The sequence below is a fragment of the Coregonus lavaretus genome, assembly GCF_964263955.1.
Source record: "Coregonus lavaretus genome assembly, chromosome: 26".
Classification (NCBI taxonomy): domain Eukaryota; kingdom Metazoa; phylum Chordata; class Actinopteri; order Salmoniformes; family Salmonidae; genus Coregonus; species Coregonus lavaretus.
Window position 1 is genome coordinate 4,725,710 of NC_140013.1, and position 105,566 is coordinate 4,831,275.

The 105,566-nt window shown below is 43.6% G+C and overlaps 2 protein-coding genes across 2 annotated transcripts; both read right to left on the reverse strand.

Moving 5' to 3' along the window:
• Positions 1–17,114: 17,114 nt before the first annotated feature.
• On the reverse strand, positions 17,115–84,782 carry LOC311101878 (serine/threonine-protein kinase SIK2-like). Its single transcript, XM_084143111.1, has 15 exons — positions 84,375–84,782; positions 69,618–69,734; positions 67,844–67,907; positions 54,885–55,046; positions 44,030–44,154; positions 43,123–43,246; positions 32,853–33,061; positions 30,818–30,970; positions 30,274–30,444; positions 26,738–26,969; positions 25,413–25,703; positions 22,547–22,713; positions 20,407–20,517; positions 20,080–20,174; positions 17,115–19,986 (listed from the first exon to the last, which is right to left on the reverse strand). Exons 1-15 carry the CDS (start codon positions 84,510–84,512, stop codon positions 19,416–19,418), a joined length of 2,730 nt encoding a protein of 909 aa, XP_083999237.1. The 5' UTR covers positions 84,513–84,782; the 3' UTR covers positions 17,115–19,415.
• A 1,382-nt stretch (positions 84,783–86,164) lies between these two features.
• LOC311101427 (layilin-like) lies at positions 86,165–94,743 on the reverse strand. Its single transcript, XM_084142572.1, has 7 exons — positions 94,609–94,743; positions 93,456–93,753; positions 92,677–92,834; positions 92,088–92,132; positions 88,487–88,573; positions 88,091–88,193; positions 86,165–87,763 (listed from the first exon to the last, which is right to left on the reverse strand). The coding sequence occupies exons 1-7, from the start codon at positions 94,682–94,684 to the stop codon at positions 87,433–87,435; spliced, it is 1,098 nt and encodes a 365-aa protein (XP_083998698.1). The 5' UTR covers positions 94,685–94,743; the 3' UTR covers positions 86,165–87,432.
• Positions 94,744–105,566: the final 10,823 nt, after the last annotated feature.

Genomic DNA, 105,566 nt, shown 5'->3' on the forward strand with positions numbered 1-105,566 from the left:
TGCTGGCCCATGTTGACTGCAATGCTTCCCACAGTTGTGTCAAGTTGGCTGGATGTCCTTTGGGTGGTGGACCATTCTTGATACACACAGGAAACTGTTGTGTGAAAAACCAAGCAGATTTGCCGTTCTTGACACAAACCGGTGTGCCTGGCACCTACTACCATACCCAGTTCAAAGGCACTTAAATATGTTGTCTTGCCCATTCACCCTCTAAATGGCACACACACAATCCATGTCTCGAGGCTTAAAAATCCTTCTTGAACCTGTCTCCATCTACACTGATTTAAAGTGGATTTAACAAGTGACATCCATAAGGGATCAAAGCTTTCACATGGGCAGTCTATGTCATGGAAAGGGAAGGTGTTAATGTTTTGTATACTCTGTGTATAACTGTCACTGACTTTTGCATCATTCCATTGCATTGTTAGATTACCTTTATTTCTATGTTCGTGTGGTTGTTCCTGAGTATCGCTAGCAAGAGTGGATCATATTAGGCTAACGTGTTACAAGTTGTGCAATAATTTGGGACATGTAGCCTATTTGAATCATTATGGAACGGAGACCATACGTAGCAGTTTAAACCTGGAGCCTAGCGCACGGTTCACGACGACTGAACTGTTGTCATCACAGTTCCATGATTAGGGTAGATTTATAGGACTACTGTTCAACCCCAATTGTACACTTTATGATTTTTTATTTTTATGTATGCACTCACTAACTGTAAGTCGCTCTGGATAAGAGCGTCTGCTAAATGTAAATGTAGAATGTTTTCGCACCTTCCAATATTTCATGTATTGAACAGTTGTATATGTCAACTTTCAGAATGATTTAAACCACTGTTTTTGATTCACCAATATATTTTGTGCTTAAAGGCTCTCCAAACCTGTTTTTGTATTATTCATAAATACAGTGCATTCGGAAAGTATTCAGACCGAATGGATACTTTCCGAATGCACTTTTTCCACATTTTGTTACGTTACAGCCTTATTCTAAAATTGATGAAATTATTTTTTCCCCTCATCAATCTACACACAATACCCCATAATGACAAAGTGAAAACATATTTAGACATATTTGCTAATTTATTAAAAATAAAAAAACATACCTTATGTACATAAGTATTCAGACCCTTTGAGACCCCTTTTCCATTGATCATCCTTGAGATGTTTCTACAACTTGATTGGAGTCCACCTGTTGTAAAATAAATTGATTGGACATGATTTGGAAAGGCACACACCTGTATTTAAGGTCCCACAGTTGACAGTGCGTGTCAGAGCAGAAACCAAGCCATGAGGTCGAAGGAATTGTCCGTAGAGCTCCGAGACAGGATTGTGTCGAGACATTGATTGGAAAGGCACACACCTGTCTATATAAGGTCTCACAGTTGACGAGACAGGATTGTGTCGAGGCACAGATGATATGGGGAAGGGTACCAAAACATTTCTGCAGCATTGAAGGTCCCCAAGAACACAGTGGCCTCCATCATTCTTAAATGGAAAAAGCTTGGAACCACCAAGACTCTTCCTAGAGCTGGCCGCCCGGCCAAACTGAGCAATTGGGGGAGAAAGGCCTTGGTCAGGGAGGTGACCAAGAACCCGATGGTCACTGACAGAGCTCCAGAGTTCCTCTGTGGAGATGGGAGAACCTTCCAGAAGGACAACCATCTCTGCAGCACTCCACCAATCAGGCCTTTATGGTAGAGTGGCCAGACAGAAGCCAATCCTCAGTGTAAAAGGCACATGACAGCCCGCTTGGAGTTTGCCAAGAGGCACCTAAAGTTTGCCAAGAGGCACCATGAGAAACAAGATTGAACTCTGGCCTGAATACCAAGTGTCACATATGGAGGAAACCTGGCACCATGCCTACGGTGAAGCATGGTGGTGGCAGCATCATGCTGTGGGGATGTTTTTCAGCGGCAGGGACTGGGAGACTAGTCAGGATCGGGTGAAAGATGAACGGAGCAAAGTATCAGAGCTATCCTTGATGAAAACCTGCTCCAGAGCACTCAGGACCTCAGACAGGGTGAAGGTTCACCTTCCAACAGGACAACGACCCTAAGCACACAGCCAAGACAACGCAGGAGTGGCTTCGGGACAAGTCTCTGAATGTCCTTGAGTGACCCAGACAGAGACCAGACTGGAACCCGATCGAAGATCTCTGGAGAGACCTGAAAATAGCTGTGCAGCGATGCTCACCATGCAACCTGACAGAGCTTGAGAGGATCTGCAGAGAGAATGGGAGAAACAAGAAGACTCAAGGCTGTAATCGCTGCCAAAGGTGCTTCAACAAAGTACTGAGTAAAGGGTCTGAATACTTATGTAAATGTGATATTTCAGTTTTTAAATTTTTTGTTAAATTTGCTAAAATGTTTAAAAAGCTGTTTTTGCTTTGTCATTATGGGGTATTGTGTTTAGATTAATGAAGAAAAAAAACGATTGAATCAATTTTAGAATAAGGCTGTAACGCAACAAAATGTGGAAAAGTAAAAGGGTCTGAATACTTTCCAAATGCATCCTAACTCTAAATAATATACAAGATCAGAGTACTTTATCTACCAATTTGTGCCGAAAAGGAGACGAATATGCATGTATTACATGGCTTTCTTTAATTTATCCCTAATATTCTGAACCACTCTCCATATATTCTAGTGAGTCTGTCGAGGAAATTCTAATTAAAGGTACACCTAATTTAAAGGGCTTAAGATAAATGTACTGAAAACCCTATTGAATGAAAACTCCACGAGATAAAATCTGTTGGCCAGCAAGTGGGAGGATTTTCAGCAGGGGCCCGATTCCGACTTAGGAAATGTACCCCTTTCCTACGCACTTCTCAGTAGTTGGTATTCAGACTTACCTTATACATTTACATTTTAGTCATTTAGCAGACGCTCTTATCCAGAGCGACTTACGGTTAAGTGCCTTGCTCAAGGGCACATGGACAGATTTTTCACCTAGTCGGCTTGGGGATTAGAACCAGCGACCTTACGGTTACTGGCACAACGCTCTTAACCACTAAGCTACCTGCCGCCCCCCTTATGCAGGTGCATACCAGGCTTTGCAAGCATGGTTCCCTTGTGCGTGCTGAATACATTTAATTCAACCGCTGAAAGCCCTCCCACTTGCTGGCCAACATATTTTATTGTGGAGTTTTCATTTAATAGGGGTTTAAGTACATTTATCTTAAACCATCTCTTTAAATACGGTGTACCATTAATTATAAAACATTTTGACAGACTAGAATACATTGTGAAAATGGGTTCAGAATATAGGGATCAATGAAAGAAAGCCATCTAAATATATGCATATTCGCCTTCGTTTCATCACCAACTGTTAGATTAAAAAATACTGTCATTTTGTAGATTATTTAGGAACATTTTAGGGTTAGGAAAGCATGAATCATAAAAAAACTGGTTTTGAGAGCCTTTACGCACAAAATATATTGATGAATAAAAAATACAGTGGTTTGATTCATCCTGAAAGTTGTCATATTCAAGTTCAATCCATGAAATATTGGAAGGTGGAAAAAAAGTATACAATAAGGATGGAACAATAGTCCTATAAATCTACCTTAATCCTCACAAAATCATGGAACTGTATGACAACGGTCCAGTCGTCGCGAACCAGGCGCCAGGCTCCAGGTTTAACTTGATAGTGTAGTCTGAGTTCCATAATGATTCAAATTGGCTACATGTCCCAAAATATTGCACAACGTTAGCCTAATATGATCCAATACTGCTAGCGACCTTCAGGAACAACTACACAGACATGACAGAGGAAAGAAAGGTACATGGAATGGAATGATGTGAAATGTAAGCTACAAATTGAAGAAAACGAATACTAAATTGACAATTATAAATGTATGTGGGTATTACTGATGGTGGCTCTCAATAGTGGCTAATATTTAACATGAAACAAATTGTAAAATAACATGGAGAAAAGCCTGGGTATATAATTAAAACATTCTAAAGCGCAAACATCAACTCGGCAGGTTCAGCCCTACAAAAGCCTATAGCTTGGGTCTCCAAATTTCATCCACTCAAATTATGAGAGCACACAATAACAATTCTGAATAACGGCACAGCTATATATAGCCTACTTCACTGTGGAAAAGGGGCCACAATACATGTCATGTTGATTTTCAATTTGCTTTCATTTGACTGGTTTTACATTCGTCTCCAGGGATCATAAGGAAAAATAATCTATGTGTATTTACAATCCCCTTCTCCAAACGGATGACTAATTTATCTGCTCTCATCAATAGTTCTTATCAATTTATAAATGACAGTGCAATTACAGTGCGGGGAGAATGCTGTTATTTCTATTGGAAAAAAATAAAATACAAAATCCACTTGGAACCGGCAGGTTCGCTCGACCTTGTTCATGGTTTCATCGCACGTAAAGGTGGTGGAATTATGAGGGACACACCTCCGCCACACCTTCATTTCTTAGATCTCCACCCCGGACGATTAGCGGGTGAATAGAATGCTATTCTCATGCTTAAATTCGAGTTCAGAATACGCATAGAGAAAAGTGCATAAAAAGGGAATTAAGTTCCATTTACGCACTCTTAACTCGGGTCGGAATTGGCCCCCAGTTGAATGTTATATTTATTCAGCTCTCGCAAGGGAACCACGCCAGCATAAGGTAAGTCTGAATACCAACTATTTTGAAGTACGTAGGAAAGGCATACATTTCCTAAATCTGAATCGGCCACTTAGGGCTCGATTCAATCAGATTGCTTCAACTCCGCATTTTTAAGGTTAGGCATGAACTCCGAATGGTTAAGATAAGGGTTAAGGTTTGGGATAGGCTTAAAACAAAAATAACTTTCTATCACTGGACTCGAATTTGCCACCTTTGGAATCAGAGGCAGATGCTTATGCCCGTCCACGTCCACAAGGTAACAGGGCTCACTGTTGCTCCTAGTGGCCAGTTTCCATGTCATTTCCCGACATCCTCAGACATGGATGGACGTTGAATCCTGACGTTTCTCACGGGTGACCTGGCTGGACATTGCCATTGGCTGCACTGAGTCCCATTAAAGGGTAGGAAGCATGAGCTTTTACTCACTAAAGTAACAACACATTGTGGTCAAAGACTTAGTAACTTAGTTCTAGTCACGATCTGGTTACCTATAACTACATAGTTATGTTTTGGGGTTTTTACATGTTAACTTATTTCCGGATATCTTCGAAACTAACCACAATGCACTATTTCTCAATGTCATATAGAGGATCTACTCTGTGCTACCGAGTTCGTATGCTAGCTCAACACCTAGCTCAAGCTGGCTATGGTTAGCCACACCTCATGAGCTTCCCGGACTTCGTGGCTGTGTTAACTACTGGGAACTGTGTTGAACAGCATTCTTACATAGGTATTCCTCTTTTCCAGATGGGATAGGGCAGTATGCAGTGCCATGCCCATTCCGTCATCCGTGATCTGTTGGGGCGGTATGCAAATTGTCGTGGGTCTAGGGTGTCGGGTGAGGTGAAGGTGATATGATCCTTAACTAGCCTCCCAAAGCACTTCATGATGACAGAAGTGAGTGCTATGGGGCGATAGTCATTTAGTTCAGTTACATTCGCTTTCAAGCAAGTGGGGACAACAGACTGGGACAGGGAGATATTGAATATGTCCATAAACACTCCAGCCAGCCGGTCTGCACGTGGTCTGATGACACGGCTAGAGATGCCGTCTGCGCCATCAACCTTGCGAGAGTTAACACACTTAAATGTATTCCATCGGCCACAGAGAACGAGAGCTCACAGTCCTCGTGTGCGGCGGTGGCCCGCGACAGCGGCTCTGTGTTTTCCTCGAAGCGGGCGAAGAAGGAGTCGGTGTCCAAGACGTGGCTGGCTTTCCTATATAATCTGTGATTGTCTGTAGTCCCTGCCACATGCGTCTCGTATCTGAGCCGTTGAATTGCGACTCCACTTTGTCCCTGTACTGACGTTTTGCAAACTTGAACTTTGTGAAAATTATGTGCAACTTCTCGGCGCACGTTTACTGTGAACACAGGCTGTACTTGATCATAATGTAGGCCTACCAGAGTGGTCTACCATCAAAAACAATGGAGAAAATTGATCCCGTAACATTTTAACATGGAAATAGCTGTTCTATTGTTCAGCCTACAGTAGCAGCCAATGTGTGGTGTTCAATGTAGGCCTACATTCCATGAGACTTTTGAAAAAAACATGCAGGGCTTGACATTAACCTGTTTATCCACTTGTCTTTCAGACAAGGAGGTGACTGAAAATGTTGTTGTGTTGTTTGATGCAAGAAACCACTTTACAAAATAAAATGCATCATTATTCCCATACCATTATTACGGAGAATCAGACAAATTATGCTACCCTCTGCCTATTGGCTACTTAGCTTATTCTGTCTCAAAATACAACACTGCCCCTTTAAGACAAAAAAAAGCTATTTCCCTGACTCTTTATCAAAGATGTCTAGAAATGCACACGTTTGGTGCTCTTGTAGGAAGCAACCACTCCCCCATTGCTGACTACAAATACTTTATAACTGGGCTAATAACTCACTAACTAGCAAACAATGCTCTAAAAACAGTCCAGTTTAAAGTGAATGGCACAGATTCATATATGGCAGGTGACTACCTCATGAAGCTGGTTGAGAGAATGCCAAGAGTGTGCAAAGCTGTCAACAAGGCGGCTACTTTGCAGAATCTCAAATATAAAATATATTTTGATTTGTTTAACACTTTTCTGTTTACTACATGATTCCATATGTGTTATTTTATAGTTTTGATGTCTTCACTATTATTCTTTAATGTAGAAAATACTAAAAATAAAGAAAAATCCTTGAATGAGTAGGTGTGTCCAAACCTTTGACTGGTACTGTATATAAATGAGATAATTCTGTATTTCATTTTCAACACATTTGCAAACATTTCTAAAAACGTTTTCACTCTGTCATTATGAGGTATTGTGTGTAGATTTGTGAGAATAAAAAAAAATAAAAAAATTGAATCCATTTTGAATTGAGGCTGTAACACAACAAAATGTTGAATACGTCAAGGGATATTAACACTTTCTGAAGGCACTGTAGCTGTAAGCTAGGTGTTGATAGCAACTGGCTGACTAATTCAGTGCTAATGTAACGTTAGTAGGCTGGTAGGGCTAACGTTAGCTGGCTAGTTGGCTAGCAACCTTGTAAGTTGATTTGTAACAATACATTCATAAAGTATTTGCTTGTAAGTTGGCTGAAAATGTAATTGAAACGATTTGGTTTAATTTGAAGTTATACATTTGAAGTTATTTCTGTTGGAGTTTACATTATTAGGGAATAGGGTGGCTTGCCGTTTCTCCAAATTACACCACACCCCGGAAAATGTTTTTCCGACATGACTTTGGCATTCTCCTGAATTCTGATTTGTTTTATGTAATAACTCCAAAAATAGAAAAGTGAGATGTAACTTTGTATTGGGACTTTTGATGCGTATACTAATGCAAATCTATATGTTACATGTGGTTAGGAAGTGTTAACAATATGTATGTTGTCTTGGAATAATGCAACCAGATACTGTATACTGTATAGAAGATCTCAATAACAAGTTCTAATCTAACGTTCAATGCGGGGCTATTCAGTTATGGGCCTCAAGGGCTACTGGTTAATCAATTAATCAAATAATGTCATTGATTGGCCAGATAGTTCACTCCCTTATTAGAAGGAAAGAATGAAAACCAGCAGGCCAGGAATTGAATCACCCTCTGGCCTAATGGTTAAGATGGATGACCAGATGGGCTGCTGGCGCTCTTAATGGCAGTAAGAGTCAAGCCAGGTATTTCCCTGCCCTTCTCTCCACAGAGGTCCATCCATGCCTGGGCCATGTGCAGACCTGGTGGCCTATCTATCCACATGTGTCAGTGCTTCAAAGTGTGTTTGCACAGCTCTCTCAGTGATCAGCCCAGCTACCTCCAGTCCATCCATGGAGACCCATTGCGGTCAATTGTTTTCAGATGTTCCTGCTGGTGTTTCAGCATTATGGAATGGCAGCTGCTCTGGAGATGAAATATAAATAACCGGCAGGTTGTTTTGGAAACAGGGAATCATGCAGAGAGGAGGAACTGGAGCCTAACGTTACTTACACCTCGTGTCAACTCTGTGATGTAGGCCCTACCCACTGGGCAAAAACTGGTTGCATCAACATTGTTTCCACGTCATTTCGACAAAATAAATACATTTGATGACGTTGAATCAATGTGGAAAACTGATTGGATTTGCAAAAAGTCAAATTTAAGGGAATTTTGTATTTCTTTCAACCAACTTTTTACGTAAATCCAACAACATGGTGTTTTTTTGTTGATTTCATATTGAATTCACATTAGATGACAACTTGACATCTCAACCAAATGTAAATCATAACTAGACATTGAAATGACATCTGTGCCCAGTGGGTAGGCCCTGTTCACTGAGGTAAATCGTTCAGGGGCTGGTTTCCTGGACACAGATTAAAGGGATAGTTCACCCAAGTTGCAAAATGACACATTGGTTTAGTCGATGGACTGCTTACAAGGGGCTGGATTAAATCCGTATCGCTGAAGTTCAGCGCTCTAGCGCGATTGAAATTTCAAGGTAATTTCCGATTGAGCCGACATATGCAGCGTTTACCGTGAATGCAGTATCTGCTAACGCGGGAACATTGCCTTTAAATATCTATCGCCCTGTAGCGCAGCTCTTCCACGCTAGGGATTTAATCCATCCCAAAGTAAGGAAACCAGTATGTCATTTTGTAATTTGGTTGAACTATCCCTTTAAGACTATTGCCCTAAAAAAATTGTAGAATGCAGAGTTTGGTTTTCGCCAGGCATTACTGGAACCATGTCGTCCAAAAAGTTATACTTTTGAATGATCTGTCCATAGAACGTTCTTCCAAGAGTCTTGATGATCATCCAGGTGCTTTTTGGCAAACTTGAGTCAACTTTTTGGTCGAGATTTGTCCCATTATGCTTGGCGAAAACCAAACACTGCATTCCACAGTAAGAACATCATACCAAAGGTCAAGCATGGTGGTGGTGGTGTGATGGTTTGGGGATGCTTTGCTGCCTCAGGACCTGGACGACTTGCCTTAATAGAAGGAACAATGAATTCTGCTCTGTATCAGAGAATTCTACAGGAGAATGTCAGACCATCTGTCTGTGAGCTGAAGCTGATGCGCAGCTGGGTCATGCAGCAAGACAATGATCCAAAACACACAATCAAGTCTACATGAAAATTGCTAAAAAGCAACAAATTGGAAGTTTTGGAATGGCCTAGTCAAAGTCCAGACCTAATCCCAATTGAGATGTTGTGGCAGGACTTGAAATGAGCAGTTCATGCTTGAAAACCCACACGTCACTGAGTTAAAGCAGTTCTGCATGGAAGAGTGGGCCAAAATTCCTCCACAGCGATGTGAGAGACTGATCAACAACTACAGGAAGCATTTGGTTGGAGTCATTGCAGCTAAAGGTGGCACAACCAGTTATTGAGTGTAAGGGGCAATTACTTTTTCACACAGGGGAATTGAGTGTTGCATAACTTTGTTTATGAAATAAATATGTAATTGTTGTGTTATTTGTTCACTTATGTTCCCTTTATCTAATATTAGGTTTTGGTTGAAGATCTGATAACATTCAGTATCACAAATATGCAAAAGTAGAGAAAATTAGAAAGGGGGCAAATACTTTTTCATAGCACTGTACATGACGAAGACCTCCAACACGTAAATACATGCATTGCTTTTCTTCCCAAATGGGCGGCAGTTTGGGGCAAAGTATTAGGATTACTGTGAGCATAGGTCCATGTGTATCCAAGTGTTTTCTCTCTCTCTCTCTCTCTCTTTAACTCGTCATCTTTTGTAACAAGTGTCATATTGTGTTAGTCCACTAGGGACCCGTTTTCATTGTATTACATTTCTAATCCCTACCTATACCGTGTACGTGTTTGTATCTTGTGTTATCATTTTTAATTAGTTAGTAAATAAATCATTAAATCAATTTGTGTGGTACGGAATGTACCACGTGTCATGCAGACTTAAAGAGTACGACTTTCAGAATGAGACTGATATGAGGTAAATGATTAATAAATGACTGTTAAATGATAAGAAATATCTAGATATCTTTAGAGTTAATTCGGGAAACGGTAACGCATTAAACAACTTTTCCCGTGGTGCCCCAAATTCCTAATGAGTTAATTGTTACATGATTCATTCAATCTAGTAACAATTAAACATAATAGGTAATTATTCGATAAATAATAGTCATCACAATAATGAAAGTCATGTCACGACACTGGGAAACCTGCCCCAGAACGTTGCAGTTAGAAATATCATAAATTAAAAAGTGACACGTTTCCTATTCTACATGATGACAGAATCCTATTTGTTCTGGGTGGGTCATACATCTCTGTCTGAATGTTCTGTGCTGTTGCTGATCCTGAACTGGCCCCAGGGGTGTATTTATTAGGAACCAAACAGAAGCAAAACTGTACAAAACAGGGAGAGATGTAACTGAATTTGCCCAATAAGAATCTCTGTTGCAAAACAGTTGTAATGAAGATAATGAAGATCACCTCAATGTCAATTTAGAGACGAAAGAGGGTTTATTTCGACTTATTACAACTTCACTTAGATGACGTCAAATAAGAAAAGGTGAATGATAGTGTGATATGATAATGATTCTGGAATTCAATCAATTGCAGATAGAGGAGTTCCTAGTTTGTACAACAGCATGGAGTGTTAATATAGGAGTTGTACAAATGCTATTTTCTAGTGACGACTGTGTTTTTGAGGCTGTTATGACTTAGTGCAGCAGCATAGTGAGTGAATTAAGTTTCAAGTTGGCCTTCATACTAAGCAGTTAGCAGAGGGCGAATTCATTTAGAAGTAGATTAATTAATAGTTTTTTATTTCCCAATTGGTCGTCACACTGAAGGGTTACACAAGGGAAGACCTTCAGCACATCACAGACACCACTTCCGTTGTTATAAAAAGAGCACTCAGGCATTTAAACACTAAACAGAGCCATCATGAGAGATCATCATTAGAATGGGAAGGCTTTTTAATCTCTCAAAATCTCCATCAGTATACACAATCAACCCAAGCAACGGCCCACCCCCGATTATAGCTCATCGCTGTTATAGGCCTACACGTTATGCAAAGGTTAGTCTTTACGTCACATGGTCGCATAACAGTACTGCACTAGTACACGTGGAGTGTTGGTGGTTTAATAGCATGATAGGGAGGTCACAATAATCCTCCGCATTGGATTGCCAAACATAGACTTATGTTGAGATTTACTGTGCCTGTAGCCTAAATAACAGTTAAATAATACATTTTTTAAAGTATGTTTGTTTTGGTGTAATATTATTAGCCATAATTCATACAGGAAGCCCAGCACTACTGAATTGAGGAGTTATGGATTCTAGTATCTCTTGCATACTAGTATTTGAAGCCATCAAACAGTCAGAACTGCTGCAAACTTTGAGAAAATTAAAACAATGTAGCTGGCTCTTCTGAAACTAGAAGTAATGATGACAGGATTCAGCAAAGGTACTTCAGCTCAGTGGGGGAGAGATGCGCTCCGGTTGGTTTCTCTCACAGTGACAAATGACAAATGTAGAAGAGCCAGGGAAACAAGCTTAAAACCTTTTTTTTGTTGCTGAAGTCACCCTGCCCTCAATCTGTCCTTTCTCTCTCACACACTATCTTGAGTAGGTTAGTCTGTCTATCCCGCACTCTCGACCATCACAAGCAGAAGTGTCTTGCCTCTATTTCTGTGGGGGCACTGATGGACAAATTCAATATCTTACAGTTAATTCTGTGTGAAATAAACTACAATATCTACTGTGTAATATATTTAATTATAAACTGGGTGGTTCGAGCCCTGAAGGCTGATTGGCTGACAGCCTTGGTATATCAGACCGTATACCACGGGTACGACAAAACATTTATTTGTACTGCTCTAATTACGTTGGTAACCAGTTTATAATAGCAATAAGGCACCTCGGGGGTTTGTGGTATATGGCCAATATACCACACCTCCTCGGGCCTTATTGCTTAGTCCTACAACTGTATCTAATTAAGGGCGCCCTGATCAATAGGCATGACGCTTCTGAAGTGTTTCTTCTTATCAAGTATAGACTACAGTTTCATTACATAAGTCATGGCCAAGCATATGCTCTCATTCCATGTAAAGAAGACACAGACCTCTTCATGTACAAAGGATCTTGCGTAACTTACGGGCAGCAGTCAGTGTAAGTCTCCGTCTGTCTTAAGGTGTTGTTCTACTTTATCTGGCCACCAGATGGTCAGAGGCAACCCTAATCCCGGCAGGCACATGACCTAGAATTAACATCCTTGCATGGTCACGTCTGTCACTCTATAACAGACATAGTGTACCAGTAGTAGGTCAGGCTAAATGGATCTGGGTCAGGCTAGACAGGTATTTTTGATCAACTACCTTCTCATGTGGAGGTTTGCCTCTTTTTCACTGTCAGCTATATCCATCCTCCATCAGGGTCATGTTCATTATGGCATGCGACAGAAAATGTTATGTTTTGCAACGGAAAACTAAAATGTCCAGGTAGTCTTTCCCTGTTTCCTTTAGTTTGGTGCCTAATGAACATGACCCAGGACTAGTTCCCGTTGCTCAGTGTAGCTTCAACTGACCCCAGATTGTTAAACTGATGAGTACTCTGACCTCAGATGGACAGCAGAAGTATGCTGTGGTCCTTCACCTGTCATCATGGCAACCATTGATTTCAGTTTTGCCAGCATGATCAGAGGGTAGAATTCTGATTTACAAGACATAATATTGAAAAGCCCCGTTTATACCTGGTGCTAATATGTGTCCTGTGTCATCTTGTCCCTGTTCTGATTGTGCCCACATTTTTAGACCGGTATAGACGATTAAAATAAATGATTGTGAAAATATTTCAAGTAAGAATTGATTGGTTATGAAAGCTCAGTGGGCAGACCTTAGTGACAGTTCAGTGGGTAGAGTTGACAGGTTAGAGTCAAATAAAGAAAAGGCTTGGTTGGAGGTGGATGGAGAGCATTAAACGCGGGTTGCGACACACAAGGTCGCCAGTTCGAATGCTAATGCAGCTTTTACTTTCCAATCTTACCCAACATACTTAACAAATCACATTTCTATTGACGTTCTAAACGACTGACAAACTGAACAGCTTCCTGTAACTGAAAGAAAGAAAATAACTGTGCAGGTTCCCTCCCCCCTGCTAGCGCAGTGGACTACGCACTGAGATAGGGACCAGAAGGTCACAGATTCTAATCTTGCTGATGGCTTAAAAAAAATACAAAAATAAGATGGACATTGTGTCATGAGACAGAGTACCTTTTCAGGTGACCTACTTTTTATCTGTTGAGTGTTTATAATCGTGACAGTTTACAGTGTAGTTTACATCAATGAATGGAGGAGTCTGTATGGAACGTAATCTATTTGCAAAAGGTAAAATAGGTATATTCATTGAGTTTCGAGCGTGCTTTCACAGAATAGCATTGGCTTAGGCCCAAATAGCCAATTAGATGTGCTCATCTAGCGTGCACATGGATTGTGTCCAGGAATACCTTTTTTTTTATTATTATTATTATTATTTAATACCTGATGGATCTCAGATTCCTTGAACCCCTTAGGTCGTTCTGTGTGGTCCTACAGGTGGCACAGGGTTTCTGTACATCTTAACTACAGGTAACTGACAAAATAATGGAAACACTTGCGTTAATGGGGGATACAAAGTACTCTACAAGACCAAAAGTATGTGGACACCTGCTCGTCGAACGTCTCATTCCAAAATCATGGGCAGTGAAGTTCTTCCACACCGATCTCGACAAACCATTTCTGTATGGACCTCGCTTTGTGCATGGGGGCATTATCATGCTGAAACAGGAAAGGGCCTTCCCCAAACTGTTGCCACAAAGTTGGAAGCAAAGAATCATCTAGAACGTCATTGTATGCTGTAGCGTTAAGATTTCCCTTCATTGGAACTAAGGGGCCTAGCCCAAACCATGAAAAACAGCCTCAGACCATTATTCCTCCTCCACCAAACGTTACAGTTGGCACTATGCAGTCGGGCAGGTAGCGTTATCCTGGCATCCGCCAAACCCAGATTCGTCTGTCGGACTGCTAGATGGTGAAGCGTGATTCATCACTCCAGAGAACGCGTTTCCACTGTTCCAGAGTCCAATGGCGGCAAACTTTACACCACTCCAGCCGACGCTTGGCAATGCACACGGTTATCTTAGGCTTGTGTGCGGCTGCTCGGCCATGGAAACACATTTCATGAAACTCCCGACGAACAGTTCTTGTGCTGACGTTGCTTCCAGAAGCAGTTTGGAACTCGGTAGTGAGTGTTGTAACCGAGGACAGGCGATTTTTACGCGTCACGCGCTTCAGCACTCAATGGTTCCATTCTGAGAGCTTGTGTGGCCTACCACTTTGCAGTTGAGCCGTTGTTGCTCCTAGATGCTTCCACTTCATAATAACAGCACTTACAGTTGACTGGGGCAGCACTAGCGGGGCAGAAATTTGACGAACTGACTTGTTGGAAAGGTGGCATCCTATGATGGCGCCACGTTGAAAGTCACTGAGCTCTTCAGTAAGGCCATTCTACTGCCAAAGTTTGTCTATAGAGATTGCATGGCTGTGTGCTCGATTTTATACACCTGTCAGCAACGGGTGTGGCCGAAATAGCTGAATCCACAAATTTGAAAGGGTGTCCACATACTTTTGTATATATAGTGTATATTGAAAGCAGGTGCTTCCGCACGGGTGTGGTTCCTGAGTTAATTAGGCAATTAAACATCCCATCATGCTTAGTGTCATGTATAAAAATGCTGGGCAGGCCATTATTTTGGCTACCACGACTACTCCCTCATAGGATGACAATGCCCCCATCCACAGGGCACGAGTGGTCACTGAATGGTTTGATGAGCATAAAAACAATTTAAACCATATGCCATGGCTGTTTCAGTCACCAGATCTCAACCCAACTGAACACTTACGCGAGATGCTGGAGCGGTGCCTGAGGCAGTGTTTTCCACCACCATCAACAAAACACCAAATTATGGAATTTCTCGTGGAAAAATTGTGTCACATCCCCCCAATAGAGTTCCAGACACTTGTAGAATCTATGCCAAGGTGCATTGAAGCTGTTCTGGCTCGTGATGGCTCAACGGCCTATTAAGACACTATGTTGATGTTTCCATTATTTTGGCAGTTACCTGAAGCTGTAACTAGTCTAAATGGGATTACAGGCCTGATTGGATTAACAAGTTGTATGGAAATCTGTACTGGGGACAAAGAGACAGCTAGGCTGAAAGCCAAGTGATCTCATTATCCACTTATGGGGAGGTCCTCAGAACCGGTCACTTTTCAACTGCTCTCTAGTCATGGCTCGGCGGGCTCTCTCTACTGTCCTGGTATGTATAGGCTACAGTAGAGTTGAGTGGAGCAATAGGAGGGCAATGCAGCAATGGGGGGGCAGTGCACTAATGGGAGGACATGGCATCTCTGGATTCACTCAGTTCAGCTGCCGAGGAGCATCATTTGCTCATCCACACCCAGATAAAGAACAGCAAGGGCATCTGCTGAGAAATGGGAGCAATGCTTGAACTAATCAAATACCCTCCGAAGCAATGCTGCTTGTTTGTTGGCCGTGTTTGTGTTGACAAACGGGAACTGGTCTAGTTATAAGTAGATCTCCTGTAGGGGATCCTGATGTAATTCCAGACAAGAGAACCAAGAGGGATGTAGGCTACACAGTCATGTAGAGGCCTTTGGAAAAGTGGAACATTTCCCACAGTCTGAGATGCTGTATCTATTCACACCCATTCCTGGGCCATATTCATAAAACATCTGAGTAAGAGTGCTGGTCCAGGATCAGTTTGGCCTTTTAGATCATATTAATATTATATGGACAGGGGGACCTGATCCTAGATCAGCAGCTTTATGTCTATAGGCCCTGATTTACTCCACATCTAGTGATGACAAAGGTACCGTGCTTGTGAGGGCGGACATTTCACTCCATAAGTTTAGACCATTAACTCTTGTCCAATTAAGCCATTCATTACTCACATAACTAGGACTGAGTCAATGGTGTTAATAAGAACCCTGAACATATTTATCAACACAGTAATGATGCCAAATATCCATCCGTTTGAGTGTCTTTACAAAACTCATGCCACATTACCAATCAAATTGGATGTTGAACAGAGTTTGGGTAATAAAATGCTAATAATAACTGACAATGGCCTTTGTGAGACCTTGGATATTTTAGCTGAAATGATTTCAGGCTCATGTACTGTGTGACTCAACTGTTTATCATAAAGGGCTACGTGTGATTCATCCTTCCAGGTCATTACTTTACGCCTACACACGTTATACTGGTACAATAGAAGATCCGCTGATGTCCCTATTTAGGCTGTTGTAATGGAATCTCAAATAGTGAGCTGTGTTTTGGGGAATGACAGTGAATATAATTCAACCATGGACATACACTACCAGTCAAAGGTTTAAGAACACCTACTCATTCAAGGGTTTTTCTTTATTTGTACTATTTTCTACATTGTAGAATAATAGTGAAGACATCAAAACTATGAAATAACACATATGGAATCATGTAGTAACCCAAAAAGTGTTAAACAAATCAAAAATATATTTTACATTTGAGATACTTCAAATAGCCACCTTTTGCCTTGACAGCTTTGCACACTCTTGGCATTCTCTCAACCAGCTTCACCTGGAATGCTTTTCCAACAGTCTTGAAGGAGTTCCCACATATGCTGAGCACTTGTTGGCTGCTTTTCCTTCACTCTGTGGTCCAACTCATCCCAAACCATCTCAATTTGGTTGAGGTTGGGGGATTGTGGAGGCCAGGTCATCTGATACAGCACTCCATCACTCTCCATCTTGGTAAAATAGCCCTTACACAGCCTGGAGGTGTGTTGGGTCATTGTCCTGTTGAAAAACAAATGATAGTCCCACTAAGCCCAAAACAAACTTTTGACCGGTAGTGTAAATATATTCATCATTGGATTCAACACAAGAGTATGTAGTCAGATTATTTGAAAAAAAGTAGATCAAGAAATACTCATACACAAGTTGTTCAATAAACCTTTTTAATCTCAACAGCAAGTTAGCTTATGTGTGGTCAACATCAATGAAGGTAAATATAAAATTGGATTTTCTAAAGACAGGTGTTTGTCAGCAGGAGGTGCAATTATGATACTGAAACACATCCACTACTAATCTTCATTATGTTCATTATATCTTCTGCTATTACTTAGAAATATTGCTATAATACTTTTTAAATGGCATATACTGATGGACCAAAAAAGCACTGTCAAGAAGCTAAAACCAAGAAGCTCCTAACTCCACATGGAGTGGTTGGACAGGGAAACTTCTGAGGGGACTTTGGTTTTGTACCTTTGTAAAACCTGGGTCTACTTATTTCCGGAAAGGATACCCCAAAATAAAAACACAACAGAATTAAAACCAGAAATAAACGCTAAAAGTAAAAAAGGCACACTGAACACTATTCACGCTCAACACAATATTTGTTGCATCTTGAGGGCATTCAAGAGTCTCTAAACCCCTAATTTGTACAAAGCACAATGTCCAACCAATAGTGTTATTCTCTGGTCTTTCTTTGAAAAGAACCAAATGTTTTGTGTCCATTTATTGGGATAAAAGAGAGCGAATGGGTCCCTCGCTTTTGTTTTAGTCTCCAGGGGAAGCAGCAGACTAGGCTAAACACCATCACCACCTCGCTCTCGCTACATTTCCTTTTTACCTCGTAAAAGTGCTCCAGTAATTCAACTTCCACAGACACTCCTGTAGTCTAGTCTATGGCAGTGTCTCAAATGGCAGCCTATTACCTACATAGTACACTATTTTGACAGGGCCAATAGGGCTCTGCTCAAAAGTAGTGTACTATGTAGTGAATAGGGTGCCATTTGAGAAGCAGCCTTTGCCTCTGACCTCGACCACTTCTGTTTTTCCTCCTAGTTAATGAAAAGTAGAGTTTTATGTCTTCGTCAGAGATCTGTACGCTTCAAGTAGATTCAAAAGTGAAGTGTTCATTCTAAGCTTGTTGTAAGAGAGCCATGGTGAAACTTGACTCAATTAATCCAGTGTCGGGTGACTAACGTTCTGTTCTTACGTTGTTGTTGTTTTACTGTAACCTTTAGGTTAGAGAAACACATTCCTTCAGAAACCCAGTAGGTATTTAGGGCTTTTCCACCACAGAATCATGATTAGACATTTTATATATCAACACTGTAGGCCCACATCAGCTGTATACCACAGGAGGTATAAGGACACAATCTGGAGATAAAACCCTCACCTAACTCAACACTAGTGCAGCAAACTGATTTGATTGGACTTAACTTGACTTATTCCTTTTAGCTCCTAGTGAAGCAAAGGGCCTCACAAACTGATTTGTGTAGAATGTTGGAAATAACTACCCAATTTAAAAGGAACGTGAACACAAATCATGTTTCTCTTCATTAAATATTGATTAGAGTACTGTTTTTGTCTTCCCTTTTATCTGCTGCGATGGGATTGGTGGGGGGATTATCTCCCGATTACATCATCACGGTCTACGTGTGATGAGCTGTCACTGTGGATATGTTGGCTGTGAGTCATCATACTGGAATTCTCCCGAAAAAAGTACGACTTTCTGGTGAGGAAGGAGCCTGTGTGGCTACCCAGTCCCAGATGGATATATTGCTTCAATATTGCCACGATAAAATATTGACGAACACTGCACTTATCAAGTGCGCATTAATTCATTACTTTGTCTCTTGTTCATTTTTTGTTTTACTACGTCAAACACACAACGTGTTTTTGAGAGTTCTTGTCCTATTTCAATACAAAATAGCATTGTTGTCTTTTGGATTGTGCTTTCGGTAAGCCAAGTTCCGTTGTCCACGTCTTCCAAAAATGACCAAACTGTGCTAAGTCTTCTTGCATCGTCCAGCTCTTCTTCTCGACAAGGCCGCTGCGGCTGCAGTCAGCTTTGAGGCAATTGTGTTCCTGTGGAGCGATATCACTTCACACGTGACACCCCCATCATAGCAACATCCATCCATCCACATATACCCAGCCAGCCAGCCATGCTGGCACGCCCTCATCAACCAGGCAGCCACCAGGTCTGGGTCCTAGCATAGGGCTGATGGAAACAGAGGAGTAGGAAGAAGGGAGATAGGGAGGATTTTGGTAGAAAAGGTTCTGAGGTTGGTTCACCACAACAAAAAAATAGTATTCATTGATACAAAAAAACACTTTCCCTTTCCCCTGTACCTTGACCCCCAACTCCACTCCATCACATCTACGACATAATGCTGTGTAGGTTTTCAACTGTCGGTAATGCTGCTTTCTCCCCACAGTTCTACCGGCTTCAGTTCACCAGTACGAAGCCGTGCTGCGAGTCTACAGTCTCCATCATCTCGCTGTCCAGAAAGGAGTCCTGGAGCTCGGCGGGGAGCGCCAGCCCCTCGTAGCCAGCCACAGGGGCCTCTCCTGGGCCAGGCGGGTGTGGCTGCCCGGGGTCCAGGGGGAACTCGTATTGCTCTGGATAAAGTGCCTCTTGGGGGGAGTGGAACTGGCCCTGCTGGTCACACAGCTGGTAGCTGTATCCCAGGGCCTCGGGGTGCTGGTTCTGCAGCTGGCCGGCCAGGCTGGGGTGCATGAGTATTGGGCTGAGGTGGGAGTGAGGGTGGGGGTAGTGTTGGGCCAGGTATGGGTCGTAGACCAGGTTGGCGCTAGGCTCCATGAGGGGGCTGAGGGCCTGGGTGTAGGTAGGGGAGGCCTGGGAGCTGCCCTGTTGCTGGTGGGCCCCGGCCATGGCCCCCTGCTGCTGTGGAGGGGCCCCTGGGTCCCCTGGAAAGGAACCCTCCACTATCTGCATCTGGTTGAAGTAGGTTTGGAGGTGGGTCTGCTTCTGGAGGTACATCCTCTTCTGGTGCAACCTGAAGATATAGCGATATAGGTTATAGCGACAAGCAGGAAAATAAGATGACGATGGGATCCGTTTGATAAGTGTGAATAGTCTAATAATGTACCTATGCTCCTGTAGCTGTTGCTCTAGACTCCGAGGATTCTCCTTACAGAAGAGCTGGCAGCTAGCAGGACTCACATTAGCCATAACAGTAGCTTTCTGTAAGGGACAGAGAGGGGAATTTGAGGGATTGAATAACTATATCTGTCTCAAATGTGCCATCCAGAAACATTGATAGGTATAAAATGACAATGAAATTTAGATACAATCTTACAGTAATGCATACAAACTAACAACATATTATTAGTCATTGTTTTATTGTAATTGATTACTCCTTTAATAAATATTTATATACATACAGTATAAAACAGATTGAGTGGTGTATTAGTACCTGTAGTCTGTGTGCGAGATATTGTGTCTCCAGGCTCTGTCTTCGGGACAGTAGAGGTTGGGCGCCACCATGGTATAAAGCCAAGTTATCCTCGTGCTTGGATGCCTCCCCCTGAAAACACACAACACACACAGAAGCATTCAGAGGTTACACTCACAATCTCACTGGGTTACAGACGAAAAGCAGATAAAATTGTCAGCGGCCAAATTTACCGGGCGAAAATAACAATCCCGTTGCAAAATGATGCTTTTTATTCATGAATGGAAATATCAGTCAATGGAAATACATTTGACCGTCATGCTTATCGGTCTGTAGGTAAATGTAGCTACATTTAGGGGAATTAAATTGGGCGTGTGTTTTTTCGTTAGTCATTATATTTATCACACAAGCATAGTATACACAGGCTATTTTGAGCAGAATGTCCCTTGTCAGACAACGGCAGAGCTGCTGCGGTTTCTCAAGCTCGTTACTGCTGGAGTGAAACATGCTTTTATAAAGCCCAGTCATTGCACGACAATTCTAAATGCAATCGCTTGTTAAAAACAGTTTTGATCGGCATGATTAAAAAGAGCTACTATTTTTATTTCTCACCTGGTAATTGAAGCGCGCCTCCAATTCCCCATTCAAGTGCAGGCAACAGTAGGCAGGCTATCAGCGCATCAACCACCACTTTGCAATGTGAACTGGAGGTCGTAAGCATTTTGAAAACATATACTTCATTGTTTGAAACCTGGATGTTTTACGTCATATTATGAGGTATGTCTTACTTTGCTTCAAAGTAGACTAGGCAAAATCTGACCATAGAAACGTGGAGGCAATTATTTTATAAAGACTTCCTCATATGCCATTGAAACCAGCATTTCTCTCCTGTTCTACCGGTTTTCATATCAACTTTATTTATTTGTCCAGAAGCCAAAGGCACAATCCTAGTCATATTAGCAACACATCCTAGTTGTTTCATCTTTAGATTCCCCCTCATTCTAAGATTTTCATCACCGTCACATATGGAACCGCTCGCATCAGGTGCGCTGTTTAGAATGGTGTTTACCCGCAAACTTTATTTGGCCAAATGTTTGAAATTGACGTTTTATTGGCTGCTTCATTACAGGAGTTCTGTTAAGATTAATTATCATAATATAAACTGGATTTCTGTCATTCTGAGCACCGTGGGTGGATGCCCTAATGGGTTACGTACTCAATGCATATGGGTCTGGTACATTTCTCAAATGGCCGGTAAATTAAAATCTTCCCGGTCACGTTGTCCGCCGCTACATTTTCCTAACAGAAACCCTGACGCGGAGGCGCACACACACGAAAACACACACTCACACAGCTCCACTGAGTAATGAACTCATTGCCACTCTTGTATACAGGTCCAGTGTGTTGCTGTTGTTGTTGTTGTTGTTGTAGTATTGTTGCTGACTGTGAATAGTGATTGTATGGTAAACAACTATAGAGACCTTGTGGACAGACAGGCATGCTGCCAATCAGCACTTAGACCACCAGGGCTTTGTCCCAAATGGCACCTATTCCAAATCCCTATATAGTGCACTATTTTTGCCCAGAGCCCTGGTCAAAAGTAGTGCACTAAATAGTGACTAGGGTGCCATTTGGGTCGCAGACTAAGCCTCTGTATGTACCACCACAACCAACCAACCAACCACACACACAGGCCTTGTGTTGACACGCAGCAACCACAGGACGCACTGTTCTAGGGCAAGGGAGCTGGATGCAGTCACACAGTTACTTCTAAGATAACTCTATTGCTTTTCTCTCTCACAGGCACGCACACACACACTCTCCCTCTAACCTCACTCTCTCTCCCTCTTTCACACACTCTCTCTCTCTCCCTATTTTTATGGGCACCCATTACTATGGGCAGCAGTATTACCTCAACAATGACTGCATTCACTCTGTGCAGCACCAGGGGCTGACTGACAGTCAACAAGGAGACAATTGGCTGCCTCTTCGTCCCGACGGACCATTATATAACCAGCCTTGTCTGTGATTCACCGGCTGGCTGGCTAATGAATCGCTGGTGAGGTCAGGAGATGTGCTGCTGGGTGGGGTCTCTCGCTTTCGGTCTGTCTGTCTGCCTGTCTGCCTGATCCTCTCCTGACACTGTGGAACCAGTACTGACCTGCAGCATGGGGTCCAGCAGGTTCTGCAGGTTTGCATGGGGCCCCACGGTCCTCATGGAGGACGGGTCCTCCCCGGAGCCCATCTGCTCGTACATCTGTTTGTTCAGCTCCAGGATGCCTTTGGTCCGCGCCAGGTTCTGGAGATGCTGCCGGAACGCAACCAGACCTGACAACATAGAGTCAGGGGTTTTAGCATCCAAACGAATCGTTAGAACCCGGTTCCCTTGCATCTATCCGACTGAAATTACATAGCTATCACTTCTAGCCTACCTCCTCCACCGCCTGCAGGGAGAGAGTATGTACGTCATAAGTGTGTGTGTGGGTGGTAACATTTTGTGTGTGTGTGTGTGCGTGTGTGCGTGTGTAATGGTGGTTGTAATAAAAACCTATCTCCGGCTCCTAAAAGGCTGGGTGACTGTTCCTGACGGCGTGAACCACGGGACCTGACTCATCCTAATGATAAGGCTATATAAAGATTTGAGAAGCTTCTCCATGTCTCCCCCTTGCAGCTGCACGAAGAACCCAGCTGCTGATTCTAATGGCTGTTTGAAACGTCAGTGAAAGAACTGGGGCTCTGGTGACTCTTAGCTCCTGCTGTGTGTGTGTGTGTGTGCGCAGACTGAAGAGGCAGCTGGGGGGAAAAAAAACAACACACACACATCTCCTATATACGGTGAGGGGAAAAAAGTATTTGATATCCTGCTGATTTTGTACGTTTGCCCACTGACAAAGAAATGATCTGTCTATAATTGTAATGGTAGGTTTATTTGAACAGTGAGAGACAGAATAACAACAACAAAATCCAGAAAAATGCATGTCAAAAATGTTATAAATTGATTTGCATTTTAATGAGGGAAATAGGTATTTGACCCCTCTGCAAAACATGACTTAGTACTTGGTGGCAAAACCCTTGTTGGCAATCACAGAGGTCAGACGTTTCTTGTAGTTGGCCACCAGGTTTGCACACATCTCAGGAGGGATTTTGTTCCACTCCTCTTTGCAGATCTTCTCCAAGTCATTAAGGTTTCGAGGCTGACGTTTGGCAACTCGAACCTTCAGCTCCCTCCACAGATTTTCTATGGGATTAAGGTCTGGAGACTGGCTAGGCCACTCCAGGACCTGAATGTGCTTCTTCTTGAGCCACTCATTTGTTGCCTTGGCTGTGTGTTTTGGGTCATTGTCATGCTGGAATACCCATCCACGACCCATTTTCAATGCCCTGGCTGAGGGAAGGAGGTTCTCACCCAAGATTTGACAGTACATGGCCCCGTCCATCGTCCCTTTGATGCAGGGAAGTTGTCATGTCCCCTTAGCAGAAAAACACCCCCAAAGCATAATGTTTCCACCTCCATGTTTGACGGTGGGGATGGTGTTCTTGGGGTCATAGGCAGCATTCCTCCTCCTCCAAACACGGCGAGTTGAGTTGATGCCAAAGAGCTCGATTTTGGTCTCATCTGACCACAACACTTTCACACAGTTCTCCTATGAATCATTCAGATGTTCATTGGCAAACTTCAGATGGGCCTGTATATGTGCTTTCTTGAGCAGGGGGACCTTGTGGGCGCTGCAGGATTTCAGTCCTTCACGGCGTAGTGTGTTACCAATTGTTTTCTTGGTGACTATGGTCCCAGCTGCCTTGAGATCATTGACAAGATCCTCCCGTGTAGTTCTGGGCTGATTCCTCACCGTTCTCATGATCATTGCAACTCCACGAGGTGAGATCTTGCATGGAGCCCCAGGCCGAGGGAGATTGACAGTTATTTTGTGTTTCTTCCATTTGCGAATAATCGCACCATCTGTTGTCACCTTCTCACCAAGCTGCTTGGCGATGGTCTTGTAGCCCATTCCAGCCTTGTGTAGGTCTACAATCTTGTTCCTGACATCCTTGGAGAGCTCTTTGGTCTTGGCCATGGTGGAGAGTTTGGAATCTGATTGATTGATTGCTTCTGTGGACAGGTGTCTTTTATACAGGTAACAAACTGAGATTAGGAGCACTCCCTTTAAGAGTGTGCTCCTAATCTCAGCTCTTTACCTGTATAAAAGACACCTGGGAGCCAGAAATCTTTCTGATTGAGAGTGGGTCAAATACTTATTTCCCTCATTAAAATGCAAATCAATTTATAACATTTTTGACATGCGTTTTTCTGGATTTTGTTGTTGTTATTCTGTCTCTCACTGTTCAAATAAACCTACCATTAAAATTAGACTGATCAGGTCTTTGTCAGTGGGCAAACGTACAAAATCAGCAGGGGATCAAATACTTTTTTCCTCTCACTGTATACATTTTAAGCTCTCTATTAATTAAGTTACTTTCCAGGGTGCTTCTGCTGCTGCTACGGGATGAAACATTAAACAAAGCTATGTGGGCCAAACCTTCAAAGCGCAGTCTGATTCACAAAATGAATCATCAGAGTGAGAGAGAGAGCGAAAGACAGAGGGGGTGGGTGAAAGAGAAGAAAATAAAGCGAATGAGAGCCAATTTCAGCTTGAAAATGTGTGTGCGCAGGGGTGTGAATGAGCTGCGGTTCACAGGGGTCTTGAGTCGTCTGTGCGATGATTAGAGACCGAGACCTTGATGATGGCGTCTCTCAGGGTCCTAATGTTCAGGGGTTGAGGGAGGAGAAGATGCTCAGGTGGAGACCTGATGTCAATTGTATTTTTCATTTAGCAAATTACACCCTATTCCCTGGTATATAGTGCACTACTTTGGAGCAGAGTCACACCAGTTGTCTTATGAGACGCAGGCTGACAACAGAGAGAGAGGTGGAGAAATGTTGAGGGAAAGAAGGAGTGAAAAAGACATGAAGATCGAGACGGAGAAAGAGACGGGTAAAGATCGAGAAAGAGACAACCAGTGGATCTCACCTTGTGTGAGGGAGGTGTCGGAGGCGCGGCGGCCCTCCCTGAAGCTGATGGGCGAACGGTTGTGGGCCTCCCTCCTCTGGGAGCTCAGGGCCTGCATGGTGGGCCGCTGGCTCATGAAGGGGCCCTGGGTCATGTGGGGCCCCGAGTTGTGGGTGTTGGCCAGGACCACCTCGCTGAGAGAGGGGGCATCCTCCAGCAGACCCAGGTCACTGTGCAAGGAGCCCATGTCGTAGCCCATGTCAGAGTCCACGCTGCCCAGGGATGGGTTGTGGCCCATGGTTAACAGTTTACCTTTTGGTTCACAGCAATACAGGAAAGCAAGGGTTCATTGACAGTACTACTGGTGGATTGGATATTGTTATAATTAGGGTCACAGGTTTTTCTGGGTAGGGCTGGCACAATTATCATATAACCGTGAACAAAAACCTATTTTTGTTGTTGTCATAATCGTTTTCATACACGTTATGATAAGAGGGGATTCAACTTTATATTCAAGTAGATATAGTTTACCCAATAGGATTTGTTCATTTTTACATGAAGTGGGTAACGTTAGCAATACTTTTTTACAAGCAGAACGGCATGGTCGGGAGGAGATCCAAAAGTTCAAAGCTGTAAAAACCAATAGACAAGGGTGTCACTAAAGCTGTGTTGTATTCATTAGGTATGTGATAGCTAATTTTCAAATATGCAGTAAGATGCATTACAAGCTAAAAAAATAAATACAAAAATAAAAGACAATTATGAATATAACAGTGGCCATTTGCATGAAAATTAATTGATACTCCAAATTCCATAATCATCACAGCACGTTTTCCGGGTAAGGTCGCTGGTCAGGAAAGATTCCCGAGGGGTATACTACAAAGCAAGATCAATGACTTTGCCAGTTAACTTCCCAGAATATTCTGAAATAACTATTTATTTTTTAAGAAAATAAGTATGAAATGGGCATGGTCTAATTGCCTCAACAACCAAAACACATTAAGTTCATCTTTCTTAAATTAACCAGAAAATCAATAGTTATTTCTGTTTTTTATCAAAGTTAGCTGGCTAACTCGTTGATCCTGCTTTGTAGTGCACCCCTCTGGCCTCAGATAGATATAATAAATAAATACCAGTCAATCCACTCATTCATCCATCCATCAATAAATGTGGTGCCTTTAAAATAACAATTTGCACTGGAAGCGCACATTTTCACCATTCACAAACGCAATACTTGCTGGCTTAGCAGATCAACAACCCATCGTATGAACACAGCCCTATGTCCTCTATCTAGGCAATGACCTATATGATTCTCTAATGTCCCAGAGCCTTGGTTCAGTTCTGACCTTGGTTGATGACGGGGCCCAGCTGGTTAGTGACCTCGGACAGGGTGTGTCGGCGCTGGCCGAAGCGGGCCGTCTGGAAGGCGGAGAAGAGGTGGGCGGGGTCGTCCTCGGCGTCGGGTTCCTCAGTCTCTATACCCTCGTCGATAGACGTCTCCATCATGTTACTGGGTGACGACACGCTGGACTTGCGCAGCACTGTGGGAGGCAGGGGGTCCAGCATGCAGCCATTGACCTAAAGGCAAAGACAGGGAGAGGCACGGTGAGTTGCTTGCTGGAGCAATCCATTTATGAAATGTATTTCACAGGGACAGTGTACATTAATCATTATTGCCCTTTCCACATCAATGCTCAAGTGCCAGCTGTTAGCAAAATAGCTCATTTTCATCCATAGTCCCTGGGAACTCGCTATAGAGTTGGGGATCAAACTGGGTTACCAACCCAGACTCTCAGGGCATTATCTCTGGGGAGCTAACGCGAGTTTCCAGCACACAGGCAAAGTTACTCATCATGTGAGAGGGTCTCACCTAAACACCTCCATTACACTTTGGTCTCCCCATTTAGCTCCATTCCTACATTTCTACGGGGCAGCTTGAGACTCTGAATGGGACCTCCTTCTCTGTCACACACACACTGCCTAAGAGGGTGAAACCATTCATCAGGACATGGCTCCTCTCTCGGTTAATTCATGACCAGGCAGCTTCCCCCTAATGTACACATCCAGAGGGTCCTCTTTACTTGTGTTATTGGAGTGGACAGCTCTGGACCTACAGAAACATACAATCTACTGCAAGGTTTGGGGACTGGATGGGTAAACAAAATGTGTCTGCCATTTCTCGCTCTCCCTCTCTTTTCCCCCCGTTGCTCAGACACTAAGAGGGGAGAGGGGAGGAAGTCTGGTATGCATGCACAGGAAGTGTGCTTTGGCCGAAAGCGCAGCGAGAGACTCTCCCACAGACACAGGCACACTGAGACACAATCAGGCTCGCTCATCAAGCACACACACACGTATCTCGCTCACAGTGTCTCTCTCACACACAAATGTCTCCCTCCGACAGAAATCTCTCTCGCACGCACACACACTGTCTCTCTCACACACCCCTTGCTGACACGGATCATCTGGATGAGTTGCCGGGGAAACCAGAACCCTGGGCTCCTCCAGTCAGAGCTGCTTTGTACAATTCCTGATCCCAGTCTCCTGAAGCGTGCTAGGCCAGGAATGCTGCCTGTTACTCAACGCACTGGGGAGGGAGAGGGAGAGGGGCTGGTTGCTCGAACCCAGGCCACACCAGGCTATTTCTGCACAATGCCCTACTGCCTAGTGTGCATCCAAAAGGGCACACTATATCCTATTTAGTGCACTAGTTTGACCAAAGGTAGTGCCCTAATTAGGTAACAGGTTGCCATTTGGGATTCATTCCTAGTGCCTACAGTGGCTAGAGCCAGCAGGGGCTCATCAGGAGTGAGGGAGGGCAGAGGGAACGGCCTCAACAGGCAGCATCCTGGTCATGTGTCCTGCTGGTGTTCCTGCTGCTGCAATCATGCTAGTTCCTTGTTCTTGAGGGGCCACGCTGTGTTCACTCACCGAGATAACACTTGAGCGTTGCTTTGATATAATCTCTTGCAAGTCTGCTGGTTACACAGCATTTTTTATGAGGGTTAATATATCATTTTTAAGTATAGTTCGTCAGTAAATAAAAAAATAATAGGTTGTAAAAGTGATAAATAATTAAGTGGTCAAAATAAAACTAGTATAATAATAATAATAATATGCCATTTAGCAGACGCTTTTATCCAAAGCGACTTACAGTCGTGCGTGCATACATTTATTTTTTGTGTATAGTATAGGGTCTGTGCGTATAAGGCAGCTGTTCAACACACAGAAGCAAGCAGGGGAATGGTAGATTGCTCAACGTAGAGTGCTGACGTTGGAGTGAAGTCGAACGCTAAAGCCTGGCCAGGTTGGAAGAAAAGGTCACAGTCCGGCACAGATAAAGACACACTTAGCAGAGCGGGAGGAGGAGAGTGAGGGAGACAGTCTGGATCCAGAGCTGCAGGGGCAAGAGTACAGCAGATGTCACATGGTCCAACGCTAAGTGTACGTGTGCTCCTACTGTGTGTGTGTGTGTGTGTGTTTGTTCGTGTGAGGGGGAAAGAGGTCTCGGACTGTGCCTGAGCTGTAGAGAACTGGCAGCTGTCATGTCAGATGTGTGGCCCCAGCCAGTGACAGACAGACAGATAGCAGAGGGGACGGATGGGTCTGAGTAGCGAGGGGCAGCTGGCCGTGCGGTTCCTGTTAGACCCAGCCAGCCCAGTGCCTCAGCCTTAAGGCCTCTGGGGAGCTGCTCACAGGGCAAGACACATCCCTCCATTCCCCCTCTGATAACCAGGCTGTGTCTAGGGCAGGGTGCACAGACAGTGTCCCAAATAGCACCCGGTTCCCTATATAGTGCACTACTTTTGACCATGGCCCATAGGGTTTCCCATAGGGCCCTGGTCAAAAGTAGTGCACGATATAGGGAATAGAGTGCCATTTGGGATGTAGAGGAGAGAAAGGGGGCCAGCCAAGTAGCATTAACAGCAGGTGCAGGCCAGGAGAGGTCAGAATAGGACAGGGGATTTGAACGGGGTTAACACACAAACACACCATCATGTTCCCAGCTTATGTACTCTACTGTGGATCCCCGTCCTCAGTGAAACGTGAGTCAGAGCTCTTTCATAACATAACTGTGACGCAAACACCACCATCCATCACTCAGGCAGCATCCCAAATGGCACCCTATTCCCTATATAGTGCACTACTTTTTCTATATAGTGCACTTCTTTTGACCAGAGCCTCAAAAGGTAGTGCACTATAATGGCACCAAATTCCCTTTATAGTGCACCACTACTGACCAGGGCCCAGGTCAAAAGCAGTGCACTACTAAATAGGGAGTAGCGTGCCATTTATGATGCAAACTCAGTCAGAACTAGCTAGAAGTTCCCACACAATGTATAAAAAGGGGTAAGTGGGGACTGCGGCTGGACTGTGTCACTCCTCCGCTGATTTGGTGTTGTTGTTCTATTGAGTGCCAAACTGGCAACGCTCCCTTCTCTCGCCGCTTGGCTGTGGGGAGTTGGGGACAGCCTTGAACAAAGAGCCCCCTGGGGAGGGAAGGAGGCAGGATGAGTGGGCTAAACTAAACGAAATAGACTGACTCTTGGATAACTCAGCAGCAGTGGCCAGTCGGGGTTGGGGTTGCCTGGGGGGAGGACCGGTCCTCTGTCGGGTCACCAGTTGCAATAAGTGCTCCACGGGGACATGTTCAGTTGGAGAAAACATTTTGAAACGTTTTCAAACAGGGGAGGTACTCCCTGAGTTTGTCCCAATAGGAACATCGATTCTTGTAATTTGTTTTGCTTAATTCCACTAACTCAATAGTGTTATCCAGCTGGAAATCTGGATAACACTCTACATAGTGGGTGTCTACAGGCCGGGGTGCTTCGGTTCAGAACAGCTCGTAACCTTAGATGACATGTTGTTTGGCGTCGTGACTTACTTTAGGAGTGGCCACGTCCTCGACCACGAAGCTGTGCTCAGGTAGAAGTGGCGACTGTGGGAAGTTGAAGGCATCGGCAGAGGCTTGGGGCAGGGCTGGGGAGCGTAGGAGACACCGCACCCCCTGGGGCAGGAGACCCACCTGGGGGGAGCCACCGCTCGGTTCACTCGGCTGTAGGGGAGATAGACGGAGGGGTACAGAGAGAGCGAGAGAGAATGAGGGAGGAAGATAAGAAGAGAGACGAGAGAGAGAAAGAGATAGGAGGAAAGAATGTGGATAGAGAGAGATTCAAAGAAAGAGGAAGAGGGTGAAAGGTAACAGAGAGAATAAAAGGAAGAAAGGAAGTTGAATGGATAGAGTGAGAGAAGAAAAAAAGAGAGGGCAGTGAAAGGAAGAGAAAAGATGCTTCATTAATGAATGAATACATGTTCTTTGAACAGCCAGGTGTGTGAATGTAAATGTCTTTGATTATTACGACCACAGACACCCATTCTAATGCACCACACAGACAGATCTACTTTGTGATGAAGACAGCGGGGGTTACCTTGACAACAGTCTGCTCGGCGATGGTGCTGGGCCGGCGCTGGTGTACGTCAAGCCGCTGCTCCACAGGGAAACTGCAGCGGTGGGCCTTGAGACGCTCCACCAGCAGGTAGTAGATCGCAGCAAAGTGGTTGTAATTCTTGTTTTGGAGAGACTGGACACAGGGAGGGACAAACCATGTTAAAGCTGCAATATGTAACTTTTTGACCGACAAAATTCACATAGAAACGTAAGTTATAGAGCTGTCATTCTCATTGAAAGCAAGTATAAGAAGCTTCCCGTTCTTAAGTTTAGTTTTTGCATCTTTTATATTCAGTTTTGTACACCAGCTTCAAAACAGCTGAAAATACACTATTTTTGGTTATGGAAAAGATATTTCACAGCGGTTTAAATCAGTGGTTCCCAACCAGGGGTACTTGGCCTATCCACAGCGGCTCCTTGAGAAGACTCATGAGAACATAGGCCTGCTGGTAAAATGCACATGAGGCGGTACTTCAGGGGTACTCCGGACAGAGCAAAATGAAGTTGGTGGTACAGTAACCGAAAAAGGTTGGGAACCACTTAGATGGTACAATGATTCTCTACACAATACTTGCTTGTTTTGTCACATAAACTGAAATAAGGCGAACTATTAGAATTTTAGCAACGAGGAAATAGCGGCGCGATTTCTGTATAGTGCATCTTTAAAGGGATAGTTCAGTATTTTATAACTTGATGTTAGATGCTTCCGCACCCTGAATGTAATATATGGGCCAGGATAAACTGTAATCCATGGTTTGGTTTTCTTGAAACAGCCACTACACGTAGGGCGGCAGGTAGCCTAGCAGTTAGTGCGTTGGGCCAGTAACCGAAAGGTTGCTAGTTCGACAAGGTAAAAAAAATCTGTTGATTTGTGCTTGAGCAAGGCACTTAACCCTAATTGCTCCAGGGTCGCTGTTGATAATGGCTGACCTTGGCTGTGACCCCACTAAGTTGAGATATGTAAAATAAACATTTCCAATTCACACATGCATTCACACATTCACACTTTTACATCTGTGAAATAGGATGATTATAAATTATTAGTATTATTTTATTATTCCAAACTTTAGCTAACGATCAATGTAAGTAATAGGGGCAATCGTGCAAGTAAAAAAAAAAAAAACATTAATATTTCACTGTCTGGGTCCAGAGTGATGAGTATCTATGAGGGAATTTGTCACCCAAAGTGACTTACATTCATGCGTGCATACATTTCTTAGGTATAGGTGGCCCCGGGAATCGAACCCACTATCCTGGCATTGCAAGAGCCATGTTCTACCAACTGAGCTACAGAGGACCACAGCTGTACTAACATCAATACTCATAATAGGGTGTCATTAGAGATGCAGCCAATATCCACTCTGGCACACTACTTTGAATCCATGCGCAACACATTGCTCTATTCTCTTTAGTATGCTAGTGTACAGGGCCGGATCCAGACATAAGTGACCAAAAAAGGAACTCAGCCTGTGTCTCAAAATGGTGTTGTTTTGCCACGAGGTGGGAGGGGGCCGTCCAACCAAATCTGGCTTAGGGCCACCAAAAGGCTAAAGCCGGCCCTGCTAGTGTAGATATTGTCTGCATCCCAACTGGCACCCCTATTCCCTTTACAGTGCACTAGTATTTACATTTACATTTTAGTCATTTAGCAGACGCTCTTATCCAGAGCGACTTACAGTTAGTGAGTGCATACATTATTTATTTTTTCATACTGGCCCCCAGTGTGAAGCGAACCCACAACCCTGGCGTTGCAAACGCCATGCTCTACCAACTGAGCTACATCCCTGCCGGCCACTCCCTCCCCTACCCTGGACGACGCTGGGCCAATTGCGCGCCGTCCCATGGGTCTCCCGTCGCGGCCGGCTACGACAGAGCCTGGATTCGAACCAGGATCTCTAGTGGCACAGCTAGCACTGCGATGCAATGCCTTAGACCACTGCGCCACTCGGGAGACCAGTATTGACCAGGGCCCTATATAAAGGAACAAGGCGCCATCTCTCTAGGTCATCTTTCACCTCGATTGTCTTGTGTTGGTCGATGCCCAGGCTGTGCATGAGCCGTAGAACCTGCTCACTGTACTCGCCCAAGTCGCCCTCCTGCTGGTACAGCATGGGCCTCTGCACCGGCACGTCCAGTGCCATCCACTTGTGCTCCTTGATCTGGGCCACCGACAGACGCTTGGACGGGTCCAGCACCAGCATCCTACGGATCAGGTGCTCGCAGTCTGGGAGAGGGAACGGATAGAAAGAATAATAAAGATGGAGACAGAGAGAGGGAGAGAAAGGGGAAGAAAATCAATGTACAACCCTTGGTACTCAGAACCATAACAGAGAGCCCTCGCTTGAGACACTGTCTGATGACAGAGAGGGGAGTGTACACATTTGCCCCTGACACATCAGACCATACACAACAACACGCAGCCCGGGACAGTGGTACTGAGTGTACTGTGTGTACCATGTACCGAGAGTTCCGAGGGAAGAATAAGAAGAGAGAGCTCCAGCTGAAACATTACGTCGGGGGAACAAAGCGGTTCTATTGAAGCAGGGCCGGCCACAGGGAAGGAGTGAAGGAGCGCCTCCACTACTCACGCTAATAAAAACAGATGATCTCATGCAGGAATGCACAGTGGGCTCTTCCTCGCTTCTTCTCTTTCTATCCCCATCTCATTCTTACTCTCTCTCTGCCTTCTTAACTCCATCCCTCTCTCTCTCCTTTTCCCCCCTCCACCCTTCTCTCTCGGAGGAGGATGGAGAGGCCTCTTAACCTTCAGGTAGCGGCTAAATGAGCTTGACGTCACCAACCGCTGGGTCTTAACAGGATTACTGCCCACCGGGCTGAGGCTGTGATCTTTTGTGCGTGTGTGTGTTTGTCTCTTTGTGTTTGTGTGCGAGCGTCTGTCTGAGTCTGTCTGCATCTCTCCTCTCCATCCTGTGATCTATGGTCTTATGTATGATGACTGCTCTGCTGCCGAATGAGCACTTCTCTTGAGTACATCATGACACTATCATGGAAATATTCAGGGCCGGACGGTTAACACTTATTTTCTTTTGTCCCCCCCCCCTGCTTTCTTTATCTCGGATTTCTGTTACACCAAATACCCCAGGGCCACTTTGATACGGACGTCAAAGAATGTACAGTAATGGAGGTAAAACAAAGTAGTGTACTACCAGTACAGCGCTGCCTGATTTGTTATAGACAGCCTCTGTACTGTACAGTGTGTGTGCCAGTGTGTGTGTAGCAGAGAACTTGTCGGGAGGAAATGTAGGAGGAAACGTTCTTCTCATCTGAAGCAAAAGGAGGGAACAGGACCGGAGCGGGCCGGGGGGCTGCAGGCAGGCGAGGGGGCTTAAGTAACACAGTCTCAACGTTAACAGTGAAGAGGGGACTCCGGGATGCTGACCTTCTAGGCAGAGTTGCAAAGAAAAAGCCATTTCTCAGACTGGCCAATAAAAATAAAAGATTAAGATGGGCAGTCTGAGATATGGCTTTTTCTTTGCAACTCTGCCTAGAAGGTCAGCATCCTGTATTTGTCATCTTGCTCAGTTGTGCACCGGGGCCTCCCACTCCTCTTTCTATTCTGGTTAGAGCCAGTTTGCGCTGTTCTGTGAAGGGAGTAGTACACAGCGTTGTACGAGATCTTCAGTTTCTTGGCAATTTCTCGCATGGAATAGCCTTCATTTCTCAGAACAAGAATAGACTGACGAGTTTCAGAAGAAAGTTATTTGTTTCTGGCCATTTTGAGCCTGTAATCGAACCCACAATTGCTGATGCTCCAGATACTCAACTATTCTCAAGAAGGCAAGTTTTATTGCTTCTTTAAAATCAGCACAACAGTTTTCAGTTGTGCTAACATAATTGCAAAAGGGTTTTCTAATGATCAATTGGCCTTTTTAAAATGATAAACTTGGAATAGCAAACACAATGTGCCATTGGAACACAGAACTGATGGTGGCTGATAATGGGCCTCTGTACGCCTATGTAGATATTCCATTAAAAATCAGCCGTTTCCAGCTACAATAGCCATTTACAACATTACAATGTCTACACTGTATTTCTGATCAATTTGATGTTATTTAATGGACATGGTGTGGTTACGAAATCTCCAAAATATAGTTATTCTTAAAACAAGCCATAGAAAGTTGGTTGCAATTTCAGTTTAATCAACCAGAAAAGACAGAACAAATAATACAACAAATATTGTGGTTAAACCCAAATATACTAATTGATTAAAAAAATAAAAATAAAAAATAAAAATAAAAATAAAAATAAAAATAATAATAATAATAATAATAATAATAATAATAATAATTTGGTAACAAAAAACAAGTAGAATCTTAGTAAATGATTTCATAAATAGGACTGGTGGAGTTGTCACACATGTGGCTAACGAACATACAGTACCAGTCAAAAGTTTGGACACACCTACTCATTCAAGGTTTTTCTTTATTTTTTACATTGTAGAATAATATAGTGATGACATCAAAACTATGAAATAACACATTCGGAATCATGTAGTAACCAAAAAAGTGTTAGAGAGTAGAGAGTCAATGTGCCGGGGCACAGGTTAGTCGAGGTAATTGAGGAAATATGTACATGTGGGTAGAGTTCAAGTGACTATGCATAGATAATAAAGAGAGTAGCAGCAGCGTAAAAGATGAGGTGTGGTGGGGTGGGGGGGACAATGCAAATAGTCGGGGTAGCCATGATTAGCTGTTCAGGAGTATTATGGCTTGTGGGTAGAAGCTGTTAAGAAGCCTTTTGGACCTAGACTAGGCACTCCGGTACCGCTTGCCGTGCGGTAGCAGAAAGAACAGTCTATGACTAGGGTGGCTGGAGTCTTTGACAATTCTTAGGGCTTTCTCTGACACCGCCTGGTATAGAGGTCCTGGATGGCAGGAAGCTTAGCCCCAGTGATGTACTGGGCCGTACGGACTACCCTCTGTAGTGCCTTGCGGTCGGAGGCCGAGCAGTTGCCATACCAGGCAGTGATGCAACCAGTCAGGATGCTCTCGATGGTGCAGCTGTAGAACTTTTTGAGGATCTGAGGACCCATGCCAAATCTTTTCAGTCTCCTGAGGGGGAATAGGCTTTGTCGTGCCCTCTTCACGACTATCTTGGTGTTTTTGGACGATGATAGTTTGTTGGTCATGTGGACACCAAGGAACTTGAAGCTCTCAACCTGTTCCACTACAGCCCCGTCGATGAGAATGGGGGCGTGCTCAGTCCTCTTTTTTCCCCCTGTAGTCCACAATCCTCTCCTTTGTCTTGATCACGTTGAGGGAGAGGTTGTTATCCTGGCACCACACACGGCTAGGTCTCTGGCCTCCTCCCTATAGGCTGTCTCATCGTTGTCGATGATCAGGCCTACCACTGCTGTGTCAATGGCAAACTTAATGATGGTGTTGGAGTCGTGCCTGGCCATGCAGTCATGAGTGAACAGGGAGTACATGAGGGGACTGAGCACACACCCCTGAGGGGTCCCCGTGTTGAGGACAAGCGTTTCAAATGTGTTGTTACCTACCCTTACCACCTAGGAGCGCTGCCTCTGGATGAGCGTTTTCCTGTTTACTTGTGGTCTTATACAGCTCATTGAGTGCAGTCTTAATGCCAGCATCGGTTTGTGGTGGTAAATAGACAGCTACGAAAATTATAGATGAAAGCTCTTGGTAAATAGTGTGGTCTACAGCTTATCATGAGATACTTTACCTCAAAACCTTGAGACTTCCTTAATATTAGATTTAGTGCACCAGCTGTTGTTTACAAATATACAAAGACCACCACCCCTTGTCTTACCGGAGTCAGCAGTTCTATCCTGCCGATGTAGCGTTTATCCTGCCAGCTGCATGGTATCAATGTCGTCGTTCAGCCACGACTCGGTGAAACATAAGATATTACAGTTTTTAATGTCCCGTTGGCAGGATATCCGTGATCGTAGGTCGTCCATTTTGTTTTCCAATGATTGTACGTTGGCTAATAGGACTGATGGAAGAGGCAGATAACTCGCTCGCCGTCAGATCCTTACAAGGCACCCCAACCTACTTCCATAATATCTCAGTCTCTTTCTCATGCGAATGACAGGGATTTGGGCCTGTGTCTGTAGAATATCCTTCGCGTCAGACTTGTTGAAGAAAAAATCTTTGTCCAATACGAGGTGAGTAATCACTGTCCTGATATCCAGAAGCTCCTTTTGGTCATAAGAGACTGACAGAAACATTATGTATAGAATTACAAATAACGCGAAAACACACACACATAATAGCACAATTGGTTAGGGGGCCGTAAAAGGTCAGTCAATCCGGAAAATGTGAAGAACTTTCAACGTTTCTTCAAGTGCAGACGCAAAAACCATCAAGGGCTATGATGAAACTGGCTCTCATGAGGACCGCCACAGGAAAGGAAGACCCAGAGTTACCTCTGCTGCAGAGGAGAAGTTCATTAGAGTTACCAGCCTCAGAAATTGCAGCCCAAATAAGTGCTTCACAGAGTTCAAGTAACAGACACATCTCAACATCAACTTTTCAGAGGAGACTGCGTGAATCAGTTCTTCATGGTCGAATTGCTGCAAAGAAACCACTACTAAAGGACAGCAATATGAAGAAGAGACTTGCTTGAGCCAAGAAACACAAGCAATGGACAATAGACGGGTAGAAATCTGTCCTTTGGTCTGGAGTCCAAATTTGAGATTTTTGGTTCCAACCTGTGTCTTTGTGAGATGCAGTGTAGGTGAACGGATGCTCTCCGCATGTGTAGTTCCCACCATGAAGCATGGAGGAGGTGTGATGGTGTGGGGGGCTTTGCTGGTGACTCCGTCTGTGATTTATTTAGAATTCAAGGCACACTTAACCAGCATGGCTACCACAGCATTCTGCAGCGATACGCCATCCCATCTGGTTTGCGCTTAGTGGGACTATCATTTGTTTTTCAACAGGACAATGACCCAACACACCTCCAGGCTGTGTAAGGGCCATTTGACCAGGAAGGAGAGTGATGGAGTGCGTCATCAGATGACCTGGCCTCCACAATCCCCCAAACCTCAACCCGATTGAGATGGTTTGGGATGAGTTGGACCGCAGAGTGAAGGAAAAGCTGCCAACAAGTGCGCAGCATTTGTGGGAACTATTTCAAGATAGTTAGAAAAGCATTCCTCATGAAGCTGGTTGAGAGAATGCCAAGCGTGTACAAAGCTGTCATCAAGGTAAAGGGTGGCTGCTTTGAAGAATCTAAAATATATAATATATTTTGATTTGTTCAACACTTTTTTGGTTATTACATGATTCCATATGTGTTATTTCATAGTTTTGATGTCTTCACTATTATTCTACAATGTAGAAAATAGTAAAAATAAAGAAAACCTCTGGAATGAGTAGGTGTGTCCAAACTTTTGACTGGTACTATGTATGTATACATACACTACCAGTCAAAAGTTTGGACAACCCCTTAAAAATATATTATTAAAATAAATAAATCAATAATATATATATATATATATATATATATATATATATATATATATATATATTAGGGCTGTCAAATGATTAAAATTTTTAATCAAATTAATCAGAATTTTCAGTGGATTAATCATGATTAATCACTATTTGCAATTACACCTGAATCCTAACCATTTTTTTTCTGAAATGCATACCAAAAGATAAATAACAGGACACAGATACATAATTTTCATATTATGTCTGTTTATTAACACAGCCAAATAATGGTGTTTTAAATCAAGCTGAAACAGACTACACACCATAATATTTGTCTTTGGCTGTGGCTCTTGACGGTGGCTTATAGAATGAGTCTTGAGACGCCACTTGCAAAACATCAAGGAAACCTGAGTCTTCTACAATGCTAATGGGTCTACAATCCTAATCCATTTTGCTATTGTGTTGGTCAAATTATCTGAGGTTGATTTTGTTAATTGCCTGCAAACATTCAGCGTGGTCTGGCGCAAACCACTTGCTGAATCTGACGGCCCAGCAAACGCATGTTTGGCGTTGACATGGTACTTCAAGCTTGAACAGCTCCGGTGAAATTGAAACTCCTTCTTACAAATCTTGCAAATAACCTTGTACTTGTTAACTGTACCATCATCATTCTTTTTATATTTGAATCCGTCAATAGGCCCACTTTGCTCACCTTGCTCCATCTCGCCTCTAGCTCCCAACCACTTTCCTGACCTGAATAATTTGTCACACTGCGCATGCGTGAAATGCGTTAAAAAAATTGACGTAATTAACAGCAAACAACTAATTAACGTCGTTAACGCGCTATTTTTGACAGCCCTAATATATATATATATATATATATATATATATATATATATATATATATATATATATATATATATATATATATATATATATATATATATATACACACACACATACATTATATATATATATATATATATATATATACATATATATATATATACATATATACACACACACACACAGTTGAAGTCAGAAGTTTACATACACCTTAGCCAAATACATTTAAACTCAGTTTTTCACAATTCCTGACATTTAATCCTAGTAAAAATTCCCTGTTTTAGGTCAGTTAGGATCACCACTTTATTTTAAAAATGTGAAATTTCAGATTAATAGTAGATAGAATGATTTATTTCAGCTTTTCTTTCTTTCATCACATTCCCAGTGGGTCAGACGTTTACATACACTCATTTAGTATTTGGTAGCATTGCCTTTAAATTGTGTAACTTGGGTCAAATGGGTCGGGTAGCCTTCCACAAGCTTCCCACAATAAATTGGGTGAATTTTGGCCCATTCCTCCTGACAGACCTGGTGTAACTGAGTCAGGTTTGTAGGCCTCCTTGCTCGCACACGCTTTTTCAGTTCTGCCCACAAATCTTCTATAGGATTGAGGTCAGGGCTTTGTGTTGGCCACTCCAATACCTCCACATTGTTGCCCTTAAGCCATTTTGCCACAACTTTGGAAGTATGCTTGGGGTCATTGTCCATTTGGAAGATCCATTTGCGACCAAGCTTTAACTTCCTGACTGATGTCTTGAGATGTTGCTTCAATACAGTGGGGAAAAAAAGTATTTAGTCAGCCACCAATTGTGCAAGTTCTCCCACTTAAAAGGATGAGGCCTGTAATTTTCATCATAGGTACACGTCAACTATGACAGACAAAATGAGAAAACAAAATCCTGAAAATCACATTGTAGGATTTTTAATGAAATTATTTGCAAATTATGGTGGAAAATAAGTATTTGGTCAATAACAAAAGTTTCTCAATACTTTGTTATATACCCTTTGTTGGCAATGACACAGGTCAAACGTTTTCTGTAAGTCTTCACAAGGTTTTCACACACTGTTGCTGGTATTTTGGCCCATTCCTCCATGCAGATCTCCTCTAGAGCAGTGATGTTTTGGGGCTGTCGCTGGGCAACACAGACTTTCAACTCCCTCCAAAGATTTTCTATGGGGTTGAGATCTGGAGACTGGCTAGGCCACTCCAGGACTTTGAAATGCTTCTTATGAAGCCACTCCTTCGTTGCCCGGGCGGTGTGTTTGGGATCATTGTCATGCTGAAAGATCCAGCCACATTTAATCTTCAATGCCCTTGCTGATGGAAGGAGGTTTTCACTCAAAATCTCACGATACATGGCCCCATTCATTCTTTCCTTTACACGGATCAGTCGTCCTGGTCCCTTTGCAGAAAAACAGCCCCAAAGCATGATGTTTCCACCCCCATGCTTCACAGTAGGTATGGTGTTCTTTGGATGCAACTCAGCATTCTTTGTCCTCCAAACACGACGAGTTGAGTTTTTACCAAAAAGTTCTATTTTGGTTTCATCTGACCATATGACATTCTCCCAATCCTCTTCTGGATCATCCAAATGCACTCTAGCAAACTTCAGACGGGCCTGGACATGTACTGGCTTAAGCAGGGGGACACGTCTGGCACTGCAGGATTTGAGTCCCTGGCGGCATAGTGTGTTACTGATGGTAGGCTTTGTTACTTTGGTCCCAGCTCTCTGCAGGTCATTCACTAGGTCCCCCCGTGTGGTTCTGGGATTTTTGCTCACGGTTCTTGTGATCATTTTGACCCCACGGGGGTGAGATCTTACGTGGAGCCCCAGATCGAGGGAGATTATCAGTGGTCTTGTATGTCTTCCATTTCCTAATAATTGCTCCCACAGTTGATTTCTTCAAACCAAGCTGCATACCTATTGCAGATTCAGTCTTCCCAGCCTGGTGCAGGTCTACAATTTTGTTTCTGGTGTCCTTTGACAACTCTTTGGTCTTGGCCATAGTGGAGTTTGGAGTGTGACTGTTTGAGGTTGTGGACAGGTGTCTTTTATACTGATAACAAGTTCAAACAAAATACGGGTAACGAGTGGAGGACAGAGGAGCCTCTTAAAGAAGAAGTTACAGGTCTGTGAGAGCCAGAAATCTTGCTTGTTTGTAGGTGACCAAATACTTATTTTCCACCATAATTTGCAAATAAATTCATAAAAAATCCTACAATGTGATTTTCTGGATTTTTTCTCTCTCAATTTGTCTGTCATAGTTGACGTGTACCTATGATGAAAATTACAGGCCTCTCTCATCTTTTTAAGTGGGAGAACTTGCACAATTGGTGGCTGACTAAATACTTTTTTCCCCCACTGTATATCCACATAATTTTCCTTCCTCATGATGCCATCTATTTTGTGAAGTGCACCAGTCCCTCCTGCAGCAAAGCACCCCCACAGCATGATGCTGCCACCCCTGTGCTTCATGGTTGGGATGGTGTTCTTCGGCTTGCAAGCCATCCCCCTTTTTCCTCCAAATATAACGATGGTCATTATGGCCAAACAGTTATATTTTTGTTTCATTAGACCAGAGGACATTTCTCCAAAAAGTACGATATTTGTCCCCATGTGCAGTTGCAAACCGTAGTCTGGCTTTTTTATGGCAGTTTTGGAGCAGTGGCTTCTTCCTTGCTGAGCGGCCTTTCAAGTTATGTCGATATAGGACTCGTTTCTGTGGATATAGATACTTTTGTCCCTGTTTCCTTCAGCATCTTCACAAGGTCCTTTGCTGTTGTTCTGGGATTGATTTGCACTTTTCGCACCAAAGTACATTCATCTCTAGGAGACAGAACGTGTCTCCTTCCTGAGCAGTATGACGGCTGCGTGGTCCCATGGTGTTTATACTTGCGTACTATTGTTTGTACAGATGAACGTGGTACCTTCAGGCATTTGGAAATTGCTCCCAAGGATGAACCAGAGTTGTGGAGGTCTACAATTTTTATTCTGAGGTCTTGGCTGATTTCTTTTGATTTTCCCATGATGTCAAGCAAAGACGCACCGAGTTTGAAGGTAGGCCTTGAAATACATCCACAGGTACACCTCCAATTGACTCAAATGATGTCAATTAGCCTATCAGAAGCTTCTAAAGCCATTACATAATTTTCTGGAATTTTCCAAGCTGTTTAAAAGGCACAGTCAACTTAGTGTATGTAAACTTCTGACCCACTGGAATTGTGATTCAGTGAAATATACTGTCTGTAAACAATTGTTGGAAATGTACAAAGTAGATGTCCTAACCGACTTGCCAAAACTATAGTTTGTTAACAAGAAATTTGTGGAGTGGTTGAAAAACGAGTTTTAATGACTCCAACCTAAGTGTATGTAATCTTCCGTCTTCAACTGTATGTGTATGTGTGTATGTGTGTGTGTGTGTGTATATATATATATATATATATATATATATATATATATATATATATATATATATATATATAGAGAGAGAGAGAGAGAGAGTATTGTGATGTCCCTGGCAATTCCCTGCCCTAGTAGTAAATGGGTTCCATTTGGACAGGTGTTTTGAACGGGTATTTATGTCATGCTGGGCAGTTGAGCCTCACTTCAAAAGTGGTCTATGCTTTCCCTGCATGCTAAACCCCTGTGCAGTGGTGAGACACAAGATAGTGGATTCTGAAGAGCTCCAAGCAGTCAGTTAAAGGGGTAATCCGGGATTGGTACATACATTTTTGGGTACTTTTAAATGAACAATATATAGCCATTGATTCGAGGTTATATTTCTACAGCCCCATCCCTCAGCAGTTTACTAAAACAAGTGGTGGGGTGACCACTTTGTTGTTTTTCATATCCCGGATTGTCCCTTTAATGTCCTCTGCTGGTATTCACCAGTGAACAAACCCCATTCCAACAACACAGACTGCTGTTTGGCTTCGGATGGTGTTTTTCCATAGGAGCAATGGTGTCACTTCAGGCTTTTTTGGGGTGTAAAGCACTATGTTATTGAGTCTCACCTTCTGTCATGAAGTAGGGGATGCGGAAGCGACCCTCCAAGACGCGCTGTCGGAGCACGGGCAGGGTGGGGCCGTCGAAGGGCAGGGCGCCACACACCAGCACGTACAGCACCACCCCCATACTCTACATTGAGACACAACCATGCACCCACAATGAGCACAGACAGACAGACACACACACTAGGTCATGGGCTGCTGTGGGAAAAATCCTTACACTCACATAACTAGATCAATCAGGTACAAAGGCATAAAAACAGGGCTATAAAAAGAGGTTGGGAAATCTTATGCTCTCACATGATGTCTTCAGGTCACCTTTGTGGTTATTTGGTTTATGGCAAGATGTAATTCTCATACACTTATCACTGCAAGGCTTAGGGGGAAAGCAAACAGTTGATCCGCTGACTAGGGTTGATGATTCACAATCAGATCCCCAACGCAATCACGTCCAGTATCATTAAAAAAAAATCCCACCTTCTCTCAGTTGAGCACCTTGGCTGCATCCCAAATGGCAACTTATTCCCTATATAGTGCACTGCTTTTGATAGTGCACTACTTTTGACCAGAGCCCTATGTGGGGAGTAGGGTGCCATTTGGGATGCAACGCTTTGCCCCGGTTCTCTTTTTGTTTAATCTGGTCTGAAGCACATTGGTTGGCCTCACTATTGCTTCTAATTGTCCATGATTACAGTAGGTCCAGTGTCAAAGACAATGTACAGTCAGTTCTGGGACACTCAGTGTGTAACACCGAGGGACTAGTAGCAGTATGTGTGACTCATCGCAGAGCAGGTATGTGTCCCAAATGGCACCCTATTCCTTATATTAGTGCACTACTTTGGACCAAGGCTAATAGGGCACTATTGAAGGAATAGGGATGCCATTTAGTACGCAAACAAGAGCATTGCCTTACCCAGATGTCCAGCTGGGGCCCCTCGTACTGTTGTCCCTCGAACACCTCCGGAGCGGCGTAGGGGGGGCTTCCGCACCATGTAGCCAGGGGCTTCCCGGGCTGGAAGAAGTTCCCAAAGCCAAAATCTAACAAAGGGGAGAATGAAATGGTTAACTTCATATTATTACCCACCTTCACCTGGAGTTTTTCTGCCCATAGACAATATGGAGGGTTCTGCCTGGGCACATTTGGCTGGCTGACTGAGTGAGAGAGTGATAAGAGGTGAAGGAAGGATGGAAGGGAACAGATCGGAACAGGGGGAGATGCAGACAGTGACTACTGAGAGAGAGAGAGCGAGAGAGAGAGCGAGAGAGAACGAGTCAAGACAGACTGACTACCTATAGGGGGAGATTTAACGCTAGCTCCAGATTAGAACATGCAAATGTGTGTGCAAAGAGGGGGGGTGGTAGCTAATAGGGGGGCAAAATATATTCCCTGCACAGCAGCACCTGTACATGCTAATCATTTTCCTACATTTAACAGCAATTTTAGGCACCCTAGGATTCTGTTCCAGCAAAAAAAACAGCTGATATTGAGATGTTCCAAGCAGGAACAGGGATTTAACTGTGTTTTTGTCACTATATAGGCCAATTGCTTTTTTTAAATCATGGTTTAAAACAACAGCTTTAACTTGTTTAATAGGAAGGAGAGATGCAGTGCGTTCATACGCCTTGACTTATTCCATATTTAGTGGTGTTACAGACGGAATTCAAAATGGATTCAAACATTTTTTTCCTCTCACCCATCTACACACAATACCCCATAATGACAAAGTGAAAACAAGTTTTTAGAAATGTTTGCAAATGTATTCAAAAATAAGTATTCATCCCCCTGAGTCAATACATGTTAGAATCACCTTTGGCAGCAGTTACAGCTGTCCATCTTGGTAAGTCTCTAAGAGCTTTTCACACCTGGATTGTACAATATTTGCACATTATTCTTTTTTTAAATTCTTCAAGCTCTGTCAAGTTGGTTGTTGATCATTTTCAAGTCTTGCCATAGATTTTCAAGCTAATTTCAGTCAAACCTGTAACTAGGCCATTCAAAGTCATCTTGGTAAGCAACTATTTGGTCTTATGTTTTAGGTTATTGTCCTGCTGAAAGGTGAACTCGTCTCCCAGTGTCTGTTGGAAAGCAGACTGAACCAGGTTTTCCTCTAGGATTTTGCCTGTGCTTAGCTCTCTTCCGTTTATTTTAATTTTTTTAACTCCCTAGTCCTTGCCAATGACAAGCATACCCATAACATAATGTAGCCACTACCATGCTTGAAAATACTCAGTGATGTGTTGTGTTGGATTTGCCCCAAACATAACGCTTTGTATTCAGGACATAAAGTTCATTTCAATGCCAAATTTTGAAAAATGCTGTTTGAAAAACTATTCATTTCTAGGGATCTGTCCCAAATGGCACCCTATTCCCTATAGTGCACTACTTTTGACCTGGGTCTCTGGTCAAAAGTAGTGCACACTATATAGAGAATAGGGTGTTATTTGGGACGCACATAGAACAACCTGCAGGTTTTTTTAGCCAATGCGATATGTAATACACATGTGTGTGTTGAGGCCATTGGTGGGCTAGCTGGGCCTTCATGAGGTCATCTCCCAGGAGACTGACATGAGCTCATAGAGTGACTGTGTGTTCTGATTGTTCCCAGAGAGAGTCAGTGAGCTCCAAACTTACACTTGATCTTTAAATCATAGCAACTCGTAAAAGAAAAAAAGCTCTCTGTCTGCCTTTCATTAAAATTCAACTTCCAACGACGTGTTGCCAAATCTTTTACCAGTATGAAGCTGCTCGCTTTCTCTTTCGCGAATCGCTACCCCCACCCCCCTTTTCATTCTCTCTCCCTTTATCCGTCTCACTCCCTTGCATGCTTGTTCCTTATGTTTAAGATTCACATTTGAATAAACTTCAGTGTTGTTGCTCTCGAGTGTGAGAATGGAGAGATCGTTATCGTTGTTAAGGGACCCTGTTGTAACAACTAACTTAAATCAGATTAATAACAATTACTTTTTGTAATTTAAAAAAAAATCATCATCACAGTTATATAAAGCTGAGGGAAGATGCCTTGCAACAAAAATAAATAATATGCTGCCTTATGTAATGGGGGCAGGTAGCGTTGGACTATGCGGCACAAAGCAGTGTTCAGCAGCTCAGCAAATTGATTTAGCCTCTTCAGTGCCCCGGCCAAATGCTGCGCTCCCCCCCCCACCCACCCCCGAGTGGCTGGAGTCAAGTGCATGTGTTGCTTCTGAAAGAAAAAATGTTTTGGGTGGGGTCAAGGTGAGGAGGGGGATTATTTAAGATAATCATTGAAGAGGTAGGGGTTTCAGGTACTTTCGGAAGATGGGCAGGGACTCTGCTGTCCTAGCTTCAGGGGGAAGCTGGTTTCACCATTGGGGTGCCAGGACAGAGAAGAGCTTAGACTGGGATGAGCGGAGCGGGAGCTGCGAGGGAGGGCCAAGAGACCAGAAGTGGCAGAACAGGGTGCTCGGGTTGGGGTGTACGGTTTGAACATAGCCTGAAGGTAGGGATGGGCAGCTCCTCTTGCTGCTCTATAGGCAAGCACCATGGTCTATTCTACAATGTAGAAAATAGTAAAAATAAAGAAAAACCCTGGAATGAGTAGGTGTGTCCAACCTTTTGCCTGGTACTGTATATGAATGTACAGTTGAAGTTGGAAGTTTACCTACACTTAGGTTGGAGCAATTAAAACTTGTTTTTCAACCACTCCACAACTTTCTTGTTAACAAACTATACTTTTGGCAAGTCAGTTAGGACATCTACTTTGTGCATGACAAGTAATTTTTCCAAAAATGATGTCATGGCTTTATAATGATGTCATGGCTTTATAAGCTTCTGATAGGCAAATTGACCTCATTTGAGTCAATTGGAGGTGTACCTGTGGATGTATTTCAAGGCCTACCTTCAAACGCAGTGCCTCTTTGCTTGACATCATGGGAAAATCCAAAGAAATCAGCCAAGACCTCAGGAATCATGAGGATAATGTAGTTTACTGTTTAACCAAATCATGGTTTTAGCCACCTAAACATGTTTTATGTTTTGAGTGAGGTGACCATGTAGAATGTGCTGCTCGCATTGATGCTAGCAATTAAAAATGTCACTCGCACAGTAAAAGTAAAGTAAAAGGGGCGCAAAGTGCGACTAAATGGTTGCAGTCTGAAGCCCTGATAGGGCTCTGGTCAAAAGTTGTGCAATATATGGGGAATAGGGTGCTATTTGGGACTCCCTCTCTCTCTGCCCTCTCGCCACTACTATAACGTCAGGGTTTCCGTAAGGAAAATGTGGTGCTGGACAACGTGACCAGGAATACTTTATTTACCGGCCATTTGAAATGTTTTACCCATGAGGGCATCCACACACGGTGCTCAGAATGACAGAAATCACAATTAGATTATCAAATCAAGCTTTATTTATACAGCACATTTCACACAACAAACATAAGATAAAAAAACTAAGAATGACACAAACTGAACTAAAAAGCAACCTAAGGAAAAGCAAATATATATATATTTTTAAGAACTCTTTTAAATATGTCCACAGTTTCGGCCTCCCTCAGTTTCTCTGGCAGGCTATTTCAGAGGCTGGGGGCATAATAACTAAAGGCTGCCTCTCCATGCCTCTTGGTCCTAGGCTTTGGGATAGTTAAAAGGCCAGTGCCAGAGGACCTGAGGAACCTACTGGGTACAGCTTATGGTAATGCATCTTAACAGAACATGCAACTCATGTAATGAAGCAGTCAGTAAATCCTTATTTTCAAATATTTGCCTAAATGCAATTGGCAGGAAAACCCACCCTAAACAGCACACCTGATAGCAGGTCCATATGGGACAGCAAGTTAGAAACTTAGAAAATGGGGGGCTCTAAAGATGCAACGACTAGGATGGGTTGCTAATATGACCAGGATTGTGCCTTTGGTTTCTGGACAATGAAAGAAAGTTGATATGAAAACCAATAGAAGAGAAATGGCATAGCAGGTCCAATAGGGAAGTACATGGAAATAAACTCCTGTTTATACAGAAAGAAAATCATTCGAAATACTTCACCAGAAATCATGACTTAGCCACATAGGAATCAAGGATCAATAGCTGTGGATTGTTTCAAATCATAAGCTCGTAGGGCTATGCCTATTTTGGAAGCCCGCAATTTGGGCAGCGCACGTGGTAATAGGCCTAGCTGAGTATTGAGTTGCGGCTGTTGGTGAAAAGTATAATTTTTTTTGCAGTGGAGGCTTCTCAGAGGAGGAAGGGGAGGGCCATCCTTCTCAGTGAATTTCATAAAAACAAAAAGTGAAACATGAAACATTAAATTTATCATTTTAAATAGAAATATACAAAATACATTCACGTCACTAAATTGATTAAAACACACTGTTTTGCAATGAAGGTCTACAGTAGCTTCAGCAGCACGCTGTAGGGTAGCACAATGGTGTAGCTGGAGGACAGCTACAGTAGCGTCTGTCCTCCTCTGGGTATATTGACTTCAATACAAAACGTAGGGGGCTCATGGTTCTCACCCCCTTCCATAGACTTGCACAGTAATTATGACAACTTCCGAAGGACGTCCTCCAACCTATCAGAGCTCTTGCAGCATGAACTGACATGTTGTCCACCCAATCAAAGTATCAGAGAATGAATCTAGTACTGAAATTACAAGCTAGAGCTAGCTAACACTGCAGTGCATAAATGTGGTGATTATCTGACTCAAAGAGAGAGAAAGAAAATAGTTGAACAGTTTAGAACAAATTAATGTCTTCCAAAATTAAGCAAGAGAGAGAGAGTGAGAGAGCAAGCTAGCCATATTTGGTAGTATTTTTATTTATTTTTACTTTCACTTAGCTAGTGAATGCAGCTATCTAGTTTAGCCTACTCAAACACCCGAAACAGAGAGGGATGATATTTTTGCTGGCTGGCTATGGCTATCCAACACTGGAACTCTTCCAAGTAAAGGTAAGCGTTTGGTTGTATTAATTTATTGCCAACGGGGCCCGCCGGAGTAACTACTAAACTGCTTTCTGACTGTACTGCATGATTGTAGCAGGTTTACTAACGCGTTAGTTCTAGTATGTTGCCTATGACGTGACAATGATGCAGGCTGTGTGTAGCAGTTAGTGCTCATGATATTTAGGTTTGGCTTGGAAAGGTTTTTTCGCCTGGTCACAAGACAGCTGATGTGTTGTGCACTGAAGACCACAAGCGAAGGGAAAAGGTGAGAGGTGGAGAATGCATAGATAGTTGCGAGAAGGAATTATATATACAACGAGCAAAGTGATCATGCTGTTTTTATGTGGCTGCTATGAAAGTGAACTGTTTGCGTGTGATCAGGGGTGTATTCATTCTGCCAATTCTGTTGAAAAATGTTTCTTAAAAACGGAAGCAAACGGAACGGGGATAAACATACCTGAATTTGTCCAACAGAAACTCTCATTTGCAACTGTTGGACTAATGATTACACCCTAGATCAGCTACAGTGTGCAAGGCGGTATTGAATGTGTCACTGTCTGTCACCTTGATTACTCAAAATTCTCTCGACCTGTGCACCTACGTTGTAAACTTTCATTCATAGGCTAGGTTGTAGCAACCTCATGATGGGTACAGGGAAAATTTGAGTATCATGTAGTAGCCTAAACCTATCGATGTTACATTGAACTGGGTGAATGGAATATGAATGACAGTCATCCAATATGCTGTAATAAAATAAATTATCATCCTCCCTCATCTTAAACGGCAGCGACCGCCACTGGTGTGAAGATAATGTGCCTTGAGTATAATTGAATAGTATAATAAATGTTGAGACAAGAAGAAGGGGAAGGATGTGGCGAAGATATAGCCGAGTCTCTCTCCAGAATGGCTCAGCTGTCTCCCACCAATTCTTGCGCATTCATTGTTTCATTGTGTGAATTGTTTGCCCTTTATAATCAATTCCCCATTACATACAGTGAGGAAAAAAAGTATTTAGTCAGCCACCAATTGTGCAAGTTCTCCCACTTAAAAAGATGAGGCCTGTAATTTTCATCATAGGTACACGTCAACTATGACAGACAAAATGAAAAAAAAATCCAGAAAATCACATTGTAGGGTTTTTAATGAATTTATTTGCTAATTATGGTGGAAAATCAGTATTTGGTCAATAACAAAAGTTTCTCAATACTTTGTTATATACCCTTTGTTGGCAATGACACAGGTCAAACGTTTTCTGTAAGTCTTCACAAGGTTTTCACACACTGTTGCTGGTATTTTGGCCCATTCCTACATGCAGATCTCCTCTAGAGCAGTGATGTTTTGGGGCTGTCGCTGGGCAACACGGACTTTCAACTCCCTCCAAAGATTTTCTATGGGGTTGAGATCTGGAGACTGGCTAGGCCACTCCAAGACCTTGAAATGCTTCTTACGAAGCCACTCCTTCGTTGCCCGGGCGGTGTGTTTGGGATCATTGTCATGCTGAAAGACCCAGCCACGTTTCATCTTCAATGCCCTTGCTGATGGAAGGAGGTTTTCACTCTCACGATACATGGCCCCATTCGTTCTTTCCTTTACACGGATCAGTCGTCCTGGTCCCTTTGCAGAAAAACAGCCCCAAAGCATGATGTTTCCACCCCCATGCTTCACAGTAGGTATGGTGTTCTTTGGATGCAACTCAGCATTCTTTGTCCTCCAAACACGACGAGTTGAGTTTTTACCAAAAAGTTATATTTTGGTTTCATCTGACCATATGACATTCTCCCAATCCTCTTCTGGATCATCCAAATGCACTCTAGCAAACTTCAGACGGGCCTGGACATGTACTGGCTTAAGCAGGGGGACACGTCTGGCACTGCAGGATTTGAGTCCCTGGCGGCATAGTGTGTTACTGATGGTAGGCTTTGTTACTTTGGTCCCAGCTCTCTGCAGGTCATTCATTCTTTTTAAGTGGGAGAACTTGCACAATTGGTGGCTGACTAAATACTTTTTTTCCCCACTGTATGACACCAGTATTCAAACGTACCGTTAATACCGTTCATTTGGTTACATACATTTCTGTTAAAGCATATATTAACTACAGTCATTTGGACTTCTCATTCTCGGAGTGGAAATCTGCTACACTTGTGAGAAATACGTTTTTGTTTATTTCATAACCATCATTTACGAGATCTGTCCAAAAAAATTTATATTGTCTTTTGTTTGGCGTGCTCCATGTGAGCAATGAGCATGTGTCTGGTTTCTTTATCCTGTTTAGGGAGCCTGAGGACGCATAGAAGTACCTGGCCTGCTGCTCGTAAATGTAGGAAAGTGTTTTTTTAACATCCATTGTGAATGACAATATATTAGAACTATAGTTCCTCACAGTAAGCTATTTGAAAAGTACATTATTGAAATGAAACTGTTCCACAAAAACGCACATAAGAAAATCATAACTGGCACGCAGAACAGTAGAATAAATTGTAAGCTTCCCCAATCTTGAAACTCATGCGCCGCCTATGAAGTCTTTATAAAATAATTTCACGTCCCTGGTCAGATTTTGCCTATAGGATGCATTGCATCCTCTTACTTTGAAGCAAGGTAAAACATGCCTCACGATATGAAATAAAACATTCAGGTTTCAAACAATTACGTATGTTTTCAAAGTGCATACTGCCTCCAGCTCACATTGTAAAGTGGTGGGTGACACGCTGATAACCTGTTGCATGCACTTGAATGGGAGGCGTGCTTCAATGAACAGTTGACAAAATAAAAATATTAGTTCATTTTAATCGTGCACCAAAACTATTTTTAACATGCGATTGCATTTTGAATTGTCGCGCAATGAACGGGCTTATAAAAGCATGTTTTTTCCGCAGCAGCAAATCAGCTGGGAGATGCAGGAGAAATCCCACTCAGGAATGGCTCTGTATGCTGTGCGCGTCTCAAAGTTGTGTTGGAAAAATAAGATAAGCTTACATTATGACTAACGGAAATACAGGCCAATTTAATTCCACTAAATTATGCAAATTAAACTATAGACCGATAAGCATGACGGTCAAATGTATTTACATCAACATCAATGAATAAACAGGATTTATTTTCTCCCGGTCATTTTGGCCGGCAACAGATTTATTTAAAAATCACCTTTTCATTTTTATTTTTAAAAAAAATCGCCTTTTCATTCAGCTGAAGCCGGCAATTGCCAGCTAAAGGAAACCCTGTGTGACGTGTACCACAGACTGCACAGCACACACTTAACAGCAGCAGTGCAGCATTGCCATTGACTAGCCTAGCTAAAAACACAATGTTTCATAACCGTCATCTAAAATCGAATCCATCCCATGCACGTCTGGATTCTATTGTAGTAATACTGTGAATCTGGGTTCACTGAATGATAGCAATCTGAAACATGTTTTTTCCCCTCTTGTTTTTTTTATACCTCACCTGAAAAACTGGCTCTGGCAATGCAATTGCAACAGGGTCAAAATGTGAAATGTCAAGAGGTGAAGGCACGGTATACTTACGTTTAGATTTAGCCTAGGCTTTAGGCTACATTTGAACTAGAGACAAAAGAAGTGGTCAATCCTACACCTCTTAAGCCTATATCTAACTTGTAGATAGACTAGCCGAGATAATGATATGACGGTGAGAGCCACGGCAAGGCACGTTAAGGCAGAGTAAGGAAGGAGTGAGGGCTTATCAGAGGAGCTGACCCACTTTGCGGGCTGCATACTGAGCAGCGCGGCTGGTTGACGTCAATGCTCCCAACAGCCCAGGGGCTTGCTACGTGTGGAGGGTGGGCTGCGCAATGTCGCGCCGAGCACCGATCACTCTGTGTCCTAAATGGATCCCTATTCCCTATTAAGTGCACTACTTTTGAGCAGGGCTCTGGTCAAAAGTAGTGCACTACATTAAGAATAAAGTGTAATTTGGGATTTAGACACTAGACTACTTCCTGTTCCATATATTAGCCTAACGCGTCTACTCACACAGGGGGGCTCTAAGTTAGCTAGTAGCCGAAAGTGGTTGTGTGTTTATAATGAGGGATAATTCGATGTGTCCTTGTGCAAGTTGATAGTGCATAGCTCAGCTTACTATGGTGATTTATACAGCTGGGGGACAGTGTGTGTGGTTGAGTATCACCCTGTCTGCGGTACAAAGGCATGCATGTTGGCCATATCAAATGGCTTTCACCACTGGGGGGGTGAAGTGGAGGATGAATGAGGGGGTGGCTGAATGATAATATAACAGCTGCACCTTGAACATGTTATTCTGTGTAGCGGGTGGCCTTTCAGCTTGGTCCATTAACAATAAAACAAGACCGTGTAATAGTATGGGTGAAGAGGGGTGTGGTGGCGAGCAGTGCGCCACTGTGATCAAATGTTGTTTGTTGCAGCAGCAGAACCAATCCACATAAGAGGCTTCCTGATAAGTGCATGATCTGGCTGCTTCTCAGAACACTCTCACACACACACACACACACACACGCTCTTTGAAGTGGAAACATAAAGGCAACACCCCCCGCTGCCTGGCACTTGGGTGACCTTTCCTTGATTGACCATCAACCACCACAGCACTACGGAGCTTCTGAGAGACTGACCACCCGGGCAGTTCTGGGTATACAAAAGGAGACCTTTAAAAAAGGGGGACTAGTGTGGCATTGCATCCTCTTATTTGAGGATGAAACATGAACCACACAATGTCCTTCGGTGAGGTAAAACAAGGGGTTAAATATCACTGGGGGATATTTATCTGTCTCTCTGTGCAGTGAGTCTCTTTTTAGTCCAGAGAGACTAGAACAAAATGACAATAAACATCCTCATCTATGCCAAGCAAAGCCTGATGTATTTGTAATCCTAGGTTAATGTAGTTTTCACTGGTCCATTTCCCAAAATAAGTACACCTTTCCCAACAATTGGATCTGAGTCATTGTGGTGGCAATAATGCCTTTGGTAATTATAACAACCACCCACCACCTTCTCTTACATCCAGAGAGAGACAAACTGGGTTGTGTTCATTAGGCATCAAATGGAACAAAACTGACTAAAACCGAGGAGGGACTACAGGGACTCATTTTCATTTTCAGTTGAAAAACGTTTGGAAACGGTTTCCATTCCTGCCCTAATGAACACGGCCAAGGAAGGGAAGACAGGCTTCTTAGGAAGCCCCAGCCAAGTCGCTCTCTCCATCAGTCACTGTCCGGACTAGCCTAGATCTAACACCCCCGGAGCAGGAACGCGGGGACTCTGGGCATGCGCACATCGTGTAACCGTGTCTGACAAACATCTCAGAACACTCCTTCTCGCCCAGCCCTCTCCCAGATGCTCGATGACATTTTCACCGGCCCGCTCAAAATGCCATCTTACTGATATTGCAACAACAGCCCGGGGCTCTGTGCAGTACGGACTAGCTTCAGCTCCTGCTTCCCTCATCTAGCTAGGGGGCTTTGGTCACCTCTCAACACAGTGCAAATGGCCTGCGCTGGTAGTTAGACATTTCAGAACTAAACCGTTGCTGAGGTCATTGCTCCTGGCCATGTAATCCAACAGCAATGTTCTGATCAAAACAAGTTGTGAAGTTGTTCTCACTGCAATATAAAAATACTTGGTTTACAGTTTCTAGACCTATGTCGATTTACAGGTTCTTCACGACTTCGTTAACATGAAACTCTTTCTCTACACAAGGTCTTCTCATATAGTCCATCCCACTGGCAATTCCAAGATTATTCTTAGTGTTTCAGGGGAACCTAAGAGTAGGGTTGCAAAATTCAGGTAACTTTGGCCAAAACTCCAAAGATTATGGGGTCAGGAAAAAACACAGACAAAACTTCTGGCTTTACTGCACCAACCGCCTACCTGCTATCTTGATGTTCATATGTCCGTCCAGTAGCAGGTTCTCAGCCTTCAGGTCTCGGTGGACTATGTTGCGGTTGTGGCAGTACTCCACCGCTGACAGGATCTGCCAGAACTTGTGCCGCGCTTCCAGCTCGCTCAGTCGCCCGTGTTTGGCCAGGTAGTCTAGAGAGGGGAGAGGGTTAGGGTTAGAGTCATATACATTCAGCTGGCTTACATTCAAAATCAGGGGTGGCTAGGATGCATAGGCCTCAAACATGTAGTGGCGCAGTGGTCTAAGGCGCCGCATCGCAGTGCTAACTGTGCCACTAGAGATCCTGGTTCGAATCCAGGCTCTGTCGCAGCCGGCCGCGACCGGGAGACTCATGGGCGGTGCACAATTGGCCCAGCGTCGTCAAGGGTAGGGGAGGGAATGGCCGGCAGGGATGTAGCTCAGTTGATAGAGCATGGCGTTTGCAATGCCAGGGTTGTGGGTTCGATTCCCACGGGGGGCCAGTATAAAAAAATATATATGTATTCACTAACTGTAAGTCGCTCTGGATAAGAGCGTCTGCTAAATGACTAAAATGTAAATGTAAAATGTAGGCCTATGTGTGCGCCAAGTCTTCTACCTAGCTAAGGTTTGCTAAACTACACATATTAGACCAAATCAAATCTGTGTGACTAATGGAATCCCCACTCTGCTCATGCCTGAACAGTAAATCGGCTAGTACAATTCCATTTGGGTTTGTTTAGCCATATCCATGTTTGTAGAGTACAATCACATAGTGGCATGGAACACCTCAGCTCTCTCAACTACTCTTACAGTATCCACCCTTCCCCTGACAGAGGACAGGACAGTGATGATCCACAATAAGGAGCCTGGCCTGTGATTCTGTGGTCGGGTCGGGGAGCAGAGTAAACATCCCCCCGCATGGACGTAATCATGCGGTCAGTCACCACACCCAGGAGTGCTGGGTCAGCCCCCGGCCAGCCAAGCTCACAGACCTAGCCCTAACAGGCCCAACTAAACGCAGACACTGCTCCGCTGGGCAGTGACAAACACATTATAGCCTATGCCTACTGTAATACACAGAAAACAGAATACATTGAAAATGAAGGGATTGGCCAACTTATTTCCTCATCAGCTAACTAGGAGGGAGGTTAATCAGAACTGGCCTGTTGTTTGTGCATGAGCATATAAGAGGGCGAGTGAGGGAAGGAGCGAGCGAGTCAGAAAGAGCCAAGATGACCTAACTCCAACGTCCCTGGCTGCTGCAATGTCGTGCAAAGAGCTGTATCACACTATTCTGTTCTGACCCCTATGCTGCCTCTCTGAGGGACAAACGGGAGGAAACTATTTGGGCCACAGACCCTTTTCCTGAGACAAATGCAAACATTTGGAATCTATTTCGGGCTTGGCTTATCTTGTTTTGGTTGACTTTAAGAGGGAAACACAACAACTAGAATAGTCTACAAAAATAAATAAAAAAATACATTTAAACGTCCATCTCTAAAGATCATGGAGCCATCATGGCTCGATTCTGTTGATATTTCTTTAAATCAGTATTCAGTGATGATGATAGTCTACGCGGGTGCACGCACACAAACACATTCTTGGCGCTGTATAATCCACACTGAATTCCCTATCCAAGCTGTAGCAGAGCACCAAGTCTGGGACCAAAAGGCTCCTTAACAGCTTCTACCCCCAAGCCATAAGACTGCTGAACAGTTAATCAAATGGTGCAAATAAGCATTTCACGGTAAGGTCTATACCTGTTGTATTCGGTGCATGTGACAATGTAGTTGTTTTTTTGTAACCATCCGCAAATGCCAAATCAAATAAAACTCGTTACGACTTCCTCCCGCCAATTACAACCTTCTAATCCTGCAGGCCCATGAACAGATATAAATGGGGGAGAGAATTAATAATTCCTAATTCATCGTTTCCCATCCAGCCTCAACAGCCTCTGGGGAACACTTATCATGGCGGCCTCCACACCTCCAACCAGCAGGCAGCCATGCATGCAGCTCTGTATTTCACACCCTCGCATAGAATGGAGAGAGAGAGACGACGAGGAATGAGCACCCATATCCCGCTACAGTACAAGGGCAAAATTACGTTCAAGACATTTCAACGATCCAAAACGTTTCAGGTGACCAACCAGAGTTCGGGTTTTTAGAGTCCGAGTCATTTCAAGTCATTTAGGCGGGCCGATGTTCCGCACAATAACACTGTCAACCATCCTGTGCTCAAACGAGAAAGGTCTGGATAAAGATGGAGCAAGGGCAATAGCAAGCATTAAGCTGAATCATAATTTACTCATATACATATATAGATTCATCATGCAAATGGAAATGCATTAAGGTCAAGTTCCAGGAAATGGACATTATAGCCGGACAGTACAATAGTTCTGATGAAATGTTTAACTTCAGAGGAAATGAGAAAAACATGACACTGATTAGAGAGGGTGCCACATTCCATATGGTTACCCCTCTTGACGGAGGCTTCTCTTTGTGGCGTGTCGCTAATCAAAAAAAGGCACTTGGCTTGGCATGGGAATGTGGCGAGGTGCTCTGAATAGAGAGACTGGGTGGGCTAGGGCTGCTGCAGCTACAACACAGCTATGTGATAAACCTCTGCATACACTGAGTAGTAGGTCTACCGCGGCCTCTTGACCTATAGTACCTAACCAATCCCTCGCTAGAGAAAGTCTGGACTTTGGATCCTGGATACCTGTTTGGCTGGAATTAGCTGACACTATGACATTGGACAATATAAGTGTTGTTTACTGTGCTACATACTATATATATCGCATTGAAATAGACATTATGAGAAATACAATATAGGGGTTGACATGATTTTTGAATGACTACCCCTTCCTCTGTCCCCCATACATACATACAACATCTGTAAGGTCCCTCAGTCAAGTACTGAATTTCAAGCACAGATTCAACAACAAAGACCAGGGACCTTTTCGAAAGCCTCATAAAGAATGGCAGTGATTGGTAGATAGGTAACAATAATAAATCAGACATTGAGAATATCTCTTTTTGCATGGTGAAGTTAATAACTATGCTGTGGATGATGTATTAAACCACCCAGACACATCAAAGATACAGTCGTCCTTCTGAACTGAGCTGCAGGACAGGAAGGAAACTGCTCAGGGATGTCACCATGAGGCCATTGGGGATTTTAAAACAGCTTCAGAGTTCAATGGCTGTGATGGGAGAAAACTGAGGATGGATCAGCAACTTTGTAGTGACGCCACAATAATGACATAAATAAGAGTGAAAAGGAGGAAGCCTGTACAGAAAAGAATAACAATTATACAGAATAAAAATATTCTATAACATGCATATGTATGGAATAAGGCACTAAAGTAATACTGCAAAAAAAAAACACAGGAAATGAATACACCTTTTGGCCTAAATGCAAAGCCTTATGTTTGGGGCAAATCCAAAACAATACTCAGCCCCCTTATTTTCAAACAGGGAAAAGAAATGGGATGGAGCTAAGCACAGGCAAAATCCTAGAGGAAAACCTGCTTCAGTCTGCTTTATACCAGACACTGGGAGAGGATTTCACCTTTCAGCAGGATAATAACCTACAACACAAGGCCAAATCTACACTGGAGTTGCTTACCAAGAAGACAGCGAATGTTCCTGAGTGGCCAAGTTACAGTTTTGACTTAAATCTGCCTGAAAATCTATGGCATGACTTCAAAATGGCTGTCCAGCCATGATCCCCAACACTTCACAGAGCTTGAAGAATTCTGAAAATAATAAATGGGCAAATATTACACAACACAGGTGTGCAAAGCTCTCATGAGGGGGGGGGGGGTGAATGATGAATCACAGGTCCATGACAGGGTGTTAAAAACAATTAGGAAAATGCTCAGAAGAGCACCGTGTTCCAGTTCTGTTGGGGAGATGTGTAATCTCTTAACAGCCGCTAAGGTTTTGAAGAGATAGGAGAGCCGAGCGAGAGCATGACCCGGCGTCTGTACATTTCTGCACTGGCCGGCATCCAGACTGCCAAGCAAGGAGGAGCCTGCCCACTGAAGGGCAATAACTACTCTCTCCTTCTCTCGCTCTATCCCTCCTTCAACGTCTCAGCTCCAAATGTATTTTCCTGAAACTTAATGCTGAAGAAAAGACGCACCCATAGGCTACACAACACTACCTAGTATGCCCCAGGTCAAATCAGCCAGCAAAGAGATGATACTAGTGTCAGCCAGGTGAGTAAACAGTGTAGCCAAGCCTTTTCAGGTCAGACAAAAAACACTCGATACCTACTGAGTAACAGAAGAAAAAATATTATAGACCCAACTATTGCAGCGGCCAATAGAAGTTGACAGGCAAAATGAATCTCGCCGGGGCACTCTCTCAAGAAGACAGATGTGTTTAGGCCTAGTCAACAAAACCCACCCACCCACTCTCCTGCAATGTCCTACATTTTTTCACCCCCTTTCCATATTCAAATTGACATCCCCTTGCTCTCTCCCCCTCTTCTCTGCCTGGCGGTTCTGTTCTGCCGCTCCTCCTCATTATTTGTGGTTGACCCAATTTTTCCAGGTCGGATCCACTCCTGCAGCGCTGGGTGGGTGGGTGGGTGAGGCTGACGAGCCAGCAGACAGGTTGGCATGGCTGCTTTCACTGTGTCTGGCCCACCACCCTGCCAGACTCAAACTCCACAGGGTTGGGATGGATGGATCTTAGAAATAGACCTTTTGGAACTGTTTAAGTCAATGACTTGTCTAGGAATGTCCGTTCTAGTAATTCTAATTCTATGGGATGGACAGACAGACTAGATCTGCTCCCAGACAGCTAGCTAGCTGACACTCAGAGTCTGGGACAAAGCTGGATGGACACCGACCGAGAGCAGCAGGCTTATAAAAAGGACTTCTAAGCAGTGATAACTGCTAGATGGGTGAAGTGCTTTCTTGTGATTGGGTAAAGAACTGTAGCTTCACAAAGCCACAAAAAACAGACGCTACTTGACAGCCAGCAACTCAGTCAAGTTTCACAAATGTAGCTTGGTGGATCTTTAGATTGATGTTAAGTGGAAGGGATGTCTGTTTATAGTGGAAGAAAACAGAACATTATAATCCTGTTTACCTACGTCAGCTATTGTGCTGCTTGCTGGTGTCTGTCAATCTCAGTGATGATGTTGATGAGACGGCATATAAATGCATTATTTAACCATATTACATTGCACAATCAGGACTTACAGCACAATAAGTGGGGCCAAAATGGTTCTGTAATACCTAGACATGATCCGCGATGCAATCTAAGGATTCTCTGAAATGAGGTTACCCAATGTACTGTCCACCCTTCAGTAGGGTACTGTTGGAGCGCTGCATTGATTAACTACCAAGCCCAGTCTATTTCTATCATAATGGACTTGTAGTGGGCTGATCGCAAGACAAGTTCTCCAGGCGCCACAGAAGCCAATACAGCCCTGGAAAGAGTCCCAAACGGCACCCTATTCCCTATGTAGTGCACTAATTTTGACCTGAGCCCTATGGGCTTCCCTATGGGCCCTGGTCAAAAGAAGTGCACTGAAGAGAGAATAGGGTGTCAGGAACAGTGTCAGGTCTGAGCTTGGCCCTGGCATAACCCAGGTACGGGGAGACCCAGAGTGTCAAACACAGTTTGTTTATTTAGTGCAGTATCGCTGCTTTGTGCACACACACGTGATGACCATCCAAATGAAGTCATCAACCACTTGATGAGAATCATTGCCACATTTCCCTCCTCCTGACCCTCTGTAAACATACATTACTCTGACTAGGCAAAATCACACAAGCCCTAAGTAGTGAGTGTGTGCGTAAGAACCAATCAAATGGAACAAGAAAAATACCTGTCACATACAGTGCCTTCAGAAAGTATTCACACCACAGGACTTTTTCCACATTTTGTCAAGTTACAGCCTGAATTTAAAATGTATTTTTTGTGTCACTGGCCTACACACAATACCCCATAATGACAGAGTGGAACTATGTTTTTAGAAATGTTTACAAATTAATTAAAAATTAAAATCTGAAATGTATTCAACCTCTTTGTTATGGCAAGCCTAAATAAGTTCAGGAGTAAAAATGTGCTTAACAAGTCACATAATAAATTGCATGGACTCCGTGTGCAATAGTGTTTAACATGATTTCTGAATGACAACCTAATCTCTGTACCCCACGCATACAATTATCTGTAAGGTCCCTCAGTCGAGCAGTGAATTTCAAACACAGATTCAACCACAAAGACCAAGGAAGTTTTCCAATGCCTCGCAAAGAAGGGCACACATTGATAGATGGGTAAAAATAAAATGGGTAAAAATAAAAAAGCAGATATTGAATATTCCTTTGAGCATGGTGAAGTTTTTACTTACACTTTGGATGGTGTATCAATATACCCAGTCACTACAAAGATACAGCCGTCCTTCCTAACTCAGTTGCCGGAGGGGAAGGAAACGGCTCAGGGATTTCACCATGAGGCCAATGGTAATTTCAAAACAGTTTCAGAGTTTAATGTCTGTGATAGGAGAAAACTGAGGATGGATCAACAACATTGTAGTTACTCCACAACACTAACCTAAAATCAGTGAAAAGAAGGAAGCCTGTACAAAATATTCCAAAACGTGCATCCTGTTTCCAATAAGGCACTAAAGCAAAACTGCTAAAAATGTGGCAAAGAAATTAACTTTATGTCCTGAATACAAAGAGTTATGTTTCGGGCACTCTTCATATTATCAAGCACGGTGGTGGCTGCATCATGTTATGGGTATGCTTGTCATTGGCAAGGACTAGGGAGTTTTGTAGGATAAAAAGAATAGAGCTAAGCACAGGCAAAATCCTAGAGGAAAACCTGGTTCAGTCTGCTTTCCAACAGACACTGGGAGACAAATTCACAAACCTAAAACACAAGGCCAAATATACACTGGAGTTGCTTACCAAGACGATATTGAAAGTTTCTGAGTGGCCTAGTTACAGTGTGGATTTAAATCTGCTTGAAAATCTATGGCAAGACTTTAATGGTTGTCTAGCAATGATCAACTACCAACTTGACAGAGCTTGAAGAATTTTCAAAAGAATAATGTGCAAATATTGTAAAATCCAGGTGTGCAAAGCTGTTAGAGATTTCCCAGAAAGACTCACAGCTCTAATCGCTGCCAAAGGTAATTCAAACATGTATCGACTCAGGGGGTTGAACACTTATGTAATCAAGATATACAGTGCCTTTGGAAAGTATTCAGATCCCTTGACTTTTTCCACATTTTGTTACAGCTTATTCTAAAATGGATTAAATAAATAAAAATCTCAATCTACACACAATACCCCATAATGACAAAGCGAAAACAGATTAGTAATTTTTGCAAATGTATAAAAAATTAAGAAAACGAAATACCTTATTTACATAAGTATTCAGACCCTTTGCTATGAGACTCGAAATTGAGCTATGGTGCATCCTGTTTCCATTGATCATCCTTGAGATGTTTCTACAACTTGATTGGTAAATTCAAATGATTGGACATGAATTGGAAAGGCACATATAAAGGTCCTACAGTTGACAGTGCATGTCAGAGCAAAAACCAAGCCATGAGGTCAAAGGAATTGTCCGTAGAGCTCCGAGACAGGATTGTGTTGAGGCACAGATCTGGGGAAGGGTACCAAAAAATGTCTGCAGCATTGAAGGTCCCCAAGAACACAGTGTCTCCATCATTCTTAAATGGAAGAAGTTTGGAACCACCAAAACTCTTCCTAGAGCTGGCCGCCTGGCCAAACTGAGCAATCGGGGGAGAAGGGCCTTGGTCAGGGAGGTGACCAAGAACCTGATGGTCAATCTGACAGAGCTCCAGAGTTCCTCTGTGGAGAACCATCTCTGCAGCACTTCACCAAATCAGGCCTTTATAGTAGAGTGGCCAGACGGAAGACACTCCTCAGTAAAAGGCACATGACAGCCCGCTTGGAGTTTGCCAAAAGGCACATAAAGACTCTCAGACCATGAGAAACAAGATTCTCTGGTCTGATGAAACCAAGATGGAACTCTTTGACCTGAATGCCAAACGTCACGTCTGGAGGAAACCTGGCACCATCCCTACGGTGAAGCATGGTGGTGGCAGCATCATGCTGTGGGGATGTTTTTCAGTGTAAGGGACTGGGATACTAGTCAGGATCGAGGCAAAGATGAACGGAGCAAAGTACAGAGAGATCCTTGATGAAAACCTGCTCCAGAGTGCTCAGGACCTCAGACTGGGGTGAAGGTTCACCTTCCAACAGGACAACGACCCTAAGCACACTGCCAAGACAACGCATGGGTGGCTTCGGGACAACTCTCTGAATGTCCTTGAGTGGCCCACCCAGAGCCCAGACTTGAACCCAATCGAACATCTCTGGAGAGACCTGAAAATAGCTGTGCAGCAACGCTCCCCATCCAACCTGACAGAGATTGAGAGGATCTGCAGAGAAGAATTGGAGAAACTCCCCAAATAAAGTTGTGCCAAGCTTGTAGCGTCATACCCAAGAAGACTCAACGCTGTAATTGCTGGCAAAGGTGTTTCAACAAAGTACTGAGTAAAGGGTCTGAATACTTATGTAAATGTGATATTACAGTTAATTTTTTTATAAATTTGCAAAAATGTATAAAAACCAGTTTTTGTTTTTGTCAGTATGGGGTAGTGTGTGTAGATTGATGAGGGGGGAAAACATTTTTTTGAATCAATTTCAGAATAATGCTGTAACGTAACAAAATGTGGAAAAAGTCAAGGGGTCTGAATACTTTCTGAATGCACTGTATTAGTGTTTTATTTTGTATAAAAAAATTGTAAAAACAAAAATGTTTGACATTTTCTTCCACTGACGTATTTTGTTTAGATTCTTGTAAAAAAAAATATAATCCCACCTTTTAACACAACAAAATGTGGAAAATGTGGAGGGGTGTGAATACTTTCTGAAAGCACTGTACTTCTGCCTTCTACAGCAAAAATATATGCCTGCCCTCATGTTTGCAGCTCTATCATGGACAAGCAAAAAAAAAAAAAAAAAAGAGCACTCTGTGCACCGTCATTGGGCATGGATAAGGCAGACAACTTTGCTGAGGGCCCTGCGTCCCTTCACTTTGTTCACGGGTAAAGAAATGTTATCCTTCATGTGTCAAGCAAGCACTCCCTTTTGCTCCCTCTATAAAATGCTGCTTACAGTGGGGAGAACAAGTATTTGATACACTGCCAATTTTGCAGGTTTTCCTACTTACAAAGCATGTAGAGGTCTGTAATTTTTATCATAGGTACACTTCAACTGTGAGAGACGGAATCTAAAACAAAAATCCAGAAAATCACATTGTATGATGTTTAAGTAATTAATTTGCATTTTATTGCATGACATAAGTATTTGATACATCAGAAAAGCAGAACTTAATATTTGGTACAGAAACCTTTGTTTGCAATTACAGAGATCATACGTTTCCTGTAGGTCTTGACCAGGTTTGCACACACTGCAGCAGGGATTTTGGCCAAATCCTCCATACAGACCTTCTCCAGATCCTTCAGGTTTCGGGTTGTCACTGGGCAATATGGACTTTCAGCACCCTCCAAAGATTTTCTATTGGGTTCAGGTCTGGAGACCGGCTAGGCCACTCCAGGACCTTTAGATGCTTCTTACGGAGCCACTCCATAGTTGCCCTGGCTGTGTGTTTTGGGTCGTTGTCATGCTGGAAGACCCAGCCACGACCCATCTTCAATGCCAGCCACGACCCATCTATTTCTAAAACAATTATAAGTCTATCATTTTAATGGTAGGTTTATTTGAACAGTGAGAGACGGAACAAAGAAATCCAGAAAAACGCATGTCAAAAATGTTATAAATTGATTTGCATTTTAATGAGGGAAATAAGTATTTGACCCCCTCTCAATGAGAAAGATTTCTGGCTCCCAGGTGTCTTTTATACAGGTAACGAGCTGAGATTAGGAGCACACTCTTAAAGGGAGTGCTCCTAATCTCAGTTGTTACCTGTATAAAAGACACCTGTCCACAGAAGCAATCAATCAGATTCCAAACTCTCCACCATGGCCAAGACCAAAGAGCTCTCCAAGGATGTCAGGGACAAGATTGTAGACCTACACAAGGCTGGAATGGGCTACAAGACCATCGCCAAGCAGCTTGGTGAGAAGATGACAACAGTTGGTGCGATTATTCGCAAATGGAAGATACACAAAATAACTGTCAATCTCCCTCAGCCTGGGGCTCCATGCAAGATCTCACCTCGTGGAGTTGCAATGATAATAATAATAATATGATCATGAGAACGGTGAGGAATCAGCCCAGAACTACACGGGAGGATCTTGTCAATGATCTCAAGGCAGCTGGGACCATAGTCACCAAGAAAACCATTAGTAACACACTACGCCGTCATTGATTAAAATCCTGCAGCGCACGCAAGGTCCCCCTGCTCAAGCCAGCGCATGTCTAGGCCCGTCTGAAGTTTGCCAATGACCATCTGAATGATCCAGAGGAGGAATGGGAGAAGGTAATGTGGCCTGATGAGACAAAAATAGAGCTTTTTGGTCTAAACTCCACTCGCCGTGTTTGGAGGAAGAAGGATGAGTACAACCCCAAGAACACCATCCCAACCGTGAAGCATGGAGGTGGAAACATCATTATTTGGGGATGCTTTTCTGCAAAGGGGACAGGACGACTGCACCGTATTGAGGGGAGGATGGATGGGGCCATGTATGGCGAGATCTTGGCTAACATCCTCCTTCCCTCAGTAAGAGCATTGAAGATGGGTCGTGGCTGGGTCTTCCAGCATGACAACGACCCGAAACACACAGCCAGCCAACTAAGGAGTGGCTCCGTAAGAAGCATCTCAAGGTCCTGGAGTGGCCTAGCCAGTCTCCAGACCTGAACCCAATAGGAATTATTTGGAGGGAGCTGAAAGTCCGTATTGCCCAGCAACAGCCCCGAAACCTGAAGGATCTGGAGAAGGTCTGTATGGAGGAGTGGGCCAAAATCCCTGCTGCAGTGTGTGCAAACCTAGTCAAGACCTACAGGAAACGTATGATCTCTTTAATTGCAAACAAAGGTTTCTGTACCAAATATTAAGTTCTGCTTTTCTGATGTATCAAATACTTATGTCATACAATAAAATGCAAATTAATTACTTAAAAATCACAGTGTGATTTTCTGGATTTTTGTTTTAGATTCCATCTCTCACAGTTTAAATGTACCTATGATAAAAATTACAGACCTCTACATGCTTTGTAAGTAGGAAAACCTGCAAAATCGGCAGTGTATCAAATACTTGTTCTCCCCACTGTGTGTATATATATATATATATATATATGCGAGAAAAAGAAAAAAAAACATATGGGGGATTGGAGGTGATGCAGACAATTACATTGATGGAAGTTACAATCTATCTGCAATATTAAAGCTGATCTACCACCTAAAAAAAAAATATATATATATATATATATATATATATATATATATATATATATATATATATATATATATATATATATATATATATATATATATGTATATATATATATATGCAAATGGTGAGGAACTCAAGGGAACATTTAATAAAATCATCTCACAACAGGCGGAGGCATTCCTTTGCCCTACTAACTGTCCTTCAACAGACAATGAAGGAAGTGTTCCTTTTTGATTAAGCAAAAGCCTACCAGTAACATACAGTGCATTCGGAAAGTATTCAGAACCTTCGCCCCAGTCGGAGGTCCTGAGCGCTCTGGAGCAGGTTTTCATCAAGGATCTCTCTGCACTTTGCTCTGTTCATCTTTCCCTCTATCAAGACTAGTCTCCCAGTCCCTGCCACTGAAAAACATCCCCACAGCATGATGCTGCTGCCACCACGCTTCACCGTAGGGATGGTGCCAGGTTTCCTCCAGACGTGACGCTTGGCATTCAGGCCAAAGAGTTCAATCTTGGTTTCATCAGACCAGAGAATCTTGTTTCTCATGGTCAGAGTCCTTTAGGTGCCTTTTGGCAAACTCCAAACCGGTGTGCCTGGCACCCACTACCACAGGGGTTCCCTAACTTTTTCACTCAGGCCCCCCTTCCAGCATTGGGGCACATCCCACGCCCCCCCCTGCGTGCGTGCTACATGTATTTCTATGGGCATAAGCACTGTTCATGACACAAACTATTCACACCCCTCTTGTTGGAGGAGTGAAAATGTTGCAGGTTTAAAGCCTATTTCAAGCAATTCTGCACATTTTGTCATGGGCTGCAGAGAACATTTTGCAGTTTAAAGCTAATTGTCTTGCAATTCTATACATTTTGCCATGTATAATGTGTATTCATGTGATATTTGAGTGACTAAAACATTAAATAAAATCTATGGGCTAAAAAACATAGCTGACATGGGCTAGTTGATCTGGACATTTCTGACAAGTTATAAATTACTCTAAGGTATACAATGACTGACATGACAAGAGGAAATCTGATGATGCACTACCCAATTTTGAAATTGCACCTTGTGCATTCTACTATCACAACTTTCAAGAGTAAGTTGAAAGCCGGACAAAAATTAAAAGAGACCCCCACGCCCCCCCTTCGAGCGTGCAACACAGTTTGGGAACCACTGCACTACAATACCTCGTTCAAAGGCACTTCAATCTTTTGTCTTGCCAATTCACCCTCAATGGCACACTTACACAATCCATGTCTCAATTGTCTCAAGGCTTAAAAATCCTTCTTTAACATGTCCTTCATCTACACTGATTGAAGTGGCATCAATAACGGAGCATAGCTTTCACCTGGATTCACCTGGTCAGTCTATGTCATGGAAAGAGCAGGTGTTCATAATGTTTTGTACACTCAGTGTATAGTCTACAGCATGCAAGTAATATAACTAACAGGAGAGGAGAGGTGACAACACATTACAAAAGAGATTTATGCTAAAATTGTTTGACATTGTTTCCAGTCGGATACAAATTCACTTGGTACGTCTGTGTCACTTACCAAAAATCTCCCCGTTTTTGGCATACTCTGTCACCAAGTAGAGCATGTTCTTGGTCTCCATTACCTGTGAAAGATGGAAGGAAACGATGAGTAAGCAATAAGCACACAGCAAAACAGATCAAGACCAACCTCAGCAACGACCTTGGTGCTGTTAAGATGTAAATTCATCTGATAATCCTCGTGCATAGACTCCTGGAACAGTATTAGGCTGGCTGGCGTGGGTCTACTGAGAACAGCAGAACAGTCTTAATGAAAGGATCATCAAGAACAAATGAAAGAATGGGAACGATATTCTGTTCCATGGTTGAACGGCTCCTCTATTCCCAGTAGAGACGGTACTGATAGTACCAGCGGTGTGTGTGGGAGGTCACCAGAACTGCATCCCAAATGGCACCCTATTTCCTACGAAGTGCACTTCTTTTGACCAGGGCCCTATGGGAACTAGTACACTACATAGGGAGCCATTTGGGATGTATCCTAGAATTAGCCAAAGAAAACAAAGGGATGAATAGAGCTAAATTGAGAGAGAGGAAAAGAGATGCATTAATGAATCAGATACATTCACATAGAATTCCCACAAAGTGGTCATTTCATGTAAATTCCCATCTGGGCTAACTTACCCTTTCTGACCAATATGCCCCTATCTCCATGACTTTATCAAAAACCCTGTAGGGATAATCAATGTCACTTTTCCCAGTGCTTTACATAACATGTCAACCACATGGCACTTATTATCCAAATTCTGCCACAGTAATAATATAATAATATATAATAATAATAATTTAATAATAATAATATAATAATAATAATAATAAGCCATTTAGCAGACGCTTTTATCCAAAGCGACTTACAGTCATGCGTGCATACATTACTCTCAACGATGCAAATGGGGAAATTACATGGATTGTCCTCCTATGCAAATGTCAACATTATAGCCTACAACTTCTTTGTGTTGTTGTGAATGCTTGATGGGGACAAATAGGCCATATATTGATGAAGGTGGGGATGAGGAGTTTATTGGAAACAGTGAAGTGGCCGAAGCAAGAGGATGTGTGTGTGTGACTGTGGGAAACTTGGGCCTCTGAGTCCGCTGAGGGGGCATCCTGTGAAGCAAAGACCCCAAGACAAACTGAAGGGGGGGGGGGGGGGGGGGGGGGGGGGGGGGAGTTGGTCGTTTGGGGATGAGAGAGCGAGAAGAGAGTCGATGCCGAGCCTGCTGCCCTCTGTTTATGAGGTCTGAAAGGAAATGACTAATTGCCCCATGCAGTTTCAATGGAAGAGCTGTTGGAAATAATGATACACCGTGATTACACAGCAACGCCTGGACCCGAGCCATTTGGTTGTGTAATGATGAACTGCTATTCACATTCCCAAAGACCAAAGTGACCTAAAGTCTTATGTAATAAAGTGACGTCTGTGGTGGGCTTTTCGGGTTGACTAGTTGGACCTCTGATTGTAGAGCTTGACAGCTGAACATGGCTTTTCCCCCCTGCTATTAACACGAGAGGCTGAACCCTACAGCGCAGTTTGGATTAAATTTTGTTAAGCACCTTGACACATTGCTTGGAGAGGCGGAGGGTTGATTGGTTAGTCATTAATTCCGTCAGACGTCAGTTCTGATATCTATGAAGGCCAGGTAGATTGGAGATGTTTGCTCACCCATTAGAAAATGTCCTGAATGACCGTAGGCGTTGCAAATTTATACAAAAACCCAGAGGATCAAATAAAAAGGGAATGTATTTTGTATACTGGTGTTTCAAGAGGAGCGGTTTACCTGGTACAACTTGATGATATGCGGGTGGTCCAACATTTTCATGATCTGTACCTCCCGGTAGATCTTCTCCAGGTTCACAGCATCTAGTTGGCTCTTGTCAATGATTTTAATGGCAACCTGTGGAACACAGAATACAGTGATGAGTCCCTGGACAAAACGTTCAAAAATATTCCCTTGAGGTCCATTTGAGACAGAACTAGTCTGTTTGGTAACATCGCTAACAGACCAGACACTAACTAAAGTATATTAATCTACAGTGGAAGTTGGGAGAGTTATATTTGAGTGTTTCAGTGAAACGTGAGGGAGGCCCCGCTCTCTCACTTTCCCAGATGCTTAGTTAATTCTGATCTCCTTTGCATTATTGTAGCCTTTTCTGTAGCCTGTCAACTATGCGTCTGTCTATCCCTGTTCTCTCCTCTCCGCACAGGCCATACAAACGCTTCACACGGCGTGGCTGCTGCCACTCTAATCTGGTGGTCCCTGCGCGAACTCCACGTTCCAGGTCTCTGGTAGCCTCTGGAACCGCCGTTCTGCGGCCAACAAGGCAGAGTTCATCTCAGCCTATGCCACCCTCCAGTCCCTCGACTTCTTGGCGCTGACAGAAACATGGATTACCACAGAAAACACTGCTACTCCTACTGCTCTTTCCTCGTCTGATCATGTGTTCTCGCATACCCCGAGAGCATCTGGTCATCGCGGCGGTGGCACAGGAATCCTCATCTCTCCCAAGTGGACATTCTCTCTTTTCCCCCTGAACCATCTGTCTATCTCCTCATTTGAATTCCATGCTGTCACAGTCACTTGCCCATTCAAGCTTAACATCCTTGTCATTTATCGCCCTCCAGGTTCCCTTGGAGAGTTCATCAATGAGCTTGACGCCTTGATAAGTTCCTTTCCTGATGATGGCTCACCCCTCACAGTTTTGGGTGACTTTAACCTCCCTACGTCTGCCTTTGACTCATTTCTCTCTGCCTCCTTCTTTCCACTCCTTTCCTCTTTTGACCTCACCCTCACACCGTCCCCCCCTACTCACAAGGCAGGCAATACGCTTGACCTCATCTTTACTAGATGCTGTTCTTCTACTAATCTCACTGCAACTCCCCTCCAAGTCTCCAACCACTACTTTGTATCCTTTTCTCTCTCGCTCTCCTCCAACACTACTCACTCTGCCTCTACTCAGATGGTAATGTGCCGTCGCAACCTTCGCTCTCTCTCTCCCGCTACTCTCTCCTCTTCCTCTCATCTCTTCCCTCTGCTAAATCCTTCTCCCTCCAATCTCCTGATTCTGCCTCCTCAACCCTCCTCTCCTCCCTCTCTGAATCTTTTGACTCTCTATGTCCCCTATCCTCCCGGCCGGCTCGGTCCTCCCCTCCTGCTCCGTGGCTTGACGATTCATTGCGAGCTCACAGAACAGGGCTCCGGGCAGCCGAGCGGAAATGGAAGAAAACTAGACTCCCTGCGGACCTGTCATCTTTCCACTCCCTCCTCTCTACATTCTCTTCCTCCGTTTCTGCTGCTAAAGCCACTTTCTACCACTAAATTTCAAGCCTCTGCCTCTAACCCTAGGAAGCTCTTTGCCACCTTCTCCTCCCTGCTGTATGCTCCTCCTCCCCCTCCCTCCTCCCTCTCTGTGGATGACTTCGTCAACCATTTTGAAAAGAAGGTTGACGACATCCGATCCTCATTTATTAAGTCAAATGACACCGCTGGTCCTGCTCACACTGCCCTACCCTATGCTTTGACTTCTTTCTCCCCTCTCTCTCCAGATGAAATCTTGCGACTTGTGATGGCCGGCCGCCCAACAACCTGCCCGCTTGACCCTATCCCCTCCTCTCTTCTCCAGACCATTTCCGGAGACCTTCTCCCTTACCTCACCTAGCTCATTAACTCATCCTTGACCGCTGGCTATGTCCCTTTCATCTTCAAGAAAGCGAGAGTTGCACCCCTCCTCAAAAAACCTACACTCGATCCCTCCGATGTCAACAACTACAGACCAGTATCCCTTCTTTCTTTTCCTCCAAAACTCTTGAGCATGCCATCTATAGCCAACTCTCCTGCTATCTCTCTCAGAATGACCTTCTTGATCCAAACTAGTCAGGTTTCAAGACTGGTCATTCAACTGAGACTGCTCTTCTCTGTGTCACGGAGGCTCTCCGCACTGCTAGAGCTAACTCTCTCCTCTGCTCTCATCCTTCTAGACCTATCTGCTGCCTTTGATACTGTGAACCATCAGATCCTCCTCTCCACCCTCTCCGAGTTGGGCATCTCCGGCGTGGCTCACTCATGGAGCGACCTGTCAGGTAGGACGCAATCCTACCAGGTGGCGTGGCGAGAATCTCTCTCCACACCACGTGCTCTCACCACTGGTGTCCCCCAGGGCTCAGTTCTAGGCCGTCTCCTATTCTCTCTATACACCAAGTCACTTGGCTCTGTCATATCCTCACATGGTCTCTCCTATCATTGCTACGCAGACGACACACAATTCATCTTCTCCTTTCCCCCTTCTGATAACCAAGTGGCGAATCGCATCTCTGCATGTCTGGCAGACATATCAGTGTGGATGTCGGATCACCACCTCAAGCTGAACCTCGGCAAGACGGAGCTGCTCTTCCTCCCGGGGAAGGACTGCCCGCTCCATGATCTTGCCATCACGGTTGACAACTCTGTTGTGTCCTCCTCCCAGAGTGCAAAGAACCTTGGCGTGACCCTGGACAACACCCTGTCGTTCTCTGCTAACATCAAAGCGGTGACCCGATCCTGTAGATTCATGCTCTACAACATTCGCAGAGTACGACCCTACCTTACACAGGGAGCGGCACAAATCCTAATCCAGGCACTTGTCATCTCCCGTCTGGATTACTGCAACTCGCTGTTGGCTGGGCTCCCTGCCTGTGCCATTAAACCCCTACAACTCATCCAGAACGCTGCAGCCCGTCTGGTGTTCAACATTCCCAAGTTCTCTCACGTCACCCCGCTCCTCCGCACACTCCACTGGCGTCCAGTTGAAGCTCGCATCTGCTACAAGACCATGGTGCTTGCCTACGGAGCTGTGAGGGGAACGGCACCTCACTACCTTCAGGCTCTGATCAGTCCCTACACCCAAACAAGGGCATTGCGTTCTTCCACCTCTGGCCTGCTGGTCCCCCTACCTCTGCGGAAGCACAGTTCCCGCTCAGCCCAGTCAAAACTATTCGCTGCTCTGGCACCCCAATGATGGAACAAGCTCCCTCACGACGCCAGGACAGCGGAGTCACTGACCACCTTCCGGAGACACTTGAAACCCTACCTCTTTAAGGAATACCTGGGATAGTATAAAAGTAATCCTTCTATCCCCCCCCTACAAAAAATAAATTATTATTATTATTATTATTAATATTAATAAAAAAACACAAAAATAAATTTTTTAAAACTATATATAAAACAAATGAAAATTAAAAACTAAACATTTTTTGTATTTTTTTTACATTTGAAAGAAATTACACACCATTTTTTTTTTACATATTGTAAAGTGGTTATCCCACTGGCTATAAGGTGAATGCACCAATTTGTAAGTCGCTCTGGATAAGTGTCTGCTAAATGACGTAAATGTAAATGTATTTTTGTGTAAAGGAAAATAAAAAAAGTTTTTGTAGGCATACATTTTCAAGTGTTGCTTAGACTGAGGCAGAGAATTCTAAGGAAGTCCAAAGGCAAAAGTGGTAAGCAGTAGGCCTATCTCTCCATAATATAATTCCACAGCACTCTCAGTTCTTGCAAGGCGAGCGCAGACAAAAAAACTCCTCAAATGCTCTCCTTTGCACAAAAAACTGTTTGTTGGGGGAAATCATAAACAGCTTTTATATTCTGTTATCCACACTGGGTGAGAGGTAAGGGGGGCAAAAACTAGCAGAAGCTGCTGGAAAACTGGCAATTTCTTCATCCTTGTGAGAATTGATTAACAGCGTCCATGTCATGATAACATGCAATATCCCAAGTCTCGCTCTCATAAACAGCATTTCATCACCAGGACTTGAAGAGATCCAAATGTCTGCGAGCCAAGCTCTGGGAGTAAACAAGAGCAAGGGGAGGCCTTTAATCATTCTACTCTAATCTTACCCAATGCAATGCTTGATTAGATCCATATCACTACACTAATGCTCCCCTCTCGCTTCATTATAAACAGAAGACATTTACGCCTCGATCACACAGACAGCGTCATTGCGCAAAATGGTACGCAGCCTCATCTGGATATGTGTGCAACAAAAGTTAAACCTTCACCTTCTGCTACCATTTCTGTCAAGCCGTCTACGCATACAGTTTGATGCATACGTTCAATATATCCAACTTATGCACCACACAGAACGCACTGCAACTGCAACGCAATGCTGCAAGGCAAACGCGTGTTCCTTTGGAAATGAATGTACTTCTGGTGTACCAAAACGCAAAGACGCTGTCGGTGTGATGGAGGCATTAGGCCTACTACCAGCCCCTACAAGGAGGTCAAGTAAGGTCGGGGGCATTCGTGAACTGAGGACCTACTGATCGCAAGATCACAAAGACGATATGAGTACCGAGAGAGATTTGAAATCTTGCAAAGTCAAGAATCCAGGACAGTGGGCTGTTACTAATACCATCTCCAAGCAGTAAACACTAAACACTAAACAGGGGCTGACGGATTTGCTTTGCAGTTACTAGCTATGTACAGAGTAGCCCCATAATGGACTAAAGGAGCCTAACGTTACTCCTTATATTCCAAGGACCTTACATGTTCTGTTTAAAGGCGAAATGGCTTCGGAAGCCAAAACAGCCAAATACTCCATCTAAACATGAATCGATTCTCAATTGCGGTACGGTCCTAGAAACATAGCTAAATCCCCCTACTTTCAAATCACATCAAAATAATTCCACAAATGCAAAAATGCACACATATAATGTACACTGTTTTAACCAATTTTAACAAAGTTGCAGCCGACAGTATTTTTCAGTGACAACACGTGATCGAGATGTAGTTGTCCCTGATTGCACTGACTTTGCTCACAGCTGCTTGTTTGAAGAAGTGTACTTACTGTGATCAAGATATGGTTTTCCCACTGGCTATCCTAAGTTGAATGCACCAATTTGTAAGTCGCTCTGGATAAGAGCGTCTGCTAAATGACTTAAATGTAAAATGTCTGTCTTCTGTTTACATACAGGTGCTTGGAGACGCATATAGCCAGCTAATTAGCACAGGAAGTCCACTGGGAGAGGCTATACAGAGACGCCTGGTGCCCAAAATGTATGACGTACAGTACCAGTCAAAAGGTTGGACACCTACTCATTCCAGGGTTTATCTTTATTTTAACTATTTTCTACATTGTAGAATAATAGTGAAGAAATCAAAACTATGAATAACACACATGGAATCATGTAGTAACCAAAAAAGTGTTAAACAAATCAAAATATATTTTATATTTGAGATTCTTCAAATAGCCACCCTTTGCGTTGATGACAGCTTTGCACACTCTTGGCATTCTCTCAACTAGCTTCATGAGGTAGTCACCTGGAATGTATTTCAATTAACAGGTGTGGCTTCTTTCCTTCTTAATGCGTTTGAGCCAATCAGTTGTGTTGTGACAAGGTAGGGGGGTATACAGAAGCTAGCCCTATTTGGTAAAATACCAAATCCATATTATAGCAAGAACAGCTCAAATAAGCAAAGAGAAACGACAGTCCATCATTACTTTCAAGAACTTTGAAAGTTTATTCAAGTGCAGTCGCAAAAACCATCAAGCGATATGATGAAAGTGACTCATGAGGACCGTGTGGGGGTGCTTTGCTGGTGACACGGTCTGTGATTTAATAAGAATTCAGGGCACACTTAATGAGCATGGCTACCAAAGCATTCTGCAGCGATACGCCATCCCATCTGGTTTGGGCTTAGTGGGACTATCATTTGTTTTTCAACAGGACAATGACCCAACACACCTCCAGGCTGTGTACGGGCTATTTTACCAAGATGGAGAGTGATGGGGTGCTGCATCAGATGACCTGGCCTCCACAATCCCCCGACCTCAACCCAACTGAGATGGTTTGGGATGAGTCGGGCGGCAGAGTGAAGGAACAGCAGCCAACAAGTGCTCAGCATATGTGGGAACTCCAAGACTGTTGAAGCTGGTTGAGAGAATGCCAAGTGTGCAAAGCTGTCAAAGGCAAAAGGTGGCTATTTGAACAATCTCAAATATAAAATATATTTTGATTTGTTTAACACTTTTGTTTACTACATGATTCCATGTGTTATTTCATAGTTTTGATGTCTTCACTATTATTCTACAATGTAAAAAATACTAAAAATAAAGAAAAACCCTAGAATGAGTAGGTGTGTCCAAACTTTTGACTGGCAGTGTATGTCATGCAGCAAGAGTTGAGTGGGGACAAACTGATTAGGTTCAGTCAGTTGCCCTAATGAGCCCTCACACCAGCTAGCTAATTTATTATTGTGACTTCAACAAGAATTTGAAACTTGTCTGCCAAAGTTGGGACTTGGGAGAGTGTTCAGAATCATTCCGTTTTTTATCGGAGTAATTGTTCGGTTATTTTTATTTAGACATTAATGCCGTAGTTGTACATTTTCGGGGAAAATCACTACAATAAAATGTGCTATAGCTGTCATCCTGGCCTGATATTAGTTACATTATCTAGCTACTTCCTTCTCCTTACTGCAGGACAGCAGTGCTCGGCATTAGTCGGCAAGTAGGAACTAAGGACACACTGTGCCCCGTGATGTTGTGTTGCCGGCTTGCAGCGCAAACTCTTCCATTGAGCAGTAGACTGAATCACGGGGACTACCAATATTACAAGTTATTTCTCGTGTAGGCTGCTATCCTACTCAAAATAATAAAATCAGTGATATGGAACAAATTGGCTACGTTAGCTACTGCCAGCAACATGCGATACAGCTGCCCGGTGAAGCAAAACTGTGGGAAGCGCCTCGATACAACCTCGTTACGTTAGCTAATTGGCATGTCAAGGCGACATCCAGATGGTGGCCAATACTACAAGTTGGGCTGCGACGATTATGGAATTTTGGGTAACGATTAGGCCTAATTGTCATGGTTATTATCATAATTGTCATTTTATTAGAAAAATGTGTTTAGCTTGTAATGCATCTTTGAAAATGTGCTATGACATACCTAATGAATACAACTAGGGATGTCCACGACTAAAGAAAATCTTGGTCGACCGAGAGTCGTCTGTTCTTTTGACCAATCGATTGGTTGACATTTTTAAACATGTCTTTTTCCATATATAGACACACCCTATGTTTGAATAAAATCAACTATATGTAGGCTACTGAGCTTGTCTGATGCTTTAAGCACTGCGGTTAAAAATGAAGACACAAATTACTAAAAAGGGAGCCAAAGATCAATATAGCCTAACCAGAAGAAAAAAACCTGTTCCCGACCAGACTCTCCTCCTCCCACTTTGCATATTCTGCCCCTTACGCTCATGAAGTTGCTGGTAATAGGCTACACCAGCAGTCACCAACCTTTTCCATTTGGAGTGCCAAGTTATCGTACCAATTTCATTTAAAATAAAGTCTTCATATCTCAAAATCAATGTCATGTGGTTAATCAAAATTCAATTTAAATTCAAATGATACAAATCTAAAAGTATGTTTATTACCATTGCCAATATTTAAAAATAGCCTACATGAAGTCAACAAATCAAAACATTGCAGCCCGCAGGTAGAAAACATCCTGATAAAAAGAAATATCCTATAAATCACATTGGCTATGCATGGCCTGTCTGCAAGGAACTTGAAACATTGTATCAACTATTAACTTGGTCTGGCCCAGAAACATGTTCTAGCAAACTTGCAACATTGTATAAAATATTCTGGGCCCTCAGGGTTTCCTGCACCAGTGAGCTCCGGACAGGGATAAGAAGTAATCAGGTAGGCCTATTTTATGACATTTCCACCGATCAGAGCATTACTTTTTCCCCCCTTTCATGCTGAGTGGTTATCGAAAGGGAGACAGCAGGAAAGATTTTGTTTACTTGCTGTTTGAGGCAAAGAAAAAATTACTTTGAGAAGCTCCACAGTGATAGTGTGTTAAGACAATCAGAAATAGTATCAGGCACATTTATAGGCCTACATTTGCACGCAGGCCAGGTGGCCTAGGCCTACTTCTATGCATAATCAAGTGCCTGTCCTTACTCAAGATGCATTCAATAACATTGTATAAAATATTCTGGGCCCTCAGGGTTTCCTGCACCAGTGAGCTCCGGACAGGGATAAGAAGTAATCAGGTAGGCCTATTTTATGACATTTCCACCGATCAGAGCATTACTTTTTCCCCCCTTTCATGCTGAGTGGTTATCGAAAGGGAGACAGCAGGAAAGATTTTGTTTACTTGCTGTTTGAGGCAAAGAAAAAATTACTTTGAGAAGCTCCACAGTGATAGTGTGTTAAGACAATCAGAAATAGTATCAGGGACATTTATAGGCCTACATTTGCACGCAGGCCAGGTGGCCTAGGCCTACTTCTATGCATAATCAAGTGCCTGTCCTTACTCAAGATTGTCAGGAGTGCTCCAAACAAATGACAATGAATAAATTGACAACTCGTAAATGGAATGAAATAAACCATAGGTTGTGCGCTCTGCAAACAACGTGTCCACTCCTACAATAACAATGGTAAGACTGTACTAATAATATATTGAATGCATTAACAGAAATTACTCTAACCAAACAAACATTTCAGATTAGAAATGATGGGATTTAACGGTAAATGTACTACTGGTGAGCTATCCCCGCGGCCTCCGCAATGGATTAGTCCACTCAGACAGGCGTGAATCAGACAGGTGTCTTGTGTGCCATAATATTTTACAATATATTTGCCACTACTCGACAAAAATAAAATCTCGGTCGACCGACAGCCTTCCGACCAAACAATTGACCAGTCAACTAAATGCGGTCCGGCCTAAATACAACACAGCTTTGCTGACACCCCTGTCTCCAAAACGAATGGTTTTGACCGCTTGGAACTTTTGGAAATGATTATTCTCCTCCAGACTGTACCATTCTACTTGTAAAATTAATAACTTTACCCTCTTCATTTAAAAATGAATAAGTTATATTGGGTAAACTACACTGCTCAAAAAAATAAAGGGAACACTTAAACAACACATCCTAGATCTGAATGAAATAAATACATCTTATTAAATACTTTTTTCTTTACATAGTTGAATGTGCTGACAACAAAATCACACAAAAATTATCAATGGAAATCAAATGTATCAACCCATGGAGGTCTGGATTTGGAGTCACCCTCAAAATTAAAGTGGAAAACCACACTACAGGCTGATCCAACTTTGATGTAATGTCCTTAAAACAAGTCAAAATGAGGCTCAGTAGTGTGTGTGGCCTCCACGTGCCTGTATGACCTCCCTACAACGCCTGGGCATGCTCCTGATGAGGTGGCGGATGGTCTCCTGAGGGATCTTCTCCCAGACCTGGACTAAAGCATCCGCCAACTCCTGGACAGTCTGTGGTGCAACGTGGCATTGGTGGATGGAGCGAGACATGATGTCCCAGATGTGCTCAATTGGATTCAGGTCTGGGGAACGGGCGGGCCAGTCCATAGCATCAATGCCTTCCTCTTGCAGGAACTGCTGACACACTCCAGCCACATGAGGTCTAGCATTGTCTTGCATTAGGAGGAACCCACGGCCAACCGCACCAGCATTTGGTCTCACAAGGGGTCTGAGGATCTCATCTCAGTACCTAATGGCAGTCAGGCTATCTCTGGTGAGCACATGGAGGGCTGTGCGGCCCCCCAAAGAAATGACTGACCCACCGCCAAACCGGCCATGCTGGAGGATGTTGCAGGCAGCAGAACGTTCTCCACGGCGTCTCCAGACTCTGTCACGTCTGTCACGTGCTCAGTGTGAACCTGCTTTCATCTGTGAAGAGCACAGGGCGCCAGTGGCGAATTTGCCAATCTTGGTGTTCTCTGGCAAATGCCAAACGTCCTGCACGGTGTTGGGCTGTAAGCACAACCCCCACCTGTGGACGTCGGCCCTCATACCACCCTCATGGAGTCTGTTTCTGACTGTTTGAGCAGACACATGCACATTTGTGGCCTGCTGGAGGTCATTTTGCAGGGCTCTGGCAGTGCTCCTCCTGCTCCTCCTTGCACAAAGGCGGAGGTAGCGGTCCTGCTGCTGGGTTGTTGCCCTCCTACGGCCTCCTCCACGTCTCCTGATGTACTGGCCTGTCTCCTGGTAGCGCCTCCATGCTCTGGACACTACGCTGACAGACACAGCAAACCTTCTTGCCACAGCTCGCATTGATGTGCCATCCTGGATGAGCTGCACTACCTGAGCCTCTTGTGTGGGTTGTAGACTCCGTCTCATGCTACCACTAGAGTGAAAGCACCGCCAGCATTCAAAAGTGACCAAAACATCAGCCAGGAAGCATAGGAACTGAGAAGTGGTCTGTGGTCACCACCTGCAGAACCACTTCTTTATTGGGGGTGTCTTGCTAATTGCCTATAATTTCCACCTGTTGTCTCAAACCATTTGCACAACAGCATGTGAAATGTATTGTCAATCAGTGTTGCTTCCTAAGTGGACAGTTTGATTTCACAGAAGTGTGATTGACTTGGAGTTACATTGTGTTGTTTAAGTGTTCCCTTTATTTTTTTGAGCAGGGTATATCTACTAAATATAACGTTGAATCCCCCCCTCTTCAGAAAAGAGTAGTAAGATGATTATGACACAAAAAAAAAAATGTTTAGTTCACGGTTATTGTCCATAATTGTCGGTTTTACAATTCTACGATAATTGTGCCAGCCCTACAAACAAGTTATTTCTCCCTCCCCCATCGAAACAAACATCACTTTCTTTTACACGTTTTAACTAGCACCATGCTTCTCTTTTTGCCAGCAAGCCAGCATAAACTAACTAGCTGGGAAGGGCTCATCAGGAGGATTGACTGAACCGAATCCATTCATCTCCACTCGACTCTCAACTGCACAACATACATCATCAATTTGGGCACCAGGCGGGTCCATTTAGCCTCTCAATAATCTTCCGGCTGTTTCCGTAAACAAGCGATGTAACATGTAAATATGGCTGTGTAGGAACCCTAACCCTATAAAAAGGTGTAGCAATAGGCTCTATGCACGCATCACTTCCGCATTGGCCTAAGGATGCTTGGGCATTTCCGGTTACCGGAAGAAAACTGACAGTGGCAGTAGACCGTTATGATGGCAGAGATGAAGTTTACAAGGTGTTTGCTGGAGTTGCCTAAAGTATCTGTTAATGATATACGGAGGGTCGTCCGGACAACCAGTACGACACCACGTAGCAAACTGGATAAAGGCTTCAAATTTTACGTTTCTTCTTTTCTTTGCAACTTTGAAGGTAATATGCTAACGCTAGCTAGCCTGAGCTAGAAGCCTTGCTTTTGTGTATATATCTCTCACTTCATGTGTTTGTACTTTTATAAAAGTATCAGGTAAAAACAGGGCTACAAATGAGATCTCTGTGAGAGCCCACTGCTACCGCTCAATGAAGAAACTAAAGCCACCACACCAGCTGAGAGTAGGACTAGATTAAGTGACACGTTCAAAGTTCTGTTGAACTTGTTCAAGGTTCCGTTCAACACATGTTTTACTCGTTTAACGTTACCACAGCTTTGATTGCCATTGCTAAGAGAACACTTTAGAACTTTAGTGGTTTTCACGATAGCTGAACAGTGGTAGCCTAATACAGACCAGGGTAGCTGAGTGGGAATTGCCATGCTTTGTTGTTGGGTCTGTTGTAAACAAATTGGAGTTTGGTTTGAAATGTAAACAATAATGAGATTACTACTTTTTCCTGACTTGATGACTGCAATGACAGTAACATATTCCACTCAGCTATTCTTCAAACTGCTGATGTTCTACTCAAAAAACTGTCCTGTCATCTTTACTTCTTTCTTTATAAACATATGGCCCAACCTCCTTGCTTTTGAACTTGATGTTTCTACTTTCCGAGAGGAATTAGGAGCAAAACCTTCACTTTACTGTTGTTATTGGTACTAGGCTACAATGTTGCACCACTCACCTACTGCTCTGCCAATACTGTTTGAAGGTAGGTAAATGGCACAAGACAATAGGTAAGTGGTGGGAGATAGTATAGCCAAGTGGTGCAAGACAGTAGGAAAGTGATGCAGAAAGCACAAAAGTGACATGAGACAGTAGATAAGTTGCTTACACCAGTAAAAAGTAGAAAGAACAAGTTTTGCTCCTACTCCTGCTGCTGTAGACCCTCGTCTTTCAAAACCCATTAAATTATGCTTCTGTGTATTTCAGATGACATTGCGTGATTCACAGCCAGTTGTACTTGTTAAAAGCTACTGTTCCTGTGTGGCTGGGTGTGAGATATGCAATCATTTGGTTGCATTACTATATCAGACTGCCCATTACTCTGAATGTGGCATGTCTGTCGTCCCTCCTGTACTTTCGTGCACTGAAACAGAGCAGAAGTGGCATAAACCACAAACAATGGTTTGTATCATTTCAATACCAGACAGTTGTGTCACATTCATACTAGCATCTCTCCTTATACCATCTCATAAATAAATAGGGAGTGAAGCCAGGACCTGTGGATGCCATGGTTGTAGTGAAGCCCAAACCAGATGCTACTCCGGCAAGCTGAATTAGGTATGCAGAGTCCAATTAAATAGGCAGACTACAATGTGTTGCGAAATAAATGTTATTAAATCGCTGTTAGATGTCTAGAAGATGGCTGGAAGAGCTGTCATCCCGTTTTTGAAAGGACACTTTCGTACGTTTACAGGTCATCGTGTTATAAGTCAAGACAAAGTATTACAAGTAAAAACATTAACATAAACATTAAGATAAACAACAACAACGACGAAAATTAACCGTTTCGGATGTTTTTGACGACAAGCATTCAATGCTAGCATACGGTAGCACAGCATTCTACGATAACCGGAAGTTTACATCCATCCTGAGATTTAACCGGAAATACGTCATGCTCGCCTGTGTATATCGCCTATTTAACCTTTTCTTTTTTGAAAATAATTTATTCCTGATATAAAAGATAAGTTACTCATGTTTCCAAAACCGTACCGCAAGTGATGCGTGTTAAAGTTTAGCGCAAGCGTCGAAAAAATGAAAAAAATACTCCCCCCTTCAGAAGACACTATCGTCAATAGGCGCTAAAGCAGTTAGCGTCTTAGCTCTCGAAAACTCTAGGAGGCATTCTGTCTTCTCCGTACAGTTCAGACATTCGCGTCGCCCACGACTGGCTCATGTGAACTACAATCCCGACGCTGTGTTTTAACATTTACAAACGTCAATAATCATTGCTTGCAATACATCTTTCGAAACTTATGGCCCTTATCTTTAATCAGCGAGAAAGAATCCTTCAAATAAAAAAGATACACTTACTGAAGCAGTTTTGCACAGATCCATACAGCTATGAGTGCCTCGATCCGACGAAACGTCACTTCTGCTACACGTCCCGAATTACGCTTGCACACAGGTGTTCGGAGTACGCTAGATACAGTAGCTAATTAGCACAGGCGGTCGCCTCGTCTTCCGTAAACACGCGCTGTAACATGGAGATACGGCCGTGTGAGAACACTAACCCTAACAAGGTGTGTATCAATTTAACCTTTTGTTTTTTTTAGAAAATTATTTATCGCTGATATGAAAGATAAGGTCCTTACACTTGTTAATGTTCAGATTGAGTGTCAGCGCTCTTAACAAAACTCCCCCGTACAGAAGACGCCTTCGTCCAATTACTTATGTGTAATGTAATGGAAATGAGAGTCATGATTAAGGGCTATTAGCGTCTGTGAATAGGGTATGTACACAACAGCTCCACAGTGATTGTCCCAAGAAGAGGCAATAAAATCACATTATTATTATTGGGTTATGTAACCAATGCATTAACCCATGCTGCATGCCCTAGATATTTACATGGTTGTTAACACCATGGTTGTTTACACCAGTCTATGCAGGATTTCCCAAACTCGGTCCTGGGGTCCCACCGGGTGCATGTTTTGATTTTTACCCTAACACTACACAGCTGATTCAAATAATCAAAGTTTGATGATGTTGGTTATTTGAATCAGCTGTGTAGTGCTAGTAGAGCAAAAACCAAAACGTGGGGGCAGGACTGTGGGGTGGCATGTTGACCACATTATACAAACTGCACACAATTGTTAGACAGAGTAATGAAGCAACGTATTGATCCATGGTCAAAGAAAGGCAGTGTATTGCACAACATTGAGGTCACAAAGTGATTGGATAATGATGTGACTCTCTTGGCATGAACACACATGAATGAATCTGCTTCACGGTTAGACTAACGTTAACTACATTTAAAACTGGGTGACACCCAACTTTAATAACCATAGTCAGACAGTTTTGATTATGAAGTTACATAAGTTGTTACTAGTCTATAACTTTCTTCATGTAAGAGTCAAAAGTTTAGCAAAAAAAGAGACTACTGTGTTTGCAACATAGCAAACTAGGTAGGTGTGAAATGGTCTAAACATGTCAATGTCAAATGTGAACAGAATGAGTTAACTACATAATAAATGTGCAAATATAACTTTAGATAACTAGCTGACTTACAACTGCAATACAGGTGGCAAGTAACTAGCTTGTTAGTTAAAAGACAAGGTTATTTCCCTTTGCAAGAGAATCACACGCTTAGCTCACTCACCGTTACCTAGCATGCTAGCCAGGCAGCTAGCTGTTTTCTCAGCACTCACCTCGGTCTTGGTAATGCGATGTCTAGCCAGCTTCACAACGGCGAAATTACCCTTTCCTAGAGTACGTTCGATATCGTAGAAGCCCACTCGGACAGGACCCCGAACCATCGGTTTTTGGTGATTGTCAGCCATGACCATGCTGTATTAAATGGGGTTTGGGGTTAGGACGTAGGGGCTCGCGACTTGAGCCTAGAGATGACGAGTAAGGGAAAACAAACCGCCCGCTAAAATGTGTCTATTAAAAATAGACAAAGTACAATTCTTGGTCACCCAGCCAGTTTGAACGTTAACGACCCTTCAGACCAACGAGACGACAGAGGACATTTACGACTGCCACGGGCTGTCACGCCACGTTCTCCAATACAATAGAGCTATAATATTTCAGCAAGCCACCTCTATTAGCTAAAGTACACGAGTTGACTTGCAGGAGGCATCATATTCTCTCCTTGACGTACATTGACGTCAGAGCCATGGGGGTATTTGTACAGGGGCGGGCCTCTGAAGCGGTTTCACGCTTCAGTGCCAATTCGTTTCCAAGGCAACCGGATCCACCTCTTACGTCAACCGGTAACATTGCTATTCTGAAATCTCTTTGCTCGCCGCCCAGAGTGGATAGTTGACTTTGAAGTTTGGCCTGCAGGGGCACAGAAAAAGCTTTTGTTACTCTGAGTCAAATGCATGGATTGGACTGGTGAATTATTTATGTACATTTATACTAGCAAATTACTAAATACATGCATGTTGTTTTGATATGTAAAGGTGTGTGTGCAGCTGGGCTCTGACTATGGAACATATGCATGTCTATGCACAAGGCAAATGATGCATGCAAGTGATGCAACCACTAATACATTTTATTATACTTTTTGTTGGTTGCAATTGCCCTTTAAGCCTGTGGTAAAATAATCATACATTTTGAGAACATACATTTTGAGAACACAGTGTGAGATGCTTGCCAGGTTTCCCAGCTATGCACAAAACGGCAAACATTAATTTGGATTATAATGGATGGTGTGTGTTCTGCAATTCAGGTTTGTCACTGAACAAAAATATAAACACAACATGTAAAGTGTTGGTCCCATGTTTCATGAGCTGAAATAAAAGATCCCAGAAATGTTCCATACGCACAAAAGCGTATTTCTCGCAAATTTTGTGCACAAATTTGTTTACATCCCTGTTAGTGAGCATTTCTCCTTTGCCAAGATAATCCATCCACCTGACAGGAGTGGCATATCAAGAAGCTGATTAAACAGCATGAACATTACACAGGTGCAGCTTGTGCTGGGGACAATAAAAAGCCACTCTATAATGTGCAGTTTTGTCACACAACACAATGCCACAGATGTCTCAAGTTTTGTGGGAGTGTGCAATTGGCATGCTGACCGCAGGAATGTCCACCAGAGCTGTTGCCAGAGAATTGAATGTTAATTTCTCTACCATAAGCCGCCTCCATTGTCATTTTAGAGAATTTGGCAGTACTTCCAACCGGCCTCACAACCGCAGACCATGTGTAACCACCCCAGCCCAGGGCCTCCGCATCCTGCTTCTTCACCTGTGGGATCGTCTGAGACCAACCACGCGGACAGCTGATGAAACTGAGGAGTATTTCTGTCTGTAATAAAGCCCTTTTGTGGGAAAAACTAATTCTGATTGGCTGGGCCTATGCCCTCCCAGGCCCATCCATGGCTGCGCTCCTACACACTCATGTGAAATCCATAGATTTGGGCCTAGTGAATTTATTTCAATTGACTGATTTCCTTATACTGTATGAACTGTAACTCAGTAAAATCGTTGAAATTGTTGCATGTAGCGTTTATATTTTTGTTCAGTATATTTTTGTTCAGTATACAGGTTATAATGGCAAATCAATTGGTTTGAGAATAATACAATAATATGACAGAATATTAGCACATTATTATCCTTTTTTTAAACATACCCATTGCACATCTAGCGATCAACATAGCATTTTAGTGAAGCTGCTGGAGTTCGAGACCAATGGAAAGACAGTTAAAATATGACATGAAACAACACCATCTGCTGGTCAAACAAACAATATGGAAGCCATAAGTAAGTACTGTTTGCAATAGTACAGTAAAGTAAGCTATATCTTACCAAAGGTTTTACGACTTATAGAAATTGTCAATTTTTCTGTCTTCTTGTACACAAAAATACAATAAAGGTACATTATTATTTAAAAATAAAATAAAAACACATTTATTTGTAGCCAGAGCGGTGCGCAATATTTGAAATATTACCCATATAGGCCTACAGGTCCAGCAAGTACATGTTTTGTTAATTAACCTATCGTGACAGACTTACATGGGAAATTGTTGAGCGCAGCACCCCAAAAGCATGTGCTGTCACTGCTAGATTTCCTGGATGTGCGAGTTCCAGATGTGCTTTTGGCATTTCCTGTCCGACATCCTCCAAGAACACTCAGCTTTAGCTCGTTAGACTACTTTTTCACAACACTCTAGTCAGGCCCACTTGAATCTACCATGTACGCAAAATATGTATTTTCTTGATTTTCTTCACAACATTGTGATACATACAAGTTTATAAGACGAAGACACAGGAATAGGCAAATAAACAAATGCTACACTCTGTTATCCAACCAGGACTTTGGTGTAGTCATGAAAAGGCACATTAAAGACTATATCCAGCCAGCTCAAACTGGTGTCATAACAGTGGAGGCTTTGGTAAACATCATTGGGAGGATCATCTCTCACAGGCGGGCGAGACCATTGCTCAGAGGTATCGTGGGGTCAGACTTCTGTCATCCGAGTTTCCGAAGATATTGTCCTGTTCCCTGACATCAGCTTCCACACAGGAAGCCTCAAATGGGGGTGACACCATGGGCTTTTTTGTACGGTTAGTGGGCGTACCCTAAAGCAAACACTTTTGAATACTACACAGGATCTGTCCATCCTGTCTCGCATCACATGATGCCATACAACCCACCAGCAGGATATATGAAAGATGAATGGAGACAACAACAGTCAGATGCCCAGATGGCCCAGTGGACATGTGGTAAAGAGAGAGGCACTGCAGGACTGCAACATTACTCATATATCTCATTCTCCACCCATCCAGTCTCGTTGAGATAGTGCCGACCCTGGTCCTGGCAGGCCTCATAGATGTCATTGGTCACAAAGCCACTCTCTGTCACTGTCTCCTTGTTTGAAACATTCTCGTAATCATCACACTGGGAATCAAAAGAGGAGGCACAGAAGGACATCTTCTTGATTGTTTCAGGTGCCATGCTCTCCAGATCGGCTGGTTGAAGCTTGGTGATGTCCTGGTAGGCATAGGGTCCTTGGATGTTGCAGGCCGCAGTGGACATTGTACCCCATTGCTCTTGCTTAGGGTAGCTGTCTGTCTGAGACTTTCTCCTGCATAAAGACAGTTACACTATCAGTTACAGAGGCATGTAGTGAGCCACAAACACCTCCAGCATTGCCTACTTCAAATACGGCATTGAAACCCACCTCAAAACAAAATATCTCTTAAGGCTATCTTATGCTCTGTGATGTCTGATGTTGATTATTTTTCGTAAGCCCTCTTGCGAGCTTCCTCTGTTTTGCCCCTCTTTTCTCTGTCATTTTTTAACTTATAGATTTTTTACATACTTTTAAATAATGTTAGGTGACCTTGAAAGGTGCCAATCGTACACAATGTATTATTACCTGTTATTATTTAATGAAGCGAACAATTATTACCTTTTGGCAGCCAGTTTATAGCAGAAGACTCCTGTAGCCACAAGCAGCAGCAGTAGAATAGGGACAGTAGCAAATAGAATGTAGGAGACATACAGGGCGTTATCTGAAAGATAACAACAGAGGTAAGACAATGGCATTATAACCTGGTCCCAGATCTGTTTGTGCTATCATGTCAACTCCTTGTCACTCATTGTCAATGAAAAGGAGCTGACATGATAGCACAAACAGATCTGGGACCAGGCTAATGGCAGTAAGTTGGCACCTCACTATGAATACCTTTTGGAGAATAAAAAAAGAAAAAAGAAATGAGATTATTTATTGCATTTGTGACACAATGCACAATATTTCATAAGCTAGGATCAAACTCGATAGACATGAAGAGTGCAGATTTTTTACCTGATGATTCAGATAGTCCAATTTTTGTCTTCTCATCACTCACTGTAGCTGATGGTAGGTTTGGCATGAGAGATATAATTGGGGCAACTGGAAAATAGATAATGAACAAAACTTTTAAATAGACAGACACTGTAAGTTCGATTGATATCCAAAAATGTAATATTGACCAAATAAATATGCAGACCAAAAATAAGCAACATTTGTCTTCATCAAAGATGAAGGATTGAGCATGTGTGATGCAGCAATGTGTAGAGGAGTACAGTATGACTAATATGCAAATTAGCAGCCTACTATAAATAAACTCCCTAGGAATAAACTCAATCAGAGCAACAATTTCAAGCAGTGTCAATGGTAATCTGTAACTGTACTATAGCCTACTGTATTTGTCATGCATAGCCTCTATTATCTGTGTCACGCCCTGGCTCTGGGGACTCTAGTATGTTGAGCCAGGGTGTGAGTTTTCATTTGTTTTTGTTCTAGTTTTGTATTTCTATGTTGGCCGGTGTGGTTCTCAATCAGAGGCAACGTGTATCAGCTGTTGCTTGTTGTCTCTGATTGGGAACCATACTTAAGCAGCCAGTTTTCCCACAGTGTTTGTGGGATCTTGTTCCAGTGTGGTTTGTGTTAGACCGAGGATGTCACGTTATCGTTTGTTGTTTTGTTCGTGTTATCATCATCATTATTTAATAAATATGTTCGCATTCCACGCTGCGCCTTGGTCCTCTGTTCCCGACGATTGTGACAGAAGATCCCACCAACACTGGACCAAGCAGCGTGTCCAGGAGCCAGTGCCAGAGGTATCGCTAAAGGACATCAACCTCGGCTGGGCCTGGCCCACGGGGAGGAGAGACCCCCAGAATTTTTTTAGGGGGGGGGCTCACGCCGTGGACGACGGGGCAGCAGGAGGCCGCGATAGAGCGGTCCAGCGGGTTTGCAGAGGAGGCCGCCAGGTTAAGGGGGCCACTGGTCACAGAGGAGAGGGAAAGTGTAGAGGCACGGCGAGAGGTACTGGGGTGTGTTACCAGTCCGGTCCGGCCCGTTCCTGATCCCTGCGTAGGGCCAGTGGTGTGTGTCCCCAGTACGGTCCGGCCTGTTCCTGTTCCTCGCATCGAGCCTGTGGTGCGTGTCGTCAGCCCGGCCCGGCCTGTTCCTGCTCCACGCACCAAGCCTATGGTGCGCATCGTCAGCCCGGCCCGGCCTGTTCCTGCTCCACGCACCAAGCCTATGGTGCGCATCGTCAGCCCGGTTCGGCCTGTTCCTGCTCCCCACACCAAGCCAGTGGTGTGCGTCGTCAGTCCGGCACAGCCCGTGCCTGTTCCACCGGTGCCTGGTCCGGCACCGGTCAGCTGCTCCACGCCGGAGCTAGAGCAATCCGCTCCACCGGTGTTCAGTCCAGCTCCGGCCAGCAGGGTCAGACCGGACCAGGGGTACTTTGGGGGGTTGGAGTGGGAATCATGTCCGGAGCCGGATCCGCCGCCAAGGCGGAGTGCCCACCCGGTCCCTCCCCTGTGGTGTTTGGTTGGCGCGGCCGGAGTCCGCGCCTTTGGGGGGGGGGGTACTGTCACGCCCTGGCTCTGGGGACTCTAGTATGTTGAGCCAGGGTGTGAGTTTTCATTTATTCTAGTTTTGTATTTCTATGTTGGCCAGTGTGGTTCTCAATCAGAGGCAACGTGTATCAGCTGTTGCTTGTTGTCTCTGATTGGGAACCATACTTAAGCAGCCAGTTTTCCCACAGTGTTTGTGGGATCTTGTTCCAGTGTGGTTTGTGTTAGACCGAGGACGTCACGTTATCGATTGTTGTTTTGATCGTGTTATCATTATTTAATAAATATGTTTGCATTCCACGCTGCGCCTTGGTCCTCTGTTCCCGACGATCGTGACAATCTGAGAAGAGGATTGATTCAATGACACTGATAACGTTTTTATATTCTATTCTATTCTCTCCTATTATACACTGCTCAAAAAAATAAAGGGAACACTTAAACAACACATCCTAGATCTGAATGAATGAAATAAAATTATTAAATATTTTTTTCTTTACAGGCTGATCCAACTTTGATGTAATGTCCTTAAAACAAGTCAAAATGAGGCTCAGTAGTGTGTATGGCCTCCACGTGCTTGTATGACCTCCCTACAACGCCTGGGCATGCTCCTGATGAGGTGGCGGATGGTATCCTGAGGGATCTCCTCCCAGACCTGGACTAAAGCATCCGCCAACTCCTGGACAGTCTGTGGTGCAACGTGGCGTTGGTGGATGGAGCGAGACATGATGTCCCAGATGTGCTCAATTGGATTAAGGTCTGGGGAACGGGCGGGCCAGTCCATAGCATCAATGCCTTCCTCTTGCAGGAACTGCTGACACACTCCAGCCACATGAGGTCTAGCATTGTCTTGCATTAGGAGGAACCCAGGGCCAACCGCACCAGCATATGGTCTCACAAGGGGTCTGAGGATCTCATCTCGGTACCTAATGGCAGTCAGGCTACCTCTGGCGAGCACATGGAGGGCTGTGCGGCCCCCCAAAAAAATGCCACCCCACACCATGACTGACCCACGCCAAACCGGTCATGCTGGAGGATGTTGCAGGCAGCAGAACGTTCTCCACGGCGTCTCCAGACTCTGTCACGTCTGTCACATGTGCTCAGTGTGAACCAGCTTTAATCTGTGAAGAGCACAGGGCGCCAGTGGCGAATTTGCCAATCTTGGTGTTCTCTGGCAAATGCCAAACGTCCTGCACGGTGTTGGGCTGTAAGCACAACCCCCACCTGTGGACGTCGGGCCCTCATACCACCCTCATGGAGTCTGTTTCTGACCGTTTGAGCAGACACATGCACATTTGTGGCCTGCTGGAGGTCATTTTGCAGGGCTCTGGCAGTGCTCCTCCTGCTCCTCCTTGCACAAAGGCAGAGGTAGCGGTCCTGCTGCTGGGTTGTTGCCCTCCTACGGCCTCCTCCACGTCTCCTGATGTACTGGCCTGTCTCCTGGTAGCGCCTCCATGCTCTGGACACTACGCTGACAGACACAGCAAACCTTCTTGCTACAGCTCGCATTGATGTGCCATCCTGGATGAGCTGCACTACCTGAGCCACTTGTGTGGGTTGTAGACTCCGTCTCATGCTACCACTAGAGTGAAAGCACCGCCAGCATTCAAAAGTGACCAAAACATCAGCCAGGAAGCATAGGAACTGAGAAGTGGTCTGTGGTCACCACCTGCAGAACCACTTCTTTATTGGGGGTGTCTTGCTAATTGCCTATAATTTCCATCTGTTGTCTATTCCATTTGCACAACAGCATGTGAAATTTATTGTCAATCAGTGTTGCTTCCTAAGTGGACAGTTTGATTTCACAGAAGTGTGACTGACTTGGAGTTACATTGTGTTGTTTAAGTGTTCCCTTTATTTTTTTGAGCAGTGTATTATATTGTGATTCATAAATCTTGACCACTAGATGTCATCCTATACATAGACACTTCGGAGATTGAGAATGGTGATGTCATTACAATGTTCAAGCTGTTGATCTCAGTATCAACAAATCACTCATCTCAAGGATTCACATATTTGACCTTAAAAAATCTAAATGTTAGTTGCAGTGGTGGGTTTACCTGTGTATATTGAATTCCACACCACAGTAAACATGGGTAACTTTTCTGTAAGAGAGAGAAAGTGACAATCATCAGCTGCAAATGAATATGGACTATATTGACTGTGAAGGATATTTTCTATGGTTCCTTGTTGATAAGCTGGTATTCAATAAAAATCATACCATACAATATTATCTCCTTCAGCGGAGATAAACTACAGGATTGAGATAGGATAAATGTAATGTAACACCGTCGTATTCATTAGTGCACACTTTTGCAATCCATAACAAAAAGTTTCGTCAACGAAAACGAGAGATTCTTATTGGACAAATTCAGGTAGTCCCTCCCTGTTTCGGTCCCTTTCCTTCCATTTGCTGTCCTTTGAATACAACCCTTTGAATCTGTTCATGTCTAAATATGGACACTATCAAGGACACCGGGGCTATGTTCAGCAGGGCACAATGTTGTGGAACGTTCAGATAGAAAAACATGATGTAGAACAAACATAACTCTCTGACATGTAGAATCATGTCAGCTCTATTCATGACATTTCTATCTGCAATGTTCCACAACGTTTGGCTACTCAGAACGTGTCCAGGGTACAGTTCACCTTCGGAGTACTTGCAGACGAAATTGTTCTTGGTGTTGCAGTTGTCATCGTTCCACTGGAACATGAAGCGCCCCCCTTCGTCAGGGGGGGCAGAAGGCTGGTGATACAGCACCACACACATCTCGTTGCCACATGATGGCTCGTCCCAATGCCAGTTTCTGCAACAAGCATTTTTCCATAGGTCAACAACCTTATCAGAGATCCTCTGATAGTCAACAGCATGCCTCTGAAAATGCACTCTCATCCTACTGATACCCAGTGTTGGGGAGTAGTGAACTACATGTAGTTCAACTGGTAATTTAACTACATTTTGCAGTAGCTTGGTGGTAGTTGAACTAAATTCAAATGAAGTTAGTGTTTTCAGTAGTTAATGACTTTTTTGCCATGTAGCGATGTAGCTAGCTACTGGAACTACGTAATCATTTCCTTTCTTTTTCGGCATCAGGCCTGCGTAATTCTCACTTGGAACATTTTATTTTGTGATTAATAGGTTAAATGACACATTCTGTTAACATCTGAATACAGTGATCTGTTCTTGCAATTTGTCGTCTATGACATTTCAGATTTACATATGATAATTTTTCACAAAGTAGTTTGGATGAAGTGAACTACCTTTTCAAAGTAACTTTAGTTAAGTCAACTATATTTTTTAAGGGTAGCTTTAGTGTAGCTTAACTTCATTCAGTGTGAAGTAATTGGTAGCTTGGTAAACTATATTTTCATATTAGCTTCCCCAACACTGCCAATACCACAACATTCAAAGTAAAACACAAGAACACCTGAATCTGGCCTTGCTGCCATCCAGCCAGTAGTACTGCGAAGGGCAGCCCATAGTAGTCACCCGGTGGCGTGGGCTTCTGTGCAGCCCGATCCAGAAGTCCCCATCAGTGGCCTGCAACTGCTGGATGAACCTCTCGACCAGGCGCTGCTCATTGTCAGTGTCGATACTGAGGAGCTCTCCCCCATCTGTCCTGCAGGCCTGCCTGGCATCATCGAAGGTCACCCTCCGCTGTGGGTCCTGGAAGTAGTTGATCCTGTAGCAGGGTCGCTCTGTGCCACGCCGGCAGATCCTCTGGCCTACAGTGCATCGCATTGGAAAACAAGAAATTGCAAATCAAGAATGCAAATCAAATTGCAAATTCAATTGCAAAATTGCTAATCTAAACATGGGTAATAAATAATGTCAAATCAGAATGGTAATTAAGTGGAATAACATTGCAAGTTGTTATGTAAGCTGTGAGGACATATGGCACACATATTAGCCTACATGAATGACATGATAATAGGCCTATGTGCAAGATCTCTTGATTTTATATAGGCCTATTGCCATAAGCTTAAGAAATGTTTTATTGTTTTTCGTAAGTGATTGCATGTAACATTATGAATAGGCTCTATGTTATTATTTATTTATTATTACAGGCTTATTTTCTTTATTATTGGGGCCTTTATTAATAATGTTGCAAACCACAGTGAATAAGCTTTAAAGTAATATGGCCCACCTTGATTTTGCACCTTGATTTTTGCACCACATTTGGGCTATTACATACCACCTTGGTCTTCTAAATCTGTAACCTACTTCTGAGCACAATGGCCCATCTCAAAACGAATCATAGGTTCCCGACACACAAACCAAAACAAAAAGCCTGCTCTGGGCAATGTATAGACCTATTGAAGATAATTATTGCAGTGACTGTTTTTGCCATCTAGCTTACAAAAGCACTCGACTTTGGGTGACATTTGAAGTTTCTATTTTAAAATGTTAACGTTCCAAAATCTTTCTTCTTTCGTTGGGCACTACATAATACGATTTTTTTTCGCACAATCAACAGACCGCAATATTGCCATGCATTAGATAAACTTTGGTTAATCATACCGTTACCTTTTGACAACGTGCTTTGACAAGTTTGACATTCTTTCCCTGTAAACACTCACCATTGAGTTCAAATTGGGTGAATCCTGGGTGGCAGCAAACGGCGAGAACCGTCCAGAGCAGTTTAATAAAATCCATTTCTTCATCTTCACTAAAGCGTTCGCGTAAATTCGAGCAAATCCGTGGCCGCCCGTCAAAGCCTGAGAGAGGGTATGGTCCAATCAGAATTAGGTCGAAGTGTTTTTGCAGGATCCGGTAAAGCGTTTTTTAAACCCATTTTACTGCGAATGGCTCAGGATTTTGAGTAAGTCCATCGAAGATAAAAGTTTAAAGGAGGAATGCTTGTCGTATCTTGCTATGTTTTTTTGCACTCATATAAAGGCATAATGAAATTAGGCTTCTCCATGCTGCACTTACACAATAATCAAAGTCACATTTATTTGATAAGAATGGAAAAGAGACTAATGGAATGAATAGACGTATTTGTGTGGTATGCTATACTGAGCAAGAGAAATGTACATGGGATTGTACAACTGTATAGCAAATGTTTTCTATTTCACACACATACACACGCGCGCACACACACACACACACACACACACACACACACACACACACACACACACACACACACACACACACACACACACACATTACTTTAATGGAATATCTGACAACCAGGGTGGGAAATAAGAAATAAAACATTTGAGAGAAAAATGTGTAGTTAATTATGTAAAGGTCAAGCATTAGTCTGAGGAGAATATTGTGTTCTTTCACTTGAGGAAATTAGGAAATTCTAAGTACTGCTAATTTAGCCAGTACTTTGCAATCATTTTTCTTTGTAGATTGCCCAGCAAAGATCCATTGTAGCTACTACATGGAAAACTTTTGTGAGACTTTGGGAAATGTCCAAGTGTTCCAGGCAGCAAACTCCAGACAATACAAGAACAAGTGGTGAGCCGTTTTATTGTGAGGTTAATATGTGATGACCAATATAACCAGATAACAATGGCCCTGAAATCTGTATCCACATAATTTACACATAGTCAGTAAAACATCCTGTTTTATGCTAGAGCAGATCTGAGATAGGATTGAATGCTGATGCTAATCTGGTAGTCTCAGAAAGCCAACATCAGTCACTTCAGACTCAGACCATAATAACACAGTTGGTTATATGCTGTGGCCTAGGCGACATGGGAAGGGGTTGGCTAACTTGGCAACAAACAGCAGAGGGTTGCCAGGTATGTTAAACCTGGAAACCTTAATTCACCCTATAGTGAACCGTTTTCAGTTAGTGTTTTGACTGTAACTATCAGAAATGGAAAAGTCCAGGGCCTGCATTCATAAAGCTTCTTAGAGTAGGAGTGCTGATCAAGGATTGGTGAAAACGGGCTCAGATTGAATTGCTAGTGAGGAGATTTGATTGCAGTGACTTCATGGGCTCAGAGGAATGTGCAAAGCATTGGCCCCTAACAGGAAGCCAGAAAGGAGGAAAGGGAAGAGCTATTTTTTCAACACCATATTTCCTGTCCCTGTCCTTTCTCGTTTGTTTTTCAGCCACTTCCACTCATTTCCCTTTTCTCTCTAGAAAAATGAAAATAAGTATATTTCCAATTTATGATTGTGAAAGGGATAGAAAAACATTATTTTACAAAAGTATGCATAGGCCTAATAAAGAATATGAAGGAAAATGTAGAGGCTTAAAAAGGCTTTAAAAATACTAATCAATAACAGAATAATACACATTCCATGCAGCAAATAGAACTCTCATCTCTCAACTAAGACCTAGCACACGTTTTCTCATATATCATAAACAGCATTGTTGGTGTCCTGGAAAAACCTATTATCTCCAAAAAGTGTAACTTTTTTTAAATACAAAAAGAGAATACGGGCCTCCCGAGTGGCGCAGCGGTCTAAGGTGCTAGAGGTGTCACTTCAGACCCAGGTTCGATCCCGGGCTGTGTCGCAGCCGGCCGCTACCGGGAGACCAATGAGGCGGCGCACAATTGGCCCAGCGTCGTCCGGGTTAGGGGAGGGTATGGCCGGCTGGTATGTCCTTGTCCCATCGCAATCTCGCGACTCCTTGCGGGCCCGGTGCATGCACGCTGACTTCGGTCGCCAGCTGTACGGTATTTTCTCCGACAGATTGGTGCACCTGGCTTCCGGGTTAAGCGAGCAGTGTGTCAAGAAGCAGTGCGGCTTGGCGGGGTCGTATTTGATTTAAGGTTTTTCCAGGAACCAGACAGCATGTAAACAGAAAAGACTATCCTATTTGGCCCAGCACACACAGTAGTCAGCCACAAGACCGAGACTCATGGCCTCTCTTCGTGTAATCTCAATCAGTCACCAGCAGATGGTAAACCCTGCAACACGTTTCCTGGGAGCAAATGAAGTGCTCAGACAAGCCGGGATGTGTTCCACAACACAGGCTTTTTATGTGAGGCACTTTTGTGCTGTCTGGCTGGCTCTGCTCCAGAGGTTCATTACTCTTCTTCCTGGAATGTAACGCTCTATCATGTCCCTTTATTAGTGACACGAGTCTTGGCCCCATGAGAGGGTCCTAATCTGAGTGAGGCCAGGGTAGTGTTACTCAAGTCACGCAAAGGCATGCACTGTCTCTCTGTGAGGGGGTCCACCTCTGGTGTAACTCAGGAATGGAATAGGCCTTTTTACTTCAAGGCATCAGTTGATTTTATGACAGGGAAACAATGTATGTTATCTAATGCTAAATAGGGTCTTACTGAAAGGTAATACAAGTCTGTGATTTGGGACTGCATTTTGGTCATTTTATATAATCAGATTTGAATTTGGAAATATTTCCAAATAATAAGAGGAACATACACTGAGTGTACAAAACATTAGGAACACCTCCTTTGCCCTCTGAACAGCCTCAATTCATCGGGGCATGGACTCGATATTCCACAGGGATGCTGGCCCATGTTGACACCAATGCTTTCCACAGTTGTGTCAAGTTGGGTGGATGTCCTTTGGGTGGTGGACCATTCTTGATACACAAGGGAAACTGTTGAGTGGGAAACGGCAGCAGCGTTGCAGTTCTTGACACACTCAAACCGGTGCGCCTGGCACCTACCGTCATACCCTGTTCAAAGGCACTTAAATATTTTGTCTTGCCCATTCACCCTCTGAATGGCACACATACACAATACATGTCTCAATTGTCTCAAGGCTTTAAAATGATTATTTAACCTGTCTCCTCCCCTTCATCTACACTGATTGAAGTGGATTTAACAAGTGACTTCAATAAGGGGTCACATAGCTTTCACCTGAATTCACCTGGTCGTCATGGAAAGAACAGGTGTTCCTAATGTGTTGGATACTTTGGTAAACAATCACTGATAACCACCCAAACTTGGCCAGCAGATGACAGCAATGGACTACTTCTCTTACGACAATAATATTTTACTTATCACCATGTCGTCACCATCATTGCATTGTCTTATTCAAGCAATGACAGTACCAATAATCATACTATTTCTACTTTCACACTAGTTCTACTCCAACATCTCCAACACACAAGAGTCTTCTCAAGGACAAACCAAGTACCATAACGTTTAGACAATGGCCATAAAACCTAGCGGTCAAACAGGGAAATGGTTCCAATCGTTTTTCCACCATTTTTGAAACACTTAAAATAAGGGCTGTGTTTCGTGTAGGCTCTCCCTGGCGTGACGTTTTGATAACCAAGTTAATCTCTCTCGGACAATGTGTCTTTTATCAATATATTCGGCTCCATTTACTTTCAGATAAAAAAGTAATAATCTAATTAGCATCAAAGTAGACATCATGCAAAACGACACATCCCTGCACCTCATCTCTAGCTGATACCTTTGCTAACAGGTAATGTGTCAATTTAAAACTTGCACAAGACAGTTCACAGAATTCAGTCAATTTAAAGAATTGCTATTCATTACTATTCATTACTACATTTAGCTAACATTAGATAGTTATTCCAGAGATTCCTCGAGTCGGCAGTCTCGTCCAGAACATCATGGCATTTGTAGTTCTTTATGATAGCCACATAATTAGCATTACATTTTTTGGGGGGTAAATACACCTTGTCCTAGAGAGATTTACACAGTTATCAAAATGCCACACCAGGGTAAGCCTACACGAAACACAGCCCTTATTTTAAGTGTTTCTAAAATCCCCTATAGGAAAAATTAATGGACGGGAAGACTTTTTGAACCATTTCCACGTTTGACCTCTAGGTTTTATGGGTATTCAAATCAAATAAAATCAAATGTTATTTGTCACATGCGCCGAATACAACAAGTATAGACTCATATTTTGACTCTATAGTAGGTCCACCTTGCGAGCTGACATGATGAGAAAGGAGAGATACACTAGTTGCGTGATGCAGGGGATGTCCACTCAGATAGACAGGGACTATAATGACTCTTTGATCTCTCCACTATACCCTTCCAAAGCGTACAGTATCATTCCCTTACCCATTCCCAGCATATTTTCTTTCCCGACTCAAATCAGCATCTTAAACAAGCCTAATTGCCCTTGGTTATTGCTGTGACTGGGATCAAATTTCCGCCACCTTTGTTGAGCCCTGAGATGGATACTGTAAAGAAGCACAACGGTGATTACTGTGTTGAAGTATGTTGTCACTACAGTATAATCCTGGCTGACATGTCTTGATGTTATTACACTGGTCATGTCTGGCTGGGACTTTTTCTGGCTTGTTTTCAGTGGTGAAGGTTACAGTTCATGCAGGGTTTAACTTTGTGAAATTTTAGGGTTCCTGTATTGGTGACTAGATGGATAAATATTTCACATTTAACAGCTACACTGAACAAAAATATAAATGCAACATGCAACAATTTCAAAGATTTTACTGAATTACTGTTCATATAAGAAAACCAGTCAATATAAATAAATGCATTAGGCCCTAATCTATGGATTCACATGACTGGGCAGGGGTGCAGCCATAGGTGGGCATAGGCCTACCCAATTGGGAGCCAGAGCCCAGCCAATCAGAATGAGTTTTTTCCACAAAAGGGCTTTATTACAGACAGAAATACTCCTCAACAACCCCTCCTCCCTCAGACGATCCCGCAGGTGAAGAAACCGGAAGTGGAGGTCCAACACTTTACATGTTGCGTTTATATTTTTGTTCAGTATATTATTAACCCATTAATCTTACATTTTAGCTAATTGTTCTAAAATCCTTTGTGTCATATCTGTGTCCCCCTCACAAACCACAAATGATATAACAAAATACAGTATCTCATAAAAGTGAGTACACCCCTCACATTGTTGTAAATATTTGAGTATATCTTTTCATGTGACAACACTGAAGAAATGACACTTTGCTACAATGTACAGCGGTTTAACAGGACCGGTTCCACTGAGAACAGGCCTCGCCATGGTCCACCAAAGAAGTTGAGTGCACGTGCTCAGCATCATATCCAGAGGTTGTCTTTGGGAAATAGATGTATGAGTGCTGCCAGCTGTTATACAAGCTGTACACTCACTACTTTACATTGTAGCAAAGTGTCATTTCTTTAGTGTTGTCACATGAGGGGTGTACTCACTTTTGTGAGATACTGTATACAGTGGGGAGAACAAGTATTTGATACACTGCCGATTTTGCAGGTTTTCCTACTTACAAAGCATGTAGAGGTCTGTAATTTTTATCATAGGTACACTTCAACTGTGAGAAACGGAATCTAAAACAAAAATCCAGAAAATCACATTGTATGATTTTTAAGTAATTAATTTGCATTTTATTGCATGAAATAAGTATTTGATCACCTACCAACCAGTAAGAATTCCGGCTCTCACAGACCCTCCTGTTTTCCACTCATTACCTGTATTAACTGCACCTGTTTAAACTCGTTACCTGTATAAAAGACACCTGTCCACACTCTCAATCAAACAGACTCCAACCTCTCCACAATGGCCAAGACCAGAGAGCTGTGTAAGGACATCAGGGATAAAATTGTAGGCCTGCACAAGGCTGGGATGGGCTACAGGACAATAGGCAAGCAGCTTGGTGAGAAGGCAACAACTGTTGGCGCAATTATTAGAAAATGGAAGAAGTTCAAGACGACGGTCAATCACCCTCGGTCTGGGGCTCCATGCAAGATCTCACCTCGTGGGGCATCAATGATCATGAGGAAGGTGAGGGATCAGCCCAGAACTACACGGCAGGACCTGGTCAATGACCTGAAGAGAGCTGGGACCACATTCTCAAAGAAAACCATTAGTAACACACTACGCCGTCATGGATTAAAATCCTGCAGCGCACGCAAGGTCCCCCTGCTCAAGCCAGCGCATGTCCAGGCCCGTCTGAAGTTTGCCAATGACCATCTGGATGATCCAGAGGTGGAATGGGAGAAGGTCATGTGGTCTGATGAGACAAAAATAGAGCTTTTTGGTCTAAACTCCACTCGCCGTGTTTGGAGGAAGAAGAAGGATGAGTACAACCCCAAGAACACCATCCCAACCGTGAAGCATGGAGGTGGAAACATCATTATTTGGGGATGCTTTTCTGCAAAGGGGACAGGACGACTGCACCGTATTGTGGGGAGGATGGATGGGGCCATGTATCGCGAGATCTTGGCCAACAACCTCCTTCCCTCAGTAAGAGCATTGAAGATGGGTCGTGGCTGGGTCTTCCAGCATGACAACGACCTGAAACACACAGCTAGGGCAACTAAGGAGTGGCTCCGTAAGAAGCATCTCAAGGTCCTGGAGTGGCCTAGCCAGTCTCCAGACCTGAACCCAATAGAAAATCTTTGGAGGGAGCTGAAAGTCCGTATTGCCCAGCGACAGCCCCGAAACCTGAAGGATCTGGAGAAGGTCTGTATGGAGGATTGAGCCAAAATCCCTGCTGCAGTGTGTGCAAACCTGGTCAAGACCTACAGGAAACGTATGATCTCTGTCATTGCAAACAAAGGTTTCTGTACCAAATATTAAGTTCTGCTTTTCTGATGTATCAAATACTTATGTCATGCAATAAAATGCAAATGAATTACTTAAAAAATCATACAATGTGATTTTCTGGATTTTTGTTTTAGATTCCATCTCTCACAGTTGAAGTGTACCTATGATAAAAATTACAGACCTCTACATGCTTTGTAAGTAGGAAAACCTGCAAAATCGGCAGTGTATCAAATACTTGTTCTCCCCACTGTATATGCTAAATTGTTTCCTTTCATCTATCTTATTCATTTCTGTCACGAACGTTGAGAGACGGGTCAGACCAAGGTGCAGCGTGAAAAGCATACATGTTTATTCACCCAGTAAACATACAAACCAAAACAAGAAACAACGTAACATGAAGTCCTCAGGCTATACACACACAAGCCTACACGGAACAAGATCCCACAATACACAGTAGGAAATGGGCTACTTAAGTATAATCCCCAATCAGAGACAACGAGCGACAGCTGTCTCTGATTGGGAATCACACCCGGCCAAACCTAGCACTGCAACATAGAAATAGACTAACTAGAACATAAACATAGAATTTCTAGCATAGATTCTCACGCCCTGACCAAACCAACTAAAGACGACGGTGGAGCGGACTACTCTGGCTTCGGAATGGAGCCGCTGGACTGGGCACCGGTGGAGCGGACTGCTCTGACTCCGGAATGGATCCGCTGACCGGAGCTGGACTGGACCCCGGTGGAGCGGACTGCTCTGACTCCGGAATGGATCCGCTGACCGGAGATGGACTAGGCACCGGTGGAGCGGACTGCTCTGGCGCCGGAGTGGAGCCACTGACTGGAGCTGAACTGGACCCCGGTGGAGCGGACTGCTCTGGCTCCGGAATGGAGCCGCTGACCGGAGCTGGACTAGGCACCGGTGGAGCGGACTGCTCTGGCTCCGGAATGGAGCCGCTGACAGGAGCTGGACTGGGCACCGGTGGAGCGGACTGCTCTGGCTCCGGAATGGAGCCGCTGACCGGAGCTGGACTAGGCACCGGTGGAGTGGACTACTCTGACTCCGGAATGGTGTCGCTGACCGGAGCTGGATCAGGCACCGGTGGAGCGGATTGCTCTTGCTCCGGATTAGAGCCGCTGACCGGAGCTAGGCTGGACACCGGTGGAGTGGACTGCTCTAGCTCCGGAGTGGAGCAACCGACCAGAGCTAGATCAGGCACCGGTGGAGTGGATTGCTCTGGCTCCGGAGTGGAGCAGCCTTCCGGCAAGTATCCATCCCCATCTCTGGAGCAGGACTAAACGCCGTGCCCAGCCTGGGCACCGACGCAGAGGAAAATTCCAGCCCCGTAGTAAGACTGGTTGCCGGCCCCAGACTGGGCACCGACACGTTTAGGAGCTCCCGCTCCAAAACGGGACTGTACGTCGTGCCCACCCTGGGCACCGACGCAGAGGTGGTTTCCAACCCTGTAGTTGGGCTGGTTGCCGGCCCCAGACTGGGCACCGACACGCTAAAGTGCTCCCTGCAGGGGACCGTCGCTGGAGGTTGGGTGAGTTGTGTGGTTGGAGGAGGTGTAGAAACGCCACCTCTCTCCCATCGCTCCAATCTACTCACCACGCACTCCATTGCGCTGCCGAGAGCCTGGATCCTGCTCGCCTGCCGTTGGATACGTTCCTCCAAAGATCCGGACGGACTGACTGTACCTGCTGACTCCATTTTAGGTGCGTGTTTCTGTCCTGGAACGGGCCGTGCCGGACTGGGAACACGCACCACTGGCTTGGTGCGAGAAGCAGGCACGGGACGTACCGGGCTGGGAACTGGCGTTGGAGATGTACGACTGTTCCAGTCCTCTCTCTCCGCGCCCAATCCTCCTCCAGTGAGGACTCCTCCGGGAGCCCCTACGAGTTAGGGAACAGAAACTCATCGTCGTCGTCATCCTCCGACTCCTCAGTGTAAAACTGTTCCCATTCCTGCTCTCATGGTCGTAGGGACTCCAACTGGAACTCCACCGGGTGCAGTGGTTGGGGCGCTTCTCTCTCGATCCCCGACCACCCCTTTAGCCCCCCAATTTTTTTTATTGGGGCTGCTTCTTGGGCTTTCTCCGTGACCGAGTCCTTTTGGGGTCGCCGTTTCTCATCTCCTGCCTGGGCTTCCTCCTTCGCCCAGGGTCCTCCATCAGCCAATATCTCCTCCCAAGTCCAAAATGACTTCCCCACCTGTGTCCAGGGTGTCTGCTGCTCCTGGGCACGCTGCTTGGTCCTTTTGTGGTAGGATCTTCTGTCACGAACGTTGAGAGACGGGTCAGACCAAGGTGCAGCGTGAAAAGCATACATGTTTATTCACCCAGTAAACATACAAACCAAAACAAGAAACAACGTAACGTGAAGTCCTCAGGCTTAAGTATGCTCCCCAATCAGAGACAACGGGCGACAGCTGTCTCTGATTGGGAATCACACCCGGCCAAACCTAGCACTGCAACATAAAAACAGACTAACTAGAACATAAACATAGAATATATAACATAGAAACTCACGCCCTGACCAAACCAACTAAAGACAACAGGCCTCTCAAGGGCAGGGCGTGACAATTTCTTTCTTGGCATCATATAACATGTAAGGCAAGCAACATGCATTCTATTACTATATTATTTCCACATGTACAGTACTGCCCTTTCATTCATTTTTAGAATCAATTAACCTTGATTATCCATTGATTTAAAAAATAGTAAACAGCTTAGCTTCAAACTACACTGTCTCAGATAGACAAGGGTTCAGAGTTTTGCTTTATCTTGAGTGACCCCAGCAGCCATTAGGATTTTTGGAATCTGATAATATGATTAGATCACATAAGAATGCCCACTGCATTCCGTGTTGAACACTAAACAGTTGTCATTGGAGAGATCTTGGGCAGAGACAAAAAGTGAAGGGACTGTCACCGAGTGATGCATCCATATAATGTAACAAATCTCTTCTCTCGCCAAGGGGCTTTTGGCAGAAACATATCTGGTCGTTTTCATTCTATGTTTCACGCTGAACAATTGGCCTTCACAGTTGAACAGTAGCAGTTGTAGCCTATAGCAAAGTCTACTTACAAAGTAGCTCTTGGAACACAATAGAGTAAAGGGCTGACATGCAAGTTAAATTAACAATGGCTATTTCTGGTTCTGTGTTTGTTACCTTGTGGCTTACGTTATCACATTTCCAGCATTCATAGTGTTTCATTCTCAACACATAAATCCACTCTTCTATATAGGACATCCCAAAAGACAGCTTTGTCTCTCGTGGAGATTTAACTTCTCACTTTTAGATGGAAGTTTGATAAGAAATGCAAAAGGACCCCCAGGGATTGTATGGCATTTTGATGAATAGGTTTTGTGTGGTGATTAATGTTTATAAAATTCGAACAGACACACCTCTACTCAAAAGGTTTTGTAATGAAATGTCAATGCATGCCCAACCCATGAAGCTCTAAGGGCCTGTTTCCTAGACAAAGGTTAAGCCTAGTCCTGGGCTAAAAACCATGCTCAAAGGAGAATTTCATATCGATTTTCTGTATCATCTCATTGGCTCGGAATTCATATTATCGGATATTCTACACATTATCTCAACCTATCAATTAAAAAAGATATATATTAAAAAGTTATATATATTTGTAACTACTTGTTTCCACAATTAGCAAATCACCGAAGAATATTGCGTTCAAGTGGATTCATTATAATGTAAAAAAATCCTGATGCTGAAGTGGATGAATCTAATATGATAATATATTTAAAACAGATATGAATACAGTGTACAATATATCCCTGAAAAGCAACAATGCTCAATCATTCTCAAGATATCCCCTAATTGTTTCCAAGAAATATGAAATATCCCGTGCAGGTTAACCTTTGAGATCTATGTCAAACCCCACTGACACAGTCCTCTTAGTGGTTGTTTGATGGTTTAAAAAAATATTGTGTTTGTGTGTTTGTTGAGGGGATGGATGTGTGTTTCACTCCCATGTGATATTAGATGTCAGGGAGGTCTAACACCTGTGGTATATGAGACACATCCCACCACAACCTGTTCACACAAACACCTCCTCGGGAACCTCACAGGTAGGA

Coding starts and splice junctions, on each gene's coding strand:
- LOC311101427 (XM_084142572.1), bottom strand. CDS start 94,684: ATGGATTTTATTAAACTGCTCTGGACGGTTCTCGCCGTTTGCTGCCAC. Junction 92,133..92,676: donor CGTCTGCAAGTACTCCGAAG/GTGAACTGTACC, acceptor TCTCTCTTACAG/AAAAGTTACCCATGTTTACT. Junction 88,194..88,486: donor TGGACTATCTGAATCATCAG/GTAAAAAATCTG, acceptor GTTATCTTTCAG/ATAACGCCCTGTATGTCTCC.
- LOC311101878 (XM_084143111.1), bottom strand. CDS start 84,512: ATGGTCATGGCTGACAATCACCAAAAACCGATGGTTCGGGGTCCTGTC. Junction 44,155..54,884: donor TATGAACATCAAGATAGCAG/GTAGGCGGTTGG, acceptor CCCCTTTGTTAG/ATTTTGGCTTTGGGAACTTC. Junction 22,714..25,412: donor CGACACCTCCCTCACACAAG/GTGAGATCCACT, acceptor CTATGTTGTCAG/GTCTGGTTGCGTTCCGGCAG.